Raw genomic sequence first — 144,179 nt, forward strand, 5'->3', positions numbered from 1 at the left:
CAAGAGCTAGCTCTCACATTATGAATCAAATGTCATTTTCTCACTAAGAACTACTATTTTGTCTCCCTGCTTGTCTTGGTATTTGCTTAGTAATAGACAGATTTGTTTATAATAATAAATTCACACAGAAACGCTCAGGTATTTTAAATATACAAGAAACATTTCTCACCTTTTTACTGTGGATCACCAGTTTTCCCCAGACACTGTCACCTACTGTCAATACCTTAGTATAACTGCAGTCCTGCCATAATACTGCTACAAGCCTATAACAGTCTCTGCTTTGTTAAAGCTGTCACTTTTGGCAGCTGTACTCTTTCTTCTGTCATATTTCTTTTCCTCAACTATCTGCTTGATGCAAACAGAAAAATTGCCCCATCATTCAGTACAAGACAGACATGGACATATTGAAGTGAATCCAATGAAGAGCCACAAAGATGAATACAGGACTGGAGCCTCTGACATACGAAGAGAGACTGAGAGAGCTGGGATATTTCAGCCTGCAGAAGTGAATGCACAAGGGCATCTTATCCATGTGCATAAACACCTGATGGGGGAAGTGAAGACTGGCCACAGCTCTGAGCAACCTGCCTTAACTGCCCCTGCTCTGAGTAGGAGGTTGTACTAGATGTTCTCCAGAGGTACCTTCCAGCCTCAATCATTCTGTGATCCGATGATTTCCTGTGATTGTCTAATTAAACCAATAACAGAAAGGTTATTGACATTTACATATGATCCCAGTAAAAGACCTAGCAATTTTAAAACTATTACAGAGGAAAATTTATTATAAGATTTGTAACAAAGGCAAATTTTCATTTATCTAAGTGCTACCTTACTCATGTTAAAATTATACAGTAGCAAATTGTAGGAAATTTTAGTATTTATGTTAGGAAAATATAGGCTGAATGTATGTCTCTGGAAAAACACCAATAAGGATTCTGAGAAAGAGAAAACAGTAAGTCTCTTCATACCTTTATAGAGTATAAAATTTGTACTCTTATCAAGTTTCTTTCAAATATGTACCATGGAGAATTTCCCCTTCCCAAACAAGGAGTGTGCATCTTCCCTTGCCTGTGAGTAGGACACTTCCCTATCCATGGTGTTGCATTTGCTTTTACTAAAGTCAAAATTATTTTTCTGAATGAAATTGTTAACCTGTGGTTTTCAAACAAAAAAACAAACGCATACACACACACGCACAAAAACTCCTTCTTGGTTTCTATGAAACCCTTCTATTCTACCCTTTCAAGTACCTTCCTTCTAGGGTTATTGCTGTTCTAATTCAGTGAAAATACTTCTGCTCCATGAACAATGATTCCTGTTGTCCCAACTTCCATTTATCTGTGGGCAATACCTATTTCTCAAACTTTTCAACATGTCAAATGACTATGCAAGCCACCACCCCCTGCCAAGGTCCCTAGGGAGTTTGAAATTACATGACACCAAATAGCTAAGAAAGAGATAATGTTCTTTCTCAGAGCTGTGTATAAACCAGTAAGGCTAAACAGTTGTTAGTTGCCACTCAGAGCAATAAGTGCTAAGGTCTACTGGTCTTTAGTAAAGACCGAATCTTTTAATTCAGCTAGAAATCTATTAATACAGTAATGTCTTGCACAGCACAGCTGGCAAAAGCACTTTCCTTTCTGACAATGTTTTTTTAGTCATTTGTAAATGATTAATGATACCTAAAATGTTGTCACTTCAAACAAATGAAATTTCTGATACAGCATGTCTGTGGCCCTTCATTTGATGGGTCAATGTGCAGCATTTCTGCTCTTCTCCCATAGTTGTTTTCTGTTTGCCTTTCAGTCTGAAACCTCATTACGAATAAAGGCCTTGTACTATTCGGAGATGAGAATAATTTCAGTGTAAAATCACCTTGATGAGACTTCTATGTTATCATCAATTTTGATTTAAGCTTTAAAATAAATGTCTTCAGAAAATTCTCTTATAAAGAAGACAAGTATTTGAAATCTATCTCATCAGGACTAATGTCATGCTGAATAATTACATTTCTGTGCAAGTATATCAGTCTTCTCTTTTACAAACTTTTTCACAGATTCACACAAATATTCACATCACTAACCTGACTTTCTAAAGCTCTCCAGGACTTTATTATGTTACTGTCTTTGTTTTAAAATTACTTAGGTGCATCTTCGTCCACATTTATAATTTAGCATTTATTAAGGAGAAGCAAAGCACCTTTTAGCATTCCTAATGATTGATGATGTTAATATATGAGAAGACCCAAGCTCTGTAAAAGCTGAGATAATTGCTCAAAAAAAGTTGAAATGAGGGAATGGAGAGCAAAAGTTAGCTTTAATATTAAGTGGTTCACATACAACAACTAATTAACAGTCATAAAAGTCAGAGACACAGCCAGTGACCACCACAGGCTGTTATAGAGTAAGCTTAACATTGTGATCACATACTGTGACCCACAAAATCTGCAAACTTTACTAACAGCCACAGAAACAACAATAACAAAAAAAACCTTTTCAGTAAGGATGAGAAAATATTATCTTGCTCACAATGCATTACTAATTGATATCAATTTGCTGCGTTTGAGTTGTAAAAAGATGAACACCATTGACTTACCATGTTGTTTAATAAAATTTGTCACATGTAGTAAAATTGTTTAAGAGTATTTCAGTTTTCATTTAAATTTTTTGATAGGTCTTATCTCACTATTTAGGAGATGAAAAGCATAAGTTACAAGGTGACTAAAATAACTTGGTGGTGTAGTCATTAACCATTCCTTTCATGTGCAATTTGGTGTACACTCTAAAATCCCACAAAAATGAATGCATCAAACACAGATGAGCAGAAGGATGAAGCAGAAGAGAGTGAAAGGCTGTGGAACTCTTACTGTTGCTGCACAGCTCAACGCTGCGCTAGTTCAACATTAAGGACCTGAGCATGGCCCTGTCTTCCATTCCAATGAACGGGACAGTACATATTTTACTTGCCTGTCTGGAAGTTCTGGAGGATTTATCTGACCATATACATGTATGTGTATTCGCATATGTACGTGTCCACACCTACCTGTCTGGATTTCATTCATAATAAGAGAAGAGAAACAGAAAATTCTAGAACATGATTTATTTCTATATATGTCACATGAGTAACACTCTTAAGGTACCTATTTCTCTTTATTGACTATAAACATCAATACTAGTGCGACTAGTACTTGCCCATATTTTAGACATATGTAGTCAGAATCTCATTTGTCCGTTTGCTGAGGTGGATCTTGTTCCCTAGCATCAAAAATGCTAGTGGGCTGATACAAAAAAAGACCAAAATAGAACCCTAGAAAAATTTTGACAAGCTTCCATAATTTTTTGTGGGTTCTTTTTGTGTTGGTGTATTTTGTTTGGGGTTTTTTGTTTGGTTTTTGGTTTTGGTTTTTGTTGTTTTGGGTTTTTTTAATCTGTAGGGAGTTCTCTTTATAAAGTGAAAACTTGTTTTATGTGAAACTAAATTCTCATAAGTCTTGCTCAAATGATCTTGGAATTAGAAAGCCATTATTCAGAGTTGGTGCCTTTCAATCGATTTAAAGGAGTGTTATCCTGTAATCCTATTACCAAATTATCTGGGTTATAACAAGCTTCCCAATGGAATCTAAACTTCCCATAAAAAATGTAAAAATAGAAGGAACAGGTAATGTTATTTTGAGGCTCTCTTTCTACTATATATTTTTCTGTATGTTTTGCTTGGCTTTAAGAAAGTCATACCAGTATCACTGCATATAATATATACAATTTACTAAAAAGAAAAGAAAATAACTATTGAAAATCACTAATCTTTAAAAGGAACTTCACAAATTGTCATGACCATTTCATTACTTGTAGCATAACAGAGGTTGTGTAGCCAAGCAAACACATTCCTAGCAAATCCTGCTAACAGCCAAAATGGTTCTCAATTACTCTTAAGTAGAGAAGGTCTGAGGACAAACAAAACAATTGCCTAAGTATCCAGAGCTTACGGGGAAAGGACAGTGACATAATTCAGGTAATACTGCAAGGCAAGCAGTTTTCAGAGGGGAGACATTTCTTACCATAAGTCCTAATACCTCCTCTGCATAAAAAGCAGTTTAATTTATCTTATGCATGGTAGTTTTCCATAAATTTTTAAAGGTCATAAAATGATAGCTTTAATCTGGATTGTGTGTGATAAATGTAGTGTTACTACCTGAGGAGTAGCCTGAGCTCAAAAACTTGAAAGCATACTCTACTGTTTTTCTTTCACATTCCAGTCAGTCATGGTTCCCCAGATTTCAACCCAATATAACAATCAGATAATTCCTATAGAATAGAAGTAAGTCCTTATGAGATAGATCTTTTATTTTAAGGGATTATAGTGTGCGTATTCTTTATTAATAGTTTCACACTCAAAATACACTTTATTAAAACACTTTAAAACCATATTTTGTATTCCAATACATATAGTTTATCTTCATCAAATATTCTTATATTCACGTACGTATATATTCTTTATATGCTTCATCTATTATTTCCATATTTATTTATATCCCTGTAATACAGAAGGACTTATATAGTTTGAAGCATTTTAAGTATGTCCAAGACATAAGTATGTCCCCTTCCCTGTTTTCTTATACTATTTGCTTGCGTTATATATCTTCCTTCTGAGAAAGGTTTGTGCCACGTAAACTGAAGGCATAAGAGTTGAAAAAGCGCTATATCAGCTTAAGTAGCTTAAGTTTGTGGTGATTGGAGCTAAATCCAGTTGGCAGCCGGTCACAGGTGGTGTTCCCCAGGGCTCAGTATTGGGGCCACTTCTGTTTATCAATGAGCTAGATGAGGGGATCCAATGCACCCTCAGTAAGTTCGCAGACAACATCAAGTTGGGCAGGAGCGTTGATCTGCTGGAGGGTAGGAAGGATCTACAGTGGGATCTGGAAAGGCTGGTTCGATGGGCCGGGGCCAACTGTATGAGATCCAACAAGGCTAAGTGCCAGGTCCTGCACTTGGGTCACAACCACCCCATGCAACGCTACAGGCTGGGGGAGGAGTGGCTGGGGATCTGCATGGCAGAAAAGGACCTGGGGGTGTTGGTCAACAGCTGGCTGAATATGAGCCATCAACGTGCCCTGGTGGCCAAGAAGGCCAATAGCATCCTGGCTTGCATCAGGAATAGTGTGGCCAGCAGGACTAGGGAAGTGATCGTCCCCCTCTACTTGGCAACACCTCGAATACTGTGTTCAATTTTGGGCCCCTCACTACAAGAAGGACATTGAGATGCTGGAGTGTGTCCAAAGAAAGGTAAAGAAGCTGGTGAAGGGTCTAGAGCTCAAGTTTTATGAGGAACGGCTGAGGGAACTGGCGTTGTTTAGCCTGGAGAAGAGGAGGCTGAGGGGAGACCTTATTGCTCTCTACAACTACCTGAAAGGAGGTTGTAGAAAGGTGGGGGTCGGTCTCTTCTCCCTAGTAACAAGTGATAGGATGAGAGGAAATGGCCTCAAGCTGCGCCAGGGGAGGTTTAGGTTGGATATTAGGAAAACATTCTTCACTGAAAAGGTAGTCAGGCACTGGAGCAGGCTGCCCGGGGACGTGGTTGAATCCCCATCCCTGGAGGTATTTAAAAGATGGGTAGACATGGTGCTTGAGGACATGGTTTAATGGTGGACTTGGCAGTGCTAGGTTAACGGTTGGACTTGGTGATCTTAAAGGTCTTTTCCAACCTAAAGGATTCTGTGGTTCTAAGTTAAATGTGATTTTTCTGTTGGAAATATCTGTGAGATATTCATGGATATCCAAGCTTTCCAGATGAAAATGTTCTTGTAAAGAATAACTTGAATTGCATCTCTGCACAGCATTCTGCACACCATTCACCAAAACCACCAAAATCTTAAATTTAATTTTCCATTGGAGTGGAATCTATTCCCTACAGTGCCAATTTTTCAGTTTTTTTAGCACTGGTTTCACTGTGGAATGAATCCTTGCAAATTCTCCCTGCAGGACCAGATGCAACTGACCAATGAGAAATAGCGGGTGTTCATTTTAAAGGTTATATTTTGGACTGAACCTGAAATCAAGAAACTGTTCCAAGTAGCTGTTTTGAAACCGAAAATATGTATGCCAAATAGACAAAGAAAATCATGGGGTTCGGAGAGACTGAAAATCAATGTCCCTCCTAAGCTTGGAAGAAGAAGAAGAAAACCCCATACATATCCAGATAACACTTTTTCCCTCAGTACTTACCATTTCTTCTTATTTTATGGTAATGTCCTACACAAGCGTATATAACACCTACAGCCATCATGAATTTGTCAACAACAAACTGTGTCAAACCAGTCTAATTTCCTCACATGACACAGGAACAGGCCTTGCAGCAAGACACAAAAAATATGTCATATCTTGACTCCAGTGGGGTTTTTGATGCTGTCTCACATGACATTCTCTTAATCAAGTTCAGAAAACATGGTCTGGAGGAAGCTGTTGTAACAGATATAAAATGGTTCCAAAAAGATAATAGTACCACTGTTTCACTAGCACAAAGACGACTAAACTAAGCACCTGTATCTGCAGCCATAAAATATTGTCAAGGTTGACCTGATGATGCAGGAAATAGCATATTTATTAAATTTTCAGACGATACTAAGCTGGAAGAGATTTTCAGGGTGTTGGAAAGATAAGAATTCAGAAGAGTTTTAATGAATTGGGAAAAAAGTTGGAAAAACAGGATGCAATTTACAGGATATGCAAAAGAGTAAATGTAGGAAAGAATTGCATATCAATTGAAACAATATATGTTGAGTAGGTAATGTAAGTGTGTAATAGACCTGCAGATCAGAATCTTAGGAATACATGCTAAATATCAGCCAACAGTGTTTCTCCATTGGAAAAAAAAAGAAGAAAAAAGAAGGGCAAATAGCCTACCTATACTATCCATTTCAGCTGAGTAAAGTGATCAACCTCATTAGGCAGATGAACTGAGATTCTATAAGGATAACCTAAAAGTTCATTAAAAATTTCACTTACATTTTGTCTATGCACCTACACACTATATGATGTAATATGGATAGGCCAATAAAAAGTGATAGGGTTGTATATTTTAATTGAATAATGAAGAAAACCTTTGCCTATTTATTTCAAAATTTTCTAACATCCATTTTTTAAAGATGTTGACTTTAAAAAAACCAAAAAAAACAAAAGATAAATGGTATGTGTTAGCCATACTTCTTTCAATGGGTTCAAGGCAAATCCGTACATTGAGATAAAAACAAGTCTGATGATAGGCAAGCTGGGTCACTAGACCAGTCACCATATCTATGGTTTTAAGGTTATCATAATTACTGAACTTTTTTTCAGTTTAGGCCATCATAATTCATCATGTACAAGCCTGCAAAGTGCAAGGCACCCTCTACCCTATGTGCCTCTTCAGTACCATATTCTGGCCAGTATTATGTTTTCAAACTCCCAGAAGCCTTTCATGTTCTGCCTTTGCATGTGCAATACCTGCAACCACTCTGATGGGCTACAATACAGTCCTAACATTATTTATTTCAGACACTTTTAACTGAAAGAAACACATTCAGAAAGGTAAAAGTTAGAAAAAATAATATAAATATTTAGTACCACAGGGTATCACAAGGAACATAGGTATGATCTAGCATCAATTATTATATAAAATGGAAAGAGTCTCTGACACCTGGCCTTGCGAAAAGAACACGGTCCTAGCCCCTGCTTATAAACATAGCTTCAAAGTGTGTACAAAGAGCTTTAAAGACCTTTGGAAAGACACATATAAACACAGATTACAGTACTATCAAACAAACTATGATAAAAACAATTTGATTACAACAAAATATGAATTAAGTTACATGCGTCATCAATTCCCCAGGCTGTAGGTTTTCTATAAGGTACAGGATAAGAGGAAAGGAACCTCAATTAAAAGACTAAGAGAAAGAGAAAGCACATACAGGGAAAAGAAAGTTGTCCTCTTCTCTTTTTATTCGGCCTGTGAGAATAGATTTTGGGAAAACTATTACTGTAATCTGTTTAGGCATCACTGTCGAAAGTTATTTAAATTAAGCAAAACAAAAGAAAAAAAGAATAAAAGTCCTGATAAGAACAGTTACAGAATTAACTTAAAAACTTGATTTATATGTTGACCTGGTTTCGGCTGGGATAGGGTTAATTTTCTTCCTAGTAGCTGATATAATGCTGTGTTTTGGATTTAGTATGAGAATAATGGTGATAACACATTGATGTCTTAGTTGTTGCTAAGTAGTGCTTACACTAAGTCAAAGACTTTTCAGCTTCTCATGCTTTACCGACTGAGAAGGCTGGAGATGCACAAGAAGATAGGAGGGCGCACAGCCAGGACAGCTGACCCAAACTGGCCAAAGGGATACTCCGTAGCATATGACATCATGCTCAGTATATAAACTAGGGGAAATCTGTCCTGGGGGCAACTGCTCAGGGACTGGCTGGGCATTGGTTGGCGGGTCGTGAGCAATTGCGTTGTGCATCACTTGCTTTGTATATTATTACTATTACCATTACTATTACTATTATTACTATTATATTTCATTATTAAACCGTGCTTATCTCAACCCACAAGTTTTCTCACTTTTACTCTTCCAATTCTCTCCCCCATCTGCAAAATTACTGACACATAAACTCAAAAAATGAAATCCTTGACGTTACTCAAACAGGTGCAGAAATGAGATAAATTTAGCAAAACGCTTCAAGATAGCTGTGCCAAAATGAATACAGTCTTTTAAATTCTTTGTTAATGCACTAATGGACATGTCAACCAAATATCAATCCTCTGGCTAAAAATCCGCACCTTATATAGTGGAGCGTAGTTGATTTAGCAGAGGCAACTTGCTATAGAATAGTGCTCTGTTACAAAAAAGCTTTATTCAAGGAAGACAAAACAACCAGGGGAAATACGTTTAGTCAAATAAACTAAAATCAGTTATTATCAATTTCATGACTTGTTTACAGTTTGCTAAAGAAACATATTCCACTCTTTAGTCACCGAGTTGTCTGCCAAAGCTTTAAGTGAGATGTAATTTAAAGGGATATACTTATAACTGTCAATACTAAAAATTCTGTGTTCATCTATTTATTAACTAATTGATTCATTTATTTGTCTTTTTAAAGGAGACGAGCATCTTGCGTCCTTCATTGTAATATGGCTTGCAGCACCCAAGCCAAGGACATCCTGGACTGCATCAAAAGAAGTGTGGCCAGCAGGTCAGGGGAGATGATTCTTCCCCTCTGCTCTGCTTTCATGAGGCCCCACCTGAAGTAATGCATCTAGCTCTGGGATCCCCAGCAAAAGAAAAACATGGACCTGTTAGAGCGGGTCCACAAGAGAGCCACAAAAATGGTCAGAGGGCTGGAACACCTCTGTTATGAAGAAAGGCTGAGTTGGCGTTATTCAGCCTGGAGAAGAGAAGGCTCCAGGGATGCCTTATTGTGGCCTTTCAATACTTCAAGGGGGCTTATAAGAAAGATGGGGAGAGCCTTTTTACCAGTGCCTGTAGTGACAGGACAAAGGGTAATGGTTTTAAACTTAAAGTAGGTAGGTTTAGATTGGACATAAAGAAGAAATTTTTTACAATGAAGGTGGGGATACACTGGAACAGGTTGCCCAGAGAAAGTGTGGATGCCCCATCATCGGAAGTGTTCAAGGTCAGGATGGACAGGGCTTTGAGCAACATGATCTAGTGAAAGAAGTCCCTGCCTGTGGTAGGGAGTTGGGCTAGCTGAAGGTCCCCCTATCTTTGATGGTTGCTTCCAACTCAAACCATTCTGATTCTGTTTCTATGATTCTATGAATATATACCAAACTTTTAGGACCTTACTCATTAATTTCCTATAGATTACCAATACAGTAACTATTCCCTAGAGGGTATTGCCTTCAAGAGTTTCATGTTGTTGGACCGAGGTCTAAGTTTTTTCTCTGGTAAAGAAACAACTCTAGCCTTCCAGTCAGGAATTTTGGAAATAATGAACAAGGCAATTTTGAAAACTGAATTTCAGGAAAGTAACTATATTTTAGTCTTCTCTGCCATTTGGTCTCTCCAGGAATTGAAAGATTGCCTCATTTGTTCTGTATTCTCCAAAATTACTACACTGCTGCAAAGCTTAGCGTTGCATCTCAGCTTCATGACTAGAATTCACAAGGAAAAAGCAAGAAAGGATTGTTCTTTTGCTGCTGCTTTCAGAAGCTCAAACCCATCATTACATTTGTGTTTCATTGCCACCACTATAGTGGAATATAGGTGCATCTAGAAACCACTGTAGTAGTAAACTAGGTATGTTGGAGAGCTGGTGACAAAAACATAACTTGTGGCCTAGTTTGACTAATGATATAAAGGATAGAAAACTGTCACTTGCTGTTTCTTCCATGGCTATAACCAGCCTAAGTTAAAATTGCCTAGTTTAATAATTCATCACAAAGTGCTAGTTCATTTAATAAAAGTAAAGTTAGGAGAAATTAAACAGAAAGAGGAGAAAAGAGACAATATCAATAAACACTGGAGGTTTTCCCTTCTTTTGAATTAATTTTATGTCAACAGGGTTGAAATATTTTGTAAGTTAATATTTTTTAACACAGGATCTTCACACACATTGGGGTGGGGAGAGGGGGAAACATCAGCTTTTCTAATTTATCTTTGATTCACTTCAGAGACCAGCTGCTATTGAAAATCTGATTATGTGAAACATTTACTTGCCTCTCTGTGCTCAGAAATCCTTTCCTGTAACCAGACAAATACCATAGTTTGCCTGAATTTAAATAAAACAGTAGAACAGGGTCAGTATAGCAGCCACTTCCAAACATTAAGTGCTCTTGATCTGAATCATTCTTTCATGAAAGCTTATTTCCTCTCTCTCTTTCTTGGGGTAGCATGTCGCTAATTTACATATCTTTGCTTGTCCTGACATTCACTGTTCTCGTATCTCTATTTAGCTGATCAGTTCTTGGCAGCTATCTTATGATGTTCGTGATCCCAGGGATATCGTCAACACTAAAACCAGAATTCAATCAAGCAGCAAATTTACAGTCTGGATCAGGCTAAGCAGATTAGGTGCCTGCTCCATAATAAGGATGTGAAGGGTTGCCATAGACAAACAACACCAAATGCAGTTCCAGCCAATGAATTTTCATTCAGATTCAGTGGTTCTCAACAGTAAAAGCACATCTCTATTTATATTCTGTAATGGGAATTTTAGGGAAGTGTCCAATGTGTATTATATGGGCTAAAATAGATTTTGCCTTTGTCTTCATAATCTAGGGTCAAACTGTGCAATGTAATCAGAGTGCAGTATAAGTTTAAAGGTAAATTCAGGAAAGATGATTGAAGTAAGCAAAATCTTTTCTGAGAAGCTTTAATACACTTTAATCTGGCATCATTACAATCGAAGCATACAGTACATTCTGGGTTTGTGGTAAAGGCATGATAGTATGATGAGGAGAAGGGTTGGAAGGAAGTTGTTGACATTAGTAAAGGATGCCATGCTGTACGCGAAGTTAGAGGAGGGGGGTGCGTGGCAGAAAAAGAGCAGTTTTGTGAAGCAGATACCGCCATGGCCATCCTAGAATCATTTGCTGTCTGTGAAGCTATGCCTGCTGCTCACTCACTGCAAGGAGGGGCCAACGCTTTTGAAACGGTGTTATATAAGGATGATGTGGTGTTGCACAGAAACACACGGATGGAGCATTTGTTGTAACGCCAATGTATTACATCTTTTACAAAGGGTTACCACACTCATATGGTAAATTAAATCTCTGAAACAGGGTGGTCATTTACTGTGGTTGGTGGGTGGTGATGGCAGTCTCCATTACAAGTGTCAACACAAAGGAGTCTCTGGCTGAGACTGCCTGAACTGCTGCTCTGGTGAATTCTTATAACCAGTTGGCCCATACCAACTGTGACTACTCTGGTTTATGCATGATCTGTTTCCATTGACTAGCTTAAACTACATGTAAACCATATCCCAACTACTCCATAGCCTAACTAACACGTATTAAATACTGCAACAGACTGTCCTATGTGTCCATTCCTGACTATTTACAAATATATCATCTATGCACACTTTAGTCAATTCTGGAGCAGAAACAACCTCCAGAAGTCCCTGGGACAGCCAGATTCTTCTCCCAGGACATTTAAGTATACAAAGAACATCTATCAATGAGCCTATCCAGAGTAGGGACTGCCTGGGGGAATCTCCAGGGCTGACTGACATTCCCAGCTTGAGAACTCCTGTAACAGTAAATCAAACACTTTTCTGTGAAGATGGTTAGGACTTCAGTTAATCACTTCTTTCAAGTCACTTTGTTGTCTCAGAGAAGTTTCTAGACCACTCAGGGAAATGATGACCAAGTGCACACACAAGGACAACCCTGATCCCCAGCTACACTATGACTGTAACCATATAGCAAACTTGAATTCTGTGCTGATATTAGAATTATGACTTAAAATCCATAGAGATTTTATAAGAAAGTACATGAGAAAGGAGAGAGGAGGCTATCAGAAGGAGAGTCTCTCTTATCTTTGCCCATAGCCTGCCCCATGCAATGTTTCTGTTGCACATTGTCCCCTACCACCACCCTACTCCCTAAATCAGTCATCGTTCTCTGTGCTACATCACTTTACCTGAGCAATGCTGTAACCCAGATGAGCTCACTTCACTGCCCGATCTAAAACTCAGTGTCATTCACACACAATCAAATATTGCCTAAATGACTAGGACACAACCGCAAACAATGTTGTGCTGCTCCACTGTGGGCCAGGCTGACACTGGTGCCTAAGCTACTGGTTTTAAAGTCAACAGAATATAAAAACTATTCTGTGTGCTGTGCAAACATTCTTCCAGTTGGCTGTCAAAATATTCTTCAAGAGGTTGGTACAGAGTCACTGTTTTCTATAGCCTCTGACATACTCTTATTATTTGAAAATTCAAAGGCTGAAAAAAGAAACTTATTAGTTACATTCTTCTGCCAGTAAGGAGAGCTAGTCAGGACTTGCCGAAAAATATGATAATTTTCCTGAAGATAGCTGATTGCCAAATTAGATGACAATTAATTAACTCAATACATTCCCTATAGCTAGTTTGAACAATCTCCAAATCTTGGTCCCATTTCACTTGTATGTAGTTCACCCTAGAATTTTTCTAACAGTACAGCTCAAACTTTTGCAAGCCTCCAAAGCTGGCTTTGAATCTGCTTCAAGGGATCTCACTTTGAATTATCTCACTTTAAATTAACTGATCTTGGGAAGTAAAAGACAGGTCCTTGGTGAGTAAGAAAATGTAGAGATATTAGTTGGTATAATATGGCTTAAGTTATCATGTCACATGAACATCTACTTCTGATCTTCTCATCTGGACTCCCCTTTAACTTACTAGAGAGAAATAGGTCACTCTGCAGAGTTCAGAGGTTCAGATTCAGGCATCTGCCATAAGATAAAATTAAGAGTAACTTAAAAGTGTCATTTTTCTTCCTTGGCTACAAAACCAAGCTACAAATTAGCGCTGAGGTAAACACGTGTGATATAGACGTCTAAAGGAGACTCAAATGGGCCCACCTTTGGTGGTGAGAATATATGTAGACTGAAAACAGACAGTTTAATTAATGCAAAATCTCCTTCAATAAATAGGTTAAGTTAGTAGAATTGTCTCATGTAGATTTGTTGCATCTATTAAGGTGTCTATTCCTGTACTTTTGTTTGAAAAGCTTCAAACACTAGAAAGCTGTCATTCAGCAGCTTTTAGAAGAAAAAAAAAACTAGAAAAACTGATCTTTCAAAAATAAATTGCTTTTTGAAGCAATGGTGATACCTAAAGGATATATTTTTATTAACTTGATGATGTAATATGATTTAAAAAATCATTATTCCCTCTAAAAAGGTGTCTTGTAATGAGAATTATGCTATTTCATTTTGTGATGTTTACAGTAAAAAAAAAACAAACAAAACAATAAAACCCAACAGATACTATGAGGAACTATGAATCTTTCTGTTTTACGTACTCAGAATACTATTGCAAAAGTATGATAAACTAATTTTGTATGGAACAAATAAAAGGCTACATTTCAGTAAGAACAATTCTTATTCATTTTGCAACTCTGGACCATTTTACCCAGAGGATTATTTAAAGGAAAAGGGAGGGAAAGAATTGTACAATGGGAAAAGAACATTATTTTCTTTTCCTTCGCCCTACTAAGTGAATCAGGTTGCTATAAAAATCTGCCATCTGCTGTTCTGACAAAAAAAGGTAATATAAAAATTTTATCCCACAAAGTAAAAAATGTGAAAAGCAGATAAAAAAGGATGGAGATCAGATCAATCTATCAGGAAACTTAGTATACACTTTGTAAGAAACGGAAAATCTTCTGTTATACATAAAAATTATGTGGGCAACCTCAGGCATGGTACTCAAAAAGTAGTTTAGATTTTTAGCTTCTTGAAAGGCTTTTCATCAGTGATGCCAGTGTAAATAGAATCAAGTTGTCCCACCTTTTTTCTGCTTATTCTTGTGCCTGCTTAGGTGTTTGTGTAGTTTCAGAGAAAACTATCTGGAAACTGATTTGGGTAAAAATGTACAGATAGGTTGATGCAGCATTTTTTAGTCATAAGAATTTCTTCATCTTCCCCTCTGATGCTTTTCTCTGGGCCAGGTTAGGGCTGCATAAACACTTTTGCAGGAATAGCGTGAGCCAGAAGAGAAGAGTTGAGAATGAGAAGCCAGAAGGTTGAGGAGCAATGTGGTGAGAAGGGTGTAGTCATGTAGGTGACTCTGCTGCTGTTCAGTGTACATCTGGTGCCTTGGATGCTTCAGTCTCCTACTGGGAAGTATTTAGTTGCCAACACAGAGGCTCACAACAATCACAATGTTGAACACTAGACCAGACAACCAGCCAAGAGAAAATTCGAAAGAAGATTGTGCCTGAGAATCTTTCTGTTCTGTATATTTACTTATCTCTCTGGACTTACCTCTTCAGAGCTTTCACAAGGTAGCTCTTTGCTAAAATGGAACAGAAACTGCAATGAGTTTATCGAGATCTTTTGGCAGAAAACTTTTTGAGAAAGAGGAAAGCAAAGTTTGTTCTTCTCCTTACATTGAGGAATACCAGAACATTTGTACTATCTGCTGGAGGAGTCCCCTAGTGACCAGATTTTGAACTACAAAAAGAAGATTCAGCCGTAGGCCATTTAGAAAAAAAGAAGAAATGTAGGGGGAAAAAAAGAAAACAGCAAAACCAAGCAACAAAATACCACCACCCCCCAACTAAAAATCAACAACAACAACAAAAAAAACCCAACTCTGTGAGGCAGCTGCTCCAGAAGAGATTTCAGTCTCTGGCTTCCAGCTAGACAGAACAACCTGCACTGATAAGAGCAGCTAAGCTACAAAAAGAAGTGGAGTTTGAGATTCTGTGGCTAAATAACTGGAAGTGTTGTCATTGAACTGTTTGAGTGGTTTTGATTTATTACTCCCAAGGTACTAACTCGCCCTCTAGCTTACAACTCCAAGTCATTCCATTTCAAAAAACATTTAGGCACCAGCATTCTCTACTGGACCCAGCGCAAAGGCCAGCAAGCTTTGCTGTACTGGTTTATTTTGCTCTGTCATTTTAATTTCTTTACGAGAACATTTGATAAAAAGAATAGAAGGATATATAAGAGTTGACAAGAAAAAGAACAACAATGGTTTAAAAATAAATGGGGACAAACTATCTTTTACTTTTGTTTCTATTATGGATATTTACTTTATGGTAACCTGCACGAAAATAATTCTCTAATGCATTGAAATCTTTAAGTATGATCTGAAGTGTTGTTATCACATCATTCACTTACTATGCTAACTCTTGAAAAGAAACTATCTTCATTCATACTCAAAGGACAATTCTTCAACAATTGTTTATGCCCACTACATAATCTATACGGTAATAATAATAATAATAAAAAAACCTTGTAACATTTTTCTCCGCGTGTCACAATTTCAATAAAATCATGCAAGCACAAAAAAAAGTCCCTAGATCAAGTCATTACACATCTTATTGGCCTCTCTGTCATGTGTAGGAGTAGAATCCAGCTAACATGAATAGGACCATGGGTTATGGCAATTAGGAAAACCTTCTGCTCAACACTTCTGAAAGTATTTATGTTTGGAAGAACCATATTTGAACTCCCTGGGCAGAATCTTGTGATCCCCTGTGTTACTTTAAATTATGCTAAATAGTATTTTAAAACCCTAGGAAAGAAGAAAAAGAAGACACACATCTCAATGGTTTGATAGAAGAAAGTTTGATCATTTTTCTTTTAAACTGCATCTCCTTTATAATATGGCATTACGTATTTCAAAATTTTTGTTATACAGATAAAACAGGAAACACTTAGCAAAAGAAAAAAAAATTAAGATCGGAGATCATAGTTTTGACATTACAGTAGTAAATTTGAACAAATTTCTATCCATAATATTTTTAAGCTCAGTTTTATGCTTTGAAAAAAACCACATAAACTTGTTGCCTAAATACTGTTTTCAGGATTTGATAAAACAGATTTTTGTTACATTGCCAGATAGAAATATTCCATTAAAGTTTTCTGTAGTGGCATATTAGGTAATGATATTTACCATTTAAATTTATTGGAGAAGCAAGAAAATAATTTACCTCTCACAAAAAAGGTCATATCTATTGAGGCAGTCTGCAGCACAAAATATGGAAGGATAAAGATCACCATGAACAATTTATTTTTTTCAAAGTCAGTGGTAAGACTAACTTAGGAGAAAGTAGAAATTTGTCTGACCACCTTCAAAAAAAGAAATTCTTCTGAATTGTTTCTAAAAATTTAACCCCTACTAACCTCTACTATACACAATAGTCTCCTCTGATTCTGCCTCTTCAGTCTTACCTTTTCTTTCAGCTTTTCTTCAGTGTTTCATTCAGAATTTTATGTTGTATTTCTGACAGAAAAACACAGTATTAAGAAATTGAAAGTGATTTTGCTCCTCAGAAGTATTCAACTAATGATAATAATCCTTCTAAACATACATCTTTCAAACTATTGCATTAAACAACAGAATTAATGGGAGTCTTGGGTAACTCTGTTCAAATATAGAGGGCAGAGCAGAGCAAAAGCATATAATGAAAAATAATCATGCTGACCACTTCTAGTCTCCAATATACCCTTGAAAGATCAGTGAAGATGAAGGCAAATCATAGAATCATAGAATGGTTTGGGTTGGAAGGGACCTTTAAAGGTCATCCAGTCCATCCTGCCTGCAATTGGCAGGCACATCTTCAACTAGATCAGATTGCTCAGAGCCCCGTCCAACCTGACCTTGAACGTTGCCAGGGATGGGGCATCTACCACCTCTTTGAGCAACCTGTTCCAGTGTCTCACCACCCTCATCCTAAAAAATTTCTTCCTTATATCTAGTCTGAATCTACCCTCTTTTAGTTTAAAACCATTATGCCTTGTCCTATCACAACAGACCCTACTAAAAAGTCTGTCCCCATCTTTCTTATAAGGCCCCGTATTGAAAGGCCGCAATAATGTCTCCCTGGAGCCTTCTCTTCTCCAGGATGAACAACCGCAGCTCTCTCAGCCTTTATTCAGAGGAGAGGTGTTCCATCCCTCTGATAATTTTTGTGGCCCTCCTCTGGACCTGCTCCAACAGGTCCGTGTCTTTCCTGTGCTGAGGACTCCAGAGCTGGATGCAGTACTCCAGGTGGGTTCTCACCAGAGCAGAGTAGAGGGGCAGAATCACCTCCCTCGACCTGCTGGCCACGCTTCTTTTGATGCAGCCCAGGACATGGTTGACCTTCTGGGCTGCAAGAGCACATGGCTGGCTCATGCCCAGCTTTTCGTCTATCAGTACCCCCAAGTCCTTCTCCTCAGGGCTGCTCTCAATCCATTCTTCCCCCAGCCTGTATTGATACTGGGGATATTAGCCCAGTTCATTCTGAGAGCAGGCAGATTTCACCCTTTTGAGTAATAGATCAAGATTCAGAAGATTAGGTCTTGTTTAGCTTGGATAGGAATTAGACCAATAAAAAGCTCTTGAGAAAAGCTTAAAACAGGCAATCTTAACTTTCCCAGGTGTTGTTAATATAGTCTTGGTTAACTCAACATAGCTTAACATCGTTGAGCTAAAATAAGAGTGGACTCTTTAGCACCTGGGAAGATTTTATAATCAACAACAGAGCAAGCACTCACCCCTCCTTCCCTCCCTTCCTCCCTCCCTCCCAAATCCTTGAAGAAAAGTGTGAAAGGTGTTATATATCAGCTGTCCCAAAAGCCTTGAGAAGCAGATGAGTTTAATATGGTCAGTGAAAGGATCACTGTTGATCCACTTGTTTAAGAGAAATAATTGATAAATAGGGAATCAAACTAGAATGTAAGATGAGAGGATGGTGAAGGGATGTAGACTTGTGGCATAAACCTGGCAGACATTCAGGTAGGTCTTGTGCTCTTATAATGAGAGAAAAATGTATTGCTTGCTTCTTGCTTAGGGTCATAAGGGCATAAGAGTCTATTTAATGTGGGCATATAACCTTCATGTAAAACAAAGCACTTAAAAAAACGACCCTCCTGAAGTAAATGCCTAAATGATTGATTGAGGTGGGAGAGGATGAGTGTCTTTGAGAGTCTCCATAAGAAGATTTTGCCCTCCTAGCCTGGGTATTTGCCTCAACAGAGATGAAAATAAAAGTCCAAGTTAGCACTTAAGTTGAGCAGTCCAGTTCTTGTCCTGAGTCTATTACTTCTAATAAATAAAAATTTTTAACAATAAATCTCTTACTGAAAACCAGGTCTTTTACTTTTCTATTTTTAACAGTAGAGAAAGTTCCTCTGTATCAAAAGACAGATCTGCATTGCATTAAGCAGGGCAGATGCTCTTAGAGTTGTAAAGCATGGTGGGATGTAATGTTTTATACATTACAAAAGATAAGAAAAATGGAAGGTAGCCTCTCATTAAGAAGACTATATGAGGAGTAAGGCAAAATAGGAAGACTTAAAAATCGACAAACATTTTACCCAACTCCTACAGAGCAGTATTTTTTTAACAAAACTGAAATATTAGGTAGTATTGCTTACCTTTAAATTCTCTTCTGTTGAAAATAAAATAGGCTGTCACCATGGCATATGCTTCCAGAATAGGTAGTGGTAAACTGTATGCAGCTGTAGTCTTCAGCCTTTCTTAGTTTTATGCAAAAAAACTGTGAAAGCTAAAGCAGGATGTTATTTTTGTTTTCACCTTGTTTTCTTGCATGCCCATTGCTAAAGGTTGCTTATGGTGTTTTTTTTGCAAAGGGAGCAGGGATCAGGAATTTTATTCAAGAAAAAACATTATAGTTAAATTTCTTCCTCTATAATTTAGCATAAATTTAAACAGAAACATTTACTGACTAAAAAGTGAAACACAATGGATTTTTTCTCTAAATATAAGCACTGAGTGCTTACTTTAAAGTACTGAATAGCTATGTATAATGAAAAGAAAATCCTAGATAACAATGTTAATTAAAATTATAATTTTATCTGTATGAATTACCAAGGGCAGAAGAAAAATCATATACAGAACATTGCTTGATGTTTTGGGTTTCTTTTTTTAACGTTCTTTTTTCTTTTCGTTTTTTCCCCCCTCTCTTTTTTAAGTGTTTCTGGAAGATCATTCAGCTAAACTGGAGAGTGCAAGAGCATCCCCTGCAGGAACACTTCAGACCACACTGATCTTCTCTTTTCTACAGTGTTTTTTCTTCTGTTAATTTGTATTCATCTCGCATGGTACACAGTAATTGTGTCTAGAGAATTAGAGAGGGATGGCTATTGCAGTGGTAATAGAATTACTATCAGTGTTCTAAGCTGGTAAAAGGATTCTGAGTTTCAGTCAGAGGATTTAAAAACACATGCTGAAATGTATATCAGGATCTTTTTTCTGCAACACTACTTATAGATATATTTTTCTTTGAGTTTATAAATGGGATTGTTTAAAGCCAGCAAATGTTGCTAAGAAAGCTGACAGCAGAACTCTCTGAAAAAGCACCTTGAAGTTTGTACATGATAACAACATAGAAATGTACACACATGCATATACACATTCTGAAGTGATCTAGCAGTCTTTTCATGTGTCCTTCAATTCAATGGGAACTGCAATTCACTGACTACAACAGTAGTTAATATTTGCTATTTTCTACCACACTCTTTTTTTTTTTTTTTTTTTTCCCCAATATGTGCTTTCTGACTTAATCTCCTCAACTTTATTTAAATAAAATGGAAAAGAGGAAAGGTATCATCATTAAATGTCAACATGTTACAGATATGGCCAAAAAGTCTGACCCATGTGTTTCTTCAGAGAGTGACTGTATAAAAATGCAGTAAATGCAGAGAGCAATTTTCAAGTGGTATGGATTTTATGGTATTCTGAGAGTAACATTTTAATGAGCACAGATATAGCATTAGAAGTTTTAATAATCTATTTGTATTGTAAAATTCAACAATAAAAATCAACAATATATTTTGTTCTCTGGAGGTGTTGGTATCAGCTGTAAATATTCTACCCATAAGAACTAAAATATAAATCTGTAAATCTGGCTTTGGCATAAGATGCCAGAGAGAAATTTGGACTATTTCACATTATTTCTGCAGAAAGATCTGTCCTCACAGTCTAGCTGAAACTACAAATCTTTTGAAATTTGTGCTCATGCAAAAAACATTAACGAAATTACTGTGTTGAAAATTACTTTGTGTTGGTTTAAGCAGGAGAAATTGATTGTGGAATTGGGTATTTTTGTATCCTTTCCCTGAACACATTAGAAATCCAAGCTCCCATATACAGAAGAGTTTTTGTATTTAACAGAAGAATTTTTGTCTTTAATATTCCTCAATATAGCAATGCCTGATAATGATCTGGGACTTGAAATGGAATCCAATGAAATCTACAGTTTGTTTTTTTTTTTTAAAATAGGAAGTAGAATAAGGACCTCAGTATTTCCTGCAGCTCTTGTTCTTTGTTCTGTTAATCTGGCCTTTTGTCAGTCCTCATTTGAAAAGCTAGAAGACACCCATTTGTATCATTTATTAAAGAAGCAAAGCAGTGTTCTTTCCCTTGCAGACAGCTGATAGTATTCAGGGGCAAGTCTGTCCCTTGTCCCTTTTTGGTTCATTAACGTTCCCTGTAGAGAGATTTGAAACCCTAGTGGAAGAAGAGCTGTTTAAACCCCCAGCTTCCCATAATACACAACGAGGTGTGTACTACTCTACTGAAGAAAAGAGTTTCTGTTATTTATGTTTAAAAAAAAGTATTGGTTTTCAGACCCTTTTGAACAAGTCAGTAATAAGTTTCGCCTGTCCCTAAGGTCTTTAGGAAACTGAAAAGTTGAGAACAGTTCCTAAATCCCACATTAGTTTTGCCTTAGAAGTCATATCTTTTTGTAGATATTGCCCAACAATTTCCAGATAAAATTTTCTTCAAAATTTGTCTTTGAGTTTCCTCATTGATCTGCTGAAATTTTATACAGAATCATGCTATAAACAGTAGTTTGGTGTTAACATGAACTTCTTAGTTCATCACTTGTGATCTCCAGGGAGTAGTCTATCCCATTATTGAACCAAAGAATGTTGTCCTTTTGCATTACAATTTTGTGATATTGTCACACTGGCACCTATTTCCACCATTCATACTATTACAAACTATTTTGGAACTTCAGGTTCATGGGTAAGCACACCTAATTTCCAGATGAATTTTCTTCTCTGACAATCTGTAGCCATTTGCTGATGTGTTTATGTTGTTCTTTGGACTATGGTGTTCATTTTTCTCTCTTGTGTTTATTCCCCTGCTATATCTAAGAGAGAAGAAAACAAAGCTACTTGTAGGCTTATTTTGTAAGACTTATCTTGATCTTTGATCTCTATAGTCTTTCTTCATTATGTCTTTCCCAGGCATATTTACATTTTTTTTGGACATGGATAGTCAGAACTGCACACAAAAGCACACTTGAACTATCTCCTTAGGATTTTTCATTCCTCCCTTACTGTATATGCTTCCTTTATATATCCCAATATTGCCAGGCATTTTTTATTTTCGCATATCATTTGTTTCCATTTACTAGCCTCTTCCATTGACAAAATTTCCAAGTAACGTTATTAGATCTATGTGCTATAAGAATTTTAAATAATTTAGCAGTAGCACACTTACCGGCTGAATCTATTTAAATAATAATCTATTTAACTGTTTCAGAGGCTTTTCTCTTCAAAAGTTAAAATGGAATTTGCTAGCTTGCCATGTATTTTTTAGGCTTTCATATTCTATTCAATATTCACATCTTCTTCTTTATGCTTTTTCAGTTTTATATTGACATGAATTGTAAAATATGACTGTGCATTGTGCTGCATTAGTAGCAGAGGACTTCAGATGTCTAAATGTAGGTGACCATTGCCATTTGAATGCTCTAGGGTATCTGAAAGACACAGGCTATAGAAGAACCTTTCTGGCCTGGCAACTGGAGGTCAGTTGGCTTACTTTAAGATGCCCACAGCAGAAACAATGTTGATATTGAAGTAACTGCATCTCACTTCATATTTGCTTTGTTAGTGATGAGATTTGTTAATGATCTAGTGCCATTTTAGGCTATATGTAGGGTATCCCACTCAGGCTCCAGTTGCTATTGCAGAAAGGTGCAGGCTTCCAATAAGTTCTTTGTCCAATCTGTAGCACATTGGAAATCCAGGAGTGTAATGCACCTGTTTCTAGTAGTGAATTGATGAGATCAGATACCTGTCACTGATCCAGACAATATTGTCAGTTCCAGGCCTCAAACAAGCATCCTTGTTCTGCTGAAGAAGAGCAGAAGCTGTTCCATGCTGGAAAAAAATCAAACATTTTTTTTCCGGCAGGGTGTTTTTTGCTTTGTTTTTTCTTGCTTAAAAAATTCAGAAGCTTAGAATCTTCACAGTGGTTTCAGGGAGGAAGGAAGGATTAGTGCAGGCTGGAGGAAGGGTGCTGAAATACACTGTCAATTTCCTACTGTTTTTTCCTTTTTTTCTACAGGTATCACCACCACACAGATGTAAATGCTACCAGTAAAGAACATAATCTTCTGTTGTTAGCTTCCTCTTTAACTTTGCAAAGTGGATAAAAACAAACAATAACAACAAAGAAACAAACAAAAACAACAACAAAAAAACCCACCCACCCACTGACCAAACCAAGAAAATCCCCACCCAACTCTCCCCTCCAAAAACGATTACAGAAATGGAGAGCCAAGAAAGTATTTTAATATAATTTTTGTCAATTTTGTGCTTTTAACAGCAATTAAGTCCATATTTTCCTAGTTGAGTTTCAAAAATAGTGTCTAATTTCACTCTTTTTAAATGAAGAAGATATATTTGTTGTCTTGAGCCTTCAGGAACAATGACACGAATTTAGAAGTCTTTATGTCAGTATAATTCAGGATAGCACTCTCTCTTAAATTCTGGGTTTAGATTATTAGCCCAGTGCAGTAACAACTGTTTCCTAAACATCTATCAGCTGTTAAAGTTATTGGTTGAATGTAATGAGTAACCGCATCAGAGGCTAAAATGCTGGTGCCTCTAAAATCCCTGATGCCAGCCACATTAACTAGGAAGTCATTTGGCTCCAGTGGCTTTCTCCTAAATACTGAACTATTGGAGAGGACAATATCTCCTCTAATAAGAATATACAGTAGAAGACTGAACTAGCTTTGCATTTAATTGCAAGGCAGTATAAATAATTTATTTCTGTCATTTTAGAAATAGAAAAGCTAGCATATTTTAATATAAATTATCAATTCTTTCTTTTTTGTCTTTCAGTAAAATCATACTTGTTACTGACTAGGCTTCTGCGTGCATTAAAAAATTTCTGCTTTTAAATGTTGCTCATTAGAAGTCACCTTCCAAATTCCAGGCCAATAATACCTTAGGAAAAGCAGAAAATTCAGACAGGATGTCTGGTCCAAATAATGCTTCAGCTTTGATATACATTGAATCCATAAACTTATACCCAAATAAAAATACATATAAATAAATACATATATATACACATACATATGTATGTGAAATAATACTCTGCAATATATGTCTTTCAGTTCCTCAGCATCCTATAATCACTTCTCACTGTGTGCTCTATACAAGTCTTGTGCACAGAGACCTACCCTACTAGACCATGTCAGAGATTTGATATCTTTTGCACTCAGTGTTCTACTGCAGCTTCACTCCTACTCTTGCCCTCCTTTTGTTCATACCATAAATGTTTCAGGTTTCAGCAATAAGGTAAATCAGGTGTTTAAGCTTCCTTCTGCTCTGGTCAGATATACCTTAATGCTGCTACCGTGCTACAGATACCAAGGCTAGCACCAAGCAAGCTGACATGTTTATACAGCACACTGAAATGCAGAAAAGAAATACCAAAATCCTTAGGAAAAAAAGACTCTTGCATTAACATACAACTGTACCACAGGTGATCAGCCTTATAGGTTAATTTGTCCAGTTTATACACAAGTAATTCCCTTTAAAAACAGAAAAAAGAAAGAGCCAGGGACAGGCCAGTCAGTCTCACCTCTGTGCCCAGCAAAATCATGGAGCGGATCCTCCTGGGAACTATGCTAAGGGACATGGAAAATAAGGAGGCGATTGGCAACAGCCAACATGGCTTCACTAAGGGCAAATTGTGCCTGACAAATTTGGTGGTGTTCTACAGTGGGGTTGCAGCATTGGTGGATAAGGAAAGAGCAACAGGTGTCATCTACCCGGACTTGTGCAAAGCATTTGACACTGTACCACATGACAACCTTGTCTCTAAATTGGACAGAGATGGATTCAACGGATGGACCACTCGGTGGATAAGGAATGGACTGGACAGTTGCACTCAAAGAATTAGTCAACAGCTTGATGTCCAAGTGGAGATTAGTGACAAGTGGTGTTCCTCAGCAGTCAGTATTGGGACCGGCACTGTTTAACGTCTTTGTCAGCAACGTGGATAGTGGGATTGAGTGCACCCTCAGCAACTTTGCTGGTGACACCAAGCTGCGTGGTGCACTCGACACACTGGAGGGAAGGGATGCCATCCAGAGGGACCTTGACAAGCTGGAGAGGTGGGCCTGGGTGAACCTCATGAGGTTCAACAAGAACAAGTCCAGGGTCCTGCACATGGGTTGGGGCAATCCCAAGCACAAATACGGGCTGGGCAGAGAATGGATTGAGAGCAGCCCTGCAGATAAGGAACTGGGGGCACTGGTTGATGAGAAGCTCAACATGACCCAGCAATGTGGGCTTGCAGCCCAGAAAGCCAACCATACCCTGGGCTGCATCAAAAAAAGCGTGACCAACAGGTCGAGGAAGATGATTCTCCCCTCCACTCCACTCTCATGAGACCTCACCTGGAGTACTGCATTCAGTGCCCAACATAAGAAAGGCATGGACCTGTTGGAGTGACTCCAGAGGAGGGCCACAAAGATGATCAGAGGCTGGAGCCTATGAGGACAGGCTAAGAGAATTTGGGTTGTTAAGCCTGGAGAAGAGAAGGCTCCAGGGACACCTTATAGCAATCTTCCAGTACCAGAAGGGGGCCTACAAGAAAGCTGGAGAGCGACTTTTTACAAGGGAGCATAGTGATAGGAGAAGGGGTAATGGCTATAAACTGAAAGAGGGTAGATTAAGATTAGATATAAGGAAGTAGTTCTTTACTATGAGGGTGGTGAGGCACTGGAACAGGTTGCCCATAGAAGTTGTGGATGCCCCCTCCCTGGAAATGTTCAAGACCAGGCTGGATGGGGCTTTGAGCAACCTGGTCTAGTGAAAGGTGTCTCTGCCCATGGCAGGGGGGTTAGAACTAATCTTTAAGGTCCCTTCCAACCCAAACCATTCTATGATTCTACAATTCTGTGATGAATACAGATAATAGAGTTACTTTGCTTTGGGTTCCTGGTCCAGTTTATTCATATTTCCTACCCACTCTATATGGTAGACCAACATTAACATCATGCCTATCTTTGACAGGGATCAATGAACAAGATCTTAATACATCTCACCTAGACCTTAAGTTTATAGCCATAAAGCAGGCTCTGAACATATTGAAGTGAAAGCTGCCATTCTCATTAAAAGACTGTTGATAGAATATGCCTCCTGGTATAGAAAGACACTAAAACTAAAGAATCAGTGGCACACTTTTTTTGTATCTTAACATCTTTAGTAAGTTTTAAAATTAGTTTTACAAAGAGTCATATTTAAAATATCATTTTAAATGTAATCACAGAATAACTTGAAATATATTAATATTAAATAAAATTTATCTCTGTACTCTTTTTAAGTTCTTGCTATATTAGAACACAGTTCGGCTTTTTTACATCATGTATTGGTAAGAAAGTCTAGTACAGGCACTAAAACCAATTGCAGAAATAAATTAACTGGAGGCAATACTGGTATTGTAAACCAGCTGGCACTAAAGTAGCTCAAAATGGTAAAGTGTTTAAAAATAAAATAGGTTTTATTAACATACATTAGAAACACAAGGACAGAATCATCTACACTATATTGAGAGATGGTCAATAAATTATAACATTTTTTTTCTTGTGTCTAGATCTTGATGTTTCCAGGATAACATTTATATTATAATTGTCGCTGATTTGTATATTGTTTAATTAAGTAACCGGTTTTAAGTCACTAGGACTATTTCATGTGAACTTGAGTACTGTAAATTAGCTACAGGTAATCATATCCTATGTGCCTCTAATGTACATATGTGTCACACCAAGTGGCAGAGTAACAAGTATTTTACACAAGGAAGAAAAATTGGCACCCCTTCATGAACCACTGGATAAATGAATGATCTTTGTTCCTTGAAATCTTTCTGTTCCATAATAATCATATCAAAAGAGCATTATGAGCGAGACAGTCTTTGCTTGATTAGTCTGTTCTAAACACCTTAAATCATTTGGGAAAGTATAATAGAAGATTTCTAGAAAACATTGCCCTTATAGAGATACTCTTATCAACCTTCTATGTCTACTTTAACTGTTCCTTTTTAAGTATTTAACTTTCCTTTGACATGTTGAAACACAATGTTGACAACTGCGATTGTGCTATATAAAGACAATCTTCAAGGATCGAAAATTGTCCTGCTGTCTTTCAAGTGTGTAGTGGGATGTTTTTATTTGGGGAGCTGCTATGTAGCTTTCTTGTTGACATTTCAAACAGTTACGACTGAATTGAAATCAAAAAGGTGTATAAAAACATTTTGCTTTCCAAAAAGCCATATTCTAGTATAGCTCATTAACAACAATAAAATTCAGAATCTGTGGATTATTAACTAGCTGTTGAAGTCAGACATAGTAAGCATGCAAGACACATTGTCTTGAGAAACTAGTTGTCTAAAGTAAGAGAATGGCAGGTTGAAGACTGTAATTTCTGAGGCTCAAAAAAAGTACAGTAGGAGTTTACAAATAAACTGTCTGCCTCTGAATACAACAAACAGATGTCTCTGCATGCAGACATGTTTCTGTGCAGTGGCTCAAGTCTTTTAATTCAGTAATATCAAACAGATCTTCAGCTTAAATATTAGTTAACACCTTTCCTGCTAGAATTTGAAATATTAGCCTTCAGATAAGGCAACAGAAATCTTTAAAGATATTGATTATTTTCAATAAATTACTTTTTGAAAATGAAATGTAAAAGGTCCTGTTGATAGAGAGAACCATGCCTGAAAAGTACATAGTCTTTGAGAAGTTAATTCTTTCTTAATAACCTGTGGTAGATGCACCCGCCCTGATAAAGACCAGGGCTTTCCAACTGTAGAAACATAGAGCCTGCTGTGCACCTTTACTTTTTGCACCCTTATTGCCCTACTGTGGCTGTTGTCTTGTACACAGTCGCTGGTAGGTAGAGCCCTTGGCCAGTAGGTACTGATATGACCATATATGACCACAGGTCAGATTCGACTAGGGTATAAATAGAGTCCTGCCAGAGGGCAAATGGAGTCAGTCCTCCTCAGAGCAGCGGGTCTGCAGCTGGGGACTCTCCCCTTGGGTCAGGACCCCAACCAAGGTAACTCCTCAAGGCTGAGAGTCCTCTCCTTATTAGGTGAGTGATTGTGCATTTTGAGTCATCATTCTGAAGCTTAAGAATCCTTAAGTCTGCTGTGTAGTATTAAATTCCCATTATCATCTTGAACGTGGGGTTTGCTAATGTTCGTTGGAGTACCCAACACTTTTGATTAGAATAAATATTATTTTGGGTTACATCACCTGCCTAATTTGACTTTGTGCACCTCTGCAACATAACCCCTGCCAGCTAAATATAATAGTAGACTAGATTATCATGGATCCTGTTTTCCAAAATAAAGGAGGTATCTGCAATTAAATAGCAATAACTGTGATATAGTTTAGTGCACTGTATATAAAACTTTGTATATCTAGTCAGCAGACAGAATCACTTAGATGTATTAAACTAACACTATGAAACTATTAAAACAAAATGGGAGTAATGAAAAACAAACTTCTCTGTACAGTTATTTTTGCCAGGGTAGAGAGAGTTTGTTTCATCTTAACTGCAGTTTACAGCACAGGCATGCCCTTAACTAGCCATCTAGAGCTGCTTTATAACAAAAGAAAAGAAATAGCTATTTTCAGGCTGTGATTTATCTTGCCTTAGTATTCAGGCCTAAAATAGGTCATAGAAATTGAACACTAGATACTCTTATTTCCTTCTATTGACCACTCTCTGAAACAGATAATGTGCTCAGGTATATGTTTATTTTATAGATGTCTTAAGTCATCTTTAAGGCAGACTATTTCCATCACAGGTAACTCTACTAGTTCTTCCCCCCCCCCCCCCCAAAAAAAAGGAACTCATGAAAAAAAGCACCTTTCAAAGACTTCACAATAGAATTATATATACAAATATATATGTAATTATCTGTAAATATATATATTATTATACATTTTATATTGTACTACCAATCAAATTGCAGTATCATTTAAATAGCCAAACATCTGTTTGCTCACCCACATTAGCCATCATAAGCACTTGTGCAACATCATACAAGAGAGAACTGCATGCAATCTGAAGAAGGCTATACCTGCAATAGCTGTACAGTAAAGTTCCACTTTTCTGAGTGTTTTTGTAGTAATGTTCAATCATTTTTCTGGACAGGTTATGAGTAGAAAATTTTTAGTAATTAGTATACATCCACTTTTATAAATGTATATATTTTAATTACATAAGGGACTCAAGGAACATTCTTGTAATGAAAAAATATTTCTCCAAGGTAGTATTAACTACAACTTTTTTAAGCAATGTATAGCTCTTGTGGAGAGAGATCAAATGCAGTTTAATGAAAGATTTAATTTCATTATGTTTCTTTATATTTTGGAAATTGCTGGAACACATGTTGCTTTGGTTAATTTAGTAGAAAAGTACTGACTCCTCCTCTCCCAATATGTCCAATTGTCCCTGGGTTACAAGACACACAGTGTCAAGTTATTCCTTATCAGCCTGATTTAGAACTCGGATTCAAGTATGCGTAAGTGACATGCAACCTACCTAAGCTGCTGAAAGTTAAAGGACAGGCTGGAGCTGTTCCACTTTGTATAAATAACAATTGGAGCCACAACTTCAATCTGACTCATATTTCCCAAGCAAGTGCCTTAATCACTGGTGTATAGAGGCAATCACTCATTTGTTCTGGCCCAGTGAATATATATTTCTTTAAAATGGAGCAGCTCCAACGTAAGAGACAGAGACTGATGTAGTGTGTTTTAGTAGCAGGGTAATTACATAACAGAATTTATGTTAATCAATAAATCCCTGCAACAGGGAATCACAAGATAAAACTATTACAAAAAGTCTCAGTCATACATTTAGACAGTTGGCAGTTCTGAGAAATGGCACTCTAGCTGGAACATATTTCTCTTTAAAAAAAGACTCCATCAGAAATGAAAAAACAGCTCTGGTCATACTGGTATTTTAGACACAGAAGTACTGTACTGCCTCTTTCCATGATCCCTAGTCCACCAAGGGAAGACATAGGATCGGACTTCGAACACTTGGACAGTAATTTTCATTCTAGCAGCAACGTGGTGGCTAATCCTGGGGGGAAAAAAAAAAAAAAAATTAATTCCTCTTTTATTCAAAATTTGTCCTGTATATTAGATCATTAGCTCTTGAGGAGATAAGACTGTCTTTCTACTCTTTCTACTCTTTCTACTTTAGTAAACATGCATCATATGAATGGGACACATTACAGTATTTGTGAGAATCATAGCCCTGTTCACTTAAATTGCTAACATTCATTTTAATCTAAGACTTAAAATTTGTTTACATTAAAAAAAAATGTAGAGGAAAACCAAATTTTTATTTATAAGCATTAACATCCTACCTATTGTTGTTTATTATTGTTTATTCAAGTTGCCTTTTCTGCAAGCAAAGGATGTTTTGTATAAGAGGATGGAAATAAAGTCATCTACTATATATCATTTGCTTAGCAAGCAAGTTCACCATTTTTGCAAAATAATGTATAATTTTTGCAGCAAAAGCACAGTTTTCTACAAGAAAAGCACCAGATATGACACAAGTATGGGGTGTTTATTCCTCCTCCCAAATACATTTAAATTTTACTAAAAAATTAACATTATTTTACCTTAACATTACTGTTTCAGATTTTTATTTCAAATTAGTATTTATGGAGGAATCCTAGACAGACACTCAAGTTTAATGTGGCTATGGTAACATAGATTTCTCTGTGTAGGACTGTTGTAGACACATATAATACAAACAAAATCCATGAACTACATATTTGTATAACTGAGAAAGGACTAAGGAATCAGTTGATCACAATGACAAATTTCACCCAGGTCAAGACTGATAAATAATCATATACATTTCACAAAGGAGGCGACCCCACAAACCAAAAACTGCTATCATATTTAGAGATCTTGTCTGACATTGAAAAACAAATAGAATTTACCATAATAAGGATGTCCTATATGTGTGATTAGACCTTTCATCCAAGCATTTTAACACATTTAATTTGTATTACAAAAGTCAGTTTGGAGGATGGTTAAATCATTCCCCTTTTAAGATCTCCTAATCAGACCGGTAAATTCATATAAAATTTAAAGTATTTGATATGCTGGTGAGAGCATAAAGAGGCTAGAGAAAAGATTAAATGCATCCATTTATGATAGAGATGTGCTCCTACCATGGAGAAAGCCTGATATATGTACAGAGAGAAGTGTCAGAAATAGAAAGTACTAAGGCTCTGAAAATCGATGCGCACTGTATAATTATCATCTGCGTGTCAGGGTGATAGTACTGAAATACTTTTAGGAACTACTTGAAATAGTTTGGGCTTACACTTTTATCAAGTTATTTGCATATCTAGGTAGGTTAAACAGAAACAAATATTATGCAAAGAAAGTTAAGCTACTTGCAGAGAACTATGCAAAAAGATGAGAGAAAAATGCAGTAGTTTCACCGTAGGCAAGTTGGTTGTCATAAACCACTGCCGTATCTGATGTTGTCAGAATATGAGAATGACAGAGGTGAATGACAGAGACAAGACTGAGTTATGTTTTGGAAAGTAAAAGAAATTAAATTAATTAACTCTTGCATTACCATGTTTAACTACAGCTTATGTGTGATACTGAGATGTTAAAGAAAAGGTACTTAATACATACAGGCTAATTTCCTGTTTCTCCCTACCAGCAAGTTTTTCAGGTGATGTAGAAGCACATGGTTTATGCAGGGGGTTCAAGACCACAAGATGATGCAGCAATTTATTCCATAAAAGTTTAAGCTGATGGTTGTGATGGAAGAATTTAGACATACCTCAGGTAGTGATCACATCTGTGAGCTGGAGTCTAGTTAACTGAATAACAATATAAAATTGAAGCAATGAGACTGTGGGCAGTACAAGGCAATATTAACGCTAGAACTGATCTACAATTTTGTCTTGCAATTCTTCTCTTATAGTTAAGTAGAATGTGTATTTATGGCTATATTAGTAGGTTTAATGACATCACCGATGGTTTATTTCTCCTTCTCAGTGCCAAAGATCCAATTTTCTTGCTATGTGCTGACAGTGACCCAACACCTGCTCTTAACTTTCCATCGAACTTTGGCAATTGAGGGCACTGACCTAGTCTGAGCGCTCAGATGCACTTTACATTCCTATAAAGAAGCTTTAAAGGAGCTTGATCATTTTAGACTACAAATCAATCTGAAAAGAGGATGGAAGCTGTTGCAGACTGGAATGCTGCAGATATGAGTCACTTAACTGAGGTGACTTTTACAAAAGTTGCTGTCATTCAGGCAACAGCATTTGAGGAGCTACTAACACTCACAGGTCATTAATCCAGTACACAAGTTCGTCTGCTAGAGCCTCTCTACATTGCTCCAGGTAATTTTCTGGCAGCCAGCTGGATGCCAGCATTACTCTGAAAGATTTTTTCACTTCCCTAACATGTTAATTTCTCAGACAGTGAGGTTTTCTTCCAGTTAGCTATGTAAAGGGAACCTTGCTAGCTGGGAGCAGGTGCAGCATTCATGTGTTTATGATGAGGGTAAGAATATCACTAGAATAAAAACAAATGAAAAGCATTAAACTGTCAAGCTTTAGGACTGCTTTTAATTGAGTTATGGGCAGCTAAGCCTAGTTGCACACTTTCTAACTTCCAGCAACTTTATGAGAGGTCTAATTTTAAAAGTTGCTTAACAAAGGAGATAAATGGGCAGTGTCAGCAGGTGAATCAGATCTCTAGAGTTCACTATACTCTGCTGAATGTTGAAAGAAGATGGGCAATGACAGTCCTAACTTAAGCACATCAGTTTGATACCTAGACATGTGATGAATCTGTGCCAAGTTGTATCTGTGTGGAAGAAAAAGTAGCCCTTTCTGCGTCTTCCTTTGCTTCTGTGAAAATTTGAAAGACAAAAGGGAAAGGGAAGACATATTAGTAACATACATCTTTTCATGTCTGGATTTGGGTATTCAGGACATTTAGCTTTGAAAAGAATTCTACTGTTCCTCCAGTCTGCTTCACATTATCTGACTTTTCATGAATTTCCTCTACCTGGTTCTGAAGAATTTATGTGTGAATTAGAGATTGCCTTTAGAAAAAAAGAAAAAAAATGAATGTGCTCAGAGACAGGCAGACACAGAAGATCACATAAGCATGTATTAAATATCCCCATTAATGTGGCATTTAACAAACATACATGCTACCTTTACACACAACTTCCTGTCGACACAGCTTGTGACTGTATATGGCAAACATCACATCTTAAATCTACTTGATTCCTGAAGGCCAGTCTTACCATGGAAAGACTGAAATAAAGAAGCCATTAAGTACTTCAACCTTCTCCATGTCACGTGCCACCAGGTCCCCTTCAGCAGCTGGCCCTCATTTTCTCTAGTTTTCCTTTTGCTGCTGTTGTACCTGTAGAAGCCCTTCTTGTTGACCTTCACATCCCTCAGCAGATTCAAGTCCAGATGGGCTTTGGCTTCCCTAAGCCCATCCCTGCATGCTCAGACAGTGTCTCTATATTCCTCTTGGGTCATCTGTCTCTGCTTGCATCTCCTGCATGTTTCCTTTTTATGCTTCAGTTTAATCAGGAGCTCCTTGCTCACCCATGCAGGCTTCCTGCCACCTTTATTTGACTTCCTGCACCTGCGGAGGTGGATCATTCTTGAGCTTGGAAGAAGCAACCCTTGAAAATCAACAAGCTCCCCTAGACCTGTCTTCCCTCCAATTTATTGAATATTCTAACAGCTGCCACAGCCTCAGGTACACTAGCTGAGCACAAGTGTTTTTTGAAACTGCCACCTGTATTAGCTATTCTGGCTTACAAGTCAAAGAAAAAATAAGCAATCATCAAGGCTTGCTCTGATAACTCTGTTATCAATCAGCCTCAACCATTATAAATTACACATCTCTATTCCTAAGAGAAAGGATTATGAAGTTGCATTTTTTTCTGCAGGTTCTTCGGTTCCTTGGTTCCTATTATTAACTACCTTGCTTTTTTAAGTGTATTCTGTCTTCCAATTTCCAGAAGTACCATAACAAAAAATACTTCCTTTTTGGACGTAAGTGTCCCAAAGTGAGAGGACAGACTGTCCCCTACTTGGAAAGAACAAGAGGAAACTTTTAAATTATATTTTGTGCCTCTTGATGTGAACTTAAGATCACGATATTTATGAGCAACTTCTACTATGTTAATACTATGGAACAGATATTTTTGACAAGATGACTTGGAAAAATGTGCTATATGTTATATCCATCCCTGCACTGCACAAGGTTAAAGATTTAACCTATTTCTTCAGTACTACACATAGTTTTATCTTAATTTAAAGTGTTCATACTTTAGCCTCAAAACAGGGCATTTAAAATTCACTTGTCCTTGGTTTTGACCCTTTTAATTTTTTTTTCCCCTTTTATCAAGGCAAAGCAGAAGCTGGAAAATGAATGTGGATGACATCTCATCTCAACTTACTTTAATTTACCTTACTGCATGCACCAGTTTGGAAAGCATTTAAAATCAAGACATTATTGGCTAACTGACAAGTCAAGAGAAGGACATTAGCTCAGAACATGTTGACTACTCATTGCTAAAAATCAGAATAAAATTTATAGGGAGTCAGTGAATAGTAAAAGCTGTCTGAAGAAAGTCTCTGGTCATATATTACCTCTCATTTTAGCTCTTGCTTTCTTTCCCCTCAAATGAACACTACATTTCCAGTACCCTTTTCATTTTCTTCCCCAGTTTCAACTAATTCTTTTCTTCTTTTTTAAAAGAATCTATTCCTTTCCTATTTCATCCCTCTCCCTCCTCTTTATTAATGTGCTGCTATATATAAGATAGGCAAAAGAAATATTTTCCCCAGTATTACAAATGTACTTTCCAATTAGTTTGCATACTACTGGGCATCTCAAATTAACATTAGATAAATTAGTTAAGCATTTTGAAATACAGGATTAAAATAGTAGCAAAATATATTTAATATGAATGTTCAAGAAAACCCTGAAGAAACATTTTAATCAGCTAGCTCTGGTCATGCATGGACAATTAAAATACTTCAAATTAAGCATCTTCAGTCTTTCAAAGTGAGACAAAAACTTGGTCTTCTGAATTTTCACACATGCAATAATAAGCTCAAGATCAGTAGCCTGTAGAAAGAGACAGAAACCTGAGGACATCTACCACTGATTTTGGATAATGAATCTACTGTCACTAGAAGGGAGATTCTGATGATTTGATGCTAGACAGTTGATCCAATAAGAACAAAAGAAACCTTTAATTCTTCTCTCTTGGGAAAGAAACAGGAGTTCAAACCATCTTTTGTGGCTAAGCTTAAGCTGGTTTTTCACATTAAAAAAAAGAAGAAAGAAAAAAGAGAAAAAAAGAGAGAGGTTATTCATTTATAGAAAGGACAAGAGAGGAAAGGGATACCTATTGCAGATTTAGATTTATCCTGGGCTGTCTCTAGCTGGTTGGAAATAGCTTTTACAGTTCACAGTATTTAATATCAGACTTCTTTTTTTCCTTTTCTTTTCTGTGCAATTTGGGGGAAAATGAACAAAATAAAGAGTGGTTTTTTTCAGTAACTCTAGGCAAACAGTCATTGATGAGAGGCAGGCATTTCTAAAGGGCTATTCAGCCCACCAAGAGCTGAGTGTTTCCTTAAAGCCATTTACCTCTTGCCATTGCTACAAACTGAGCTTTGGCAAACAGACCTCTAACTTAGTCTTGTGACTAATTCAGGTGGGATGAATCAAGTCCATTATGTTTCTTTTCAGGTTCTTTGCTTCAAAATTGTTGTAAGGTCTTTCCTTTTACACAGATAGAAGCAGTGAACCATAAAATTAGTTATGTATATGAGGAGGAAAAGGAAGGTGGCCACTCCTGAGCATCTGCCTGCAGATGCATCAACGAAAAATGAAAAAGAGGGAAGGAAGGAGGACCCTCTTTTAACCCAGTTTATATCACTAATCTGGCTAAGAGCATGACTGCTAAATCAACAGAGTTGAGTGACTGCTCAGGGACATCTGACTGGGTGGGACCATCTTAATCCCACTTGCTGCTGATGATGTTGCACTGAACATTGAGTCTGATATCAGCATTACTTGGTATTTCATCTTCAATCTTTGTTGCTAACATTCATCAATATTCACAGAATTGTCAGTCTGAAGGTATATCCATTATTGATGGCCTTTCTTTGTAATGGACCGCTTCATTGTCTTCTGCATTTATTATCTCTTTTTCATCGCCTTATCCTTTTTAATAAAGAAGTTGTTCAGCAATAGGCTGAAAGAGTTAAATGACTAAATATATACCCTAAAATAAGTAAATTTGGAAAGAAACTGCACCAGCTGCATATAGGGATAGATTAAATGACATATAAAATTGTTCTCATGCAAATTACATTATAGTTTAAATAAAGTTTTTTAGCTGAAAGCCTCCTGATTGATTTACACTGCATGTTTAAGACAAGGTTGAGCAGGGCTATAATGAAGACTATTTAATCTAATCTCCTTTGCAGATAGAATAAGAGCTATTTTTGCTTGGACAAAATGTTGAGTATAAAAAGCTGGAAATTTTTAATTATACCCTCATATTCAAAAAGATTTTTCACTTTTCATATAAAATTTACCTATCTACAGGTATCTTCTGCAACCTTCTGAATATTTTCTCACATGAATACCAGTGATTAATTGCTTGAGTGTCTGGCAAAACTTTAAAAGTAGAGCTTGTAGCAAACGCTGATTGAAGGCTTATGCCCAGTACAATTACCATATTGTTTATCAGGTCTGTGAAACTAAAGAAACTTCATTATTTGTCAGAAAAGTTTCTCTCTGCAGCTACAATATTTTGGTATACTCACATATGTACAGTGTATAAGTCATATACCAGAAAATGTTTAGTGATGTTAAGCAATATTCTTACCTTTTAGAAAACAACACAAGGAAAATGTGAAATCATTGTGATAATTCTGCAAAATTATAGAAGTGACAACTTTTTATTGAAAATTAATAGACAAATTGGCTGACGTATGTCAGGTCTTCAACATACTGAGTAAGAGAGTTTTACATTTATGATGACAAGAACACATGATAATTTTTTTCTCTAGGCTTACTCAAAATATTCAGGGTTACATTTGTAAAAATAAAGAAATAAATGTTTAAAGGCAGAGGGCTAGTTCTGGAATGCTACTAGTGTCGAAGTTATCTCTGAAATAAACTAAAAAGATAAAAGAAAAGATACTCCCCCTTTTTTTTTTTTTTTTTTAATTAACTAGCTCTTGCCATGGACATGGTAGAGAGAAAAGAAATATGTCTTGCTGAGACTGAACAATTGAAGTGTGTCAAATTATCATCAAAGTCAATAGGAGTTAACACGGATCCCCTAGTGGCAGAAGTGAGATTTTTTACAAAAAATAGATGTGTACAAGTTTGAAACACTAGGAAATGGAAACTGGCTCTTAAAAGGCTGCATAGAAAAGGCCAGGAGAGAGAACTACACTTGATGAATCAGATCATTTACACTATACCCCAGTGGAAAGGTTCTGTCAGATGAAACAGAGGTTGAACTTTGAGAGTTCTGTCTGAGTTAAAAGCCCTATTCAAAAACTGTGAAAGAAGATAATTATTTCTTTTCTTTAAGTTTTCAAACCATTGTATGTTATTCAGTTAAAAGAATTATATTCACTACTTACTGTATTGGAACCAAGAGTTCATGCAGTAAAAAATTGTTGTTTTCTATTCCATATTACTGTGGGTTTTGATAAAAGGCACAGAATGAATAAAAATCTGATCCTGTTGTGCCTCATATGTTACTATCCCACAGAATCACAGACTTACAAGGTAACTGATACTGGAAAGCAGCTCTGGAGATATCAAGTCCAACCAGCCTGCACAGAGCACCATCAGCTACAGCAGGTTGCTCAGGGTCATGTCCAGTTGGGGTCTGATTATCTCCAAGGATGTAGGCTCCAGAGAAAACTTGACCTGATTTGACCACTCTCACCATAATAGAGGTTGTTTCTTATATTTAAATAGAATTTCCTGTATTTCTGTTGTGCCCGTTGTCTCTTGTCCTATCACTGAGCATCGCTGAGAGGAGTCTCAGTCTTTACTCCACAAGTATTTGTACACATTGATAAGATACCCACTGAGCTTTCGCTTCTTGAAGCTGAACAATCCTGGTTTTCCCAGTCTCTTCTCATATGAAAGATGTTCCTTTAGTCACCTTTGTGGCCCTTGGCAGGACTCTCTCCAGTATGCCCATGTCTCTTTGATACTGGGAAGCCCAGATCTGAACCCAGTGGTCCAGATGTGTCTCACCAGGGCTGAGTAGAGAGGAAGTATCAGCTCCCTCGATCTGCTGGCAATGCTCTGCATAATGCAGCCCATGATAACGTTGGTTGCCTTTGCCTCAAGGACACATTCACCTTGGTGTCCACCAGGACCCCTGGGGCCTTCTCAGCAGTGCTTCTTTCCAGCCAGTCAGACCACAGCATGTACGGGTGCATAGAGTTTTTCCTTCCCAGGGGCAGGACTTGTCACTTCTCACTATTGAACTTCATAAGATTCCCATTTGCCCATTTCTCCAGCCTGTTGAGGTCCCTCTGAATAGCAGCACAACCATGGTTTATCAGCTATTACTCCTCCCAGTTTCATACGATCAGCAAATTTGTGATGAGTGTGCTTGGGTCCATCATCCAGGTGACTAATGAAGATGTTAAACAGTATTGGCTCCAGTACCAACCTCTACTGGCGTCTGACTAGACTTTTTGCTGCTACAATCCTTTATGACCAGAAGTTCAGTCAGTTTCCAGTCCACCTCACTGTCCAGTTTACCCTGTGCTTCATCAATTTGTCTTTGAGAGTGTTATGTCGGACAGCATCAAAAGGGTTGCTAAAGTTGAATAAACAACATCCATTACTCTCCCCTCATGCTTTGAGTTAGTTATCTCCTTGTTGAAGCCTAACAGGTTGGTGAGATGTGGTTTTCCCTTTAAAAATCACAGTCATCTTATTGTCCTTCATATGTTTGTAAACAAACAAGATGATTTGCTTGATCACCTTCCCAGGTGAAGTGACCCTAACATACCTATAGTTTCTGAGATCCTCCCTCTTGCACTTCTGGAAGATAGGAGTGAAATTTTCTTTCTTCCAGTTATCAGGAATCTCCTTCAGTCACCATGACCTTTCCAAGATAATCAGGAGTAGCCTTGCAATGACATAGGTCAGCTTCCTCAGTACCCTTTAGTGCATATCATCAGATGTCATGGAGTTGTTTGTCTGGTCTGTTTATGTGTTTCTTAACATGATCCTTCTCCACTGAAGGTAAGCTTTGCTTGCTCAAGACTTTATGATAATCTCAGTGGCCTGTGACTCCTGAAGGCCATTCTTACCAGGAAAGACTGAGGCAAATGAGGTATTGAGTACCTTGGTATTTTATATTTGTTTTTAAATCTTGAATGTTAGGCTTTTCTCTCATTTAAAACAATCACATATTGGGGTTACACTGCCATCTGCAAACTACCACCAAGGGAACATTTGTTCAATTGTGCCTTCTGTGCATGACGTGGATGTTACAACAGACCAAAGCAGGGAAGCTGGCGTTTCTTGCAGTTTTTCTGTGAATGATTTCTGATTTCTAATTATTACTTTTCAGATGATGAATATTTTTTCATAAATTACGCTTTGGACATTTTATGGTAATTATGTTTTATATGTGCAAAAGTATTAAATATCCATTAGCCTTCTTCAATTAATAAATTAATTGATATTCTGTGTGGAAACTGCATATTTGCCTTGATCTATACAGACTTCTTACAATGAATAGAATTAATGGGGCCAGGTGTAAGGAGAGTGGCTCTTGCCTATGTTCACGGGTGAGGCAGAATAAATGGCAACATGTACTGGATCTGGATAGTGTTTATTTAAGAACCAAAATTTGAGGTTTTAATCTACTTGATTCTCATACACTCACTCACTCTCCTTCCACCTGCCTACCCAGCCACCTACAGCATTATGTTTTCTATATCTTGAATTCCCTTTTCAGCAGGGAGATTGCTGCCAGGCCAGGGAGGCTGGGGAGAAATTTATCAATGGTGTGCAGCTGCTCATAGCTACCAGTCTTGGGCATTACTGGTTGAGGTCTCTGGTCACCTCCTGGCATTTTTTTCCATGCTCCTTCCTGATCTCCAAGATCTTTCTGCACTTCTGTGGTCTTTCTTCCAGCCAGGATCTTCACCTTCTTCTTTCTGGGTCCTCGTCTTACTGAGATCGCTTCTTTTCAGGAACCCTTTTTTTCAACACCAGCTCTTCTTTCTGGATCCCCAAGTCCCTGGTTTTCCTATAATCCATGTACAGAAGCAAAATATGTGATCAACCTCCTGTGGTTCTATCTCACATCTCCTTTCTAAGTGGAGGATTGAGGACATGCCCCTTTTGTTTAATCCAGATGTTATCAAAATACACAATTTAGCTAATACCAATTGCAGCTAGCAAGTACCAAGTTTATGCTTGAGAGTTCAAAAGTTCAGTCTGGGGCATTCATACACACCTACATATACTGCCCAATATCTGCTGCTTGTTGTCACCTATGACACCTAGACCATTTGAGACACCCTGTGATCCAGGGTAATCAATTTACATGTAGGTATCTACATTTTATCATCCCATCTATTCATATATATGGTGATATTCAGAACAGAGTAACAGCCTTCAGCTTCTTCTGTAAAACAATAAAGAAAATAACAATTAGCTTCAAGTTGGAAAAGTAAAATATATCCTATATGGAAGATTTAGAATGCAAAGTACATTGCAATTTCAGAAACAGTCTGGGCAGAAGAACAATGTCAATAACCAAACAAAAGAAATAGGCAGACAAACAAAGAGGAGACTTGAAACTGGAATAAAAGTACAATAACCATTAAGCTCATGGTCTCAAAAAAACTCAAAATAAGTAATTTATTTAGTCTCACACAACAATTTCTGATGTTTCTTTTGGAGTGAAGAGCTACACTTGGTAATGAATTGTGGACAAATAATACAGTAGTTCTGCAAGAACTCTCACAACTTAGCTCAAATGCAGTTTGTTGTTAAGAGATTGATCCAGTCCCTAATGCTTATACTTTTCAGATGTCTTGGAAAAGATTCCACACTTGTGGAAGCTGAGTTGAAATTTTTAGTGTTACGATGAATTGATGTCATTACAACAGGCATTTTGTTTTTTTGCCTTAGAAGAACTTCAGGGTTTATTCCAAAATCACTTAATGTAAAGTCCTATAAAATATTCCTAGAATTTCTATTTAGTATTATCCTAAAATCTATGAACATATTCAATCAACATACACACTTTCCTTTATTTAAAGTATTACATAGTAAACTGATGAATTATATTGGACTTGTTAATTTATAATACTTATTTACAGAAACAGAGGTTACATTCACTGAACAGTTAGTACAATTACAGTTCATTACTGCATTATATCAACATATGAAATTGAATTCCTTTTTAATATATAGGTAAAATTGAGAAAATAATGAATAATAATGAATAAGATATTATTCCTTAGCTGTTATTTTTCATTATATATGGGATATATTTTATCTAACTTTAGCTATCTTAATATGATCTTAAATGTTTAGTCTAGGCTTAGACTCCTCTGTAGTTAAAGAAAATATATGTCTGGAGCCTGATTTATCCCTGGTGTCTTAGGATGGGATAAAGTTTCTTCTGGAGATGCCTTTGTCTTTCCATTGACATCAGTAGGAAACAATGGGAATGGGACCACAGTGGAAGCTGTCTTTGATTAAATATGTGACATTTTGATTGCTAAAGTTAGAGTAGATCAATTCTAACTTTACTGCCTGAGTTATCACAGCAGAAATAACTATTCAAGTTGGTATAAAATTTCATTAGTGCCCATGTGGGCTTCCACTACTGACTAATATTGAAGGTGGACCATAATCAAGACCGTGGTATTTCTGTGGGTTATATATGGCAAGGATGGCAAAGGTTTTCTAGGGTTTTGTCACTGTCAGGAGAAATTTTGTCTGTCATCTCACAATCTGAGCAGAAGTAAAACCTTAAACAAAACAGTCCCTGAGCACACAGAAAATACTGTTGATTAGGTGAGCTTGTTAAGCACTGATGGACTTCCTTGCTTTTTTAAATGTTTGTCTTTTTTTGGTTGAAGCACAATAACTTTTGAACAAAGTATCTGAGAGGTCTCCCCTTCAGATATTCAGGTGCATATTCTTCTCCCACATGGCAGGTGCTTAGACAGTAGCTGCAGATTCCCCTGATATGAGGGAGGTGGCCACTGAATGGCTTCATTCTTGCCCGGTTGCCAGAGTGGCACAGTGACTATGTTGAGTAGGGCAGTCTAAGCAGTAAATGGGTACTAGCCTTTTTGCATGGCATCAGTAAGGAAGGAGCTGTGAAAAAAACATGACTGCCATCTCCTTTGTGACACGAGCTAGAAATTATAGCAGTCAAGCATTCATTACAGTATGTGATAGGTAGGAAGTATCTTTTTCTGCTGCTGAAACGACTTTGAGGAGGAAGTGTAATAATCGAGATAGTGATGTACCTGTGGAAGCCTGGTCTGGTCTGACAGCAGCACAGCGTGACACCTTCTTTGAGACAAACCCAGTGGTCAGAGCCTGACCTCAGTGAGAGAAGACTCCTTTCTCTTTTCCTTTCCCTTCTCATTCACAGCCGCCACCACCCACACAGCCATCTCCCTGAGGACAACTACCCAGATCATCTCCAGAGTACATCAAGGTTACTTAATACTCCAGAAGGCACAGGACAAATGAGAGGAAGCTGGGTATGGTACATTATGATATATGACACCTGGAAACCTTATGTTGTTAGAAAAGTTATTTATCCTGAGCTAATTCAGTAGTAAGTTGTGTTCCTTAAAAATATGCTCATGCATGCACATATGTGCTGTCTTAAATCTCAACTATTAAATTTTCCTGTAATGCATAGATTTAACATATTACTTGTTGTGTACCGATTCCTCAAATCATGTCATTCACAGAAGGAAAATAAACATTGAAAAATTATTAGATCATGAAGGAGACTGGAAAACACTTTTGCAGGGCTAAGGGGGGGGGGCAATGGAGCCAAGTAAAAGCCTGTTCCATGTGTAGGGAGAGGATAGAGAAAGATGGCTAAGGGGAAAATCACACAGCAGCTAAAGGAAGAAGTGTACTCAAACTTGCATGTGACAACAGAAATTATGAACCTGGAGTGGGTTAGAAACTAGAAATGCATGCAAACTCCTCTGTATATACTACTTAGTGAACCTGGCTAGGTTCAGAGAAAAATAAGGGATACACAAAATGCCTGATGAAAGAGAAATACAAGAATTGTGTTGGGCCAAACAAAGATAAATATGCAATGTTCCTAATCAGATCTCATGACATGCAGAACGAAATGAAAGGAGGAAGGAACTAAATATCCGAATTTCCTTCTTTGTGGAAATGGGCTGGAGTTTTCAGGGAATCTTTAAAACAGAAATGGATGGGGACACTTGTGAAAAGGACTGGGTTAAAGGTGTAAAATGTAGAAATGCAAGATCCGTGGTTGCATGAAATGACTCAGCCATTTAAACAATAATGTACCATAGTATACATTAATCTTAGGGTATTCTGCTTCTCTCTTCTTCATGACATAAAGCCACACTGATGTTCAGCCTGCTAGGAACATCAGAGTACTAAAAAAACCCCCTCAACTAAAAAACAAACCAACCACAGAGTAAACAAAAAAAAGAAGAAAATTAACTTATTTAGAAATATATAAGATATATAAATGTAAACTGAGGTAAAAATTAAAATGCAACCCAATTGCAAGTAAGTCACACTTTTGGAAGGAAAATAAAAGGCGGCAAATGAAATAAATAAAACAAAGGCTAAGAAAGCTAAGGGCACCAAAGAGGAAACAGAGAAATAAGTTAGTTAATTTGTATTCTATTCTGTGGAAGATTTTTATTTACTTATCAAGAAATGGAAATCCAAAAAGTCTTTGTGAGCAAATGTTTTAACAGCAGATAAGTAGTAAATCTCTGCTACTATAGTTTCAGTGATTTTTAAAAGCTGAAAAGTATTACCAGCAAAAGTATTAAACTGTCAAGTAGTTTTATTTACAACTGCTCCCTAGTTACACAGGGCTTAGGACCAATCCTCTTAAAGAAGACATTTTTGCTGTTTTCCTGTTCCTTCTGATGATCTGATGGAGGAAGATGAACACAACCATATCATGCTGAGCCTCAGGAGGCAATTATAACTCAGATTCAAGGCCCCGTTACTCTGCTGTCTTCTTGCTCCAGCAGCAGCAAATTAACCCTGGCCTACAGTAGAATTCAACATTATTGCTGCTTACAACCATCTCTGTAATTGTCTGAGTCTCTGCCTCCGTTAGTTTACTAAGATAACGTGACCAAAAGTGGATGCAACACTGACACCTATGAAAATGGCTCAGCAGCTGTGTTTTTTGTGTAAATGGACTAATCTATTTACAGGTGGTCATATCTGGAACCATACGCTATATAATTGAAACTGGGGAGGGGGTTCTTTAGTTTTTTTCAAAATGCTAAGTAGAAGGTGAGAGTCATGTATGTTCCTCTAGTTACTCAAATTCATGAAAATACAGAAAATTAATTTTTAAAAAACATTGTCTTCCCTGAATATTATTTTAAACACTCATGCTATTTATTTAATCATATTACACTCCCCTATTAAGTCTCTATGCATTTTTCCCACATAGTTATAGCAGAACAATGTTTTTCTCTCTCTCTTTGTAACGTAGCTTTGCTACTTTAAGGCTTTCAGTGTTTAATGCCTAAATAATGAATTTCTAGAGATTTCTGCCCTTCTGTAACTGACATCAGCAGACTTTTTATTGTCTTCTCAGGAAACAAATCAAACCTTCAGCCGCTGCGCATCAGTTCTGAAACAGGATGCACTCTCTCTGTGTCTGCAAGTTGGAGCTGTAATTCAGATTCAGTTTGACAAATGTGTCAGAAAACATGTTTTATTAGCACATAGAGCATACTGTTAAGAACTAATGCAAACTGTTATTCAGCAAGTCAGGAGTATCCTTGATCACAGATTTTTGGCTTGAGAAGGGAGTAAACATTTAACATTTAATCTAAGACAATGGCACCCTTTTTCCAGAAAAAAACAAACAAACAAAAACCACAAAACAAACCCAAACAACAAAAAAATAAAATATAGATATGATTTTATTTGGGAAAAAAAATATTAAAAGAACCTGTCTATCTATCTTATTTATTTGTAACAGGGATCATAATACAAATTAATGAAGGACTAGTCCTTCAAAGAGATACATAAGGAAAAAAAGCGTAAAGCAGGCAAGAATACAAAATTTGAAAGAGGATAAAGATATTCCTTAAAGATTTCCCTTGTTTTCTGTTTACCTGATGTAGCTCCATTCCTGGATTCAGCACAATGAGACCTGACATTAGACAACCAGTCCCAAAGCAAGACAGCACAGCAGAGCATGGCAGTTAAAGAAAGATCATATGTCAGGAAAACCAGCATGTAAATACAAACCTCGATCCTCCCAGAGTGCCATTATGTATGGTATTTTTGTGGTTTTTTTCCCCTGATACCCTAGTTAAGGTATCATGTACATAGATGTAGAGTGCTCACAGACACTGTGTGCACCCACACATAGTGCACACATGGTGCATGCATATGCAGAATGTACCACGCAAACCGACATGCTGTTGTAAATAGTTTCTAAAGCTAAGCAGAAACAGTAATTTTCCAATTAGTAAGACTACTAACCACTTGTGCCTTGGGAAAGGAATTTGGGAGGGAGCTAAAAGATATGAAAGTGTTTGTATAAGTAATGAGCTGTGGAAAACTAACAGCTGTAGCATTGAAGAGCTAAGAGACCGATAAAAGGGAACATCTTGGCACTAAAGGCTGGAGGGTGGCCAGAGAAGCATGAAGTTTGATAAAACTGCAAAAACTGGGTGAAAGGTAAATGCGGCAAGGGGACATCGCTACCACTGACTCAATTCAGGACTGAAAAGATTTGCCCCCCACACCTGAAAGGAGCATGCATGCTAATTTACATAGCAAGTGAGGCTAATTTAAATACAGTAAACCAATAGTGTATGAAATGTTAATCACTAACCAATAAGTGTAAATTTAGGTGGGCTTATACTAATCATGTAGCCTGATAAATGTGCTGTAGTTTGTATGATGGTGTGCATGCTAGGTGGAGATATCCCCCGTGCATCCAGCGCTGCAATAAAGAATGCTTACTTTCTAAATGCCAAATCGGTGTTAGAAAGTTTTTTGGACGGGTTTGCAGTAACAGCTCCACTGGCTCAAACACCTGACCACAACCGAACATTATTGTGTTTTAAAAGGAAACATTTAATTTCATAATTTTTTCTAAACAAAGAAGATATTACAGGCCTCTGCCCGTCCAGTACCTGTAAGGTGGAGGTCCTGAAAGACAGTGAAGGCCATACTGGAGTTTACTCCCTCATGCTAGTGTACATAAAGCCAGAAGCTTGAGTGGCATCATGGAAGCACAGACCTCAGTCCACTGATTTAACTGACTGAGAAGGTGCACAAATACTTGGAAAGCTTTGAAATCCACTCTGCGGTCTCTGCAGCTGTGGCTACACAGCAAGCACTGGTTGTATTAATGTCTGCTACAGTGACTACAGAGCAAATGTAACCTATCAGTCTTGGTGTAGTTAAAGAGAATTTAGATCTAAAAGCATAATATTTTTTTCCTGAAAAGGTGTAGCTGCATCAGTTACACAGTCTGTGTTTTAAAATGTTAGTCTACCTCTCCATATTTCGTGTAAAGTATGTGAGAAATTACTCTTCACATTTTTCAAATTATGAAATTCAGATAAAAATAATGATTGTTTAAAAGTAAATTTAAGCGATCTCTTTTTCTTTTTGATTGCATTTAGAGTAGAAATCACAACTTGTTTACAAGTACTATACACTAAATAGTCAATCAGTTTATATATATCCTTCATGATTAAAGGTCATTAAAGTATTTAAATAGAAGGATGATAAATGCTAACCATGATAAGTAGTTGAACACTGAAAGTATTTTGTAAAGAAAGCATTAATTTATCCAAGACAGTTGCCATATGGAACTTTCTTGATTTTGAAGTATTTAGAAAAATAACTACAAATACAATAAAATTTTGTTTTGTCACAGCTCTTTGTCACATTTAAAGTTGTGAGTCTGATACAATGGCACTTTCTTTTTCTGGAGGGTGGGCTTATCCAGGGCCACCTGTTCTGGTACTCCATGGTGTGCTTGACACTTGACAGTTCAGAGCCATGAAACAGCAGTCACAGAACTGCAGAGAGTATGCCCACAGATCTGAGAAGGACCTCTCTGCAGACACAGATAACATCCTGGGCAATGAACTGATAAACACAGGAATATATAATGTCTAACCTATAAATTCCAGTTCTTAACTGGAAGAGCATTTTCCATGAAATCAGAATTTTTTGCTGATTACTTTTTTCTTTCAAATCAAAGTGGGGGAAAAGATGCTTGCACAAAGCCAAAGGCTTGAAAGAGGGAGGGCTGGAGGAGTGAGAACAGTCAGCATCAATTAACTGTCAGTACCTCAACAACTTTTCCTCTTGGGAATTTTCTGTTTGTTTAATGTCCATCAAAACGAAGCAACATCCTTATACCGAAAGCACTGACTTGGATCTCAGAACTTCAGATCCAAGTCCTGCTTCTGACACAGGCTGTTCAGGCACAGATGGTTAAGAAGTTTGCAGGTATTTTATTTGCTTGTTTGGTGTGGTTTTGTTAGTTTCCCTGTTTGTCTAGGAGGTGTGTGTTTTTTTTAATAAAAATAAAAATTAAAGTTTCAGGGAAACATACTTCTTTGAACAAACTTCTAATGACAAAATTTCAGGATTCTGGTAGCAATTGGTGTGATTTCTTAAGGTCACTGGAGAACTTGCCAGTTTCAAAGCCAGCATTTGCAGGACAGTGCTAGGGGCACACCAACATTTGAAGGTCCAGAGCTGTAGGGAGTTCCTGTGGACAGCATATGGAGGAGGCAAGGTGAGGCAACAGCAGTCCTGCAGAGCAGGGTGGGAGAAGCCCCGGGCACAAGGCTGGGACTGAGATGTCACAGGTACACAAAGCTCTGCACAGGTTTACTAGGAGCCTTGGATGGGAGGTGTCATTTTGCAGCAGAAAACTACAGAACCCTACAGTGGACATTTCTGAAAATTCTGGAGCTGTCTGGTCCCTTTCCTGGGGGGCAGTTGCCTGGATCCAAGGGTCCCAGCCCATCAATGGCTCTCAGAGCTGCTTCATCCTGACTTCCTGCCAATCCACTCTTATTTCAGAGTGAAAATTTGGGGATGAAAGAAAGACAGAAAGACAGAAAGAAAGAGAAAGAAAGAAAATGAAAGAAAGAAAAGAAAAGAAAGAAGGAAAGGAAGAAAGGAAGGAAGAAAGGAAGAAACATATATATACTTCAGTTAAAAAATGAAAAGCAGTTCTCAGAATTTTAGGATTTTCTGAAAGACCCGAAACCAGCTATCTCATTACCCCTGAGACTTCATCAAGTCACTAAGTATTTCAGTTATGAAAAATGATTTCTTATGATAATGATTTCATTCTCTCATTCTTGGCCTGTCTACATATTGTGATTATAAATGGCTTGATACAAATATGACTTCTTCCTGCAAGTACCATTCCTAGCTCCTAGAGAGCTATTTTCTCTTGGGAACCTTGAAATTATATCTTTTTAAGTAAGGACAGTTGGTGTATCTAATAAGAAACTTTGGCAAACTTAAGATTATTCTTTTCTTAAAATTAAGGTTTTTAAGAAGTCTTGGTAAGTATATATTCTTTCTATGAAAATGTCCTTTTCACAGTTCACTGAGTTATTAAACAACTGTACCACATTTAAATATTTTCCTCTTCTAAAAGTTAATATTCAGGCAGAAAAGAGTTAATCTTTTGATTTATGAAAGCAATAATTTGTTTCAGATCATGTAGTCTCTGCTGAGAATTTAATATGCATACACAAATTCTCCCATTTAGAAAACATCAAAATGTAACAAATAGTGAATCTACTGCTACATTGAAATAAATTTTCATTAGGAAAGATGAGGGTAACCAGCAGCTGAGTTCCAAAATGAAATTATTTACCTTGAATATACTTCAAAAACACTCCTACAGGAGCTAAGAATTTAATAAGAAGTTATTAGATTAAGCTTTCTTCTTTGAAAACAGCTACTGAATTACATGAGATTCTGATTGTAATCATCTGTTAAAAAGACATGTCAAGGGAATCAGCTGACTCCAGGAAATGTAAGACCAGAGGCAGAGGTGTTTTATATGAAAGAGGCAGATTATAATACTGCCAAGAAGAAATAATTTTTGTGAAGAAATAAGATGTCATTTTCTGCTTTTGTAAAATTGGTTACAATACCAATTTTTCTTGGCTTGGATCTACATTTTTCAGAGGGATTTTCTACTGTAAATGTGTGTCTCTTCAATGAGGCTTATTACGACACTATCAAAAATAAGGGAAGCATGCACATCACCAATACAATGCACCAGATCTTTTCCTGGAGATGACAGTGGAACTTCTGCAACAAGCTTACACAATGCAGGAATTAGTACTTCAGTAGGTGGACTTTAAAAAAAAAATCTGTTAGTCATGTTAGTTTATAGCTCTTAGAATAAGAGTCAGAAAAAAGAAAGGAAAAAAAAAAAGAAAAATCCTGACTTTTTTCTGGAGGTTAACATGGATGTGCCCCACAAGTTCCCAATAGGTTCCTTGAATAAACAGTTATTTTTTTATTGATTAACATTGCTAGAAGTTAATAAAAATGAAGGATAGTCTGAATTCAATTTTCTAGTCTGTCTCAAAGCATGTAAGCATATCTCTGCTGTGACTAAAGGGTGAGGGAAGGTGATACATTTCTAAAACTACCTGAGGATGCACTATGTATTTTCCATCCATTCTTTCTTGTCCATATGAACAAGATGACTGCAGTCCACATTCATTACAATCAGAGATCACTAAACTAGGAAATTTGAATTTGTATTGTTACACCTCTGTTATTTTATGAACGTGAGTTAATTGAAGAAATCAGATAAATTTATGCAATCTTATTTAAACTAATGACTTGCTGGGAAACTATTTGCACCACCAAGGATTATTGCTACTTTTTTTTCCTCTCCCTCGCTGGATTCTTACTGGGAATCACACAAATGGGGCTGAGCGAAGGGTTTTTGCTTGATGACTGCAACTACCAAAGGTCTTTGATTGGAGTCATATAAGTTTTTAGTATATTTTAAGGAGAAATGTATAAACAATAGAAGATTATGGACAATGTGGAACATTTTGCAATAGGTTTTTTTTTGATCACTGAGAATATCTCAGCTTCTGTATAGTTCTAGTGAGGGAAGGGAAGTTCTCAGTCAAAGCATGGACAAAGGTAATTTTTGTACTTTCTGAATGGTTACTAAAAATGAATAGGTCATTATACATAACATACCTCCAAAGAAGGAAAAGTTACTTTGTAGTAAAATGGAAAATTCAGACACCAGAGGTTTTGTTTTAAAAATGAACTCCCTCTCATTCCTCAGAGGAATCCTATGAAGATTGGCTTTTTTAACAGAGAAGCTAAAGAAAAGAAGGAAGAGACAAAAACTTTCTAATGTCACAGTCAGCTAGGTAATGAAATTGATTTCTTTATGGACTTTCCATTAATGAAAAAACTTGTTTCAAATGTTTAAATACAATTCACCTCTCCTAAGCATAGCCTATCAACACTGTTTCCTATGATTATAAGACAATTGGCTGGAGAATAAGGATTTTACCAATAAGATATGCTGAAATGCATTTCAGGAAGAGATGTATCTAAAATTATCCTTAACACTGAGACCAAGAAATTTAATTTTCTAAAATCTCAGTGATGAATACATTCTGTTTTCTATCAGAAATATTACATATATGGCTACGCTTCACAGCTAATTGCCTAACTTCTCTTATTAAGATAAAGTCTTCATAAAGAGTTGACTTAAGGCTGTGAACTTGCTCAAGAGTGTTGGTACCTTGATAATTCATGCAGGAAAACTTCTGGAGTCAAAGTCTCTTCTAGAATCATTTCTAAGTTTCCTCACTAATGAGCTTCTCAATAACTTATTTTATTTATTTAATCTTGTAATCTTCTGTCTTAGAGTGAAAACAATGAGTCATAGTCACTGGCAGAAGAATGTCCATTGTCAAATTCACTAACCACTAAGTATGTTCTCTAGAATACATCAGAGCTCTTGGATTTAAATAGCCCTAAATTATGGTTTATGTTGATACTGTCCTGCAAACACAAACTAGTTTGTTTACTATTTGTAAATATTTACTCATTGGGTAATCTGAGAAACTATAATTGTAGCCTAAGTATACATTGCCTTTGAGCACAATTAATTTTAGCGCTTGTACTGCCAGAGGCTCTGCTTGTGAAATGACAATGCAGGCCAGTGTGGACAATTGGGAGAATCCATTAGATTAAGGTCTATTTTGCAATATTAGCAAGTAAAACTATTATCGTTCCATGAATACAAAACAGTCTAGGAATACGTTGAATACTGAGTCAATGCAGAATATTCATTCTCTATAAGGAGGGTTTTTTATTAATGTTTTTATATTTTCAAATACCAAGTTATACTTCCTCCAATTTTAAAATTATAATAAACCAAGAAATATGGGAGAGGATATGGTTAATTTTAATACACATACAATTTCACTTTTTTAAAAAATTATCTTAGACTCTGTGAGAGACATGGAGTTCATATTCTGAGAATGAGTCTAAAATAATTCTATGAATACAGCAAGCAAACTAGCCATTGATTGGAACCTGTGAAAAGAAGGTTTAACAGTGCATTTTTATTGCCCATGTTCACTGACACCTATACATAGAATCATAGAATCATAGAACAGTTTAGGTTGGAAAAGACCTTCAAGATCATCAAGTCCAACTGTTAACCTGGCACTGCCAAGTCCACCACTAAACCATGTCCCTAAACACCACATCTACGTGTCTTTTAAATACCTCCAGGGATGGGGACTCAACCAATTCCTTGGGCAGCCTATTCCAGTGCCTGACTGCTCTTTCAGTGAAGAAGGTTTTCCTAATATCCAACCTAAACCTTCCCTGGTGCAACTTGAGGCTTTTTACTCTAGTCCTATCACTTGTTACACCTTGCTACAACCTCCTTTCAGAACGATAAGGTCTCCCCTGAGCTTCCTTTTCACCAGACTAAACAACTCCAATTCCCTCAGCCACTCTTCATAAGACTTGTGCTCTAGACCCTTCACCCGCTTCCTTGCCCTTCTTTGGACATGCTCCAGCACCTCAATGTCCTTCTTGTATTGAGGGCCCAAAACGGAACACAGTATTCAAGGTGCGGCCTCACCAGATACGTGGTGCAGATATGTGACACAATCTTTTTTTAAACAGAGTAATTAACTACGCATTTAGAATATTTGTATAAGATTAGTAATCATCAGCAGTTTATTAATGATCTTTTCCTTTGACGGTTAACCAACAAATGCCAAGACTATTAGTGGAATACCAACAAAGTGTGGAAGATCAGCTAGAGTTATTTATAGTGTTAACCTGGGATCTTATGTTGCATTGTGCCAGATTCTGGGCTGATGTGATGTAGTTGCTTCACCAAGTTAGAAAGATGGAATCTAGATAGCTACAGATTCTTATAAATCCATGGTACTTGCAAAGAGATATATTTCCCTTGGGCTGTCCAGAGAGTATGGGAAAGCTCTAACAAGATGACAGACTTGACAAAAAGAATATTTTACAGAAGTACCCCAAAAAACTGTTAGTGAAGAATTGTACCTATTTTCAGATATGTTTTCTTAGACATACTAGTGTTTCAGATACTACTTTTCATCAAATGTGTGACTTAATCATTGTTCTCATTGTTCAACACTTTCCTTGTCTCCGTGAAGACAGAATTTCAAAGATACTAAGTTGAACTTGACATAAATCATGGTTAGTGGAACAGGAGGTAGAACAGAGTCCCTAATCTGTAATTGCTCATGGACTCAGACATGGAGGGAGAAGAGGGGAGGGTCTAACAGAAAACATGGAAACTTTTGGGGAAGATAATGAAATACAGAGAGAACCCAGAGAGTTTAATTGGTTCCTTTACCAATTGAGTGTTGAAACTAGGAGGTGAAAAACCAATCACCAAGATCCTGCTGTAGGGTGAGCTTAAAAACCCACCACTTACTAAAATTTTATACATTTATATATTTATTTGCACGTATTTATTTATATAGTTGTACATATATATTTTACACATTTATTTATACATTACATTTTATAAAAAGCTGTAAATAGGTGTCTTTATGCTTAAGTTATAACTGATATATATTTTATGTTCTATTAGGTATTGTAGTCACAGGATTTTTATTAGAAGTTTTCCACAGAAGCCAGAGTTAAGAGAAATAAATTCTGCTAAGGAAACACCTACCAACACAAAATGAGGTAACAGTGAAAGAGAAGAAAAGGGCTTTAACTTGTGAATAAATAGGCTTTATAGTACAGAAAATATTCCCAGTCGTTAGCACAAAAAGAAAAACAGATTTAAGATCCCACTGATTTATGGATCAGGAAAAGTAGTTTCAGGCAGCTCATAGTTTCAGTTTCAGGAAGCAGTGGATACTGTCTATCTGGACTTCAGTAAGTCCTTTGACACTGTCTCTCATAAGATACTCATAGACAAGCTGTTGATGTATAGGCTGGATTAGCAGACAGTGAGGTGGATTAAAAACTAACTGAACGGCTAAGGTCAGATGGTGGCGATCAATGTAATGAAATTTAGTTGGAGACCAGTAACTAGCGGTGTACCCTAGGGGTCAATACTGGGTCTAATACTGTTTAACATCTTCATTAATGATCTGGATGATGGGGCAGAGTGCATCCTCAACAAGGTTGCTGATGACACACAACTGGGAGGAGAGGCTGATATGCCAAAGGGTACCTTCCAGCCTCAACCATTCTGTGATTCTATACTTCTGCAATTCATCTGAAAAACTCTAAAATCTTAGATATTTCAATATAGCCAATGGTTCCATAAAGATACTGGGGTGTTGCTAAGGTTACGTAAATTAATAAAAAAAGTGGTTTGCTTGCTTGCTTCCTTGTAGATCAAGAAAATGATTTTATAATTATTAATAAAAATAAGTTTACACACTACCACTCTGGGAGAAAAATTATAGCACTGTCAGATGTTGCCTTCATCCGCAGCCTTCAAATAAAGACAACAGTAAGTAGGAATTACACTTCTCTCTCTGTGGTCACTACCAACTAAATTAGACTGCCTCAAGGATGCCACTTTGTCATTTGCCAATTCTGAGATGGGTTTTGACAGTTTGGAGCTAAAAGGATTTCAGTGGAAAAGAAAACTTGGCCCTTGGATTATTTTTGGTATTCTGATATTTTAATGAAAGCACTTGCAATTTTGTTTTGTTCTGTTAAACATTATGCTGGGCTCATTTTTCTTAAATATTATTTCATTAATATTCAAATACTTTATTGTGTACTTTGACTCAGTAATAGTGTTCTACAAAGATAGTACAAAAAATTGCATTGTACCTCAGAAATCTTCCCATGGCCATTTAGAATAGAATAGACCATTTCATTTGGAAGGGACCTACAACAATCACCTAGTCCAACTGCCTGACCACTTCAGGGCTGACCAAGTTAAAACATATTATTAAGGTCATTGTCCAAATGCCTCAAACACTGACAGGCTTGGGGCTTTACCACCTCTACAGGGAACTTGTTCTGGTGTTTGACCACTCTCTTGGTAAAGAAATGCTTCCTAATGTCCACTCTAAACCTCCCCTGGCGCAGCTGTGAACCATTCCCACACGTCCTGTCACTGGCTACCAGGGAGAAGAGCTCAGTACCTCCCTCTCCACTTCACCTCCTCAGGAAGCTGTAGAGAGCCACGAGGTCACCCCTCAGCCTCCTTTTCTCCAAACTAGACAAGCCCAAACTCCTTAGCCACTCCTCACAGGACATTCCTTCCAGCCCTTTCACCAACTTTGTTGCTCTCCTCTGGATTCATTTAAGGACCTTCATGTCCTTCTTAAATTGTGGGGCCCAGAACTGCACCCAGTACTCCAGGTGAGGCTGCACCAACACTGAATACAGCAGAGTAGCACCTCTTTTGGCCAGCTGGTTATGCTGTATTTGATGCACCCCAGGATGCAGTTTGCCCTCTTAGCTGCCAGGGCGCACTGCTGACTCATATTGAGCCTGCTGCCGACCAATACCCCCAGGTCCCTTTCTTCATGGCTGCTTTCCGGCCGCTCCTCTCCCAGTTTATACTTGTGCCCCGTGTTACTCCATCCTAGGTGCAGAATCCAGCATTTTGACTTGTGAAATTTCATCCCATTGATGTTTGCTCAATGCTCCAATCTATCTAGATCCCTCTGCAAGGCCTCTTATCCCTCAAGAGACTCAAGAGCACTACAACATATCCTTTGTTTTTCATCGCCCTCATCCTCACCCAGAGGCTCTCAACCACATCATCACTAACTGGAAGGGCTGCACAATCAAATCTCTCCCTTACGTATAGTGTGACACCTCCACCTCGCCTGCCCTGCCTATTGCTCCTGAATAGCCTGTAGCCCTCCATCCCAGCACTCCAATCATGGGACTCATTCCACCAAGTCTCACTAATACCAATGATATTGTAGCTCTAGAAGCTGACCAACGCTTCTGGTTTATCCTGTTTGTTTCTCATACTGCATGTGTTGGGGTACAAGCATTTCATATAAACTCCTGGGCCCTCTGTGCTCCCAGGAGCAGTGTAAATGCTCCCATTGGCATTGCCACCCTCAGGAAATGCCATGCCAACCGTTGGCTTACCTACTGCAGTACTGTTGGTATCCCCTTCCCCATCAATTCCAGTTTAAAGGTCTCTCAATCAGTCTCTCCAGCTTATGCCCAAAGACCCATTTTTCCCATGGAATGGATAGATCCTGTCAGGCGCCAGAACACCTTGTCTCTCAAAGGCTCTTCCATGGTTTAAAACCCCAAAGTTTTGTCAGAGGCATCAGTCGTGGAGCCAGGTATTGATATCCTGGGCTCTCCTGTTTCTTCTGAAGCTTCTCCAGTTACTGAGGGGATTGAGGAAAACACTACCTATGCTCCTGAATTTTTTAGCATTCTTCCCAGAGCTCTGAAGTCTCTTTTGATTGACCTTAGGCTTTTTGTTACGACATCATTTGTATCCACGTGAAAGAGCAGAAATAGACAGTAGTCTGAAGGTTGGACTAGTCTCTTCAGTCTTGTGGTGATGTCCCTAATTCAGGCCCCAGGGAGGCAGCAAACTTCCCTGAAAAGAGGGCCTAGTTTGCAAACGGGTGCTTCTGTTCCACACGAAAGGGAATCACTAATGACCATAACTCACCATTGTTTCTTCTCAGCACTGCTCTTAATGCAGGTTTTGTTGTGAGGGGTTGGTTTCTCTGGTCTTGGCAAGACTGTTTGCTCAGGTTCCTCCTCTTTCTCATTATGTGTTTCATCTACCACATCCACAGCTCATACCTGTTCTGTAAGGGTATCTTATAGGGTAACTTAGAGGGTAAGGAGGGGTTATCTTACTGCTCCATGCTGTAACCTTCTTCCACCCCTCCTTAACCCTTGTGATACTGCCTTCCTCCTGGCACAAAGCAGATCCAGGACCTGCCTCTGTAGTCGCCATGCTAAGTTGGCTTCTATTCATCATAGATGGCTCCATTAATGGAGTATGACTCCATTAATCAATCTCCCTCTCAGACTCTGGAATACTCCTCAATCTGCTTACCTCCTCCTGCAGCTCAGCCACCAAGCAGAGGAGTTCATCAATCTGGCTGCACCTCCTATGGTCTTGCTTGCAATCACTTTCCACCTCTAGGAATATCCCTTCACACATCCCACAGCCAGAAACCTGGGTGATCTCATGCTTGAACAGGAGCTCTGTCTGTGTGGCTGCATTGGTTCTACCAGGTGTTAGAAGCTCAGGAAAAGCAGCAGACAATGCTTTTTGCCAGATGTTCACCACCATGTGCCTGCCCATTGGGAACATATAAGCTGTTGCAATCAGCTGGGCTGATTGTTTTCACCTGTATAAATCTGCTGTGCTGCCAGGTGCAGGCTCCACCCCTTGCTGTGTCTTCCAATCAACAGTTCCAGGGTCAGTTGCTCAGGGAACAACAGTTTACCCATGTTCAGCATGAATTACAGAAATCTGTCAAGTTTTTGTTATTTTCTCTAGCTTCCCTTTTCTTGGATGCCATGTTTTCTAATCACGTCATTCTTCTTGTTACTCTGTACCATTGCTTGGATGTATCTTTGACTTAGGTCAAAGCACTTTAGGTCCTCACTTTGGTGTTTGCTGATTCTTCAAGGACCAGTCTTTTCTGTCCTACCACATACCTAAAACTGTCATCCTGACTCTTGTCAACTTGTCAATTACTGAACCATCCTTTTCTTTCTGGTTGTGACAACTGCAGTCTCACACAGCTTTTGTCCATTTCAAATGAAGCTGCAGAGATTTGTCTACCTTGTCACTTTGACAGTGTCACACTTGTTGACAGTCTGCTGGCTTCCACTTCTCGATTGAATCAAGCAAACCACTTCTCTTCAATTTCAAGCACATCACGGATTAGCCCCAACCTACCCAACCTCTCTGTCACCTTCACCATTTGGAATTAACCTGATATGGTTCTTTCTATCACCTTGTTGTACTCGTTTACTTTGGCACCTTATGCTGCCCCTCTCACTGGGAATACCAGAATACCATCCCACAGGTTTTTTCCAGGCTAGTTATTTTTAATCTGTATAAATTCTTTTTTTTTTTTAATTTCCTTTCCTGTAAAACTTACATAACCCCTAACACTGTTTCAGAGTTGCCGTGCTCAGAAAATTGCCTGTCATGCTCATCTGTTTTTCTGCTTATATTGCAAATCACTTAGAATAGGGACCTTTTTTCCTTAGCTTTGTTTTTGTACAATGATGTATACACTGAGACCTTGACTCCTAGGTCAAGGTGATACAAAAGCTAACAATATAATACAAAAAGCTGGTGAAAAACATTGTTTTACTTTTCCTCTTCTTGTCACAATGTGGTGTTCAAAAGCCTCCTGTTAGAACTGTGAGTGTAAGGGGAAACAAAATGTTCTCTACTTTTTAAAAAAGATATTATTTGTCAAAGGATTCTTTACTAAGATACATACTTGAGAACTTGCAATTTCCCCTTGGGTTTCTGACAAAAATCTTGTATGTGGAGATCTAAGATCAGGGTCTTCTTAATTCATTAGGATAGTGCATAAACCAGCTGTGTGCTGGCAATAAATGTGATAGCAAGCTGTTGGTCACATATAGTCTCCTTCACTCTTTGTTTTCTTACTATGCAGTTCCCATTGAGCTCTCATTCTTGACCACAGGATATTGGGGTCTTTGAATGGCACAAGTACTGTACGTGAAGCTTCCAAATGCCTTGGAACTCAGAACCGTTGCCTGCTGAAGAGTCAATTCACAATGCAGTTTTTGATTTTCCTCTGTGATGAAAATACACAAATGACCATTCATGTGGGCCTTGGAGGCTGACAAGATGACTAAGTAGTTCAGAACTAACTCTGAACTCTATGACACTATGAATAGAGATGTAGATATTGTTATGTTCTCATTCATAGCCACACATAGAGCAGCAGTGGGCATTTATTTTTGTTGCATTTCTGTATTGGGTCTTGCTGAGATGGAGTTAATTTTCCCCATAGCAGCCCTCACCGTGCTGTGCTTTGTGTTGGTAGCTAGAAAGGTGTTAATAACACACCAGTGTTTTGGCTACTGCTGAGCAGTGCTCGCACAGCATCAAGGCTGTTACTCCAACATTTCACCCCCTCACCAGTAGGCTGGGGGTGAGCAAGATCTTGGGAAGGGACAGAGCCAGGAGAGTTGGCCCAAACTGACCAAAGGGATATTCCATACGATATGACGTGAACTCAGCAACAGAAGCTAAGAGAAAGGAGGAGAAGCAGGGGGCATTCATTATTCACAACATTTGTCTTTCGGAGCAACCACTATGCATACAGAAACCCTGCTTCCCAGGAGGTGACTGGACATTGCCTACCAATGGGAAACGGAGACTAAATCTTTTGTTTTCCTTTGCTTCTGCATGCAGCCTTTTCTTTTGCTTTATTAAACTGCCTTTATCTTTACCCATGAGTTTTATCTATCTTATTTTCACCCACCATGTCCTGCTGAGGAGGAGAGTGCTGAGGAGGGTGGCTTGGTGAGCACCTGACAAGGTCAGCCCACCACAGTTTCCTATGTTGTATTCAGTAAACTGCAACATTTCTTTTCCAAGAAACTAGAAAAAGCCCAATATTCACCAGAGCCCCAGCTGTTACTATTTATTAGACACCAGCATTAAGTCCTATGCCACAGGGGACAGCACTGAGATAAGTTCCTACCCCTCACTTCAAATAGTGTATATTCAAGCATACAAGACATCATTGGAACGAGAGAAGAAATGGGAAAACGGTGATTTTTAAAATTATTTTTACATATAGAACAAACAGCAAATGCATGGACATGCCTTCTCTCTGCGGAGAAGGACTTCGGGTAACTGGTGGATAAAAAGCTAGACATGAGCTGACAATGTGCACTCACAGCCCAGAAGGTCAACCATATCCTGGGCTGCATCAAAAGAAGCGTGGCCAGCACGTCAAGGGAGGTGATTCTGCCCCTCTGCTCTGCTCTGGTGAGAACCCACCTGGAGTACTGCGTACAGCTCTGGAATCCTCAGCACAGGAAAGACATGGACCTGTTGGAGGGGGTCCAGAGGAGGGCCACAAAAATGATCAGAGGGATGGAACACCTCTCCTATGAGAAAAGGCTGAGAGAGTTGGGATTGTTTAGCCTGAAGAAGAGAAGGTTCCAGGGAGACCTTATTGCAGCCTTTCAGTACTTAAAGGAGGCTTATAAGAAAGATGGGGACAAACTTTTTAGCAGGGCCTGTTGCAATAGGACAAGGGGTGATGGTTTTAAACTAAAAGAGGGTAGATTCAGACTAGATATAAGGAAGAAATTTTTTAGGATGAGGGTGGTGAAACACTGGAACAGGTTGCCCAGAGAGGTGGTAGATACCCCATCCCTGGCAACATTCAAGATCAGGCTGGACGGGGCTCTGAGCAACCTGATCTAGTTGAAGGTGTCCAGGTTCATTTCAGGGGTGTTGGACTAGATGACCTTTAAAGGTCCCTTCCAACCCAAACTGTTCTATGATTTTATGATTCTGTGATATGTTACCTACCTAAGGTACATGGGTACAAGCTCATATACTTTCTCTATAAGAAATTTCCATAAGTCACAGATATTAAGGTTAAGGAGAAGTTAAAAAGACAATTGTTTGAGGTACTAGACCTCTTGAATGGTGAAGAGCAGAGACATTTCATTTGACAGTAACATAACAGTCTATGTCATGAAAATGCAGCAGGAAAGAAAAAAGGGTCTATACTTTGGTATTTACTGAGGACCCCATAAGCCTAAGAACAGCCTGGAGTCATCCTAGAAACTTCCGCATAAAAAGATGACGGACTACTAATGAGCATGTACATTAAGAAAGACAAACTCAGATTACTTCTAAGGATTTTCTGTCAATCTTTATACTATTCCCTCATCTGTTCTGTAATTACCCATATAGCCAAAAAAAATAAACAGGAGAGGTTTTATACATTAATGCCTTTGCTCTGCAAGATTCATAGAAGCAAAAAGTAAAGAAAAAGATACACAACTTTTCTATAAATGCCCCAACTTATGAATTTCATAACTTCTAGTAATGAAAATGAAAGCAGAGTACAGCAGCAGCAGGGTAAGACTCCTCTCGGCACATGGTATAAACTTGTAGCTCTTGGTCCAGAAGATCAGAACTGAAGTCATTGGGTAAAAAATCTATATATAATATACATGCATGTGGGGAAAAAAATGTATGAGATCTGAGAGTCTTATTTAAGAGACTTACTACAGCACTTGCTCTCTGAATCCAGCAGGATCATTTGGAATTTACTGAGTGTTCATTGAATTAGTTCTGCATAAATTGTGGGTTCAGCTTATCCAAAACACATCAAAAGTGTCCCTGTGCTGGTTGTCTATGCAATGGACTAGTACATGCACTTCAGTAGTGCATGCCCTTTACCGCATATATACACCTATCCTCAAGATTTCCCAGACACAGATATGGAAGCTCTAAAACAGTACTATGGTTGTCCTGGATCAGAGAGTGTGGTTGGGGATTCATAAGCACCATTTTTATCACCTGTTAATGCTACTGTGAATAGAACCATCTGACTTCCAGATTTTTTTATATTATATTTCTATTTTTTTTTCTTCTTCATTTAATTTTATATCATAAGTAAATACACCGTTATTTAAAAATGTTTAAAGTATGTAAACTGGTCTTAAGAACAGGGTGAGAAAATAGGTAAATTTTGCCAAAATATACATTTATTTTCTACAAACTCATGACAAATTCCATCAATTACCCTTTGACCTCAGTAACAGCACCCCACATGCATTATAGAATGCCCTATAGTGTTATAAGACTGTATGGAAGAAAGCTGAAATAAGAAAAGGTTCAGAAAAGTAAAGAATGTTTCTTTTATGTTCTTTGTGTTACTGGCTGCTTCTTCCGTACAACAAAACGAAGCCACCAAAAAAACCCCAAACACAAAACTATAATGTTAATTTGCTATAATTAAGCACACAATGCGGTTATAATGGATGTAAAGAACAAATGATATATATTATGATAAAACTGAATTTCAGCTTCCAAAGTGAAAGCTTAGAAGAATCTTAGAATGAGTACCTCTTTGTTTTATTGAAAGCTTGTATTTCAAACATTCATGAAGGGCCCTAATGGTCACTCTTCTCACTTAAAACTCGATTTGATATGTACGTTTCAAGATCCAGTCCAGTTTTCCAGATATCTAGAGTGAATATTTAGCACTTGAAATTAGGCTTCCAGGTTGACTTTTTCTTATGTTCAACTTAAATTATATGAAATTAGTAAAAATGTCAGGGGAGGGGAAGAAATTTATATGTGTTCATGAATAAAACATTTTGATTCTCTATGCTTCACTTGTTATGAACATTAATGCGGCATTAAGATATTCTAGAAATATGTAATCATAAATGGTTTATCTTGTACTTGAAATGCATTATATGTTAGTAGACCTTGTTCTGTGTTTATTTTATGAGATTAAGAGATTTTCCAGATAAAGAATTCTATAAGGAATGGTCAAATTTTGAGAATTCCTTGTTCATGTTTCCAGATCAGACAGAGTGCAGTTATCTATAAACAAATCAGAGGAGCTTCCTGTTATAAGCAGGTGTCACTTACTTTTTTTCTGTCTCACTATATATGAAATAGGTTTCCATCCAATGGAAACTTTTCAGCACAAGGTAATTTATTGTGCAAATATTGTTTTATAAGATTTTGGTTTATTCTAAATCATCATAAAAAGGAATATTAATACATTAAACATTTCATAAAGTGGAAGTAATTTTACAAGTCAAGCTTCTGCTAAGGGAAAGCAGGAGTCAGAAAAATAAATCTGGTATATTATTTTTTTCTAACTCTTCTATTTAAGTTGACACCTCAGGCTAAAATACATCATTCATACAGGTCACCAAGGGGATAATTCAGATTCCTACTTTTCTTTCTTCTGTTCAGGATTTTTCTTCACATGCAGTCTAATCTTACAGAATGTACTCTGAGTTTTGCCATTAGCTTCAACAAAACCTTTCATGTCATTTAACCTTTAAGGTGATATTTGACCCTTTATGCTTAGTCTGACATAAAGAAATCTGATGAAAATAATGATATTCTTTGATTTTGATTAGGGTTTTGTTTTTTGGTTTTTTTTTTCTTTTCAGTTTTAAACAACTATTCAGTTTTGAGGTGTGATTTGTATCTATACCTGATCACTGTTGCCCCATAGACCTGTATCATCTCCTCTGATCTAGATTTGCTCATTGCTACTCTATTAAGTACTTCAAAGAACACACAGTCCTGAAATGGCAAAGAAATTGATACATTGATATAATCCTCATTTCCCTAACTTCTATCATATAATTATTTGTACTTTGTTCAGGGAAACAAACAAAAATTACTAGCATTGTGCTGCTGAAACTTTTGGTAAACAATTCTGGTGAGCTATGACAGTTCTATTAAATTAGATTTAAAGAATCATCAGGACACAACAAAGTCTATCAGCATTCAAAGTCTATGTCAATGCAAATGTTACATGGCAATAAATGAAGATTATTAAAGACCTACAGCTTTTGCCATGCTGGATTCACATTTGGGTTACTGCTTAAAAAATATTGACAATTCTCTACCTAATGGCGTGTCAGCTTGCAGAAAAAAATATTTCAGAGTTTATTCTGTCATAATAACTCTATTATAAGCAAGGAAAGAAAAGTCAAATTACCCACTTGATCGATTTGCCCAGTGCTCAAAATAGTCTTATCATGGTATTGTACAAAAAAAGAGGATAAAAGCCAGAAGAAATGCTATCTCAGATCATATAGGAAATTATGTCAACTAACATTATCCTTAAACCTGGAAAACTTTGTTAGGACTGAGTGGGGAAAAAATCTGTGAAATTGCATGTGAAGGAGACATTTTATAGACATTCCTATGTCTCAAGTTTTCCTCTACAATTATGCGAGGTACAAAAAGCCCTGTGTTACCTAAAAAAAAAAAGTTCAATGTTATCACATTGTTTGTTATTTCTGTATTTATTCTTACTAAACTTTGACTTCTTTACCTGAAGAAAATTAGTGTAAAAAACCCCTATTGTCATAGGCTGGAATCCTACCAGGAGATAGTGTTGTCCTGGGACAGCTGTTTTATGAATCATTTGCTAAACTAAGAAGTATTATTTACAAAGAAATATGTGAAATTTTTTTGTTTATCAATTTAGAACTGGTTTTATAGATATGTACTTCGCAAAAAGATTATACAACTTTTACAAAAATCCTTCCTAAGTTTTTGAAAGGAGATAAAGTTTTCATTCTGCACCATAAGCCTCCAAGAAAAGAATTCTGACTGACCAAATCAAAGAAGGTTCAATCTTCAGGTTCAAGAAATGAGTAAGATTTTGCTGACAAAAAGCAACATTTAAACTGGAAGCTGGAAGAAAACTGATATAACTTGAAGAACACTCAGAAGGGCATCTGTTAAAAATATAAATATTAGAAATGCATAACAGATATTGAAGGGTTAAATTACTTAATGGTGATATATTTCAGAAAGCTTTGAAAGAACTAATCTAAGTTGGCTTTGCTTTGGACAGGATGTTGGACCAGATGACCTCCAGAGGTCCCCTCCAACTCATACGATCCTGTGATTCTAAATAAGTCAGAAAAAAAGAATAAAAATAAAATGTAGAAAGCCAAAGAAAAAAATCTCCACAAATAAATTCCAAAAAGCCCCACCCCCCAATCCCCCAAACCCCAAACACAATGATTTTAGAAGATATTTGGATGAACTAGAATGTATAAACATTGTTATATCAAACATCTCTGATGTGACTGATAATAAACAATTAGTTTATACAAACCTAACTTGACAAAAAAATGCCTTTATTCTTCCCTAATCTCCAAATACTTTCTCAAAGTGCCTAGACTTCTTTCTAATATATATTTTAAGCTCAGATGTACACATTTAAAGGCTGACTTTCATTCAGTACATGCTTAAAACAAGTGCTTGATACCCCCCTAAATGCTGTTGGAGAACACAGCTTTAAAGACAGCAGATTTTAGCATCATGACATGAAAGGATTTGAAATGCCTGGACTTACAGATAGCATGGCAGAGTTTTCTGAAAAGAGTCAAAAGATGAGGAGGGAAGCTGATTTATAATTTCACAAAAGAAGACCATGTCTTCAATGGAATGTGCGGAAAATGTTGGATCCTCCTCGGGTGGCTGAGTATTTCACCGCATATTCGCCCACTATGTAAAGTGTGACACCTGGGAGAGACCCAGCACTGATTAAAATATATAGTTCCCCTAAATTTCTAACAATCTAAAATACAAAACTTGGTAAAAATCAGGGGAGGGAAGACAAAAGCACAGACCACATATCACTACCAAACAAGCAAGAAACAGTTTTCCCATGTTGTTTCTCTCTTTCCTCAGACACTTTAGAGAAACCTAAGATAAAGCTGCAACAGTAAAAGCTAGTTACTCTTTACTATTAAAATGAATAAATGAAAGAAAGAAAGGAAAAAAGTGGGGGACAAGTGGGGGGAAAGGGGGAGAAGGGAAGAGAGAGGGTTATATTCTTGCATTTTTATGTCATTCAGGGTCTTAGTAAACTAGTGTGTATGCCTGAAAGTGCTAAAACCAGCTTACCACATTCCTTTTATGACCTTTCAGACACAATTGTTGTCTTCCATAGTGCAGAACTCCAAAGACTCAATTTAAATACCTGTATCTCTATTGACTTAAATATTACTATAAACTGCAATTAACTCATTAACTTCAATTCACCATTTGTGGACAAATAAAAAGACAAGATTAGCAAAAGAAGTATTTAAACATAATAAGTAAAACTTTAAGCAGTACTGATTCCCACCTTGTTTTATTAATAAAAAAAAAAAAAAGGAGATTGCAAGCTTTAAATGGATTGTTCCAATTTATGCATGGAGATGATCTTAAGAAAAAAAAGTTGATATAACTTTGTGTCTATGACTAGGAAGCACTTCAAAAATGTGATAGATTATACCTGAGGTTTGTTAAGTATGACTGAAATCAAGTAACGTACCTAAAAAATGAATGGAAGGGACTGAAAACCTGCAAATTCTCACAAAAAATATGTTCAGAAAACCTTATCGACAGCTTTTCTGCCCCATCTGTTTACCCACATTTGTAATTGAAATGCTCAAGCTACATTTGAAAAACAGATTTTTTTGAAGAGACCTAGAGAGCTAAAAATATGTATGAAAGGAATGAATCTGCTCATTGACAAAAACATATCTGCTCACAGATGCAATCAATTGGAGCTGTGGAGAAATGTTGATGATGCCAGCTTCCAAAATCTATTTCATTTTATGTCTTATACAGCTACGTGTAAAGGTTTCTTAGTATCACCACAGAAATCATACATGGCTTTCTCAGCTTCTACAAGGACATTAAGAATATTATAGCTTAACTTTTCTTTCAATAAGATCAAAGATTACCCTTAAGAAAAGTTATGTAAACTTGTTATCAATCTGCAAAGGTAAAACTTTGATTCAGAGGAGTGGAGCCAGTGCTCAGAACCAAAGCCACTGATCATAAAATATTCATCATTATGTTGAAAAGGGCTAAACAATCATAGAATCATAGAATCATAAAATCATAGAATCATAGAATGGTTTGAGTTGGAAGGGGCCTTAAAGATCATCTAGTTCCAACTCCCCTGTCATAGACAGGGGCACCTTCCACTAGACCAGGTTGCTCAAAGCCCCATCCAACCTGGTCTTGAACATTTCCAGGGATGGCTCATCCCCAGTGTCATGGTTTAACCCCAGCCGGCAACTAAGCACCACACAGCCACTCCCTCACTCCCCCTCGCTGGGACGAGGGAGAGAATTGGAAGAGTAAAAGTGAGAAAAATGGTAGGTTAAGATAAAGACAGTTTAATAAGGAAAGCAAAAACCATGCACGCAAGCAAAGCAAAACAAGGAATTCATTCACTACTTCCCATAGGCAGGCAGGTGTTTAGCCATCTCCAGGAAAGCAGGGCTCCATCATGCCTAACAGTTACTTGGGAAGACAAAATGCTATCACTCTGAATGCCCTCCCTTCCTCCTTCGTCCCCTGGATTTTATTGCTGAGCATGACATCATATGGTATGGAATATCCTTTTGGTCAGTTTGGGTCAGCTGTTCTGGCTGTGTCCCCTCCCAGCTTCTTGTTCACTCTCAGCCTACTCGCTAGTAGGGAGGTGTGAGAAGCAGAAAAGGCCTTGACTCTTTGTAAGCACTGCTCATCAAAAACTAAAACATCCCTGTATTATCAACACTGTTTCCAGCATAAATCCAAAACATAGCCACATACTAGGTACTACGAAGAAAATAAACTCTACCCTAGACAAAACCAGCACACACAACTTCTCTGGGCAACCTGTTCCAGTGCCTCACCACCCTCATAGTAAAGAACTTCTTCCTTGTATCTAAATCTATCCTCTTTTAGTTTATAGCCATTATCCCTTGTCCTATCACTACATGCCCTTGCAGAAAGTCCCTCTCCAGCTTTCTTGTAGGCCCCCTTCAGGTACTGGAAGATTGCTATAAGGTCTCCCTGGAGCCTTCTCTTCTCCAGGCTGAACAACCCAAACTCTCTCAGCCTGTCCTCATAGGAGAGGTGCTCCAGCCCTCTGATCATCTTCGTGGTCCTCCTCTGGACTTGCTCCAAGAGGTCCATGTCCTTCTTATGTTGGGGGCTCCAGAGCTGAATGCAGTACTCCAGGTGGGGTCTCATGAGAGCGGCACACGCCCACCTCTCAAGCCTGTCAAGGTCCCTCTGGATGGCATCACTTCCCTCCAGCGTGTTGACTGCACCACACAGCTTGGTGTCGTTGGCAAAGTTGCTGAGGGTGCACTCAATCCCACTGTCCATGTTCCTGACAAAGATGTTAAACAGTGCCAGTCCCAATACTGACCCTTGAGGAACACCACTTGTCACTGGTCTCCACGTGGACATTGAGCCATTGAATGCAACTCTTTGAGTGTGACCATGTGTGGAGAATTGCTAGTGCAAAACAACAAGATGTCTCAAACAGCCTGGGTGCTAAAACCACAAAGCAGAGTGATGGTCACTAGGACCCAGGACTGGACAGTACCCTGGAGTGAGGGTGAGGGAGGGAGCCCTGTGGAGACAGGACAGCCTTGCCTTGGCCCCATTCCCCACAGTCTGTGAAGCATCTTATTCCCTACACACACACCTACTGTCTGGGGGACAGTCCTGGTATCACTTCTCTTGGTTTGACTGGTTGCTCCTCTTAATTCAGCTGGTATCTCTGATGCAATATTCCAATTAGCAAAACTACTAACCACTTTTGCCTTGGGAAAGCAATTTGGGAGGGAGCTAAAAGATAACGAACTGTGGAAAACTAATGACTCTAACCTTGAAGAACTGCTAACAAGCTGATAAAAGGGAACATCTTGGCACCAAAGACTGGACAGTGGCCAGAGAAGTATGAAGTTTGATAAAACTGCAAAAACTGGGTGAAAGGTAAATGTGGTGAGGGGAGATCGCGACCATCAACTCAGTTCGGGACTGAAAAGACTTGCCCCCGCACACCTGAAAGGAGCATGTGTGCTAATTTACATAGCAAGCAAGGCTAATTTAAATACAGTAAACCAATAGTGTAAGAAATGTTAATCACTAACCAATAAGTGTAAATTTAGGTGGGTTTATACTAATCATGTAGCCTGATAAATGTGCTGTAGTTTGTATGATGGTGTGCATGCTTGGTTTGTGGAATTATCACCGAGCACCCTCAGCAGAATCGATAGCTCTATAAGAACCTTCACTTCTCCTCACTCTTCTCCTTTTTCCTCACTGAATACCCCTGTTGGGAGGACCAACGCTGGATGCAGGACTGGTGATTCTCTTTTCCTTCTCTCTCTCTCTCTCTTTCACTTTTCCTAAGGTGATTAAGTTGTTAAAGTTGTTAAATTGTAGTCAAATACTGCACAGCTTACCTTGACTTTCCATAAAGCCGCATAGCTGGGGTAGATATAACTGTGAGATGGTTGGCGGGTATTGAATATTTGTACTCAATATTTGTCTCTATAGAAGCTTTCTATTAACGCTGGTGTTTCTGTATGGACTTTGAGCGTTGGCCCACCTTAATCCACACCGAGAGGATTTGCGAATCTTAGTCACTCCTCCCGCCTCCTCCCCAGGTGGGATGTGACACCATGAAGCTGATCCCTTATGCACCGAGTGGTCCATCTGTCAAATCCATGTCTCTCCAATTTAGAGACAACGTTGTCATGTGGAACAGTGTCAAAAGCTTTGCACAAGTCCGGGTAGATGATGTCAGTTGCTCTTCCCTTATCCACTAACACTGTAACCCTGTCGTAGAAGGCCACCAAATTTGTCAGGCACAATTTACCCTTAGTGAAACCATGTCACCAATCACCTCCTTATTTTCCATGTGCCTTAGCATAGTTCCCAGGAGGATCTGCTCCATGATCTTGCCGGGCACAGAGGTGAGACTGACTGGCCTGTAGTTCCCCAGCTCTTCCTTTTTCCCCTTTTTAAAAATGGGGGTTATGTTTCCCCTTTTCCAGTCAGTGGGGACTTCACCAGACTGCCATGACTTCTCAAATATGATGGATAGTGGCTTAGCAACTTCATCTGCCAGTTCCCTCAGGACCCACGGATGCATTTCATCAGGTCCCATGGACTTGTGCACCTTCAGGTTCCTTAGATGGTCTTGAACCTGATCTTCTCCTACAGTGGGTGGTTCTTCATTCTCCCAGTCCCTGCCTTTGCTTTCTGCGACTTGGGCCATGTGGCTTGAGCACTTGCCAGGGAAAACTGTGGCAAAAAAGTTGTTGAGTACCTCAGTCTTCTCCATATCCCGGGTAACCAGGTTTCCTGTTTCCTTCTGGAGAGGGCCCACATTTTCCCTAGTCTTCCTTTTATTACTGACATGCCTATGGAAGCTTTTCTTGTTGCCCTTGACATCCATGGCCAAATTTAGTTCTATCAGGGCTTTAGCTTTCCTAACCTGATCCCTAGATGCTTGGACAATTTCTCTGTATTCCTCTCAGGCTGCCTGTCCTTGCTTCCACCCTCCGTAGCCTTCCTTTTTGTGTTTGATTTTGTCCAGGAGCTCCTTGTTCATCCATGCAGGCCTCCTGCTGTTTTTGCATGACTGTCTCTTTATTGGGATGCATCGCTCCTCAGCTTGGAGGAGGTGATCCTTGAATATTAACCAGCTTTCTTGGGCCCCTGTTCCCTCCAGGGCTTTATCCCATGGTACTCTACCAAGCAGTTCCCTGAAGAGGCCAAAGTCTGCTCTCCTGAAGTCCAGGGTAATGAGCTTGCTCTGCGCCCTCCTTGGTGCCCTAAGGATCTTGAACTCCACCATTTCATGGTCACTGCAGCCAAGGCTGCCTTTGAGCTTCACGTTCCCCACCAGCCCCTCAGTGTTGGTGAGAACAAGGTCCAGCATATCACCTCTCCTCTTTGGCTCCCCTGTCACTTGGAGAAGGAAGTTATCATCAATGCATTCCAGGAATCTCCTGGATTGCTTATGCCCTGCTGTGTTGTCCCTCCAACAGATACTGGGGTGGTTGAATTCCCCCATGAAGACCAGGGCTTGTGAAAGTGAGACTGCTCCTATCTGTCTATAGAGGGCATCATCTGCTTGGTCTTCCTGGTCGGGTGGCCTGTAGCAGACCCCCACTGTAATGTCACTTGTTCCTGCCCTCCCTTTAATCCTGACCCATAAGCTCTCGGTCGGCTCCTCATCCATCCCGAGGCAGAGCTCCCTGCACTCCAGCTGGTCATTGACATAGAAGGTGACACCCCCTCCTTGTCTCCCCTGCCTGTCCTTCCTAAAGAGCCTGTATCCTTCCATTCCAACACTCCAGTCATAGGAGCCATCCCACCATGTCTCCAAGATGCCAATAAGATCATAGCCCTGCAGGCATGCGCACGTCTCTAACTCCTCTTGTTTATTCCCCATGCTACGTATGTTTGCATAGAGGCATTTAAGTAGGGCCCCTGATGAAGATGACTTACTGGCTTACAATCAGTTCTCCCTACCCTAACAGGATATTCTTTTTCATGACATTGCATGTAATGAGCTTCTACAAACAAACAAACAAGCCAAACAAAAAGTACTTGGCAGGGAAAGCTATTTTTTCTCAAATTTTCTGCAGGTGGTGAACAGAGAGCAACATGAATTGTCAGCCAGCAGAACATCCTTAGTCCTAAGGAAATGATGGACTAATAAAGATACACATAACTGCAGTGAGCTGTAGCACCACTTCACCTAAAACAAAAAATTACCAAATTCAGATGCATCTAGGAGGAGCTCAATGTGTCTATGAACAACAAATGGTCACTGTAACATATCAAGGCACACACTATGAAATAGGAAAGAATTTCTGCTAATCTGACCTCTGCTAGTGTTCACTTCATCATTCTGTATAATCATGATATCGAATTAAAACAATAGCAATTACCCTAATAACTAGCAATTCAATTGCTTCTAGTAGTAAGTGGGGAACAAAATAATTAATACTGTTACTGTATTACAGCTGTGTTATTTGCCAGACCACATTCAAAACCAGAACATAAATGGGCTTTAATTAAAAAAAAAAAAAAAAAAGTATTTCAAAGAAAAACTAAATGAATTCTTACTTTAAAAAGAGAGCTGATGTGCTGCTATGTAAAATATATTCCTGTTCTGCAAGCCTAAAGAAGTATTATTTGTGTTTTAAACATACGTTTCCATCAAAGAACTGGTAACAACCGGAATACTATTGACTGCACAGACTTCGTGTCAGGAGCAGTTATTTTCACTACATAATGCAAAATGGAGACAGGTAGGAATAGGATGGGTAGGTTTAAGGGAAGAGGGATTTAATAGATTTTAACTGATCATGCGTGTATACCATATCTCAGTGGAGACCAGGAAGCTTTAATTATGAAAAATGAATTCTTGTTGTCAATTACAGACAAATGCTGCTAAATAGGCAATATACTCTGATTCGCTATTATTTGTGGTTTTTTGAGTTATTATTTGAGGTTTTTTTTCTTTTTATTTTGCACAAATACTGTGCTTTCCTCCTTACACAAAACATGGCCAGATATCACATTATTATGTAAAGACTACATTTAATTTAAAATCCATAGGAAAGAATAGACATTTTCTATTATCTGCAAAAAAGTTTTTTATGTTTGCATTCACGGAAGTTCATTTTCAAAATCTACTTTCTCCACTAATAATTCACAAAAATGTGTGTTTGTTTTCAGATGTGGTCTATTTCTGTAACTTCTTTCACTCTTCATCTAATCTTTATTGTTTTATTTTTATTGTGTTTCTTTGAACCAAAGGAAAACAGGCATAGCTTCATTTCTGTGGTTTTTTTCAGCAAACCACAGAATTTTAATATTTGCAGGTGGATAGTATGATAGGTTATTTCTAGTCTATAAATATTGTTGCAGAGTCAGTTTCTCACTAGTTCCATGAACATAAATGTTTTAACAAAATAAAATAGTCTGAGATACAGCTGTCCTATCATCAGGGAACTCCTTTTGGCAGAATTAAACTCAGTCTCCACTCTTATTTAAGTAAAACATGGACTTGTCAGAAACTACGAAGATGACAGTAATCCTTTGAGCACTGTATATTATCTATGCTATTTTAGAAATATTTACTTTAGTGCTCATAGATGTGTGTTTATGAAGAGGTCTTATTACTATTTTCTGGTGAATTTTGCTTCAGAGAAAAAAACTGGAAGAGCTCATTAGCTAACATGTCTCATATAGAAAGGGTCAGTGAGATCAATATAACACAGTGCATTAACAGCTTCTTTCTTCCATGTTGCCTACCATTTATGTGAAACCCAATTTGGATAATACACTACTGCAAAGAAATCATGTCAACCGATAATCTTCTATATTCATTATTGGCAGTTCAAATACAGAACAAACTGGTACGGCATTATGAAGTCTGTTTAATATGTAGTAAAACAGAAAAAGGGTTTCCACCATGAACTAATAGGATTACTATGTGTAAACCAGCACTAACATAATACTGATATGAAAACTAGATGTCATCAGCTGTGTTAATATCCCTCAGATTTCTAGGTTTTGTGGATAATAACTTAATGGATCGATGCTATGATCTACTGGTTGCCCTTTCAAATTTTCATGTCTTGGGGGGGTTGAAGGGAGAGAAGGAGAAAAAAAAAGAAAAAGAAAAAAACCCACAACCTATTAAATATTGTCTAGTCTTGAGAATATTCAGTCCCAAATGAAAATTGGTTTTGATTAAGAATTTCTGGGAAGTGCCAGAACAAAACAATTTTAAAAGGGGTTAGACACCCTGATGTGGTCACATGTTGTTGTGTCTGCAGTGACAGACATCCAGCACAAGCCAAAATGAAACATTGCATAATGTTCTGAGCTAAGGAAATGGACAGTTAAAAATCAATCACTGTCTCACATTCCCAGCTCTGAACCTGAAAATGACAGCTATTATCCAGATTTACATTTTATCCCAGCTAGAATAAAGCCAATAAATCACTAGGCTTTTGGCTGCTCAGATAATTACAATATGAGTGGCTGGTATGGGTTGCACTGGGGAAAGATGCTTTCAGAGGGTTAGAGCACAGAATGGAAAGAATGACAGTGAAAAATGGGCTTGATTTCCATGTTGAGATGAGAGCTTATGACATGAAAATCACTGAACACAGTAACCTATACTGAGACCCATCAATGCCCCTCACCAAATAATCAGACAAGGTAAGTCTGTGTACTGGAACATCTTTACAGAGCTAATAGCTCAGGTAAACAACCATTTAATTTAAAGGAGGCAGGGGAGTTGTTAATCTTATATTAAAAAATATTCCCATGTGTCTTTGCCAGAAGGGATTTCATCATTGTCATGATCTTCAACATAGTTTACCAGTTTGCTCCTATGAAAACGGAAACACTTTGAAATCTGCGTCATTGTCAGTTATAATTAGTTTCATTCTAATACACTTCTAATCCTATCTGTGTACCAGATTACCCAGCAGCAAGAAATTCAGCTATACAGACTTGGCAAGAGTATTTGAATGAAGACATGATCCAAATGTTCCTAAATCCGTACTATATGACTGCTGATTTCATCCTGTAACAATTTCTTTCATTCCTCAAACACAAATCACAGTTCTGTCTTATGACAAATGTAATGCATGTGCTTCATGGCTCCTCCCCATAATTGTCCTGCCTCCCAGTCTGAACTGCATCTTCCACGCTGCTTTCCTGCATGAAGCCCCCTTGGGATCCTGACAAAAACGTAAGATGGAAGAATTAGCTTTATTATTCTGGGTGATTGTCTAGTTTATATTTTAAAATTCCAAGAAATGTTCCTAAATAAAAAATGAAAAGTAAACATGTAAATATCAGAGTACTATTTTTCAACAGCTCTACTCCTATCCTTTGATGAACTGTCTAAAGCTGAATGCAAACAAACCTAAAAATAAGTATATTTTTATTACTACAAACTTGAGAAAACTATCTTAAATACAGCTAATAATTCATCTAACTGAACTTGTCTTGGGAAGTCACAACAGTGGGATGTCCTTATTGTCACAATAGGGGTATCTTATTACCCAGATACAATGATTCATTATTATATATTGTTGATTACATATTTCATCAAGTTGCTTTTTCTCTTGATGCTTTAATTTTTGTTCTTTACTGCATTATATAAGACCACTTTTTTCTCTTTTTGTGATAAAAAAACCCGGGAGTAGATCTGCAGATAAAGCTGTTTATCCTTACGCTATTTCTTTCTGCTTTACAAGGACTTTGGGGAGCATAAAGAATGCTCTGATAAATGTATCAGGCAGACACTCAATTGCAAAAAATGTACCAAGTTTCTATTTAGTGCTGAACACAATATGGCATCAACATCAGTTTGTTGTATGATAAAAACAATAATTGCAGAGCACATCAGATAAAATTCTGCACTAAGATAAAGAATAAGTGTATAGAACTTTCCAGTCTATTTGAAATGGTCATTAGTAGATTAAAAAACTTATATATTCCCCCTCTGTTGGGGTATTAAAATATCTCTATAAAAAAAGGGGGAAAAACCATCAAATTGAAGGTTCTGCAACTTGGCTGAGATTGTACACACCAAATCTCTTTAGTAGTTATAAATGGATGATATCATACTAAATGTAAAAAAAGATAATAAAACGTAGCTAACTGTAGGAAACTAAGACAAAGCCACTACAAGAACATGACATAATGCCGTTACAGAACTACTTTAAAATCAAGGAATGACAAAATTGAGAAGAGGAAGAGCCCTTAGCTAGGATGGAATGGGAAACAGGTTCAAATATAGAAGAAAATGGGAGGAAGATAAAACAGGCTGGATAGAAAGAGCGGATGAATTGTACTGAAACAGGAAATAATGATAGACTTTAAATATCATGCTAAAGGGCATTTTGGAGACAGAGCAAAGTAGGTAAATGAAAAGACTGTCCTTGATACTTCTGAGATCTTTACTTGTTTGAATACAGTCATGGTGTATTCAGTGCTAAGGCACATAAAGGATTACAAACATTGGAGAAAAATGCAGGGGAAGTTGCTCCACTCTTTGTCTTGTTGAACTCTGAGCAGAAGAAATAGAACAGATGAACAACAGAAAAAACACTGGCAGACATTTGTGTACACTACTGTATGAATGAACAATTTCCCTCTCCTTTGTTAGCTCCTTTTCTGAAGTGTAAAGATAAGAAAAATAGTATTAAACATTTTTTTTTTCATTTCATGGAATTATAAAATAGAGTCATGGAATAATCTAAGCTGGAGGGGATTTTAAATGTCACATGATCCAACTCTCCTCTCAAAACTGGGTCATATTACATCAGGTTGCTCATGGTCTTATACAGTCGGGTTTTGAATATGGTCAAAGATGCAGATTCCACAGCCTCTCTAGGCAACTGGTTCCAATATTTGATTATCCTCTCTGTTAAATTTTTCCTTAATATCCATTTAGAATTTTCTTTGTTTCAACATGTGTCCATTGCCTATTGTCCTTTCATGTGCACCTCCAAAAAGAGTCTGCCTCCATCTCCACTACACTTTCTTGTTAGGTCATTGTGGACAGCAGTAAAGTCTTGCCTTCACCATCTTTTTTTAGGGCTGAACAGTCCCAATTCTCTCAGCTTCTCCTTGTATGTCAGGCACTCCAGAAATCTTGTTGGCCTTTCAGCATGTCAACTTCATTTCTTGAAGTGCAAAATCCCAGTTAGTAGATGAATGAGGACTTGTTTGTATACACAATAGATAACATGACATGAAATCATATTCCCCAACAAAGATTTCCAAAATCAATGAAGATGCACAGAATTAAACCAATCTACAAAGAACCTCATTAATTCATAACAGATAACTCATTTACAAAACGAACTGTTTCACCCATGAATAAAAGTAGAAATAGCAACATTAGAAGAAAGTCAAAGGTACTCTGTATTCCTTATTAATTGATTAAATTTCTCATTTAATTTTCTAATAAGAGATTTCTTTTCCTTACAGCTACATTCTTAATTAGCCTGCTTCTGAATACAATAATGAGTTTTGGCTTATACATTAACTCCATTAATATGGATATTCTGGGGTCACAAATGTAATATATTAATTATTAAGAATTTATATCGTACTAAATATGATGAAATTATAAGGACTATTCATAGTATTATAGCAGGACATAAAAAACCACTTGAGATTTGATATTATTACTCCAAATTCAGTATGCAGTAAAGCTTAAAAGGCAAACATTCCAGAAGAACAAAGGAGAAAGTAGCAATAGTATACATTTTCTTCTTCAAATATATTTTAAATTTTTCTTCAGTTTGAAAGTACCTTTTCTACCAAACTTTACTAGTCAGTTTGAAGAAATAAAAATATATATACTCTGTAGCTGTAAATATATATTATATATTATTATATATTATATATTATACTGTACTTTGAACTAAGTATGCATTGCTGTTCAACAACTAAGACTCTATTGTGTTCATGAACTGCAAATTTAACACGTATGAAGATTTTTAAAGTAACTATTACCTACCAGATTATGCTAATAATTACAGTTTCAGAAGGTTTGAGTTATAAGAGTGGTGTTTCATGAAACTATACTTAGTTGGTGTAGCAGGCATAATAAGCTACCACTTACAAGGTGAGATAACCCTGCAGGGTATTTAGGATGAAAGGAGGTATTTCTCTCTTCTCACAAGCATTGTGGGTAAGGTCAGTTGCCAGCAGCATGATTTCCTGTTATCAATCCACCTGCTTAACACATAGGTCCTCTACATTTTCTCACGACTAATATTTACTTTACCATGGTAATTTTTTTTTAACATATTACTTTATTATCAAGGTCTTACTAGGGTTAAAAGCAACAGCTTGACCTTGCTTCAATAATTGCTGCAAATTGATAAAATTTGGCAAACAACTGGAAACAGCTTGTGCAAGTATGCTGGCTGTCAGAAGGAAAAAACAGAGGCTTGAGAAAAATGACAACTTTATTAGTGATGCAATATATGATAGTGCACAGAGTAGAGGTAATATTTCATCTTATCTTGTTCATCAGCAATGTCTGATAAAGATTAAAAAGATTTATGGTTTTGTTTTTTTTTTTTTTTTTGTCTAAACTCCTCAGACTGCTTGCTACTTGTTTTAAAACTCTTTTTTAGCAATACTCACTTTCAAATTAAGGTGATATTAGCATACTCTTTATGTCATTGGTTATGTCAAATATTTTTGTTTTGGGAAAGGAGAGTGTATTTATATAAATCAATCTGAAAATTTTCTTTTTTTCTTCTTTTTTCCCCATCAACCTTTTCTGTTAGGAAATGGGTTTTGTGACCAGGAATTGTCTGTCTGTTGCTTATAAAATGACAAGACAAGCCCAGAGACAAGCCGCAGAAGTCCAAAAACTAAAACACAAGCCAGGTTTTACCTCTCCTCTTAGGTCTGAGCACTAAGATGTCCTAGTGAAGTGGGACAGAAGGATGATGCTGTATCACCATCTTTTGACCTTGAAAGTGCAAACAAGTCATTTTATATAGCATTTAGAACAATTCTTCTGTATATTTCATTCACTCTGTGTGTAAGCAAAAAACATGCAATTTCAAGAAAACTTTTGCAACTTTCGCAACTTTCTCTCTTGTGCAGTCCCTGTCTCAATTTTAAACAAAGTTGTACTCTATTTCCTGGTAAATAGCTCAAAAAACAAAGTGTGATTAAAGCAAATTTATAATAATTACAATTTCTTTTTTCATCTATGTATTAAATTGCAAAAAAAGAAATGTTTCTATACAGGAATTCTAAAGTTATCATTTTCTCTGAAAAGTTCCTTTTTTATATGAAGATGAATTTCCTCACGCCTTTCAGCACGGTACATGGGCAAGCATCAGAAAAATCCCATTATTGCTACTTGTCAGGTTTCTCTATTATCCCCTCGGGGTTATGCAACATCAGAATTTCCTGCTGTGTCCAAATAAAGAGATTCTGAACAACACTACTCTAGGGTATATATTGTTCTCACATTGAATAAGCAAGAAAAATTCACAGAATTATAATCAATTATTTTGACTACCAATTTCCTTGAGTGCAGTTGAGCTGAGTGAGTAATTTGCAGTGAATCATTCATGGGATTAATTTCCTTCCTTCTTTACGTATGGAAAATCCATGAGCCATTCCTAATTTATTTGAATTTATTTCTGTCTAGAGCAGAATCCCTCTGAAGCACATGAAAGTGTTTTCACTGAAGACAACAAACTCTGTCAGTGGAACTTTACCTGAGAAATATGTCCCCCAGGTTTTCAAATCTATATGGACTGATCACATACAGCCAAAATTCAATCTCCATTATTTTAAGCTTGCTAGTAATTTTATGTACGTGAATAGTCATATGTAACACACAACTGAACTGCTCATATGCACAAAGTTGAGTGTGTGCACAAAAATGTGCAGGACCAGCACTCACAGTCTGGGCCTTGCAACACTTTATTTTTCCTCTGGTCCTTTGCAATGCACTTTCCATCAGGGAAACCATCTTCAATTACTGGAAATACCTTGCTATGCATCATTAGATAAATGCCTTTTTAATAAAGAGAACCCAGGTTTACTGGTCAAATACTATGATTGAATACCTTTAATGCCTCAGCTTCATTAGGTAATGACAGGCTTTCATGCTCTTTTATTACTTATTCTGGTTAAGTTGCCAGCCCTTTCCTTTGGCTATTAATGATGACAGATCATTTATTACTCTATGAGAATACAAGTACGTTTCCATCACTGTCTTATACATTTTCCCATCCCCACAGATTGTTAACTTAGAACCCTACGTGCTTTCTTGAAAAAAAGATATATACCTATACCTCTCGCTTGTAACTGAAAAAAAACTGAAACACACACAAGTGCAGAATTAATTAAGGATTAATTTCCTAATCATGTTTCAGCATTACTTCCTTTTGAAAATATTTCAAGATTTGATACATTACTGATAGACAGCAGTAAATTAAAGTTTCCCCTTCTTATTCACATTAAGCTAAGTTGTGATTGACTTTTCTACTGAAATTAAAATTTGAGTGTGAGAATAAGAGGTCTTATTCAGAGGAAGTTTACTGAAGGCTGAATGATCTATAGTGGCATACTCCTATTTAGAGAAAAGAAACCTTCACCACGCCATCTGTAATGTTATTCATTAATCTCTATAGATACCGTTTCAGTAATGAGAGGCAAATTTGATGTATGAAGAAGACAATTTCAGTTTGGAGGGAAATTATGTTTTCTTTACATTAAGGACAATGTTAGCTTAGAATATCAAAATCTAAACCATCTGCCTCATGACAGAGGAATTACTAACCCATAAACCAAAACTGTTGGTGATGTACTGGCAGATAGTACTTATTGACTTAGAAAGTTTTTCACCACCAAAGAAAACTGACATCCCAACTTTGAGTGTTCAAGAGTAAAGAATACAATAACTGACTACAGCGTCCTCAAAACAACTTTACACAGAGAGCTGAGCTGTATGCGTTAAGATTCCTAAAGTTAAAGTTTTTAACCTTCTTTGAGTTTTCTCACTCAGAAGAGCTCTTAGTGATTTTCATATGATATAGAATATGACATGCCATGCAATAAAGAGGGATAGCCTATTATACATAAAGCTGGAGTTAATCAAGTAGGTACTTCTATAAATTTTCTACAACCCTGTGGAGAAGAAGGTAAAATGCACCCTAATTTGATGCCTAACTTTGATTTAGCAAGAATTGGTATACTATTTTTGTTCAGTAGTGGGATTTAGTCTCTAGGATTCAGAATGAGATGTTTGCTTGTTGTGAGTCTAAATATGACGCATACCTAGAAAGAACTCAGTGTGTGGCTATATTGATTAGGCTGCCAAACTGTGCTTTGTTTACTCACAGTGTTATTAAATTACCCTAATGTGCAATGGTGTCAGCAACTCCTGTCTCTTCTTCACCTACAGAAGAAAAGGAAAAACACTGTGCAATGAAATCTGCTTTGAATAACCAGACACTACTTGGAAGTCACTACTGCCCAAAACTTACTCCACCTGCCTGACAGATGATGTGAGGTTAAATATCCCTACAATCAATAATTAGGGTGAGGTTTTGAACAAAGGAATGAATTAATTCTTCTGTCAGGGAATATCCTCCAAGTCTCTAAACTCTTCAGGGTTTATTTTAAGCATCCTACATTTAACAAAAAAAATCATTATTGTACTTCTCATTCTCTCTGAAATCCCATGATTTTCAGCCCTCACAGTATCCCCACCTTGATCCCATGTCTTCTGGGCAGACAATAAATGTGTGTAGGAACTTTGGAGCTACTACACTCCTTTGTCAACAGATATATGCTTATTGATTAACCTACAGTCCAAGAAAACAGGTTGTTGTTGAGCTCATATTCCAGTCTTTTCCTCAGTAAGGGCACTAATATCAGTTTCCTTCCTCTACACAGCCAGTAATAGAAATTTTCTATCCTTTACAAGCTCTGTTCCTTTGACATATAGGGTTTAAATTTTCTAATAAGTTCAAAAGTAATTTACAGACACTTACAGATAACATGCTAAAACCTCATTTCCTTATGAAAGCCAGATAAAATTGCTGAGTTTAAGTGTTTGGTGCATTTTAGTAAAACTTCTTGAAGAACTACCTTTATTCTACCCTTTAGACCAGAAACTTCTTCTCCTGTTCCATGAATCTTAGATTCTCTTCAGTAGAGTCAACAGCTCCAAAGAAAGAAAGTGTCCTTGCTTCCTAGTCTAATTATTTGAATGTCCTCCTGTGGGATCTATACGGTTCAAATTATTTAAAACTGAAGACAAAACGATATCCTTAGTCCATATTAATTTAAAAAAAAAATCTTTTCAGTGAGATTCATAATGATAAAACAATTTCTGAGAACATTTTCCATGCCACTTGATTTACTTTTACTACTCATTCTTTGAAAAATAACAGAGTAAAATTTTGTGCTTGTCATCTAGAACTTTTGTCAAAACACACCTGGCTAAAATCTCTGAGTAACCATTACAGGCACTTCTGTTCCATAAGTGAAACCAAGTTCAGCATTTGTTTCATTTCCTTCTTGATTTGTTTATTTTACTCAATTCTTCCTTTAAGTCTGGAATAGTTTCCTTAAGCCCATGTGCTCATGAACTTCTCTTTATTCACTTAAATTCCCCCCTAAAAACACACTTCAGTAATAAAATACATAAAAAGTAAAGGGAACTACTTAGGTGCTTAAAGTAGGAAAATGAGCTCTATGGTAAAAGAATTGCTTCTTTTGACTTCTACTTGGTTAGAAAACCATCATCTTTTAATTTTCATACTCATTTAGGCTTTCAACTCCCCTAAAGTTACTTTAGATCAAAAGATCTGATTGTGAAATAAGATGTTTTGTGGGGCTTAGAATCATATCATAGAATCATACAATCATTAAGGTTGGAAAAGACCCTTAAGATCATCGAGTCCAACCGTCAACCTATCTCTGCCAAGTCCATCACTGTACCATGTCCTCAAGCACCACATCTATCCATTCTTTAAATACCTCCAGGGATGGAGACTCAACCACTTCCCTGGGAAGCCTGTTCCAATGCTTGACCGCCCTTTCGGTGAAGAAGTTTTCCCTAATATCTAACCTAAATTTCCTCCCCTGGCGCAGCTTGAGGCCGTTTCCTCTCATCCTATCACTCGTTACTAGGGAGAAGAGACTGACCCCCACCTCACTACAACCTCCTTTCAGGTAGTTGTAGAGAGCAATAAGGTCTCCCCTCACCTTCCTCTTCTCCAAACTAAACAACCCCAGCTCCCTCAGCTTCTACTCATAAGACTTGTGCTCTAGACCCATCACCAACTTCGTTGCCCTTCTTTGGACACGCTCCAGCACCTCGATGTCCTTCTTGTAGTGAGGGGCCCAAAACTGAACACAGTACTCGAGGTGCGGCCTCACCGGTGCTGAGTACAGGACCACTATCACCTCTCTAGTCCTGCTGGCCACACTATTCCTGATGCCATTGGCCCTCTTGGCCACCTGAGCCCACTGCTGGCTCGTGTTCAGGCAGCTGTCAACCAACACCCCCAGGTCCTTTTCTGCCAGGCAGCTCTCCAGCCACTCCTCCCCTAGCCTGTAGCGTTGCATGGGGTGGTTGTGACTCAAGTGCAGGACCCGGCGCTTAGCCTTGTTGAATCTCATGCAGTTGGCCCTGGCCCAATGATCCAGCCTGTCCAGGTCCCTCTGCAGGGCCTTCCTACCCTCCAGCAGATTGACACTTCCTTGGTGTCATCTTGGTGTCATCTGCAAACTTACTGAGCGTGCACTCAATCCCCTCATCCAGATCATCAATGAGGATATTGAACAGAACCGGCCCCAACACTGAGCCCTGGGGAACACCACTCGTGACTGGCCGCCAACTGGATTTGACTCCATTTACCACCACTCTTTGGGTCTGGCCATCCAACCAGTTTTTAACCCAATGCAGAGTGCACTTATCCAAGCCGTGAGCAGGCGGCTTCTCCAGGAGAATGCTGTGGGAGACAGTGTCAAAGGCCTTACTGAAGTCCAAGTGGACAACATCCACAGCCTTCCCCTCATCCACTAAGCGGGTCAACCACTTAGCTTGTGGTTCAGTTATGTCTGCCATCCCCTGTGATCTGCTTTTTAAAAATCATTTAGCCCGTGTTTGCCCTTAAACCTTCTATGTACAGCTAAGACAAAGGAGTGTGTTGTTCTAGAAGTTTTTCTCACATCCTTCTGAGTTAGGTTCCTTAATTACGATGGAGTAGCATTTGATTTTGCTGTCCTTTAACTCACTTCTTATATTCTGTAAGATTTAAAAAATGCAGTAAAAGTAGCATGCATACTCAGAGAAGAATCTAAGCTGTGGTTTATGAATGAAAATAGCTCTGACTGCAGAATCAAATGTGAAGTGAGGTTTCAAATAAACTCCTTTGCCATATTGGGTCAACCTGATTTCAGCACACCATGGTTTTGAATTCCCAAGACACTGAGGGTAAGACTACATGAATAAGTTATCATTAGGTAAATGAGAACAGCACATTTCCTTAATCTACTAGCATGTGCCTCACACATTTTTAATTCATTGCAAAAACAGGTAACTTAATCATTCTGCTGACAATTCTCAGTGATGTTGAAATCAACAATACTGAGGTGATAGCTTGCAAAGGGGTGTCATTATGTTTCAATTTACCTCAAGAGTTTTTTTACATGTCTTCACACATTGTGTAAGGAACACAGTTGTTTAACACTGGTTGATTCTGGAATCAACAGATCATAATGTGTCACTCATAAATGCATGAATCCTTTAAGGTGCCTGCTCTTCAGTGGCATTTTGACAATTTCTGATGCTACTTATTACGCATTATGAAATGGGTCTTTGTAAGCCTGGAGACATTTCTGTGCATGACATTGCTGGAACTTGTATAATTTTTCTCATTTTATAGGTTTGTACACATTAATGAAGTGATAAAATGAAGTCTTTGCTGCTTCAAGACTCTTTTGACTCGAGTCATGCATGGCCTTGTTTACTTCTTTGTCTTTAGCAACTGGTGGCACCATGCAATAAATAGCCACTGACGGCTCACCTGTGTCTACATTAGCCCATTAAACATACATATATAAAGCAAAACAAACAAATAAACAAACAAACCACAAAAAAAAACAAAAACAAAAACCAAACCAAACCAAAAACAAACCAAAAGAAACCACTGACATCAATGGAATCATGATGGCATAATAGATACAGAGATTAATGTTTTAATAATGGCTTAAGGTTTGCATAATGGGTAGAGAGGGGAAGGTGACACACCATTGTCAAGTCAGAGCCTGAGGTCTAAACTTATGACAAGGACTATTTCCTGTGACTTTTGGGTACCTATTCATTTATAAATGTATACCTATATGTAGTGACCAGATATGAAAATGTTCCATAACTTCTATATGTTCCATTGCCTATCAGAAATGTTTTTGTTGTGGATGAATAATCAAGTTATAACTAAGTAGATTTTGGACATAATACTTGTGTGAAAAGAAAGAACTTTATCTGCTCATTCTTTCTTTGAACTGTTTGAAGTTTCAGATAATATTTCCTTATTTTTAGCCAGTATTACCTAAAAATATATGTGATTTTAAGTTCTAATTTTAAAGGCAATATAGTTAGAAGTCTATGATCCATGATTAATTATTGAAATTCTGTTAGGATATTCAAAATATAAGATAACCTTCGGAGTGTAGCAGCAAGGCACATACAATTAAGATCTTGGAAACAAAGTACTTAATTTGATTCATTAATTGTAACAGTAAAAAATTGCAAGAAGACCTTAAAGTCCTGGCACTCTAATTTCAGGAACATTTTGGTCACTGGTATGGAATTCTTACTGTTGGGTATTGTCTTGGTGTCAGCTGGGATAGAGTTAATTTTCTTCCTAGTAGCTGGCATAGTGCTGTGTTTTGGATTTAGTATGAGAATATTGTTGATAACATACTGATGTTTTACTTGTTGCTAAGTAGTGCTTACACTAGTCAAGGACTTTTTGAGCTTCCCATGCTCTGCCAGGTGCACAAGAAGTTGGGAGGGGGCACAGCCAAGATAGCTGATCCAAACTGGCCAAAGAGATATTCCACACTGTATGATGTCATGCTTAGTATATAAACTGGGGGAGTTGGCCAGGGGGCAGGGACCACTGCTCGAGAACTGGCTGGGCATCATTTGGTGGGTGGTGAGCAATTGCATTGTGCATCACTTATTTTGTATATTCTTTTATCATTATTATTATTATTATTATTATTATTACTACTATTACTACTACTACTACTACTACTACTACTGTTTTCCTTCCTTTTCTGTCCTATTAAACTGTCTTTATCTCAACCCACGAATTCTACTTTTTTTTTTTCCCCCCAATTCTCTCCCACATCCCACTGGGGGCAGGGAGGGAGTGAACGGCTGTGTGGTGTTTAGCTGCCTGACAGGTTAAACTACAAGAGGTATAGGTAATATTCTCCACAGAAAATAGTTGATCTTCTCTAATTGAAATGAGCTTCTACAAGGAAAGCATAAAAGATTAGGTGAGAGAAGGGCTAAACTATGTTTCAAACACTAGTATATTTGATGTTTGAACATTAGGAAAAGGCTATTTTGTTCTAAACTAATAGTGATAAGGAAAGATTTCTGTTGTCTGTAATATGATTTCAAATATAAATCATAAGTGAATTCATTGTCATGGCTCAGGACATTTATGCAGAAGGCAAAACAGGAGAAGAAAGAGCATGTGCTGTGAGTATGACTACATAAGATATGCAGTAATTCTTGTTCTCCAGATTCCATATTGTGCAAATTAAATAATCATGGTTTTTCCGATGTTGTTAAACAAATAAGTAATATACATTTCCCTTTCTCAAATTTCTTATCTCCCAGTATCAAGCTCCTAATTCAGAGTTTGAAACAGCAAACAAATTGATTGATGTTTTATTTCTAAACGTAGGCTTTCTGAGGATGGATGAATTAAAAGTGTTAGTTAAAAACACTTTGATGCCCAGTCCTGCTTGGTATATGGCAATTTCTGGGAGATGCTGAACATCCTCACTGGAAGCAAATGTCTTTGAGATATTACAATATCTGAAAGATCAGAACATGACATATTAAATAACTAAAGTTTAAATGTTAAAAAAGTCATCTTTACTCTCTCCTAGCTCTCCATTTTTTTCTGAAATATTTATTAAGTAACTAAAATTATTTTGCAGTGTCTGATTTTTTTTTCTGAAAGTAATTTCTTTCATTATATAGAAATAGTATTTTATATTTTTTTTCCAGGTTGTCACAGTAAGTGCCTACAATATCTAAGAAATATAATGAGACTGCCTAGATCAATGTGAGGTGAAATATAAGGCCCTGCTTCACTCTACTTATCATTCAATCATGTGATCATCAGAAGCCTAAGCCTAGGCAGACTGAAAAGTTTCTTAAATGTTTGAATGCTACCTCACAAGACACAGATTTTCCCCAGCCTGAGGTGAGAAGCATTTAACAAGCTGTGATTTAGAGGCAGAAGGGAAATACCTAAAAAGGCCCAGTCTCTGTGTATGCTAAAATATGCTCCTCATCTTCCACTAATGGAAGGAATTAGAACCTAAAACTCACACTTTTCAAGAGAATGTCGTAACTGCAAGGCATTAAGGGAACATTTTTGTCCATACTTCTTGCCATCATTGTAACTATACAAAAAAAAAGAATGGAAATCAGACAATTATATTAAGTAGGAGGGAATGTTTTAGAGGAGGGACCTGTATTCAAGGGACCACTTATATACACTGAAGAGCCATGCACAAAGAACTGTGTGAAATAATGGGAATCACAGTCCAAGTTTGTTTCTTCCATGTTTTCCATTTCCCAGATGATGCTACAGGTCTCATCAAATATGAGAAAAGTGAAAGGCCAAACTGAATTGAAGTGTCACAATCTAGATGCTAGCTAGGAGACATGCAGGAAAACAAAGGCATCAAAGGCCAAAAAACTGTGTTAGGGGATGATGGCAGTTAGTAGATTTCCAGTTCCCCGTCTGCCCAGAATGTTTCATAAAATCATAGAATGCTTTGGGATGGAAGGAACCTTTAAAGGTCATCTAGTCCATCCCCCCTGCAATTGGCAGGCACATCTACAACTAGATCAGGTTGCTCAGAGCCCCATCCAGCCTGTCCTTGGATGTTTCCAAGGATGGGGCATCCATCACCTCTCTGGGCAACCTGTTCCAGTGTTTCACCACCCTCATCCTAAAAAATTTCTTCCTTATATCCAGTTTGAATCTACCCTCTTTTAGTTTAAAACCATTACCCCTTGTATTATCACTACTGGCCCTGCTAAAAAGTCCCTCCCTATCTTTCTTATAAGCCCCCTTTAAGTACTGAAAGGCTGCAATAAGGTCACCCCGCAGCCTTCTCTTCTCCAGGCTGAACAGCCCCAGCTCTTTCAGCCTTTCCTCATAAGAGAGGTGCTCCATCCCTCTGATCATTTTTGTGGCCCTTCTCTGGACCCTCTCCAACATGTCTACATTCTTGTACTGAGGACCCCAGAGCTGGATGCAGCACTCCAGGTGGGGTCTCACCAGAGCAGAGTAGAGGGGCAGAATCACCTCCCTTGACGTGCTGGCCACGCTTCTTTTGTTGTAGCCCAGGATACGGTTGGCCTTCTGGGCTGCGAGAGCACATTGCCGGCTCATGTCCAGCTTTTCGTCTGTCAGTACCCCCAAGTCCTTCTCTGCAGGGCTACACTCAATCCCTTCATCCCCCAGCCTGTATTGATACCGGGGATTGCCCCGACCCAGGTGCAGGACCTTGCACTTGTCCTTGTTGAACCTCATGAGGTTCACACAGGCCCACCTCTCCACCCTGTCCAGATCTCTCTGGGTTTGTTGGGGTTCTGTCAAAATGTGCATGTTGAGAGGATACAACAGCAAATAGATTACAAGTTTCAGCTTCAGGGTTATGACAGAAATGATCAATGAATCTCAGCTTGATAGAAACTCATGCCCATGGCCATCAGTTGGTGTACATTAATATAATTAGTTTTGGCCTATACATGTGAGGAAAGATATGCAGGGGAGCTCTGGGAAAAATATGTTGGTTTTCCACTTACTTTTTTTTTCTTTCTGACATCCGGTTCCCTGGAATATAAAGTTTGCGCTTAAAGCAAAATTAGGCATTTTGTTCAGAAAAAAAAAAAAAATCAAAAAACAAGTGAGTGCCTTGCAATTTTGTAGCAGATAATTTCTCTCTTTTCTATTACTCATTCTGCTTTCTTCCTGTTCTTTTTCTGCTTCTGACCTCCTTTCTTTATAATCTCTGATTAGTAACATTTTGACATTCCTTTAAATCCCATCTACATTATACACAATGACCATGTTGGAGGTAGAAAGTAGCAGAGCTATAGCTCGAACATGTTTAAAACATGGCTTGATCTTATGAGCTCTGTGTTAATGAATGTTAGTCAGGTAACAACAAACAGTGCTTTAAGTGTTGGAGCACTTCTATGTTGTAAATGTCCCAAATCTCGTTATTTACAAAGGTATAAAGTGCACATTGCTGACTTTCTTTTTCCAGCCAGAGTAAAGGCTTCTTGCAGTAGACAAGGAAACAACTGCAGTACTATAATGAATGCAAGAATTTCCTTTGCCTGGTGAAAAGCACAGAATCCCTCAGAACTCCTGTACCCCACCACAACAAAAATCTGCCTGGTGCACAGCGTACCAAATGCTTTCAGGGTATAGTTTTAGACTGAAGATATATTAACAGCTATATGGCTAGATTCATTTGCATGTCTCAGGTAGCCATCCCTAAATAATCTTTCTTATAATTCCAATGATACTAATGGGCTTTAAGCATTGAAAATAAATAACAGTGTCTCCAGTGCTGGAATTCAATCCCTTCTAATTCTCTCAACTGTTCTTACTTTACACGATCTGTAAATTGTACTGCACATTGCATAACTGCTTCCTAACAAACAAGTTGTTGCCCTGCCAGGAAGGGAACAACAAGCTTGTGCCCTGAACAGCATATTCTGAAAGAACGCAAAGACTTTCCAACCAAGCTGAAATAAGAATTTAAACAAATGATACTCAGTGACATGATTTTGAGCAACTGTGACTGTATTTTCCCTTTTCTTTCTTTGAAAACACAGCATTTTGTGTCTAGTGTGAGCTCCACTTGACTTACTTCAAAATTGTAAAGTTGCTGTCCAACTGAGAGCACACACTGAGTAGTTTAATGAGGATGGAAGCCAGTAAGAGCACTTAAGAAATTCCAGTGGTGTGCAGTATATACGATACCTTTCTTCAGACAGCCAGTTTTTAAAGCATATAACAAACTTTTTTTAAAAAAAACTGAAAGTATCTATCCAATTACTTACAAATGGAAGAGCTATTAACTATGGTAGTTTTTGTGTTTGGTTTTTTTTTTTTTTTACTTATTAAATGAAACAATTGAAAAAATTGATTGCAAATATGTGTGTGATGACTGTAAGTTACAAATTATATCCCTCCATAAACTCTTCATTTACATAAACTGTTCCTTGACTAAGGCCTTAACTATCAGGTTATTCCAACCCAATCTGGTTGGACTGGGAATAACCTTATCTGGGCATGGGTTGGGAAGACCTCATCTTCCACTTTTGACTAGGAAGGTGAAAGGACCAAGTATAAAAAAGCTCACATTAAAAGCTAAACACATATCTTTTGCATTATAATCAAAGCTGCCACCTTCTGTGAAAGTGTTCAGATATTTCCTGCCTTTCATTCACCCTTTCCTCCTTGCTAGGTTGTAGCTTCTCACCTCATATATTATGAAGATTATCCAAAGGATTGGTATTAGTTCGATGGACAGAATTAATAAAAAATAGCTCTTTTTCTTTGTAATCCATCTTGGCAGTATCCTTGCTGTTCTACTCAGCATCATATTCTGCATGTCCAGATAGTAATATCTAAATTACTGTTCGACCCTCACAGAATCCAAAGAGTATTCTTTCCTCTTGGATATGTCTCTTACTGTCCCAGGAGCTAAATCAGGAAAATTTTGCTTCCCCTCTACTGGCTAATGAGTAGAAAGCAGAAAAAAAAGATGTTTTTTACTTATTTCTTAGCCACAATTAGAAGAAAGTCAACAGGTCACAGCATACCTTTAAAGGAAGGAATGGTTTCCCCTTCCGCTATCTAAATTTGTCTTTTACTGGAAGTAGGTTTGGCCTGTGGCATCAAATTTTTCTTTCCCATTTCAGCTGTTTCTGGAATGGGTGAATGAAACAGTAGTAGTTCATTCTTCTTTTCCCAAAAAGGGAATTGAGTCCCAAAAGCCACAGAAAAAAGAAAGAGAAAACTCATTAAGTCCACTTAGTGGTTAGAAATAAGTCCCCATTTCACGCTAGAGCTGCATAGAAGCACATTGACCAGAGAGATGGTTGTTGTTGTTCTTTGTTTTGGTTTGAGGTTTCTTTAATTATTATTTTACTTAAATGATCAGCTATAAAAAAGTTAATAAGAACAACATGACTGTGCACATTTCATACAACTATTGTTTCAAGTTTCCTTTCTACAGACCAAGGGAACTCACCAATGCAGCCAGGTCCTCATCTTTACAAATATAAAGACTATAATGTAGTAGTTGAAGTGATGGATTGAACTGAACAGGAAAATTGAAGGTTAAGCCTTGGGAAGATTTTAAAGTCCAAATAAAGTTGCATGACAACAGATAAAAGTAAATAATTTTTTGTTTTCTTTAGGTTGTGATGCTAAATCTTACTCTGTGGAAAGCAAGACAGTGATAGTAAGAAACCAGATTTAAATAACAAAAAAGTATATTCCTTGAGCGATATAATCTTCTGAGGAAATTTGTCATGGTCTAACCCTATCTGGCAACTAAGCACCACACAGCTGCTCGCTCACTTCCCCCCAGTGCGCTGGGGGAGAGAATCAGAAGAGTAAAAGTGAGAAAATTCATGGGTTGACATAAAGACAGTTTAATAAGTAAAGCAAAAGCCATGCATGCAAGCAAAGCAAAGCAAGGAATTCGTTCACTACTTCCCATCAGCAGGCAGGTGTTCAGCCATCCTCAGGAAAGCAGGGATCCATCACGCATAACGGTTACTTGGGAAGACAAACGCCATCACGCCCAATGTCCCCCCCTTCCTTCTTCTTCCCCCAGCTTATATACTGAGCATGACGTCACATGGTATGGAATAGCCCTGTGGCCAGTCTGGGTCAGCCCCCCTGGCTGTGCTCCCTCCCACCTTCTTATGCACCTGGGAGAGCACGAGAAGCTGAAAAGTCCTTGACTAGTGTAAACTCTGTGCAGCATATCAACATTATTCTCATCCTAAATCCAAAACACAGCACTATACCAGCTACTAAGAAGAAAATTAACTCTATCCCAGCTGAAATGGGGACAAAATTACACTGGAAAAGAGTGTTTTTGCATCACTTCAATTTCTTTAACAGGTGAAAATGTAATTCCTGTTTTTTCTGGTTATTGGAGGGAAACAGATGGCATAAATGAGATGCATTTTGCTTAACACTGACCTTTCACTAGACAACATAGGACATCCATCTGCCAACCTGTTCTTAAATCCCTGTATCAGAGCTGAAACATACAGGTACAATCCCATAAATATTTCATAACTCTTTGCAAGGAAGAAATGTCAGGTTTGAATTAAAATGCATTTGGATAACACCAGGAAATATTATGATATGGAAGAAGTACAGTCAGTTACAATACTAGAAAAATCCTGCAAATAGTTTGGTGTTTCCTGGAAATGAACTGTCAGCAAAGCCTCTTTTTTTTTTCTAAACTGCATGCATGCAGTTTATTTCCATTCCTAACCTTTTCCTTAACCCTCTGCTCATGACAGCAAGAGACTTATTAGACTCCTGAAATGACGGTACATATCTAAATTAGTTTCATCTTATTTCTCCAAGTGTTTCTGTGGGGCACACTGAGTGTTTGCTTTTATTCTGCCATGTTGTAGGGGTGGATGGAAGGATGAAGCAAAAGGTGCTTCTTCAGTAAAGGCCACAAGAAATAATATTTATTGCAAATAGCATCAAAACTTCTTCCTCCTCTCTTTACTGCTACTGTCAAACAACCACTACTCTTCTGTCACTTCTTCCTGTTTGCTCTTGCCAGTTTTCTTTCCCTTTGCTCTATTTTGTGATTTCTGAGTTGGGCGGAGGCTAGTAGGCAGAAGGGTTTCCTCTTTTGATGCCAAGAACTTTTAATGCACATCTACAAAAACAGATCTTTGCAATTGCATGCTAGGTCCAGCAGCACTGAGACAGTGGGTATAACACAGTCTCAGGCTATCTCTCAGGCACAGAAGCAAAAATAATTACAGATATATGTTTTCTCACTGAAACTCATGAATATCCTCTCAGCTCTGCCTATACACAGACCTTGTATGCAGCTATATAAACATACCATTCCTTAATCATCTTAGCAGAGCTTTTCTTCACCTGTTTTAGTTAGAGTACTTTTTTTCTTGATTACAGACAGTCCTGATAAGACAAAATCAGTGCCTTGAACACTGCCTAGTACTTTTCAGTCTCTTCCAGACACCCTTTGCTTTGGGATCAAAAGTGAATTTTTTTGTAGCTGCATTACAATGATGTCTGATGGGGGGTGGGGGTGGTGACAGACTTCTCAGTTCAGCCTTTCTTTTCCTCAGTCATTTTCAGCAGATGAACTCTCAGGTTATAACAAAAAATTGTATTACAGATGTACCATCCTGTACTTTTAATGGCTGTATTTATTCTTAATTTTAGAATTCTAGTCCTCAAGGTCACCCAATTCTTTCTGGTCTTCCTGAGTTAATAATCCTCCTTGACTTTCTCATTGGTACATTTTATTAGCATGCACTTTTCAAGTCATGGTCATTTCTGAAAATATAATGTGAAATAAGAAAACAGAATGATCCTTGAGTAACTTATCCTTTCATAGATATTTCCTCTTTCAATGTTACTTGTTACTGCTTCCCCTTCGATCAATTCTTAAAGCACTTTACAATTTTTCTGCTAATTCCCTTTTCTGCATCCTAAGTAAGTTTCTGTAATAGCACCATATCAAATACTTTAATGAAATGCTACTGTGTTTTGTCTTCCTTCTCCTTCCCCTCCCTCTTTATTCAAAAGAAATGCTGCACTCACTACTTCCAGTTGCAAACTATCACCTTACAGTTGATTGATAGATTTATTAAAAATAACTGCTATAAAGCCTGAGCTTTCATTTGTCAGCTCAGGTGCAGAGCTTATCGGGGCTCCCCACCCTGAGTGTACTAAGCAACGTAAGCTTCGTTTCCACCTCTGTTGTTATTTCTGTTTCCTTGTCTCTGTTCTCATGAGCCTTCCTGCCTTTCTCCCACATTCAGTATTATCTCCTTTATCAGAAAATGAGGCAAAGTATTAATTCCTTTTGGGAGCCACCTTTATCTTTTAGCTGTATTCCGCTCTCGATCCTTTTTCTCTTTGCTTTTTACATGGTTGAAGAAGCTTTTGTAATTTTTGGTGATATTCTTCGGGTACCATGATGATAAAAGTATAGAGATATAAAAGAGATTAGGTGAATTAGAGAGACAGATTTCTTGGTGTCAGAAAACTATGCTTATGTTAATTTCTTCTCCCTGGTGCTAGTAAAAATGATCAGACTCTCAGAGAAGGCAGAAAGGCCTTTTCTGCAGCCTTAATTTAGCACTGAATGTGAACACAGGATGTGATTAAATAAAGCTGAACAAAATACAAAACCTTGGGCTCATGTGAATTGAACAGTCAGCTCACCACAAACATAGCATAATTACTTTTCTGCAGAGAAGCATCTGCTCATTCTGAAGCAGGTGGGGGTGATGATGCAAATGACATTAAGTATTAGAAGCCACTATCAGTTCAAGTTTCATAATGTAGCCTTCTACCTCAGGCAGCCTCCCTTTCCCTCTTGCCAACATCTCTTTTCTTCCACAGAAGAGCTTGTCAAGGCATTTCTCAAATTAATCTTTAATTATTGTCCATATTCTTCCCTTTCTTCTCATCTGTTCCTAGGTGTACTTGAAACGTACTGAATGCCCTTGAGTTATATTCCTTCATCCCAAATGGTTCTTGACCCAACTGCCTTGCAAGTAGTGATGTTTCTCAGTTATTAAAAAAAAATTCTAAAACACTTAAGTGTATTTGGGCTGACAATTTTTGAGAAGACTTTAAAATACTGTTATAAAAAGTCATTCATTCCAGTAATGAGAATACGCTAGTAAGGGAAAAACAGAGTCACTAATCATGGGCAGGAATACGCAGCACAGGATAAAAACTGAGATCTGTATTCTCAGATGAGTTTACACGCTGTTGTGTTGTTTAAGGTGAAGACAACAAAACAGCATTACTAAAGAAAAATACTGAATACCAGAATTATAACAAGCAACTCTTGAGGTCTGAGCTATTTTAATTTGTGTGTAATATATACAAAAAATGACCAGATATTGTAATATTATAAGCCACTTTCAAGCACCATGTTTACTACATGCAAGTACATTTCTGTTGTTCATTAATTATCATTTCAGGCTTCATTTCACAAAATGAGGTCATATCAGAAACTGACTGACCTTTTCTACCATAGCAGCTAGGACAAAATTTGACTAAACTACATGGGGTAATATGAGATACCCAGACATGATAACTCAGAATTAAGCTAGGTGCAGTTTATTTTCTTTCAGACAGCAAATAGCCAATACACAGTTTCAAGGGCAGTAGGGAAAAGAAAGAGACATTCTAAGTCATGTTTTTAAAATACTCTTGGTTTTTCTTCTTAAAAAAAAATCCCGAAAATATTTTTTTCTGTTTTGTCTCTAGGCAAAGAAAACCTCTGAATATATGGTTTTCTCTGGAGGGGGAGAAGGATGGGAAACAGATTCTCCTGTTAATCAGCTGGGGTAGATTAGGGAAGCTGCCTGAGTTTTTGTATGTAATTCCTGTTTGCTGTCTATGAATCATCTCACTGTTGGTGCTACCTCATCATCTTGGACAGGTTGCACTTCAGATAACCTCCAAACATAAAGACCCCATGTGATATTGCAGGAACTGTAAAAGAGAACTTGCAGAACACTGCTATGTAAGTGGAAAACTGAAGTATTTGCAAACAAAAGTCTCCTTTGAAATCTTTTAGCTTGTCCTTGTAAGGAAGATAAGACAATTAAAAAGTGAGCAAAGTCCTACACATAAAAAGCATATATCTTAAGTTATTGGTTATATAGCATATCTATAGCAGTAACTCCGAAGTCAAAAGTCTAGAATATAAGTGCAGATGGATGTATAGTACCTATTAAGTGAATAAATACTATGATGGTCTTTCATTAGTTTCAGTATCATGATCAATATATAAGAATTAAATTATTATGCACAAAGAAAAAGAATAAGTAATTTCTGTTTCAAGGTGTTATTTCAATGTGGCTTAAGGATTCATTTTGACAATAGGAAAGCCCTTATTGCATGTTTTCATTTATGCTGAATGCTGTAGGTACAAATATACTGTACATCTAAAGCTTTAGTGTCCATATAGTTTAGACCATTTCAAAGCCAAGAAACTTTTATATATAACTGCAGAAGTATTTTCACCAACTAGAGGACTGCACAATCTCTGTTCATTAAAAAGTGTTACAATAGCTGTTCTGTGGTGGTTCAATAAAGTGTTTGAGTGTTTATTCTAAGAAGAAAAAGAAAAAAGTAGTGTCTCTGTAGCAGTGACTCACTAAATAGCCCTGAAGGGCTACTGTAAGCAGTGAAATTTACCTAAGATGTCAGTGCTAGAATTAATCTGTAAAGTCATCCTTACAAAGTTATTTGAGGAAAGTTGATATACCAGGCATTTTAGCTCATTAATTTGCAGTGTCGTTGTCACAATGAACACTACATATTCCTCTTTATTTAGCATGCTGGTAATTTTCCTCTGTTTTTCTTACAGTCTAGTGAAGTACTAAAAGACTCCAAAATCTGTCCACTTTAACTGATGATCAGATAGTGAATTTATCTGACTGCTGACTTTCTAGAGGAATCTGCCTTGCAAAACACAAAATGAATTGTCTCTGAGATGTTATCATTTTTCAGTTTTGAGATCACGTTGAAAGATGTCAAGCCTGAATCAGTGATTTTAAACCTTACTTCAGTTTTGGATGTACAAAATAAATATCCAGTGGGGATCCCTTTATGAATTTGGTGTTCTCCAGCTGGCCTAGAGAGTGCTTCCTATTCTGGTCACCTTCTCTGGACCACTTAATTGCAGTATCTGAGTTCCATAGATTGAAAACCACTGTCCTGTATCAGCATCCCATTTCCCTAGGTGGTGTGCAGAATAGACCAGAGAGGTGTTCTTGCCCCAGGATGTTCTCAGTCTACTTCCTGTTGAAAAAAAGAGAAAGTTTTTCAGCTTGTATGAGACTGAGCAGACTTGCTCTCACTCTCGGTCATTAAAACACAAATTAAGCTTTGATTTTGTAAGTCTTTATATGATGTGCAGCAGAATATAAACTTGTGAGAAAAGCTAATCTTGAGCACAAATATCATGTAGCAAATGCTGTTCACGTTTTATACTATGCTCTCTCTTGAGTGAGAGGATGTGCTAAACCAGAAACCCCATAGTGGCCTGATCTCTGACGCTATTTGAATACACTGGATATGCTGATCCAATATCTTACTGATAGCTCTATTCTTTAACATCAAGACTGCTAATTAGAAGTGCTAAGCAAAATTTCTCTAATGAAAACTAGAGTTGCTGAGCCAGTATCATCACAAGGTCTTGATTTGCTACCAGTCCAGGATAACCAGAAGTGGTCAGCCAGTGGCCTGAAAAAGGCTTGTGCTTTTACAGGTAGCCAGTCATCTGAGGATGAGCAAATAAATAAGACTTCTGCCTTGAAGCTGATGTGAGCTAACATGGGCCTCATTAACATCTCTGAAAGACCGAGCAGTTTACCCTAAATGCTTATCTTTCTCCCTAATTCTTCTTCATCTGGATAAATAATGGAGATGTACAGCTGCTAAACAGAAATAAAACAAAAGGCTAAAGAGGACAGTATGAGTCTGTCACTCCTCTGTCATCCTGAAAAGGACCAAACAGTTCTCTGAACATTTTCTGCTTCCACTAAATAATAAAAGATCTGAATCTAAACCAGTTACTATTTCTATTTTTCAGCCCTAAGTCAGAGGGACTCCAAGAGTGCCACAGGAAAATATTCTTGCTTTCAGACCCTGTAGACTTTATATATGAAGTCACATAAGAAAACTTTCTCAACAAGGCTCCACTTGAGTGAACAAGTTGATATTTGAGACAGTGACATCCAAAAGTCTCCTCCAGATGTTCTGGGACTGGGTGAGTGGGTCTCGACTCACAGGAGAGGAGAGGAGCAGCTCTCCTTTACAAGGTCCATGAGCAGCCTCACAGCCTACAAAGCTGTCAGCCAGACAGAGTCAGAGGAGCTCTCAACAGTTTTTTTCTGTATTTAAGTTGCTCCCCTGGAAGAAGAAATAACTAAAGAACCAATGAATTTTCCCCATATTACTCTTGTAGAAGTCAAGAATGTCATATGACATGTTGAGACTACATAGATATTTCAGATGACTTGTATCTGCTGCCTGCTCTCCAGTCTTTTGAGTTGCCATGTGAGAAAAAGCTTTGAACATCCTTATATATCTGATCACTGCTTCTTGTCCATTCTTCAGTAGCTGCAGGAAAAACACAACTTACGCATCAGAGCTGAGCCGGTCCAGGTCCAGGTAGTTGAAGCCAAGATGCCTGGACTAGTAGTATAGCAGGGCTAGTATGGCTCTTGGTACAAGGAAAGAAATAATGTTCCTGTTCCAACCTACTTTTACTATTTTCTCCCACCTTCTGTCATATTTGCAGCTTCATGCAAGGCCACTTCAACTCTTTCCATGATCTTTTCACTTCATAACATGACACTGTCCTCAGAATTGGTAAACGTACCACTGGAAGAGGCAAATAGATGATTAGCATGTAATACTGACAGTTCAACATGCAAATGGCAAAATTAGACGTAATGAAAGCTGTTCCTGGCTCACCTGTTCTTTGAAGACTATTGCTAACAGCAGAGGAAAAGCTCAACAAGTCTAACAGAAAGGAAAACAGAAAACGGAAAAGATCTGTGATTGAGTATAAGGCAAGAAAACTGCAAAACTTGAGAAAAGTATGGAGGAATCAGTTTAAGAGTGGCCTCTCACAGAATAATTAATTTATCTGGTTTCCAGTGTTAGCCCAAGCCCTGACATAAGTTGGCACAGCACAAAAAAGACTTTTCTAACTTATTGTGCCTAGAGAAGCACTGAAACTCCCATAAGATATCCCAAGATTTGTGGGCATGAGTGTGCAATCAGAAGAGTAGTAAACCATTCATCAGTATGGGGTGGATGACAGGGGTGCTTCAAACAGCAAACTCAGTGGGGTTTTCTGGGTATAGGGTTCACATGCACAGGGGAGAGCAAGGACTTCCACGTCCAAGTCTGAGAGTGGTGTGGGGAAAAGGAGCTATCCTTTGCTCAGTCACACACCTTAACACGAGCTGACAGCAATCATGGGAAGAGTGAAGCTGCTGGTAGCAATTTTTTAAATCATTCTACTTTCACAAGATTGAACAGTTTACTGTCTAGTTCAAGTAGACTGAAATATCCCCTGTCTCTGGGGACACATCTCTGGGGACTTCATGTGGTAGTGAACTGTCTTCTGCTTTGGCTGAACCCAGACCAGTAAGTCCATGCTGGTTTAACTCAGGACAGAATTTCCTATAAACCAAAGGAAAGTCAGGTGTAACATCCAACAAAAAGTCTACTAACTACAGGGAAGAGATCTCCTAAGAAGGTAGAATTAGAAATGTTTATCCACGCAGACATATGAGGGACCATTTCTGTGTTGTTATCTGCAGCCAATTAGTGGATGGCTAAAAGGATTCTTTATAAATTATTAATACTAGACAATGCACTCAGTCTTTTGTATTGCATTAAAAATTTACACAACTAGTACATTGTACAAGCAAAACCTTATCTCTCTTTCCTGCAAAGAGGTTATTTTCTACATGCTTGTTTGAAAGATAGGTATTATGACACACAAATCATCTTTTGTCCAATGTTTTTCAGTGTATGAACTTTGATATGGGCACTAAGGTCTTTCTTACAAACAATGATAGTAATAAATATACCTTATTAAAAAAAATGTAATTAAAATTCTACTAAGTCAGAGCCCATACACATAAACAAGACAATCCATTATACTACCACAAACTCACACCCATAAAACATTCTTGACAAGTCTGTAATTTAGGACAATTTTCTGTCAACGATTTGTAAATCATTAACTTATTCAGTAGCTCATTTATTAACTTTAGCAAACCTGAAATGGTTTTTACTTCCTGATTTGCCTTCCATCTTTTTACCTACCTACAGTTTTTTATATTGATTAACATTGTGGGGGTTTTTATTTATTTAACTACTTTGCTATACTGTTTATAAAGAAAGACTATGATGTACTTTTCGTTGTTGTTGAGTCTTAATTTACACATCAGGTCTTCAATATTGAACAGTCTTAGCCAGATTCTGATCTCACCACTATAAGTGAAAAATTTAATTACATCTGTGTTCTGCTTCAGTTATTATCTGTTTAAGTGTTAGTTTGGGCCCTTCTTGTGGTCTTCCAACTCACACCGGGGAGCCAGCTGTAAAAAAGACTTAGCTCACGTCAGTATGAGATTATCTGTGCAAAAAAAAAAAAATTGCTTGACATGAGAATAAAATACACAGTCTGATCCATATTCAGCATGAAGAGTTGCTGAAATCAATGAGGACAATTCAAGGCACAGAGTAGCACTTAATAGGATTTACCCTCAACAACATGGATTGGCAGAGTTCCACTGACTTCAATGGAGTTATTGCCAGATTACATCAGCTGAAGATCTGGACCAGTGAGTAAAAGGGTGACAGAAGTAAATGCTTTACATTAGATCATTGGCACTGGAGCTTTTCAAATGAATCTTGCTTGGTTCTTGTGACAGATCAAAGATTTCAAACAGAGTCTGCAATGTACACAAAACCATTTGTGTTCTGAACTGAAGAGAGACAGGAATTATCTGATATATGCCATTCCTATATTTCCATAGACAACAACAGTAATAAGGAACTGATAAAAATTAAACAAGCAATTATTTTTCTCCAATATCATGATTGCAATGCAACAGATATAAGAAATTTAACTTTTGAATACTTGAAAACATGTAGAAAAATTCTTGTAAAAGAAGTGCCCTTTATGTAGGAGTGGGTTGGCTTTCATTTGCTGCATGGTGATCTTGTGAAATAATATTCTTGTACCATTCATTCCAAAAGATGACGAAAGACATCAGTATAGATGTGGCCTTGTAAATATAATTTTTATCATGTTCTCCAGAACATTTCTGTTAAAATGTTTCTGGAACAACTTATTACAGGTCTATGCTGCATTCACTCTCTTTGAAAGCTAAACACTGCCAGTTAATCATAACAATGTGTACATAGACCCTGTTGAAACAAAGCTGCTTTGGCATGCCAGCAGAGAATAATTTTATGGAAAATTAAGGCTTTCCACCAGTGGGAGAAAAAACAGATCAGCCAAAGGAAGCTGAAGTCAACTCTTCCTGAAAGGTCTTTGAATCTTTAGGTAGAGCTAGACTTCCCCTCATAAGACCACATTGAGAAGACATATTACTAGCAAACTGAGTGGGAGGAGGAGGTTTTTCTCTTTCAGACTGACTGACTGAGACAAGTCTCTGAAATTTAAGCCCATGGAGTCTCAGTACTAACCTAATATTCATGGCATACACCACCTGCCTACATACTCATTCTCTCTCCCCTCTTTTCTACTCTCCCCAACAGTTTAACCATGTTTTCCAAGGATAAACAAAATAACTAGTTTGTGATTCACAAAACAGTCATGAAAGCTAGAGGTTTTCTACAGCCATGGTGGAAAATCTGGGAGTCCACATAACACTGGGTGACAGTTTTGCCCACAGTAACTATGTGGTCAAGTCTTCCAGAGCTCACGGCTATTTCAGAACATTTTTCATTTCAGAAAACTGGGAATTAGACAGAAAGGATAGACTTCAGTTTTATGTGGGCTTTCTCTTCCTCTGAAAGTAACTAATCTAATTACTGTGCGCCACTTTCTTCATACCTTTAAGCTACTTCCAATCTGCTAATCCAAAATGTTTATACTCATTGACAAGACAATATAGAAGAAGAAATAATGACTTCAGATGTTACCACACTGCCAGCAGGTATGACGAAAAGGGAGGAATTTAAGAAATACCAAATATTTCAAGGACAGTTCCCTGGGCACACATGTGGGGGTTTTTGTGTGTGCGTGTATGTTTTTCTGTGTGTGTCCGTGTTTCCTGATGGGAAATATTAGCATTATGCAGTTGTTCATCTTGAACACTTTTAAATATGCATTTAATTCCATCTCTACATATGCATAAGGAACATACAAACTAAAAAAAATATCTGAACGAAGATTCTTGTTTAATGCCTTCTGAGGATAACCACAAACCTCTACCATATACCCTTACATGTCTGTTTCAACTCATTCATGTATTCAGCAAAATTATTAAGATCTTAAGCACAAGAAAACATCATCTGATTACGTTTAAATGTAATTTTGCAGTATTGGTTCTCCATTTTCATCTTCTTTTAGCTCTGGATATTCCAGAGAATTGTTTTGTTGATTTCTTCTCTTAGGTAGTATACCATCAGTTCTTCAAGTCCAGATTAGTATCTTTTTTAAAAAAATAAATGTATTTGTTTGTGAAGAATGTAACATGTTTTTGAGCACTAAATAAATCCTAGCTTCCTGTCTGGCAATAATCCCATGAAACAGCATTTCTTGTTGCTGTTAGAAAAAAATGGCAGCCTCCAGGGTTGACGTAGCAGTCTGCTTTGGGAAATTATCAGAGTTTTGGATTTTTTACCTCTTTTTTTTTTTTTTAAGGTGTTGCTTGGAATTCTGTATTTAACTCGCATGATCTGATTACATAGATTTTTTCTTTATCTAAGTTAGCAATCAAAACCACTGCTATTTTCTTTCAAACTTAGCAAGATTTCTGATTGAATGCAGCCTTATACTTTGAAATATAGCAAAGTTCTGGAACTTGAAGCCTGCTGGATGCGAACCTAAGTATGACAGTAAATGCTAAAATGTCATTAAAACTCACATCATGAGCAAACACCACAGCTATGACATTGAGCAAAACCCTTCCATTTTATAGTGTCATTTTTTAATCTCTTAGCCAAGATAGAACTGATTTCCTACAGAAAATTGCTTTACGGGACATAAAATGGATGATTTTTCAGTCAAGCAAGCTTACATCTCCACTTGAAGATTTCTTTTCAAAATGCTTACGTTATGTATTTTATTTATTTTATTCAGTTTATATTTTTATTTTAGTTTTCCTTAGCATGAAAGATTCAACTGTTCTATTCAGAATGCACTGGATTTAAATTATGCAGTACTATGAAAATGCAAATATAAGCACACTGTAAACTACCAATGCTTTTAATACATTTTATCATTTTATTCCAATTATAATATGTTAGAGAGTATCAGTGTAATCACAGAACTTCCTATAGCCTCCTGACAACATTTTGGGTTCTACCCTCTAGTGGAAATTTAATGTTAATGAACAGATGACAATTTATCAGCATTAATAGAATATTGCTTTGTGAAGCCATCAGCAGCTCAGCAATATGTGTGACTGATGTACCAATGCCAAAACTCTGTGCATTCTGGCAGGAAGACCACTGCATTTACACAAGAGCACCATTTTCTTGTCAAACTACAAAAAAACACAATTTAGGGCTTTTTGTTCTTTTGCCAGTTGCATTTCCACAATAACATGAAGAAGCATATGGACACACATGGGGGCCAAATAATTAAATTTCCCAGAAAAACTCAAACATTCCAAGCTTAACTTTACCCATATTGACTTTCTGAATTATTTATGCTAAAATAAAGCATGCCATAAGCTCTTACACAGGCCTGTGACTCTTTAAAGTACTACAATCCAGTTCTGAGAAGTCAGAAGGAGCAGTTTTCAGTTAGTGAGTTCATTGGTCTAGGTTCTGGTAGTTAGAAGGTATTTGTATTATCTTAAAAAATTCTTCCTTGTTTTTTAATTTCTGAAATTATTTTCTTAGGTCTCATGTTTTTAACGGACATTAGTGACCACATGGATGGAATCCAATAGATCCAGCTATTGTCACCTCTCTTCTTCAAGCCAGAAACTTTGATTCCCTAAACAAGGAACAAAGAGGAGCCTGTTTCCAGGGCACTGTTGCAGCACTTGTCACAGCAACTAGGCTTACTATAAAACTTCTGAATCACCTGTGGCAGCAGATCTGGACTATGTAAGAAACACGTGAACACCTGCTTACAGATCTAAACTGTTCCTCAAAGAAGAATTTTAGAAATTCCTAAAAAAATCCTAAAAATTACTAAAGTTAGATGGTGTGAGTACTCCCTGAAGCTTAAAATGCCATTAAAATCTGATAACTTCACTAGAATTTCAACGATCTTGCCATATCTCACTCAGTGCAACTTTAGTGTTCTCATTCTGAAAAATGCAGCCTTGTCCCTTTCATTTCCATTCATAATATTGCTTTGCAAATCTTCCTCTTGGCTTATCATTTTAATTGTTTCACCTCTCTCTGTCTCTCAGATCAACCATTACTTATGTGTTTTCAGTTTCATAGCCTACTCCTACTGTATCATCTTTCATTCATCACTGAGAGATTAACTTTCCCCTCAGTCAGCCCAGACTCCCGTCTCCTTTCACCTCTTCGGCAGATTTCTCATCTAATATCTTCATTCCTTCACTCATGCGGTCCGTCATATCTATATTTGAAAACAATTAATTTGACACCCTACAGAAAATATTATCCATCAAGTTGCTACATATTGTGCATTGCTTTTCCTCTCTTTCTATTCTTCTGGTTTTATACACAGGTTTAAAGCTCCCTGGAGCAGTTACCATCATTTCTGGTTGTATTAGGAGAGTTGCTAGCACAGTCAGTCCCATAAGTAGAACTCTTTAGCATCCTTTAAACGCAAATACAGATAGTAATAAAAAATAAAAAATTAAAATATAATAGCACAAATAATAATATTTACATCAAATCTCTGTTGCTTAAATCATAATTAAATTATATTGCTGTATATGTTAGGAAAAATATGCTTCTTTACTCCATTTCATTACCTACACTCATTATGACTTTTCTTAATTATACAAAAAGAGGAAGCGCAATTTCAAAGCCAAATGTTACCAAAATTGTTACCAAAATTGTTACAAGAAGATAAGTCTGCTACTTTTGATATTTATATTCTAGCCAGTTGTTCTGCTCAAATATGAGTAATGTCTTGATTGGTATCTACCAGAAATTCTGTTTTGACTTTTGTCTGTCTACTTGAGGAGCCTGCTGAATTGGCTAGTCAAGTCTCATCAAAGTAATTGGCTGCAAAACTGACTGATCAGACACTGCAATGCAACCTAATTAAATTCATTCAAGAACCAGGAGTTCACACCCTGAATAAGACTTTTGTTGCTACAGGGCCCCATTTTTCACTGACTGAAAACACTTAGGACATGAGGCTGTTAGCTAGCTCTTTGGTTTACTTCCTTCTACCTAAAAAAATTAATAAAAAAATTCTGTAAATTAATCAGGTGAATGATCATTGTTAAATACATTTTTAAACAAATGTGATATGTTATTTAACTGTGATACCACACTGCTTTTTTAAGTTGGCATTATAGATTACTCCAGTAAAATCTACATTACATGACATTTGAAAACTGTTTATGATATATGATTTGGACAACACATAGAGGGAGACCTTTGGAGAATGTTTTTTTTTAGTTGGTTGGTTTTTTTGGGCGTTTTTTTGTTTGGTTGGCTGAGGGTTTTTTGCTGAGTTACTATTTCTTTCTGTGGGTTGAAACATTATTATATAAGATGAAGGTTTGACTGACTCACAAGCTAGGTTGTAAATCCTTAGTAAGAGATACACTTTGTGATGATCTAATAATTATTATCAATAGAAATTCTTGTATAGCAATTTCTTAGATGGCTGGTGGTAGTCATTATTGACCAATTGTCAAGTTGGTGTCTCAACAGTAAAATTTGTTACTTTCCTAACGTCATGCTTAGTAAATTTGAAAAAAAAAAATTGCATGTCATTTGTTCACACTGCTTAAGAGGTGTAAGTGTATCCTCAAACCCTCTATCAACTAGCTATGTTAAGATCCACCTTAGTGTGAACACATGAATGATGGCAGAAGATGGCACAAAAGACACTACTACTTCCAGCCTAAGGAGATTCAGTAGAGCACATTTGCACTGTGCTGTAGGATTGAGGAAGAAAGCTCTGCCTTTTAGGCCATAAACACTTTCAGGAAGTAACTGCCTTGTGTGTGCTGTATTTATCAAGTGCAATTTCAGCTGATGTTTTGAAAATGCTGTGCATGTAACCCTGTCTATTTATAGAGCAATGCAGCACAGAGATCCTTGAGATAATACCGATCAGAATCAAAGCTGTGTGAACTCAAAGAGAGGTGCAGCTAGACCAAAACACTAACTTATGTTCTAGAAACAATGTAAGCTATGCTAACACAGGGCTGCAACCAGGCTACAAAGCCTGACTTCTGAGCAACAGCATTGAGTTTACCTGGCTACACACTTTTTTGGTACTACAACAGATATGTTCTTACCAGTTTGGGGAAATCTGTATGTTCTCTCCTGTCTTGTTGAAGTCAGACATACCTGTGTCTTCTATTACTGCTTCTGGGATGCTGTACTCTAAGGGTTATATTATAAAACTTTGCCTAGAACGCTACTATTTAGCTGAATATCTTCTGAAGTAACGCATTCCATTGAGTACCACCAAAATGGGAGGTTTTGTTCTTGCATGACTTTGAGATACAAGAAGGTATGATCCTTGGTAAAATGATGGATAAATACAAGTTACAGTGAAGCACATGTGCTAACAGGTTGAAAAGCTGAATGTTGTAACAAAATTTTTATGTTTCGTGGCGTCCAGTGCAGGCATTCCATTTCTCTTCACTGAATTGCTGCCTAGGTCAGGCTCTCCACTCTCTACAGTTCCTCTTGTCTATTTTTCTCAACTGCATTTCACTGGATGCTAGTTGTCAAAGACTAAGGAAACTGCCTCTGAATTGCATTAAATTTAGCATCTTTATTAGATGGCATGATACAGAGTTGGCAAATGTAAACAAGGTACTTGACAGAATTGACTTCTTCACTTGAAAAAGATACACAAACAATGACTGTAATTTCAAAGCTCTTGTTAAGTAGGTAAACCTTGGCAGAAACTCAAAATACTGGAGGAAATAGCCCTTCATTCTTCACCAGACATTCATCAGCATTGCGTTCAATTAAATGCTTCTGTGGTGGCTTTTTACACTCAAAACCATTTATTTCCATGCTCGTTTTGATGATCCTAATTATTCATAAGGGTACAGATCTCATCTTAATTGTATTGTAATATAAAGGAGATAATTTGATTTGAATGGGATAATTTATTCAACTAAACAGAAAACAATGAATCTTAGGGATCACTTGGCCTCCTGACCTCCCATGTTCAAGGGTAAAGTTATGTTAAGAATGCTTAGCTTAGCTAAGAGGAGTTTCTTCTTCAGGGGGAATTCCCTCTCGCATTCAAACCTTGAAACCAATCTAAACAAAAGTCAATAAATGCCATAAGGCATCTACTAGCAGTTTTTAAAAGTTTTTTGATGCTATTTTGAATATCGTGAATGGTGTGTTTGTGTGTGTATGCTCTGCATGGTCTAATGTAAGACATAATTAAATGTGTATATATGTACGTTTGTCAGTGTGTAAAAACTATGATTTCCCACTGGGTCTATTTAAATACTGCTTTAATACAGAATGTACCTTTTTTCTTAATATTCTGTCAACTTTCCCATGACAGAGGGATGCATTTCCCTTTTTGCAACAATTGCCACGCTTTCATATAAAATTTACATGTATCCTGGAAAAAAAGAAGATAGAGATATGAAAAAAAACAGAAAACATTAGCTTCTACAGTGTTAATCAACATACATTGCGTAACTATAAAGTAGTTATAGGTGCAGCAAGTTCGTATACAGATCTTTATTTGCCTAGCACACTCTAACAGTTCTTCAGTTAAAAGCCAGTTCTTAGATTGTGAGGTGAGACATTCCTCTACTGTTTTAGCTGACTTCACTACTGCAGAGACTATTGCAGAAGCGGCATAATCAAGTGAGTTGCTTCAAAGAACAACAAAAAAAAGCGCCACTGTTTTTCATATGTTTGCTCTAATTGCTAAGTGACTGGACAAAAAAAGTATAACAAATATCAAAGGGAAATCTGAAGTTAATAGTATGTAAATTTAAGACTAAATGTGAAAATACTTAATTGCAACAATATTGTAACATTTGTGAAGGCAGAAAATGCAAGTGTAGAGAAAAATATCTCTGATAACCAACATGTCTTTCTCCAGTCAGAAGTCAGTGTTAATATTCCTGATATTCCTGCAGTGACATCTCCACCTGCAGTGGACAAAATGAATGAATCAGAATATCTGAGATTCCTGCTTCTTATTATTACTTACAGCAAAAGTTCCTTTCCTTTTCATGGAATCATAGAATCGCTTAGGCTGCAAAAGACCTTTAAGATCATCAAGTCCAACCGTTAACCTAGCACTGCCAAGTCCACCACCAAACCATGTCCTCAAGCACCACATCTACATGTCTTTTAAATACCTCTAGGGATGGGGACTCAACCACTTCCCTGGGCAGCCTGTTCCAATGCCTGACTACTCTTTCGGTGAAGAATTCTTTCCTAATATCCAACCTAAACTTCCCCTGGTGCAACTTGAGGCCATTTCCTCTTGTCCTATCACTTGTTACTAGGGAGAAGAGATCGACCTCCACCTCGCTACAACCTCCTTTCAGGTAGTTATAGAGAGCACTAAGGTCTCCCCTCAGCCTCCTCTTCTCCAGACTAAACAACCCCAGTTCCCTCAGCTGCTCCTTGTAAGACTTTTGCTCTAGACCCTTCACCAACTTCGTTGCCCTTCTTTGGAACACGCTCTAGAACCTCAATGTCCTTCTTGTAGTGAATTTATGGTTTTGTCCTTCTTCTATCTTTTAAAAGATAAGGAATCTTTTCGTTTCTACATCATTTTTATTTATTATTAAGATGGCACCTACACTATAAAAAATTTAGTTAGGGCACAAAAATTTTTTGTTGCAAATGACTGAAATCTGATAAACTTATGAGTAAGGAACCATGTGAAACACTAGGAGTGCCAGTTTCACAGTCACCCCACTATCAGTTATGATAAATAAATCTGTAAAATAATGGTGAAGAATATCAAAGCCAAATAATTTGACAAAGCAACCATCTACTGTCTTCCAGCTTGAAAAATGTAGCAGCAAAATTTAATCTTCAGCACAAAGAGGAAGAAGTTTGGAAACATCCATTCACATTTTCTTGAGATGTTGTATTGTTTATGCAGTATTAAAGTAGAACTCACTGTCACACTGAGGTAATAGAAAATATTTCAAGTATCTTGTCTAAATAAGCCTGGTATGAATTTTTCTATGCCATTCCTGTGGTGTTAAAATGATATTTTATTGTATTGTTCTGCACATGACGTCTAAGTGAGGTACTTCAGACCTTGGGAAATGGTAAGAATATTTTGTCAAGTAAGCAGGAAAAAAAAGGTGGTTTTTTTTCAAATTGTTGACATTTTCTATTATTTTAGTGAAATACTTTTTTTCCAATGGTTTGAAGATGTTAGAAGATAAGAAATTCTCAAAAGAAAAAAAGTTCAAATAAGATCTAATGAAAGAAGACTTGTTACCAAGCTCTAAGAACCAGTTTCATTTAATTACAGTTCATAGAATCATAGAATCGTTAAGGTTGGAAAAGACCCTTAAGATCATCAAGTCCAACCGTTAACCTAGCACTGCCAAGTCCACCACCAAACCATGTCCTCAAGCACCACATCTACCCATCTTTTAAATACCTCCAGGGATGGGGACTCAACCACTTCCCTGGGCAGCCTGTTCCAATGCCTGACTACTCTTTCGGTGAAGAAGTTTTTCCTAATATCCAACCTAAACTTCCTCTGGCGCAGCTTGAGGCCATTTCCTCTCATCCTATCACTTGTTACTAGGGAGAAGAGACTGACCCCCACCTCACTACAACCTCCTTTCAGGTAGTTGTAGAGAGCAATAAGGTCTCCCCTCAGCCTCCTCTTCTCCAGACTAAACAACCCCAGTTCCCTCAGCCGCTCCTCATAAGACTTGTTCTCTAAACCCTTCACCAACTTCGTTGCCCTTCTTTGGACACGCTCCAGCACCTCCATGTCCTTCTTGTAGTGAGGGGCCCAAAACTGAACACAGTACTCGAGGTGCGGCCTCACCGGTGCTGAGTACAGGGGCACTATCACCTCCCTGGTCCTGCTGGCCACACTATTCCTGATACAGGCCAGGATGCTATTGGCCTTCTTGGCCACCTGAGCCCACTGCTGGCTCATGTTCAGGCAGCTGTCAACCAACACCCCCAGGTCCTTTTCTGCCAGGCAGCTCTCCAGCCACTCCTCCCCAAGCCTGTAGCGTTGCATGGGGTTGTTGTGACCCAAGTGCAGGACCCAGCACTTAGCCTTGTTGAATCTCATGCAGTTGGCCCCGGCCCAACCATCCAGCCTGTCCAGGTCCCTCGGCAGGGCTTCCTACCCTCCAGCAGATCGACACTTCCACCCAACTTGGTGTCATCTGCAAACTTACTGAGGGTGCACTCGATCCCCTCATCCAGATCATCAATGAAGGTATTGAACAGGACCGGCCCCAATATTGAGCCCTGGGGAGCACCACTCATGACTGGCCGCCAACGGGATTTGACTCCATTCACCATCACTCTCTGGGCTCAGCCATCCAGCCAGTTTTTAACCCAATGCAGAGTGCACTTGTGCAAGCTGTGAGCAGCCAGCTTCTCTAGGAGAATGCTGTGGGAGACAGTGTCAAAGGCCTTACTAAGGTCCAAGTAGACAACATCCACAGCCTTCCCCTCATCCACTAAGTGGGTCACCTTGTCATAGAAGGAGACCAGGTTAGTGAAGCAGGACCTCCCTTTCATGAACCCATGCTGGCTGAGCCTGATCCCCCGATTGTCCCGCACGTGCCACGTAATGGCACTCAAGATGATTTGTTCCATGACCTTCCCCGGCACCGACGTCAGGCTGACAGGCCTGTAGTTCCCTGGATCCTCCTTCCGACCCTTCTTGTAGAGGGGCGTCACATTTGCTAACTTCCAGTCATCTGGGACCTCCCCAGTTGACCAGGACTGCTGATAAATGATGGAGAGTGGCTTTGCAAGCTCCTCTGCCAGCTCCCCAAGTATCCTCGGGTGGATCCCGTCTGGCCCCATAGACTTGTGAGCATTCAGGTGGAGGAGCAGGTTGGTGACTGCCACCTCTTCGACAGCTGGGGCTTCATTCTGCATCCTGTCTCCATCTCCGTGCTCAGGGGCCTGAACACCCTCAGGATAACCAGTCTGACTATTAAAGACTGAGGCAAAGAAGGCATTAGGTACCTCAGCCTTCTCCTCATCCTTTGTGGCAATGTTTCCCTCTGCATCTAACAAAGGAGGGAGATTCTCCTTGGCCCTCCTTTTGTCGCTGATATATTTGTAAAATCATTTTTTGTTATCTTTAACAACAATGGCCAGTTTAATTTCTAGCTGGGCCTTTGCATTTCTAATCTTCTCCCTGCATAACCTCACAACATCCTTGTAGTCCTCCTGAGTCACCTGCCCCTTCTTCCAAAGGCGGTAGGCTCTCCTTTTTTTCTTGAGTTCCAGCCAAATCTCTCTGTTCAGCCAGGCAGGTCTTCTCCCCCGCCTGCTCATCTTACTGCACATGGGGACGGCCTGCTCCTGTGCCTTTAAGACTTCCTTCTTGAATAACTTCCAGCCTTCCTGGACTCCTTTGCCCTTCAGGACTGCCTCCCAAGGGACTCTGCAAATTCAAAGTTCTACACCTGAGACATCAGAAACCATACTTCAGTATAAGCTAGGGACTGCCTGGATAAGACAGCAGCTCTGTAGAAAAAGACCTCGGGTTTCCAGGGGACATCATGTTGGAAATGAGTCAACAGTGATGAGGGCTAACTGCATACCAATCTGTGTATTGGTGTCCTGGTTTCAGCTGGGACAGAGTTAATTTTCTTCTTGGTAGCTGGTATGGGGCTGTGTTTTGCGTTTAGGATGAGAACAATGTCAATGATACACTGATGCTTTGGTTCTTGCTAAGTAGTGCTAAGCTGTTCCTAAATAGGTGCTAAGTGGGCTCACACTGGTCAAAGACTTTTCAGCTTCCCCTGGTCTGCGGGGTGCACAAGAAGCTGGGAGGGGGCACATCCGGGGGTTGCTGACCCAGACTGGCCAAAGGGCTATTCCATACCATATGACGTCATGCTCAGTATATGAGCTGGGGGAAGAAGAAGGAAGTGGGGGGGGGACATTGGGTATGATGGCGTTTGTCTTTCCAAGTAACCGTTATGCGTGATGGAGCCCTGCTTTCCTGGGGATGGCTGAACACCTGCCTGCCGATGGGAAGTAGTGAATGAATTCCTTGCTTTGCTTTGTTTGCGTGCATGGTTTTTGCTTTGCCTATTTAACTGTTCTAAATTATTTTACTTCAATTATTAAACTGTTCTTGTCTCAACCCACGAGTTTTCTCCCTTTTACCCTTCTGATTCTCTCCCCCAACCCACCAAGGGGGGAGTGACCGAGTGGCTGCGTGGTGCTTAGTTGCTGGCTGGGGTTAAACCACGACAATTGGGCTGCAAGGGTGAAGACAGAATATGGAGGAAAATTACTATCCTCCCTTCTCATCACTGGTAAGACTGCAGCAGGAACACTGGGGTCCTCTGGTTCTGAGTCCACAGTACAAAAGAGATTTTGACAGAATGAAGATAGTCTGGCAGGGGGCTGCTAAGCTGGTTGGGGGATTGAAGCATATGACAGGCATACGCTGAGGAAGTAGGATTTGTTTAGGCTGAAGAAGAGAAACTCCCAGGGAGTCTGAATGCAGTTTCCCACCACACTCCAAGGATTTTATATAGAAGAGTCTTCTGAGAAATGCCCTTTCTTGCAGAAAGAGCAAGAGATGAGATCCAACCTGCAAAAAAGGAAATTCATATTAGACATGCAGAAGAGAACCACTCTTCCCGGTGAGGGTGGTTAAACACTGGAATAGGTTGCCCAAAGATGTTAAACACTTGAAGCTTTTCAGAACTGAACTGAACAAGGTCCCGATTGAACTTTGAAGTTAAGTCCTATTTTGAACAGGACCTTGGACTAGATGACCTCCAGACATCCCCTCCAACCCACATTTTTCTTTGATCAAGGTCAAATTATCTTAACTATAAGTACTCTTCCTTCACTTAATAGGAAAAGATAATATTCCTGAGAGCTAATGAAATTGTTGCCATCTAGATCTCTTCAAATAAGAGATCTGGGAGTTTGAGTGAGTGCTATAAATGTCTGACATCTTCACTCTAACACTGTAGAAGGGAGACAAACTTTTGCATTTAATTTTGTAGATATACAGCTCAGTAGCAGAAGTCATTGGGTTTGATTGACCAGGAAGATTCTGATGTTTGTCTGAGCATTAATGAGTAATAAAACAGAATGCTGTAAGCACTTTCTGTACTGGAAAAACATGCCTGATTGCTTACATGCAGACAAGCAGCTATTTAGAGAAATTTATCAGCAACAGGCAAGGTGTAGATGCAATTTAGAACTGTACAAAACAGATTCTTACAGTTAAAACTTCAGCAAGTAACTCCTTTAATTTAGAGGCAGATCCTGAATCTTCTTTGTATGTAAAGGACAATAAGTATTTTTGTAAAGATGTAAGTGACTATTAATGAATATATTTCTTTTACAGTAAAACTCAAGCAATTCAGCAGGGTTGGTGCAAATGCTGGGCACTTGTGAAGAATCAGCAACAAATAAAATTTCTTTTTATTTCTGTCTTTTTTATTGTTGGTTACTTTTTCTTCCTTCCTTTCTACAGCAAATATGTAAATAGCAGCAAAAAAGTGCCAACAGATACAATCTGAAGTCAAATGACATTTCTTTCAATCTATTTATTCATCATCATCCACTTAACACAGCCAAATTGTGATAGGTGGTCCCAGAACTGGTTCACACCCTAGCAAGCAGCAAATGCATGATGAATGAGATTTAAAGCCTTGAAATAAACAGCTGCCAAAATCAAAATAAGCAGAACAAAAAAAAATAAATCCAAAAAGGAAATAGCAAAACTATGTATCTCAGTTTCACCATCCTGCAGTAATAATCAATTTGATGGATGAGAAATGTTTCAAAGATAATGCAGTGACAGTTTCTCAGTGGCAGCTTTAAAGGAAAATTTAGAATTAAGAATGACTTTATGATTATAAACTGCAGCAATAATGTTAATGAGGTGATCACTTGGGAAGGAACATGGCAAGAAATCAAACAATAAGTTGCGTGGTTTTATGAGCCCTTAACTATGGAAAATTAACTTACATTTCTTAACATTGTAATGGCAACAGTATGAAGTGGCAAGCACCCTGAATCATAAAGCTACAGCATTGCACAGTTAATACATGTAAAGGCATTATCTGTCACATTTTTTCAAAACATTTCATTAATTATTCAAATACATTCAGCTGTGTCATCTCTTGTCATCATTTAGAAATGCATATGGCATTTACTGATTCCTAAGGAAATCAGTAAGAAATGCAGTCATTTTGCTCTGTGGTTTTCCAATGAGGCTCTGGATTACATATGCACAAGATGACAAGACTAGCTTTTAATAACGTAACTGCACATTTGAACATGCAAAACATTTTAAGTACAAGATAAATATCTAGTAGACATGCGAGACAGTGCTGTAAATGCTTACAGCCTTAGAATTGCAAACTGATAATGCTCAATTTAATGTTTTCATACGGCTGATTAATTTCTTCTGTTGAAGAAGGAAGGAACAAAGGAAGAATCCAAGAAGGAACAAAGAAAAGTGAACATTATAGATACTTAGTAATAATTACAATATTGAATTCAATTTATCTTAAAAAATTATCAATAGACTAGTAAGTACAGCCATATCTAGACTGTTCTGTTATGCAGTCTTTGAGACACTGTTCATTTACTCTTCATGATATCTTGGTTCCACAGAGTACATATGGTATCACAAATCTGCCCCAGTTAAAATGCCAAAGGAAAAAAAGTAGCTTCAAGCACTCTGTATGACCCAATACCTGAGAGTTTCCTACTCAGAACAGGTCAAGTCTGCCAGCACATAGATTTGTTGGGAAGACAGTATGGTAGAAACCTCAACTTCTCCATCTTTTGCCCATGACATGACTCTTCACAAGCTCTATGGCTTAGGCTGAATACTTAGCCTGCTATGCTCAAAATCTTTGTAAGGACAAAAGGAATACACCTTAAATGTAAAGCCAAGAATTTATTTTTAGTATAATTGAAATCTCAGGAGTCTAGTCTAAGAATGATTAGTCCAGATTTAATTATTAGAATAAATAAATAAATAAATAAATAACCTAAAGAAGACAGTACTATTAAAGAAAAAAAAATCAATAATAATAATAATGCAGTTAAAATTGTTACACACACATACTTAGTATCTACCCCTTTTTCTGGTGATATGCTCACATTTCTGATGTCTCTTTCAATCCTGAGGCTGACAGCGACAGTCTTCCCCAGCAAGTATAGAGGTGGTTGAAACAGGTGGTGAGTTTTCTAGATTCTTCGCCGGTTTCTTCTTCCTCCTCTCCTTTCTCCTTTTTTAGGGGAATTCAGCAGGGTCTATTTGTATGTGTTTTCTAAAGTGCTTTTAAAGCTTGTTATTTCTTCATTAATTTGCAGTTCCATGCTACATCAAAATTTACTCGACATGATATGTGTTACTCATTAGATATGTTCTTTGGTTGTTTTGGGTTTTTTTTTGACTCCTAAAACTGTTTTTTTGCAGGTCCTGGTCTGCATTTCTATAACTGGCCATTGGTGAGCTGTTGATAAACTTGAGGTCTTCAGTTTCATAACTATCACTTCTTCCGGCTTGCCCTGACCCTTCTGCCGGCTTGCCCTGACCCTTTTTCTTTGCATTCAAAGTCCAGTTCCCAGGAATAATTATGCCATTTAGCTGACTATTTTTTTCCTACAAGCATATTTCTTGGAGCATATCCATTCTGCTTTCAAGTGAACTGTTCAGGACAGGCAGAAGGTATTGCTACTTGGATATTAAGCAAGTTTCTCACTAGAAATTCCTCTCTGACTGTGTTATAACCACCACTGACTGCCTCCCATTCCTCAGTACCACCTTCGTATTATTTTTTTCTGTAATAATTTTTTTTTCTTTGTTTCTCTTTTAATAATTTGACACCCTGACTCCTGATACCCTGCCCCTTGACCAATATCAGCAGCGTAGACAGAGAGCTGACACACTGCTCCTGACTATTATTGGCAGCATAGACAGACCGCCAACACCCTGCCCCCTTATCAACATTGGCAGTGTAGGCAGGATGCCGCCCATATTATTCACGTAAGGTATAATCCTCTCAAATCACACTGATGTTGCTGGAGCCAAGGGGTGCCGTGACTCTTACCGCATTCAAAAGGCATTTGCACAACTGGCTGTTGCTGACAGATGCCCCAGACACCAAGTGTCCCTGGCTGTCCACCGGAGCCATGGCATTGCTTATGATGCCATGTTTGCTCTTAGTGATCGGGTGAGTCACCGTATGGGTGCGTTGTTGTTCATCTTTCCTATTGCCTCAATGAAGCTTTGTTTTATAACATGTTGTCAGACTCCATTACTGTTCAGATTGTGTAATTACATCTGAATTAATAATGATTTCAGTTATACTAACAGTAACGTCTATAAGGTGTGTTTCCTTTTTGACCATAAGAACACATTGAACATAACAGACTACGGAACCCATGTCTCTTTTAAGCTCTGAATGGGTCTTATCATGGAATTTGTACTTAAAAGATGATAATGGCATTCACCATGGGAGTCGTCATGTCCTAATAATACTTGTGTGTTGAAATTTAAGGATGCATTTGAATTGGTACATTCTGGCTTGATACCCATACCTCAGAAGGTGGGGCAGAATATGAAGGACTTAAAACAGATCCTTCTCTGGCGTGTTTCCTCTTCACCTCCTATGTCACATCAGACTTGTGAAAAAATGATTCTGAGATACCAGCTTTGCCCTTGCTAAGAAAAGGGAACTTTGATTCCAAAGCACTATTTTGAGTGTAAAATGTTAAAGGACAGGTTGATAGAGGCTGGACTTCGCAATGATCAAGTTCCTTTACCTTAAATTTTTGTGTTTGTGAGTATATAGACCATGATAGACTAAGGGAATGCTTGCTTGTCAGTCAAATTATTCCTAGTTTTGCAGGTTTATTTCCCCATCTAATAGAAAAATGTACTGAAAATGAATACTGAGTGGCAGTGTTGAGTGTGAACAGAACATGAATTAGTGGCATTCTTGGGCTAATGTGATATGAAAGTCTTATCATAACAGGAACTTTCTATCATGTCTTATTAATCTTGCACCATGTTGAGCTAGCTGGTATTCTTTAATATGATTTGAAAGTCAGTAATGGGATGAGGCTTTTCTTTTTACCATAATGAATACCAATGTAACACAATGGTGATATGACATGATGTAAAATTGCTAATAATAAACTCTACAACCCCTTTTCCTAACTGAATACATTTTTGGTACAACTAAACCTTTAGTTTTCCAAGATCATACTTGTATGTTTCTCAATGACAAGAAGAGAAATTATTCCCAGGGAATAAACAGAATTGTTTTTACCCTTCTGACTACTTTTGAAACCTATTTCATGTCTTCAGTGTATTTCTTTTTTTTTAAGATTGTTTTGAGAGGAAGGGTGTGAGAAAAAAACATTAATCTAACTGACTGTCCTGTAAAGGATATATAACTGTTCATTCTTGGCAAAATAAATACAATTTAGACATTTGTAAAAAAAGAAAAGTCTTAAAGATAACTTCTCTCACATAGACTGTATTTATTAATGGTGTTTTTCAACCTCAAATGAAGCCTGAATTTTTAACTGAACAATTGTTTAACATTTGGTTTCGTTAAGCTATTAAATTCCAGAACAAAAAATTTATTGGGGTGGGGTATAAACATTAAAAAAAAGTGAACAAAAAACCAAGCAGCTGACCACTAAGGCGTAATTCTTTACAGCAGAATTTTTGCTGGAATTGTATAATTTCTTGCCATTTTAATAACATTATTATTATTATTACTATAGCTACTGTCACCCAGCTGCAAAAAGTTAAAAGTTATCACAGAATGGAATTGTCTAATGAGTTCCAATATACCTACATTATTAAAAAAAAATGTTGCACGGCAAGCTTGATTAAAGCTTTTCCTTAACTTTGAGTATTTGATTTTGCACCCTTATTAGAGTTCTCTAAGTAAGAACATTTTTTGTGTATATAATCCATAATTAGCGACAAATTTTCTCTCAGTGTGAAAACCTTTTATGGGATGTATATATATCCCAGTAATCCTGCATAAAGAAGTGAATACTTTTCATTTTATTTCCATTACTTTTGATTCCAGAAATAATTATTAACTTTTATAGTATAGTACTTGGAATATTAGATTTGTATAGGTTTTTCTTGGAGAATTGTCAGCTGGACACACTGGTTAATCAGCACCTTACCCATGGGATTTAAGACTGCTTTTGAACTTTCAGAACCTGTCTTTAATTTTCTTAAATTAAAACTAATTTCATGACTATGATCACTTATTTGATTCACAAGCACCATGAGCTGATCAGAGAATTCACAATGGCATTACCGATTTGGTTATCACCTAAATTAAGTCATTATCAAACACCATCCAATTCCAAGCAGCCGTACAAGGATAAAAAGAAGATATTTTAATTTCAACTAAGCAGGGAAAGAAGAAAAATGGATAGAACAGAGAAAACCAGGTGATAGAAATATTGCAATGAAACAGGTTAAATAATCCACATGATACATTCTCATGCCTTGACGTTGTTTAAATGTTTGCATTCTTTTTACTCATTATTTGTACCTGTGAGAATATGCACAGCAACATTTCTCTGAAGCAAATATACAACCGTAAATGGAAAATATAACTAAAAAGTTGAATAAACTAACCAAAGTTCAGAAAATTCGAGGAATCCTACTGATGCCCAAGACCCAAATACTTAGTATGTGAAACCTCAGGAAGTTTAAGAATGAGGTTGTTCTGAGCCACCCGTTATCTGATCTAGCTCAGGTTTATGCAGGGTAAGCAACTTCTGTAAGGTATAGAGTCAGCACCACAGCTTAATAAGCATGCCCTCATGCTTATTTGACCCATGGACGAGCACTGGGAAGTCAATTTGTTGAACTGCTGCTGCTGAGGAGCAAGTGGTTGGGCAATTCTGTATGAAGCAATGGCTGGAGTAGGAAACAGGGAGAGGAGGAATGAGACTACGTCTGGAAGGGAAGGCAAGGCAAGGAAAGACAAAGCAAGGCAAAAGAGGAGGAAAGCATAGCAGAGAAAGAGAAGAAATGAGAAAAGCACAGAAAGAGAAGAAAAGTGTTATCCACTTTAAAAAACTCAAAAAAAAAAGAGTGCTTTCAAGTTGCTTTTGGCTAGCAGTACCTAAAATAACAGCTAGACATCTAGTCTCTCAGACACAAAGGCCTTCTGTAATTCTAACCCATAAGTGGTTTTCAAAATCCCTCTAGGCACTTACCTTCATCTTTAGCTGCCTACATATCTTTAACACAGCACTCTAAACCTTCTTTAATTGCTCCTCTGAGTTTCCTACCTCACAACCATGCTGACTGAATAAATGTATGGAGGATTTGAAGCAGCCTGATACCTTGGTAATGAGGGAAGAAGGAGCATAGAAATATCACAAATGGATTCTTAACTGCTTAAATGAAGCTTCCTGCTTTAGACCACCAGCAGCTTTAATCTCTCAGTGCTGTCAGAAAGACCAATAGCCCTTTTGATCTTCTAGTGTATTCTTGAGTGCAGTTACCTAATTAATACTGATGAAGGATAGTTTAATTTGGAACAGCAGGTTTTGTGTGAATGACATAGCCCAAAGGAATTAGTTATCCAGTATTTATCTTATAAAAGATTGATCTTATTTAGCTTCTAAATGTTTCCTGAAGGGTTTAATTATACTCTATTACTATATAAAATATACTAAAATGTATTTTCCCACTAAAATTACAGTTTTGATATGAATTATAACAGGAAAAAAAAAAAAAAGAAAAAAAGGAAATGGGCTTTCAAGAGGCTCTGGCCAGCTTTAATAATACTGACAAATGTAGAACTAGAACACAAAGCCAGCAGGTTAGAAAAGGCTTAAAAAGTATGGTCTAGCTCAAGTAAAATTTGACATATCTTAAAAGCCAGCCACAGCAACAGGAAAATTTTAGGGCCTACAGGATCTATCCATCCTGTTAGGTGTCTAAGTCTTAGCTAGGAACTCTAGGCTCCCTTTGCTATCTATAGTAAGAAATGGTCATTCTTAAATAATATTTTATCAAAAATATTTTGCCAGTTTTCATGACAATAAGATAAACTGCGCTCTGGAAGTTCTTCTCACCATGATCTATTAAGGACTCTCGGTGACATGTCAAAACTGGGAGAAAGGAAACCATATACTCTTCTCAGACTTGAGCTCCCACACTTGATCCCCACCGGAATCTTGAACTTGTGATAAACACCCAGGCATCCTAGCCTGTATGCACAGTGTGTCTCTTAGCTGAGTCTGAAAACCAAAACTGGTGCAAAGATGCCTCTCTGTCTTTCCCAAAGAAAAGCAGAGTAGATAGAGTGAGGGTTTCCAGGGAAGCATTTTCATCCATTCTGAAATCTCCTCCTGAAGAAAGGCATGGTACTGAGTTGGTGGGCAGACTGCTCTCCTTCCTAGAATAAAACAACCATCTTCTTTATTGGAGTAGCTGAAGACACAGAAGATATGCGGACCCAAGCCTCATTCACCCTGAGAAGATCCAAATTCCTCTTTCCTACTTTCTAAGAGTCTTTCCAAGACACCTATCTACAGAATAGTCTGGTTGAGGGTCCAGGAGGAGCGTGAGTACCTTGTGTCTTTCAGACTGACTGGGGGTCACTTTGCAGCCAAGAATCTGAGACTAATAGACCCAGATGGAGGACAAGCAGAGAGGAATGAGACTACTTCTCACTGGATATCCCTCATCTTTTATTTGCTTTCTCAATCACTTCCATGCATGAACTGTCCAAGGAGCAGAGACTGGCACCCAGAACTGCTGTTAGCTTTGTGTTCTAGTCTGCGAGCTACAAAAGCACAGCTTCTCCTTGTAGGCCCACAAATACTTCTTTCAATGCTAAAAAAATTCCATTCAGTATTTCATTCTAGTCTCAATAACAAATAATTTCCTTTCCCTTTTCTCTTTCATCATGTCCACTTCTTCCTTTTTGTTTTTTCCTTTCTTCTTTTTTTTTGGTGTTGATTTTTCCTCAGTAGTTCCAATAAACAGTAAAATATAGACGTTGAAATGCAATTATAGAAGCAATGTACATTTATAACAAGACATATATCAGTTTCAAATAAAAGCTTTTCTTTTCCTTTTCTAGAAAAAAAAAAAAGGCATGTTTAAAGAAAGGCGTCTGCTCTTTTTTTTTTTGCCTGCAACACATAAATGTTTTGGCTACAAAAACTCCTGCAGTAAGGAAGTCAGCTTTCATCTTTAGAAAAGGCTTGTGTAATGTTCTAAGACTATAAAACAAATGAAGAAATATTTCACGCAGTATTCCAAGGTTAGTACTAAGATATAAGATCTTGTTGCTGTGTTTGATGTTGGCTAGAAGACCCTGTTACTTCTCACCTACTGCCTTACCACTAACATATTATCAAGCCATTCAAATAAAACCTCATATATAGAATATGTTTTTGGGCAGAAAATGAAGAGATGCCTTTGTGATTCTCCCCACCTCTTCAGAATACCTAGATTGCCTCCAGTAAAAACATAGTTATGTGATTTGCAAATACAACTTTCTAAAAGTCATTCTCAATCATCTATGCACAGACATGAATCTCGGCAGGGTATAGGACAAAGCACTTTAACCCTTTTGGTGGACAATCAACTTTATGAAAAATAATTCTCAAAAGGTACTCTTCTGAGAACAAAATATTTAGAAAATATTTAACTTCTCTATTCTCTATATTATTTAAATCTCCTGTATCACCTTGCAAGAACTGCTTATATTTTTATCTTTTGTTGATGCCACTCCCACTATTTTCATTCTTTCTTTCTTTCTCTCTCTTATATGCCTTTCCTTCACTCTGTTTTGTAAAAGCCTACACCTGCCAAAAGACTAAACATAAAAATTTGCTTTTAAACCCAAGAAGAATACCTGGAAAGCCTGCGGACTTGACCTTGGACATAATCTGATGAATTACTTAATAAAATGAAACAACAAATATTTGGAAAATTGTGATAATTCTTCATGATCAAAATTTTTGAAAGTATCATTACAGATGAAGCACATCTTAAATTATTTTAACAAAAAACTTTACCAAGTCAAGCTGAAGCAACTAAAACTAAACTAAATTGACTGCTTCAAACTAGCAAGCAAAACACTGGCTCAAAATACTGGCATACATGTATATATGCATAAATATGTATATTTATATATAAACAAATATTTATGTATAAATAATAAAAAATAAATGTATATTTATATATAAAGCCCACAATAATACTTTGCTGATATATGAAGTACATTTATGATTTATTTTCCAGACCACAGGAAACAATGCAAATATATACATTATAAAAATAATACCTCTATATCTCGCACATTGATCAGCTATATCTAGCAAAGCTGAGATTTAGTAACTTGTAGATTAGTTTTCCAAAGAAAGTAAGGAAATTCATCACTGAAATGTACAAAAGGACAAAGGAAACAGCGTTTGAAAACAGACTATACAATCTGTCATGGGGATCAAGCAGGTGATCCATCTGCAGCTGGTTAGGAACTTTTCTATAATTTTCAGTCAAAAAGTGAGAAGTCCTTAAACATGAATATTTCTGTGAGAGTGCATTGCTTTTAAAGTAATATGCATCTATTCAAGCTGTGTACCTCCAAAAGGTCAAATATGTGATGACCCTGAGAAGGTACTTCTACCCTGTCTTATGTAGCCCTGTAAGTGCCCCTGCACTGTGGCACCTTTTAAATTATTTTTCTGTGGCTTTTTTTTCTTTAAAAATCTTTAAAAGTTCTTTGTTTCTTCTTGATGTGATATGAGATTTTTTTAAAAAATCTTAGAATGTTTCAGTTGCTGGAACAGTCAACAATCACCTCCAGGTACACTTATTCTTTTCTATTCCTAATGTTTGTTCAATACCTTTATTCATCTATTTAATGACTAGCATGGCTGCAGTAGATCTCATGAAATATATTGTTCACAGACTGCTAGAGCCTTCCAGGATGTGTGGAGCACATTCAGTGCCTAAAGAAATCAAATACAACATCCAGCTCTCATTTCTTATTTTCATCATTCCCAGGTCTCATACTAGAAAAGTATTTTCTGGCATACAGAATGTGAGATGATTAAATCTCAGAAAAGGCTTGCGAGGAGGTAAGAGGAATCTTTCCTTTAATTTAACATTACAGTTCTGACTGTAAAAGAACAGTGCTAAAACATCTTCAGAAGAATGGTGCCATGATCTGAAATAGAAAAACCTGTGACTGTGTAATTACACTGTCATGGAGAAAACAATTTGTAAATACTGAAAGATAAGATCACATCTGAGGCTGCTGATAAATATTTTGTTCCAGCCTGAAGGAATAATAATGTTCTGCTGTCCTTTAATAAGGTTAGACCTGCTGCATTTTTTTGCCATATGTGCTCCACTGAGGTCTTGCTGTGAGTTTACACACAGTCATTTTGAAGAGTTATGCTTTGTTCTGGAACAGTGATGGAAAACTTATAGGAAGGTAATTGGAAGGCATTAACTCTGGGAAAATGAAATCTGAACACTGTTTAATTAATGATTAAGTTTTTTATTCTTTATCATCATGTTCCCCTATTTTGGGGATCCTTAAAGCAAAAATTAGGAAAAACTGAGTTTTTTTAATACAAACTGTACTATAAATTCAGAACTTTTGCATTTAGAAAGCAGGAAAATAGAAAAATATTTTGAAAGCTTTTTTTTTTTCTCTTTTCAATCGGATGTGATTCTGTTCATTTGGGGAATATCATGGAACCCTCAAAAATCCCCTAGCACAGGCTTGAGACCTCAGCTTTCTAGAAAACATGTGACAATATCTATAGCCCTTATTCTGTTGTCTATTGTAGTCTCTACAGCTAGTATTTGACAGAAATTAGAAATGTTCTCTAAATAAGAATTCTTAGCACTCATAAAGTAGTGTTTCCTTAACTTTTGTTAAAAGGGTTTAGATTTCAAGGGTTATTGAGTTTTATATGCATGGAAAATGAAGTTACAAAAGTTTTCTCTGAGCAGATGCTCACCTGCTTATACAAACACAGTACAGGACTAGGAGAAGAAGGCGTATCTTACATACACAGGTTGAATGCAAAGGGTTCAAACATTCATTGCTCATGAAGAAGTAGGCCTGTTCCCATATATACACTGTTTGCCTCTCTTTTAATAGTGATCTTTTCCTGTGCAGCTTTCTGAATCTTCTGAAAAAGAAGAAACACAACCCAGGTTACTCTTCAAAATTGTGGTGGGTTGACCCTGGCTGGATGCCAGGTGCCCACCAAAGCCAATCTATCACTCCAGCTCCTCAGCTGGACAGGAGAGAGAAAATATAACGAAATCCTCATGGGTCAAGATAAGGACAGGGAGAGATCACTCACCAATTACCATCACAGGCAAAACAGACTCAACTCAGGGAAATTAATTTAATTTATTACCAATCAAATCAGAGTAGGGTAATGAGAAATAAAAGCTAAATCTTAAAACACCTTCCCCCCACCCCTCCCTTGTTCATGGGCTTAACTTCACTCCCAAATTCTCTACCTCCTCCCCACCAGTGGCGCAGGGCTACAGGGAATGGGGGTTGTGGTCAGTTCATCACACATTGTCTCTGCTGCTCCTTCCTCCTCAGGAGGAGGACTCCTCACACTTCCCCTGCTCCAGCGTGGGGTCTCTCCCATGGGAGACAGTCCTCCACGAACTTCTCCAACATGAGTCCTTCCCATGGGCTGCAGTTCTTCAATAGCTGCTCCAGTGTGGGTCCCTTCTATGGGGTGCAGTCCTTCAGGAATAGACTGCTTCCGTGTGGGTCCCCCACGGGGTCACAAGTCCTGCCAGCAAACCTGCTCCAGTGTGGGCTCCTCTCTCCACGGGTCCACAGGTCCTGCCATGAGCCTGCTCCAGTGCAGGCTTCCCATGGGGTCACAGCCTCCTTTGGGCATCCACCTGCTCCAGCGTGGGGTCCTCCATGGGCTGCAAGTGGAGATCTACTCCACCGCAGACCTCCATGGGCTGCAGGGGAACAGCCTGCCTCACCGTGGTCTTCACCACGGGCTGCAGGGGAATCTCTGCTCTGGCACCTGGAGCACTTCCTCCCCCTGCTTCTTCACTGACCTTGGTGTCTGCAGGATTGTTCCTCTCACATACTCTTACTCCTCCCTCTGGCTGCAATTACCGTTGTGCAGAAACTTTTTCCCCTTCTTAAATATGTTATCACAGAGGCGCTACCACCATTGCTGATTGGCTCAGCCTTGGCCAGAGGCAGGTCCGTCTTGAAGCCGGCTGGCATTGCCTCTATCAAACACGGGGGAAGCTCCTAGCAGCTTCTTACAGAAGCCACCCCTATAGCCCCCCTGCTACCAAAACCTTGTCATGCAAACCCAATACATGAAAATACATAACATTTCAAGGAAACTGTGAAAAAGACTTTTTTTTTTTTTTAATGTGTGTGTGTGTATCCTCAAGGCCCATCGTTAAACATTCTGCAAAAACAGAACTGAGCCATAGGAGAGGGCCAGCAACATGTGCCTTAAGGCAGGTTATTCATGGTAAAAAATAAGCAATGTTTTTTCCAGTGGATGAGACCAGGATAGTTTTCAGAAATGTACAATGTATATTTTTAGATTCCAGATGTCCAATAGCAGTGAGGATTATTGAAAGAATGCTGATGAAATGCATAAACAGCTTCCTCATATATTCCTGTGCAGATGTCAATCTGTATTACAGACAGTATGAGAGAGAATGAGTCTTTCTGGCAGCCATAAGACATTGACAATATATTTTAAATACTCTGTTTCAGGGATTACTTTTTGAAGCAATTCAAAGTTTTTCTAAAATTGTTTGACTACTGAGGACAAAAGGAACAGAATCATTTGCATTCACATAGTGATGACTTTCTTATGCAGGCACCATTTATGTCTTGCAATAAAGCATTACAGACTGACTACTTTGTTTTTTTTTCCCAGAAACTTAAATCCAAAATTGTAGATAGAGCACTGCTGGGGATTATCAGTGGGATGGATGTGTCTGGCATGAGTGTTATTCTTGGTTTGGCTTCATTAAATGAGCCATTACCAGGAAAGACAAGTTGTTGTATACTTTTATTGCCTTCCACTTTTTCCTCTGTCAAATCAGTAAGACTTTTGTAACTTTGGTTATAGCGTTGGTTCTAACTCCGTTTCATGACTATTGGAAATAGTTCATTAGCTTTTAAAATGACAAGGAGAAAAAGTGCTCTTGAGCTGCAGAAGTGAACTGCTATTGTTTTAGAACTGTGAATATCCTCTGTTCTATGTCATGATACATAAGTAAAGGTTAGTAAATAAAACAAATAGTAATTCTATTATATAGCATTTTTCATAGCCCTCAGATTAAAACCCAAAAACCAAAAAACCCCCAAACCAGAAAACCATGGGTAGGTTCTAGACAGTGACAAGATTACTGTCTACAAAGTGGTCTATACATTACATTTTCAGGAATTTCTCATTTTCCTAATGATTTCTTATTATATTCATAATTATTATGCCACAGGTCACCATCAAGTAATGTGGATCCACAGGAAGAGATGTTTCACATCCACTAAATACCTCAGAAAAAAACAGTTAAATAAATATAATTTCTCATTTTCCTTAGCACTCAAGCTAGTGGCTTTCAGATGTGTCCTTAACAAGTGGCTAAAGAACCATGTCTCTCCTCTCCTGATGCACTAACACCATCTTGAAGAACTTATTCTCCCACCATGTGACAAGAGAGAACATGCTGTCCTCTACCTCCTGCCACAGCAGACACCTCTAATTCACTGACTGATAACATCAGTAGTACATCAGCAGGATTTAGTTCATGAGTGAATAATTTGAAATACTCTTCGGTATTTTTTCTTCAAATCAAGTCCTGAAATTTAGTTATGAGAAAAGATTTTTTTTTTTGTAACTCAACTAGATGCAAAGGGGGAAGGGGATAAAATGCTTAACGGTTGGACTCGATCTTAAGGGTCTTTTCCAACCTTAACGATTCTATGATTCTATGATTCTACGAAAACCAGGCTTGCTAGGGATGAGCCTAGGTGTGGCATGCTTGTGTTGGAGAAGAGATCTACAGCCCAACTGAAGTACATTTACACCAATACATGTAGTATGGGCAATAAACAGGAGGAGCTGGAAGCCATTGCAAGGCAGGGAAGCTATGATGTGGTCACCATCACGGAAACATGGTGGGATGACTCACACAACTGGAGTGCTGCAATGGATGGCTACAAGCTCTTTAGAAGGAATAGGCAAGGAAGGAGTAGTGGGGTAGCCTTGTATGTTAGAGAGTGTTGTGATTGTCTAGAACTCAACGATGGTAATGATAAGGTTGAGTGCTTACAGGTAAAGACCACAGGGAAGGCTAATAAGGCAGATATCCTGGTGGGAGTCTGTTATAGACAACCCAACCAGGATGAGGAAACAGACGAAGTATTCTCCAAGCGGTTGGCTGAAGTCTCACAATCTCTAGCCCTTGTTCTCGTGGGAGACTTCAACTTACCAGATATCTGCTGGAAATACAACACAGCAGAGAGAAAGCAGTCTCAGAGGTTCCTGGAGTGTGTGGAAGATAACTTCCTGATGCAGCTGGTAAGTGAGCCCACCAGGGGAGGTCCCAGATGACTGGAAGTTAGCAAATGTGACGCCCCTCTACAAGAAGGGTCGGAAGGAGGATCCAGGGAACTACAGGCCTGTCAGCCTGACCTCAGTGCCAGGAAAGGTCATGGAGCAGATCATCTTGAGTGCCATTACGTGGCACGTGCGGGACAATCGGGGGATCAGGCCCAGCCAGCATGGGTTTATGAAAGGGAGGTCCTGCTTCACTAACCTGGTCTCCTTCTATGACAAGGTGACCCGCTTAGTGGATGAGGGGAAGGCTGTGGATGTTGTCTACTTGGACCTTAGTAAGGCCTTTGACACTGTCTCCCACAGCATTCTCCTGGAGAAGCTGGCTGCACACAGCTTGCATAAGTGCACTCTGCATTGGATTAAAAACTGGCTGGATGGCTGAGCCCAGAGAGTGGTGGTGAATGGAGTCAAATCCAGTTGGCGGCCAGTCATGAGTGGTGTTCCCCAGGGCTCAATATTGGAGCCGGTCCTGTTCAATATCCATGGAGATATTTAAAAGAAGGGTAGATGTGGTGCTTGAGGACATGGTTTGGTGGTGGACTTGGCAGTGCTAGGTTAACGGTTGGACTCGATGATCTTAAGGGTCTTTTCCAACCTTAATGATTCTATGAATCTATGATCTCTGAATGACAGTCCTGTCCTCAGCATATCTCCATGTTTTTTCTCCAGCTTGCAAAAGGTGCATTCTGGTCCATCACCCTAATCACTGATGGTGTCTTTAAACAGCTTCAGTCCTCTATTGTCACTTGAGGAACTCTTCTTGTAACAAGTGGCCATCTGGACTTTTCACTGTTGACCCCTGCCTTTTCATCCTGATGATTCAGGCTGTTTTCCACTCAACCTGTCCACATCTCTCTAACTTCACAACAGAGATGTTGTGGGTAGATCACGTCAAAAGCCTGGCTAAAGTCAAAGTAAACAAAAATCCACTGCTCTCTTCTCAACCACAGAGCCAGTTACTTCAGCTGTCAAGGAGCAATCAGAGTGGGGCTGCCTCACAGAGGAGCATGCGCTGGGAGACACAGGCACCCACCGTGCTGGCAGAGCAGTGCCACCACTGAAAGGGCACCCTTCCACAGTACTCCAGTGGGGTCAGGACAGGGACAGGACCCTGCCATCACCCAGCAATTATCAAGTCAGCAAAATGAGGAGTTGGGTCCAGAGCCCAGAGATCACCTGGAAAGGCTGCATTGACAGGGGAGGTCTGAGATCCAGCTAAGGAATCAAGTAAGCAGGTCAGGGTAAGGATCAGTGAGGTACCTGGTGGGAAAATATATTCATGCAATGTAGCTTAGGGAAGGAACAAAGGATAGAACCTAAGCTTAAGTACAGCTCCAAAGCAAAGTGGGAGGCATCATCTCATGAGTTATCTCCGAACTCTTTCTGCCCCCGCTCTTTCCAAATTATGTGATCCCATGACCCTCAGCTGGGCTGTCACAGAGCTGTCCTGAGCATGGGCAGCCAGACCCCAAAGGGGATGGGCAGGCACAGTCTATTGGTGCACTTAGGGCTCTGATGAACAGGATCATAAGTTCATTGAATAAGCTGGGGTCTTCTGAAAGCTGAGGGGTTTGGTCTGCTAGTTGCTTTCCTCGCTTTTCATGGGATCTTAATACCCCCTCCATCATCTACTTTGGACCCAGCTGCCAATGACTATCACATTCTCAACCAGTTTTCCTTTTTTTCTGGGTACCAGGTCAGGAAGAGCTCATCCTTTAATCTGTTCATGCAAAATCTGCATCAAAACAGAGCAACATTTCAGAAATCTTCTGGATTTTTTGTGCCATGCTATCTCGCCCTCCCAGCAGATGTCATGGTTGCTCAAGTCCTCTGTGAGAGCCAAGGACTGTAATTGTGAGGCTCTTTCCAGTTGCTTTAAAAAGGCTTTGTTTACTTTCTCTTCTTGATTGGGCTGTCTGTAGCGGATGCCCACCATGCATGACCCCCCATACACACATACTTTGTTGGTTTCTTAGCTGATCCTGACAAATAAACTCTCCAAATGACCATTGCCCATTCCACAGCAGACCTCCATGAATTTTAGCGTCATGTTTATGTTTAGTGCATTCCCACTCCTCATCTTCCTTGCCACTTTCCTTAAGAATCTGTAACCCTCTGTTGCAGCTCTCCAGTCATGCATGCTACCCCATCACATCTCTAGTTCCAATGATGCATGGCTCTGAGACTTCATACAGACTTACAGTTTCCTGCTCCTATTCCTCTAATTTTTTCCTAGGATCTATGTGCTTTTGTAGGAATAGTTTACTTAGGTCCCCAGGCATCCAGCTTTCTTACAGAGAGTAGGAGAATCTTACCCATTCCCCAATGCATGCATACTTCTGTGCCAACCTTCTTATCCAAAAAGTTCTACACTCCCTCTATAGATAAGCAAAACCTGGATCATTCTCCTTTTTACTGTACTCTGTGTGTTACGTGTTATGTGCATGAAAGTGGGTGAATGAGTAAGTGAATGAAAATGGGATGTTCTCACATAAAAAAAAGAAAATAGTTTTCACCTAAATTTTACCTCAAATACTAGTTTTAAACAGTTAGAAGACTTCATCTGTCATCCTCTGTGTTGTGAGAAAATCTGAATTTCCTACCATAGAAAGAGAAGACTTGGAAACCATGGGGTTACTTTAATGCTTTATTTAAAAGATTCTTTCTCACTAGCTCTTGATGTGTTGGAGGAAATGTGAGTGATAAATAGTTGTAACTAAATGCAAAATATCTGACATTGTGTGAAAAGTGAGGTGGACGTGAACTTAAACATCTAATTAAAAAAGGCTGCTGAAAACAGTAAGGAATTGTAGGCAGCAATGAAGCTAAAATGTCAGTGAAAGCAAACTATTCCTATAGCGTATTCCTGGGGCAGAAATTAATGTTGGCTGCTCTTTGGATACCAGCTGAAAGTGCTGTCAGGCATCTTTCTTTAAGAGACCTCTGAGGAAAAACCATAAATAAACAAGAAGTTATTTTCTCTCTATGTCCACTGAGAGGGCAACTCTAAGATATGGTTGGACATTTCCCTCTAAGACAGAGGGTGGGATATTTCAGGTGCAGTGGACAACCTACGTTTTTATAAAACTATAAGAATTGCCAAGTGATCCAAATGCCAGCCCAGCTGTAGTTATTGTTGTGAATGCATTATGGAGAGATGTGTATCAAATCTGGATGAGGCAAGATCTTTTAGGTCTGGCATAGTACTCTGGAAATATAAACACACTGGCTTGGGAACAGTGGGAGTAAAAGCTGAAGCTTAGACAAATGATCCATTCTTGTTTTATACCATAATAATGTTCTTGAGAATTAATGACTGAAGTCCAAGATGAGCTTCATTTCATGTTGTGTCTAGCACAGTCCATACCAAAAAAGACAATATCTAAAACCTGAGCTCTTTTTCACAAGAAATAGAAATATTTTCTGTGTTTCATTTTCCAGCAATAAAACATTCTCTTTCAGCTTTAAGTCAAAGTCTGTTTCCAAGAATATTGGAAATATGTTAGATATTTCAATCACAGTCTTCACCACTCTTAATGGTTAAATTATTAACACAGAACTGCATTATACAATTGTTTCTACATGCAAATATAAAAGAAACTGAATCAGTTATAGGCGTCTGAATCTCATAGCCTTTTTATCCTGAAGTTGTGATTTTCAAGAGACTGAAGTGTGAAAATCATGAAACAGCTAGCAGCTTGCTTTAAAAACTCACCCAATTATATCTCATTGCTTCTGCAAATAATGACATTTGACTAATGAAATATATCACTTGGTACAAAAGCGGAAGTGTATACTGCATTGTTCATGACCTCTTGGATAAACCAAGTCATCCAGAAATAAACACTAAAATCTTAAATATATGAAAAAAAATCATTAAGATGAAACTGCTAGTTGTCCTCAAGGTTCCAGTATCTGAGGGTGAAAATCTTGTTGCATTTAATTTCATTTTAGAGTAATACAACTTCACTGACTTGATTGGAGAATTTTTTTTACACTTCTGTAAACTTGTGTAAGAGAGAGGATATTTATGCCTGTCCTGGTTTCAATTGGGATAGAGTTAATTTTCTTCTTGGTAGCTGGTATGGGGCTGTGTTTTGCGTTTAGGATGAGAACAATGTCGATGATATACTGATGCTTTGGTTCTTGCTAAGTAGTGCTAAGCTGTTGCTAATTAGTTGCTAAGCGGCGCTCACACTGGTCAAAGACTTTTCAGCTTCCCGTGCTCTGCTGGGTGCACGGGGGGCTGGGAGCGAGCACAGCCAGGGGGGCTGACCCAGTCTGGCCAAAGGGTTATTCCATACCATATGACGTCATGCTCAGTATATAAGCTGGGGGAAGAAGAAGGAAGGGGGGCACATTGGGTGTGATGGCATTTGTCTTTCCAAGTAACCGTTATGCGTGATGGAGCCCTGCTTTCCTGGGGATGGCTGAACACCTGCCTGCCGATGGGAAGTAGTGAATGAATTCCTTCTTTTGCTTTGTTTGCGTGCATGGTTTTTGCTTTGCCTATTTAACTGTTCTAATTTATTTTACTTCAGTTATTAAACTGTTCTTATCTCAACCCACGAGTTTTCTCCCTTTTACCCTTCTGATTCTCTCCCATCCCACCAAGGGGGGAGTGAGCGAGCGGCTGCGTGGTGCTTAGTTGCCGGCTGGGGTTAAACCACGAGAATGCCTCTTAAATTTATTCTGTGTATGAATTGTTTCCAATTGCAAAAAGGGCTGAAAATTGATCCTTTATGTTAATGCTAGTGTCTCACAATGAAGAAAATCTTGTCAGTTTAAAGCCTCCAGGCGGTAGAATAGTGTGACAAAGTACTTTTAAACTCTGAAAATTGAAAGAGTTGAAGTGAAATCAAACTGCATAATTTCCTAATGCTTAAAAAAAAAAATCAGAAACACAATTAGTGGGAAAAAAAGAAGGACAAACAAGAAAAAACAGTCTGCTAGTCACCTTATTTACGGTTTCAATGCATAACTTTTCTGTAAGTTTGACAGTGGGTATTCATGTGTGTTATCTTGAATTCATCTGTGAGAAGACATCCATATATTTTCATTAATGGGGCTATTGGTATGCAATGGGGTAGTGTGGACAAAACAGTGAGTTGGCAGGTTGAGTGGGAAGTGTTTAGCAGAGAGTCATCATCAGCCTAAGTGAACAGGCTATGGCTACTAAACAGGCTGGCTAAAACTCTACTTGCAAAATAACTTACTAATTATTATTATTACTACTACTATTACTATTATTTTGCTATCTCTTGGAGCAACACTGAGAATTATCAAAATCTGGCAGAAGAAAGACTGCTTAGGACTCAGTCTCAGGCTTTGGAGAAACACGAATAGAAAGAAAGTGTTGAGTCCAGTCATACAGCAACCACCTCCACTGAAAAGACACAGAGACAAGAGGCACTTGGAGGGAAACTCTTACTAGTGTATGACTTCTTACATTTCATCTCTCCGTTGCAACCAACGCCACACTGCTTGTTCAATAACTGTCATTGCATTAGTGTCAAATGGGGTCTCAAGGGCAGTGTCTTACTGTTAATCAGGTTCCAAAAATATGCTACATGTGTGCAAAAGCTATGGTATGCCAAACTTTTGATGAAATAGACCTCACAGTAATTAAAGAATGAGAAGTACAGTTATTGTGCTTCAGGAAGTAAAATCAAAGCCTGAACTCTGTTTGTGGCTTTTTTCATTAAATAAGCCTGGCAGTAAGAAAAGAAAGAATGGCCAGGTAGGATGGCACTGCGGTTGAGATCTTGTCCCTACTATAACTTTATTCTGTGGAGTTTTGCTTCATCTTTCTGGATTCCTATCTTGCCAAATAAGAGAATTGCTACTTAAGACACTCATCGCCGTGGGAAGGCCAAGCTAACCAGCTAGAATATTTATAAAGATCAAAGGGTCAAGTTTTCTGCTGATTTAGCATGACTGACTGCTGAGAGTTGGCCTCCAAAATGCATATCCCCATGCATTTTCTTGCAGAAATATAGAATGTAAAATTGAGGACAGGTAATCTCAGGTGACCTAATTTGTCAATTATTTATTGCTGTGGGATATCCTTGACACCAGGCTACTACCCAAGTCACAGAAGGCAAAGGCAGGGACTGGGAGAATGAAGAACCACCCACTGTAGGAGAAGATCAGGTTCAAGACCATCTAAGGAACCTGAAGGTGCACAAGTCCATGGGACCTGATGAAATGCATCCGTGGGTCCTGAGGGAACTGGCAGATGAAGTTGCTAAGCCACTATCCATCATATTTGAGAAGTCATGGCAGTCTGGTGAAGTCCCCACTGACTGGAAAAGGGGAAACATAACCCCCATTTTTAAAAAGGGGAAAAAGGAAGAGCTGGGGAACTACAGGCCAGTCAGTCTCACCTCTGTGCCCGGCAAGATCATGGAGCAGATCCTCCTGGGAACTATGCTAAGGCACATGGAAAATAAGGAGGTGATTGGTGACATGGTTTCACTAAGGGTAAATTGTGCCTGACAAATTTGGTGGCCTTCTACGACAGGGTTACAGTGTTAGTGGATAAGGGAAGAGCAACTGACATCATCTACCCGGACTTGTGCAAAGCTTTTGACACTGTTCCACATGACAACGTTGTCTCTAAATTGGAGAGACATGGATTTGACAGATGGACCACTCGGTGCATAAGGGATCGGCTGCATGGTCACGGTCAAAGAGTTGCATTCAATGGCTTGATGCCCAAGTGGAGATTAGTGAGAAATGGTGTTCCTCAGCAGTCAGTATTGGGACCAGCAGTGTTTAACATCTTTGTCGGGAACATGGACAGTGGGATTGAGTGCACCCTCAGCGACTTTGCCAACGACACCAAGCTGTGTGGTGCACTCGACACACTGGAGGGAAGGGATGCCATCTAGAGGGACCTTGACAGGCTGGAGAGGTGGGTGTGTGCGAACCTCATGAAGTTCAACAAGGCCAAGTGCAAGGTCCTGCACTTGGGTTGGGGCAATCTTAAGCACAAATACAGGCTGGGCAGAGAATAGATTGAGAGCAGCCCTGCAGAGACAGACTCAGAGGTGCTGCTTGATGAGAAGCTCAACATGACCCAGTAATGTGTTCTTGCAGCCCAGGAAGCCAACCATATCCTGAGCTGCATCAGAAGAAGCGTGACCAGCAGGTCAAGTAAGATGATTCTCCCCTCTACTCCACTCTCATGAGACCCCACCTGGAGTACTGCATTCAGCTCTGGAGCCCCCAACATAAGAAGGACATGAACCTGTTGGAGCAAGTCCAGAGGAGGACCATGAAGATGATCAGAGGGCTGGAGCACCTCTCCTATGAGGACAGGCTGAGAGAGTTTGGGTTGTTCAGCCTGGAGAAGAGAAGGCTCCAGGGAGACCTTATAGCAATCTTCCAGTACCTGATGGGGGCCTACAAGAAAGCTGGAGAGGGACTTTCTGCAAGGGCATGTAGTGATAGGACAAAGGATAATGGGTTTACACTGAAAGATTATATTATATTAGATTAGATTAGATTAGATTAGATTAGATTAGATTAGATTAGATATAAGGAAGCAGGTCTTCACTATGGGGGTGGTAAGGCACTGGAACAGGTTGCCCAGGGAAGTTGTGGATGCCCCCTCCCTGGAAGTATTCAAGGCCAGGTGGATTGGGCTTTGAGCAACCTGGTTTAGTGGAAGGTGTCTCTGCCCATGGCAGGGGGGTTGGAAGTAGATGATCTTTCTGGTCCCTTCCAGCCCAAACCATTCTATGATTCTATGAATACATGGGATTAACATATATAGGGAGAAGATGCACCCCCCCACCCTGAGTTATTTTCCATGATACATTTTATTAGAATTCACATCAGAGCCACCACAATGGCAATCCGTAACACGCAATGTACTGTTGGTGAAGCCCATGCCTGGAAGCTGCATCGAAAGCTTGTTACATGAGCCTTCGGTGCTCACTCACCCTGCTAGTGTGAAAATGAGAGCTGTGCAGTGAATCCTAATAGCTTCTGGCAGGCCTCTCAGGACAAGTGTTGTATGACTGCATTGGCTTCTCATTTATCCTTGCTATCACTACCTATTCATCTCCCTCTTGGCTTTGAAGGTGAAATCCCTTATTCTCCTTCATCAGAGTTGACAGCAGCACCAAAGCTTTCTCTCCTGTGTTACAAAACTCTCCTTTCCAGAGTATAGAAACATTATTTCCTCAGGAAAAACATACAACAAAACAAAACTGACTTTTTGTCTAGGAATGCCATTAACACACAGTGTTTTTCAAGCTGAAAAGGTATTTAATCCTTTGTCTTTTCTGCTGATTTGAAACAGACATAAATGTTCACAATGTTTACTGTATCTGGAAAATTTACAAGAGAAGAGAAATGACTTCTAATTGATGGATTCTTATTTATTCAAAGCTAGAGCGAATTTTGATCATTGTGGTGTTGTATCTTTTTACAAAGTTTGGACTTTACACATTTTTAAGAACTGTTTTATTTCTAGGAAGAACTAAGGCATGCCTAACAGCCTATAGTATGCAGGTAATCAGATTGGATGGAAACTGTTGTTCCTTTTTGCCCTTTGACTCTATGAATCAATGTACTCCAGGAGGACCTGCTTACATTTCTGAGACAGAGTCTTCTGCTTGACATCCTTTGTAAAGTTGGATGTTTGAACCGTGGGACATACAGTGTGGACGCTTCCTGAAGTCTTCCACATGTCATTCAGCTTGGCTGAAAATTGCTTGCTGAGTTTCTATGATGCTCCTAGCAGTAGTACGGCCGAGCAACAAATGACTTGACCTACCTGTAATGCCTTATACACTCTGTTAATGATAGAAAGTAACTGAAAATATGACTTAGTTGCCTGGCTAGGTTTGTTTGTAACAGCTTTGTCTCACCAGAGATGCTTCCATCTAATGCAGTTGGTAAATGAGATTTATTTCAAAAGAAAATAAAACCAAAGAAAACTACTTTCATTTTAAGGTTTCTACAAAGTAATATCAATATATTATCAATACAATACAAGGCAATACAATGTCAATAAAAAAAATTCCTAACAGTTTTTTTAGCATAATCAAGAAGGATGTGGAAAATCTTTATCCAATAGATTCTTCATGATGGTTCCACTGAAAAAATATAGGCTCGTATATTCTGGATATAAGCATGGCCAAAGACTTCATTTTTGTGTTAACAAAGTACTAGTGCAACTGTACAAGTTACCAGCATTGGTGGTACACATTCTTACAGTAATCACATATTCTCAGTCCACTGAGCCAGCAAAAAGTTCTCACATAAAAGAAGTTTATTGGGTGTAAAACCTCTAGAAGCTATTCCTACAGAAAAAGAAAGAATACCCATACTGACATACACTATGAACTTAGAAGAGTACAGACAGTTATCTCTTGTATTCCTTAAGGCTCATGGTTCTTCAAAAGGAGAAGGGAAGAGTGAAACAATGAACTATGAATTCACCTAAAGAGTCTGATTTTCCCTGCTTCTAGACTGCAAACTTGACTACTGTGATCCTTAAAGCAGCCAGTCCTTTACATATTCCTAACTAGCTGCAGTTCATGGCTGTTCGTGAGACTGGGGTTCTTAAAAATGCAGCAATGCTCAGAAGCTGGGACAGAAAGCTTATTCCATGGCCTTAATCATGCAAACAACCAGAATATATGACAAAAACAGTAGCTTTTAATCTCAAAAATAGCAGAAACACAGACCATAAGAGTATCAGTAATAAAATACATTTTTTAATTTTTGGATTAAAAATATTGGAATATGTACAACCTTTCAGTTAGTAAGATTGTAACCGTAGATGTGATCTGATACTATCACATTTATACAGCTAGAAATCTTTTCATTCAGTTTTCCATCTGAGTAACTATCATATAAATACAACTAAAATGTTATTCCTAAAATAGTATTGAGTCATAGGAATGTAAGATTAGAGGTAGGAAAGACTTATTAGAGTATGTAAGACATTTTATTGCTACAGCAGGATTTTCTTTTTTTCCTACTGGAATTGTATTTTTAATGTTTAATAGGGTGCAGGATTAAAAGTCTTCCGTCTCTTCCATATACCAGCAAGCACTATCTGGAAATAGCATTTGTTTTTCAGATTAAACATTTCTTTCCTTAACTTTATCCTCTAATAGTTCTTTATACTTGTGGGTGTTAATTTCTCTGTCCTGGGTGTCAGATTGTAACTATGTTCCTCTTTTGCCTTTACTTAAACACCCAAGACATATTTAGGCTGAATTTCTTAGAGGAGCTTTTGAAAGACAGATGTCCATATCCATTGCTTCTCAAAAGATTAATGGGATTTGGGCAGAGAGCATCCAGTCATCATTCTCTACTTTTAAGACAATTCTTCCAGCACATCTAATCCATATTAAAATTTCTCACTGGTCTAATTATCTTTCAGCAGCATGCAATATGCAATTACAGTGATATTCCATGTTCATATGAATCATAATTATCTTCCTATCTATTGTCTCCCTATGACTATGTGCTTTTGCATATATTTATCATCATTGGAAAGGCTGCTTTTAACTGTTATATGTCCATTTTAACACTGTGTCAATGTGCCCATTAGAAGTCATTTATAATTACTCCCACACAGAAGTAATTGCATTAATGCATTTTTGAATATTTTCTCAGAAGAAAAATCACATCTATTTTACCAGATGAACCTTAATATTAACTTACTCATTTGTTTTACCTCTCCAGGCTTTCTCAAACAACATAAATCTTTTCACTTTATTGCAGTTTAGTATCAGTTGCATACTGCTAACCACCTTCTCTTCTACATATTCACAAACCTATTAAACAAATTCAGATTAAATTTCAATCCCTCTGTCAGTGGCACAGTCCAGATTGGCAAACTCATTTAACTTTTACTCCTCAATACACCAAGACCAAGTGGGCTGATATATAAGTGTTCTCAGCTCTTCGTGTAGGCTTCACATGAGGAATTTTCACATGAAGAATTTTCACACACACATACATCCCCACCCCATGTGTGACTGCTTCCACAATGTGAACATGGGTTTTGTCTGTCTTCTCCTTTAGGTTCTTCAGCCTTTAAAACCCCTAGTCTGATGCCACTTATTCAGAAGGCATCTAGGATGGGACTTAGCTCCAGATTAAGACATCTAAGCATAGTGTCTATGTGATAGCTAAGTGTCTAAACTCCTATCATAGTCAGCGAAGATCAAAGGCTCACCTCAGCTACCTAAACATAGGCACACAGTGCCATTGAGATCCTACTTAGTACAAAACACTAGTAGATTCATCCAAAGACATGAGAAGTTGCACTGAATGCCATTTGTAAGTGGCTGAATAACTTGAGTATGGAGAGCCCAAAGCTGGATGTGATACTTCAAATGTGGTCTAATGAGTGCTGAGAAAAAAGGAATAGTCACTTTCCTCCATCTGCTGGCTGTGCTCCTGTTCCTAAACCCAGGATATCCATGATACTGTTCACCTTCATCACTGCCAAGGCACATCATGGGCTCACATTCAACTTGTGCCTGCCACCCCTCAGGCTTTTCCCACAGAGCTGCTCCCCTGCCCCTCCAATGCCAGCCTTCACCACTGCAGGGGGCTAGTCTTTCCCACGTGTAGGACTTTGCAACTCTCCTTCATTGTCACAAAATTTCTTTCACCACACCCCTCCAGCCTGTCAGGATCACAATGAATAATGGCCCTGGCCTCAAGTGTATTGACTAGTCCCCCTACCCAAACTTGATGAGGGTCCACTCCCTGTCCTCTTCCAGGCCACTGGTAAAGATATCAAGCAAGGGAGTCCCCAGGATAGGCGCATGAGGTACTTGAAACTGGCCTCCAGGTAGAGTATGCACATTTAAACACTACCCAGCCAGCAGTGGTTGAATGGGTAATCCAGCCAGTTTTTCACTGGTCTACTAGTCCAGCTATCTAGATTATAACACCCCAACTAGATTATATAAGTCTATATTATAACATCCTATACAAAGATGTTGTTGGAGGTCATGTTGAAAGCCTTGCTAAAGACAAAGTTGACAATATTCACTGCATTCCCCTTTCCCATAGATTCAGTCATTTCATGCTAGAAGACAGGCTGTCAAGGAGGATTTACCCATGATAAATCTATGTTAGTTGTTCCCATTCACCTTTTTTTTCTTCACATGATTTACTGCATGATTCTCTGCATCAGTGTTTCCTAAGCATTACCGACGGATGTACTAGTATTTTAATAAACCAAATTCACCAGACACTGTGGACTAATTCCCTTTTCGCTACAAATAAGCTTCACCTTTTTCCTGGCACTTGAAAATACTAGCTTACTAAGTAGTTAAACTCCTGAGGTTCAAATTTCTTGAGTCAAGAAACTGATCTGTAATCAAACATTCACCTATCTAGATTTGTTATCTTTGTGAATGTAAAGGTTCCCTAGGTCATATTTCACCTCAGTGTCTCACGGTAAACATTAAGTAAATCTGAAATGACTTCTTCTCTCTCCCTACCTCCATAAAGAAGTTTCCTTCTAGAAAACCATTAAGCACTTCATTGTGTGTTTGGAAAAGGAGCTGGAAATAGAAACACAATAATTAATAACATGGAATTTTCCTAGTGTTTTCCACAAGTTTAGTTCTGCCATACCTGAGGTGTTCTGGTGCTGTGAAGTGTTCTCTAATCCTTCTCTGACCTTCCTATTTCAATTGCTTTTTCCTCACTCTTCTAAAAAATCTCCATGGCTGTGATGTCTTCCTTCTTATTCTTTGGACTTCTTTATTTTCCAGGAGTTTCTTTCCCAACTCTTCTTTCAATGTAGATGAAAATGTCAGTACCTAGACTGAGGATCACTAAGGTACAAGTGTTTAGGGCTTAGTTTCATGATGTGATTTGCCACATTGATACAACACTTTATGTGTCATATTTCATAAGAAAAAATCAGTCTAAAATTCTCATACTCTTGGTGTGGTCATTGAGCTCATATTCCTTATGTCACTGTTATCCCTTCCTAGAGACCATTCATCACCCATAAACAGTATATATGATAGATGTATTGTTTAAAATACATATTCCAGATCCCTATTTTACTAATTCCTATTTTTGAATGTCAGTTTTGAATGTCTGTGCTATACCAGCTTCTTAAACAATTCTTTAAGCTACCTGGCTGGGATGCAAACTCCTCATTTCTCAAAAGAGCATATTCTATAATACAAGAATTGTTGATCTCATTATTTTAAAGCATAATATTTTTGGTGATGTATCAATATGCATCATGAACAATTCCTTGAATTGCAAGGGTATATCCCCAATAAAACAGCCTGTAAAGCCCCAGAAGCCAGCTAATCATGAATTACAAATGATGTGTGCAGTCCCTGTCTTCTAGTTGGTTCATTTTCTTTCATCACCAGTCTCTGCAGTTTTCTACTGTCCTCTGTCATCTACAGACCTTTTTAAAGCTTTTTACAGTGCTTTCCTTTAGGACAGGGATATACAATGTTACACAGATACTTAAAGAAAATCCTTATGGAAAAGGATCTGCCATTGTCAAGGATTTCATGTGTAGGCAGAGCAGGAGCAGATGATGTAGACACTACTTATCTTATTTCTCTTCTGCCAAGCCAGAAAGTTTTTCAGGCTTTTGCCTGCCAATAAAAATCCAACTGTGCCTGTATGCTTACAATTAATGGGAAAGGTCACAATCTGTCAGAACCAAGAAAACCTCTCCTATGACTTTACGGATTTTTATGAAGATGATAACAAATATAAGCAGCTTGTTTTGTTTTTCATTTGACATGACAATCATCAATTACCAGTGACAACACCTTATTTCATGAACTGCAAACTTCAACCACCGTATAACATCACTCAACAATCAGGATAAGCTAAGAAAGGTCCTGCACATTGACATTACAACTTTTCAGAATAAAACCCCCATGTTATAAAACAAATAAGCTTCCATAAAGAACTACTCCACTGGTCAAGAGCAGACATCTTTTATTCTGAACTCTAGTGGCAAAATTCCTCTCCATTCTCTGACATGTGATACTTTTATCAGACCATCAGGAAAAAGCGGTATTTAAAAATATGGGTCACCATTAGTAACCTCACTTTCTTTCTTATCAAGAAAGTATCTTCCTAGATAACCTGAGACTTTTTTTGCAGTTCCTGGATCGAGGCCAATGGTATAAACATGAATAATACTGGGAACATTTCCAAAGAAGTCAGTACGTCCCTGTAGTGTGGAATTCTAGGCTTTTAACAAAAGCTCTGAAGACTCTATGTGAGACACCATCTCAACCTTACTTTTAAATAAGGACATGTAATTAATGCTTGGAAAAGAGTCTGTGTTTACTGATGCTATGTATTGGGACCCTTGCGGAGGATATTGGGGTTGAGGAGTTAGAGATGTAGAGCAAGCCATGTCAGCCATCCTGGCTTTTGAATTTAGGGCTTGAGAAACCCATGTTAGCATAAGTGACCACAGTATAACCCTATATATACAATAATGTAAAAGATGGCTGTAATACCCTGGATACACACTATTCCTAGATATCTATCTAGATATGTGCAACTAGGTTTGCTCAGGTGGGCATTAAGAAAGAGATAACATTCCTACCTGTCAAAACAAGATGTATAGTTTTGTTTGTTACACTAGGTATGAGGGGCCACTGCATAGGGAAGATGAACCTCCCCATGGATGTGTGGCAATTAACCACAGACTCCGCATATGAATTTAGGCAAAGACAAGCGAAGACAAGCAAAGACAAGTGAAGACAAGTGAAGACAAGAGAAGAAGACATTTTATTTTTACAATCTATCCCTTTTATAATATGATCTAGTGTTCACGAGCAAGCAAAACCCATCTCATTGGCTACTGTCTTGCGTCCACGTGTCCCCTCAGCGTTACCCATTGGTTCTTCAAGTTGGTGTACGCGAATTCCTCTTTCAGGGATGTATCCAATCTCATCCTTATTTTTCTGCCTCTAAGTTTCACAAACTTGTTTGTAACAAGCCTCAAGGCCACAGCTGCATTCCTGCGAACCTGTTTGTAACAAGCCTCAAGGGCACAGCTGCATCTCGTCAAAGTAAAACACTGTCTCATTTATTCCCACATGGATGGATTCTGCACAGCATGCCGTGACTGTCCACCTGCGTTCCATCTAATGCTGCGCAAAAGTTGGGTTCCCAGCATCTGAGGGGATGGAAGATTTACTCACTATCTCCATTTCTTTCCCTATTTCTATCTTGTTATTAAAACAAATTTATTACCATATTTGCTGTTGTGCTTTTTTTATTGGGATCTGAAAAGAGCCCTGCACCCCCATCCTCCTAGAATATAACATGCTGGATGTCACGTAGAAAATTACTGGATAAATGATATAACAGATGCAGTTTATGAAATCTTCTTTCACTGTTCTTGCTGTGTACATACTGACTGACTGTTTCTGCTATGTTACTGAAGTCTGCAAAATAGTCTCATGAGGGAAAAGATATTTTTGTTTTATAAAGTTTGTGAAAGAACAATGGTAAAAAATAAGATGAGACTGCCAATTCAAATTTAGGTGCCTAAAATCTTATTATTTAACTGTCTAAATAAAAAGCAGGCAAGTCTTGTCATGCAGGTCTTAAGTTCCTTTATAAATTGCATGAACTCCAGTTATTTAACAGAATAGTGTTTAGCAGCCTCATCATATTATAACAGTTAGAAATGTTCAATACTTCCTTATAGACAAAGCTGAAGTACTGTGCTTTATCAAATGAGTTATGATACCCTTTACATAGTACTTGTACAGGGACCTCTCCTGAAAAGAACTCTACTATTTCAGAATGGACTGTGATGATCTAATTAATATAACATTAGGATAGTTTTAATATTCAGTTGCACAGATAGACATAGGAGCAATAGAGGTTAAAAGTTGTTGAGCAGACAGCCCTTATAAGGTTCACCTGACTGGAAAGGTCTTGGTTATCACAGCATTCAAAATGGTTGGTTGAGGTGTCTACAGGAATAGACACCTTAAAAAAAATACTAAAAACTAAATAAAAAGAAAAGTGAAGAATAGAGTTTGCTTCTTCTAGTGAAATTCAGAGAGTACCCAGTGAGGAGTACAGCTACCTACCTCAATTTAGTGAAGCATTTAACAAAAGACACAGTATACCATTGGGGTAATCATGGACATAAGTCCAGTTTTCATCAATGAACTTAAATTAGTGCAAGACATTGCTTAAATATAAAGTTTGCAAATATCCAGGAATCTATTTCTGCATGAATGTTCCTAAGCAATGGAAAACGTTGCATATCAACAATCATCAAAATATCAGTCACTGGAAGGAGTATTAGTACTTACAGAAATTTATCTTAAAATGACTGAGAAATATAAAACTCAGGGTAAAGCATATGCTGGCTGTTTTAATAAGGTTTTAAACTCATTCAGAGTGCACAGCACAGCTGATCACTATTATGAAATAAACATTAACTTATACATGGTAATGAATAAGAATGGTAAATATTTTATTAAGAAAATACATAATGTTTGCAGAGAATCAGGGAATGTAATGAACATTTAGCTTAACACAGTCCTTTACTGCCAATATTTTAGTAAGTGCATTCCTTAACGAGTAGTTGAATTTAACAGCACTACTGATAGCAAGAAGGCTGGGAGTATATGGCAGATGGAAGCTTTTTTTGGTGTGGTAACTGCAAATTACCTGTGATATTTGCTTTCACAGAGACAATCAGTAAGTCTCCAACATGGGTAAAGTCAGCTGTGAAACCGCAGAGTCAAGCATCTTAGAAGAAACAGGAACCATGCAGGTCCAACTCAAGGCTTCTCAGTAGCACAGGCAAAACTGAAATTTGCCTTCCCATAGCAGAGGCTGTGCATTTCATACAAAACAAAAGCAGGGTCTGACAA

At 38.1% G+C, this 144,179-nt stretch overlaps 1 long non-coding RNA gene and 1 pseudogene across 1 annotated transcript; one reads left to right on the forward strand and one right to left on the reverse strand.

The window, feature by feature from the left end:
- The first annotated feature begins 27,971 nt into the window (after window positions 1–27,971).
- On the forward strand, window positions 27,972–104,085 carry LOC148055789 (uncharacterized). Its single transcript, XR_015704784.1, has 3 exons — window positions 27,972–28,075; window positions 42,728–42,839; window positions 103,183–104,085. It is a non-coding gene; the product is annotated as an uncharacterized LOC148055789 (long non-coding RNA).
- On the reverse strand, window positions 56,036–57,169 carry LOC148055790 (uncharacterized; annotated as a pseudogene).
- Window positions 104,086–144,179: the final 40,094 nt, after the last annotated feature.

Source organism: Nipponia nippon, unplaced genomic scaffold (assembly GCF_047370975.1).
Source record: "Nipponia nippon isolate SJK-2023a ecotype South Korea unplaced genomic scaffold, ASM4737097v1 scaffold_2, whole genome shotgun sequence".
Classification (NCBI taxonomy): domain Eukaryota; kingdom Metazoa; phylum Chordata; class Aves; order Pelecaniformes; family Threskiornithidae; genus Nipponia; species Nipponia nippon.